Source organism: Nuphar pumila, chromosome 4 (genome assembly GCF_984573655.1).
Source record: "Nuphar pumila chromosome 4, dmNupPumi1.hap1.1, whole genome shotgun sequence".
Classification (NCBI taxonomy): domain Eukaryota; kingdom Viridiplantae; phylum Streptophyta; class Magnoliopsida; order Nymphaeales; family Nymphaeaceae; genus Nuphar; species Nuphar pumila.
The window spans coordinates 18,200,422-18,322,028 of NC_143252.1; the positions used below are offsets into that span (position 1 = coordinate 18,200,422).

General features: G+C 36.8%; 1 protein-coding gene across 1 annotated transcript; it reads left to right on the forward strand.

Annotated features, from left to right (window-relative positions):
* Positions 1–210: 210 nt before the first annotated feature.
* On the forward strand, positions 211–108,110 carry IREG2 (iron regulated 2). Its single transcript, XM_090002625.1, has 8 exons — positions 211–552; positions 1,416–1,566; positions 1,770–1,966; positions 5,663–6,154; positions 23,112–23,283; positions 77,167–77,304; positions 98,635–98,745; positions 107,477–108,110. The coding sequence occupies exons 1-8, from the start codon at positions 431–433 to the stop codon at positions 107,603–107,605; spliced, it is 1,512 nt and encodes a 503-aa protein (XP_089858751.1). The 5' UTR covers positions 211–430; the 3' UTR covers positions 107,606–108,110.
* The last annotated feature ends 13,497 nt before the right edge of the window (positions 108,111–121,607 follow it).

The window sequence follows — 121,607 nt, forward strand, 5'->3', positions numbered from 1 at the left end:
ATAGAATAAGGCCTTTGGAGAAACGTTGGACAGAACTTTACATGTTGCCGCAGGTAGCTACGGAGCGATAGGTCCTTTCACTTCCTTTTGGGCTACTTTTAAAGGCTACGAGTGCCAGCAGAGTTTCAGTCAGCACCTTATACATTGCTAGTACATGCATAAAACACGGCGGCTGTCCCAGAGTGTGTTACTCTATACATACCATGCGTGGGGGTGGGGGGTGACAATCACTGCCAGAGCACCAAACTGGAGAAAACGACTTTTGGTGCGTCGGCATACGCACAGGTTTGCAGTTATGATCTTTGACTTTTGGGGATCCGGTAGGCTTACAGGAACATCACCAATCATTGTTAGTATCATCACCACCACCGCCACCATACAAGCTTGTGAAGAACTGGCGTTGGCTGATTAGTTTCTGAAGAGCAAGAAGATGGAGGGACTAGACCAGCCTCTTCTCTCGACGGATGAGATCGAAACGACGGTTCAACCTCCCCCACATTCTCTTCTGAGGAAATTGTATTTTGGGCACTTCCTTGCTAGGTGGGGAGCTAGGTAAGTTCTTCAGCATCTCTCTCGCTCTCGCTCTCTCTGTTTTTTTTTTCATCTTGATCTTGCAAGAGCTTTACAAATTTTCATGGGAAGCAAGTCTTACAAGCCTTCCCCAACACCCATGCTTTTCTTATTGGACCATGTTGGAATTCATGTTTGGATCTGTTCTATGGAACGGATAACAGCATCCTGAACTTCTGCCACTTGATTTGCTATTTGACCAGCTGGTCTACTTTTCTCGCTGATCTTTAGCATGGTTTATCCTGTTGCTGCTCATCCAGACCCATGGATCTTCAATCCTTGTTCCTCGTATGGTTACTGATTTTTAAGGCACCAGTGAGGCCATTTTCTCCCAGATACCATCTGCCTCTAAAACGAAAGTGGGGTCGTGTTGCATCTCTGCAGTTGCCCACAATGCAGCTAGATAGGAAAACCACCCAATTAAGAGGGCATAGAACCTTGAACGACCTTTTGTAGCCAATTTTAGCTGCTTTTTTCCAACACCGACTCTTTGAATTTGACTGCAGCAAGTGTTTAAGAGCCATAACAAACAGAATGCAGGAATGCCTGGTAACATGATTGCTTGCCTCATCTGCAACATATGAGGATCCCTGAAAGTCTATAATAACAGAATCCTGTAGTCATTTCAGTGTCCTGTACTAACATTAACAAGCTGTTTACGGATTTGTAATTGTAATGAATCTCTGTTTTTTCACCCTCATTTCTTTTCCACCTTTTTATCGGATGCTACATGATATCCGAAACTTGAGATTTGTTACATTGTATGTTAATACGCAATTGGAGAACAATGATTATGCCTAAACCGTCTCAATGAAGAAACTCTTCCATCTGTTCTCGTTTTGCAGAATGTGGGAATTCTCTGTTGGCATATACATGATTAATGTTTGGCCCGATTCTTTACTCTTCACAGCTTTGTATGGTGTGGTAGAATCTGGTTCCATCACTCTATTTGGTCCCATCATTGGAAACTGGGTGGGCAAAACGTCATACATACAGGTTACTTTTTCCATACTCTTGTTAAGATTTTATTTCTGTGAAATTAGATGTTGTTTAGCACTACATAGCATGTATTTCTGACAAGTCCTCTCTCCTTGTAGAATAATGAAGGTTTATCATTTTGATCCTTCATAAACAATCCAAAAGCAATTTATTATTTTGATTCTTCATAAATAATCCAAAAGCAATCTTATGTGCTGCAGGTTCTCCGAATTTGGCTATTGACCCAGAATTTGTCGTTCATTATGGCTGGTGGTGCAGTGTTCATCCTACTTACATACCATAGTTTAATATCTGCTCAATTTGCCATCTCCATTGGACTTATTATCTTAGTTAACATTTCGGGCGCAGTAGGTGTTCTTTCAAGTCTTTCTGGTACAATTTTGATTGAAAGAGAATGGTAATGATTCCTATCTTCTTGCTAGTTACTATGTAATACCCCAAAATTTTAACTTGTGATTTCGAAAAACATTGATGAAAACCTTTCAAAGTTTAGGATTTTTACTTTTAAAAATCGTCAACGGAAGCAATTTAGAAAGGAGCACAAGTTGACAAATTTTGGACACGTTAGCTTTAAAATCATCATCATCCATAAAACAGTTACTCAAAGAAAGTGAGGAACATAACCATAGATTATTAATAGATTTTGCAGTTTATTACAAAAATAATCATTCTTCTCACAATAAAAAATCTAAAGAAAACCCAAAACACAGCCAAGACGCCAGTAGAAAGAAAGAAATCTCGAGCCAAGTTGCATCGCGCCATCGACCGCCTGGAAGGTCCTACTCGTCACCTGCCCATGAAATGTGTTAGTTTCATAACAAACTGGTAGGTACACAAATAAATAATGAAGAATAAATAAAGTAGAGCATTCATAAGATAATCAATTTATTTTATTAAAAACAATAATTACAATATGTAATTAAAATACAAGAAAGTAAATCTATTCTAGCATGATCAACATATGCAAAGAACTATTGTACTAAAAGAGATATTCATCACACTATATAAGCAAAATCGTAAGCAGTATGAGTCTCATTAATCTACAACTATTGTGAATAGGATATTCTTTAAGTTTTGATATTAACTGGCCTGTGGGTACGCACATACGCGAAACGTAGAAACAACCGAGACTGATCCGGGGGTTTATTATGTCAAGTGTTTTCCATTAACCTGGATGACTGACTGAGTTCGCTCCTAAGGGGACGGTCAGTGACAAAGAAAGTAAATCCCTAAAGACATTCGTGGCCCATGGATGCATCCAACTTCTGCAAAAGTACCTGAGAGCTACCACCTAGGATAATTTATGGTAGTCCATTTTTCCCTAACTTCGATGACTGGGGAAGCCGAGTCTTTTGTCCGTGGGGTGGTTGTTAACAACCTGTTGATTAGAGTTTTTGTACCATCCATCATCTCCCTTGATGAACCGTGAGAGTTGAATGAGCATGACAGGGGTTTCTTAACCATCGCCCCATTCTACATGCTCTGGTCTACTAGACCCACTCGAGTATCTTGTTTGTGAAGGCGAGTTGTCACCATTTATGTGATCTCAGCATTGCGCTATATGCACGCTTCGAGGTTGCCACAACCTCATCATCCAAACATCGTAACAACAACATGACGTACTTGTCTAAAAGTACAGTCGTACCTATCTAAAGGTACGACTACGATGAGAGGATAACATTTTAATATATTGCAATTCATTTGGTTCCAACTTGACATGCATTGCTCTTTGAGCGTTTAGCCTATAGAGGCGAACATCATTATCTTTATTTATTTCAACAGAGTGCTCATTGCACAGTTTGAGGTGATCAACGACCTCTCATACTACTCATCATAGCGTACATATCATACCTGTCTAAAGGTGCGGCTATGATGGTAGATTATGGGTTTCTCGAAGGATAACCCAACACTGTGTTCCGTAGGATATAGTATAAGTGATTTCAATTAGCAAGCTTAGTTTCTACGAAACAAGAACACAAGTCTCAGGATCGTCGTAGATCCGAGTATCTCTCCCGAGTAACCGACTCGTGGTGCAGATAATTGCATCTAGCAACTCATATAGAGAACTCTAGCTTTAAAAGTAGGCTTTCGTACTCTAGAAGTTGAGCCTTGCACCAAGAAGGCCTTCTTCTCGACACTACAGTGTATGTACGCAATTTCGCACCTCTTTTTAAAGGTGCAAAATGTTGTACGCGCACCCGCACACCCTGCGAGGTTTGCCTGAGGGTGGTAAAAGAACAAACATGTACTAGCAAAACTAAGTATATACGGTGCGACGTCAACAGAAAGCAAGTACATGAAAGTAGTAACAAGAATTTACTATAGAGCAAGCCTATGCATGTAAAGTACAAGAGAACATGTAAACTTCAGGAAAATAAAGACAAGCAATCACAAGTCATATTTATCTATATGAACACATGCATGACATATCAATTATTCTATGGGATCCGTCGTGCGAACTGTAAAAGGGTGAATACTTAGAAAGCTATGGCCATAATAAAGAACAAAAAGGGGCAGGGGCGCAACCCTTGCCCGCCTGATCGAAAGCGAAAAAGGGGGTAGGGACGCAACCCTAGCTGAAAAAAGGCAGTCGGCAGGAGCAAAGCCCCTGCCGAAAAATAACGACATTCGGCCCCTGCCGGAAAAGGCAGTTGCCTCTGCCGCAAAAGACTGTCGACAGGGGCCGCGCCTCTGCCAGAGAAACGACAGTCGGCAGGGACAAAGCTTTTGCCTGCTAAAACCCAAGTGACAGGGACACTGCCCCTGTCGACCGAACGGAGGCAAGGACTCACCCTACTTGCCGAAAATCGAGGAGCAGGGGCATGAGCCCCTGCCGATCCTCCAAGACAGGCGACAAAGAGGGAGGGAAGGCACGACAGGGGCCACCGGCCTCCTGCCAACCTTCCAGCAAACAGAGGGAGAAGGGGAAGGCAAGGCAGGGGGTTGCCGGCCTCCTGCCGGCCTTCCGGCGAACGTAGAGAGAGAGAGGGGGAGGGCGTGACAGGGACCATCAGCCTCCTGCCGATGAACGCAAAGAGAGAGGGGGAGGGCACGACAGGGAGCCGTCGGCCTCCTGCCGGCTCTTGGGCAACCAGAAGAAGAAGACAAAGGTGAGGAAGAAGAAGACATAGAGAAGAAGAAAAAACAGAGAGAGGGGAGTACCTGAGAAGGGGGCCGACGTCGTTGGCGTTGTTGTACGCAGGGAGCGAGAGAGGGAGAAGGAGGAGAAGGCTGCGAGGTGAGGGTGCAAAATGGGAAACCCTTGAAGGGGTTCCCTGCTCGACGAGAGGGGAAGGGGGGCATGCGTTGCGGGGGGGAGGGGAGAAGGGTTTAAACGAAACCCTCGCCCCCCTGCGTTTTTTTTTGTTAACCCTAGCGGGTCCGGGTCCGATTTTTTTTTTTTGAAATCATGGGGTTTACAGTACTAACATTAGGATATTAGGTTTGCATATTTTTTCTTGATTGGCATGTACAGTTCACCATGCACTATGCTTTTTCAAAATTGTACACTTAAAGTTATTCAAAACTGCGTGTACAGTCTCGCACTTCTCGCTTCCTAAAATTTTGCAAGTGCCTCACTTCCCATTTCCGCTTTCCGCTCCCGCTTCCCCGACTGACAACTCTGATCTCTCTCTCTCTATATATATATTATAATCTAAAGTAATAATACATGAATATCATGATTATCATCTTAACTAAAAATTCTTGAACAATTCTAAAACATACTTACAATGAATCTAGGTTGAAAATTGAAATGCAATACAATCAATAAGTTTTTAAAAGAAAATGTACACAAGTACATAGAACAATCAGTATCACAAAAAGAAATAGACAAGGACACAATGTTCACCATGTTCAACACATGTTTGACTGTGAAGTGTCATGTCCTGCCGACACAGGATGCTTCCTAAGAACAAACGTAGCATCTGTTTGAACCTAAGGAGGATGAATCTTGGGGACTGTTTGGCAACAAGTGGTAGGACAGTCCTTTGAGTCAAATTTGGATTCTATCATACAATTATTCCATGTTTCTTTAATTTCATGCTTTGTTATTATTGATTCTATAATAATTCTACTTTAGTTGAAATTACAGGATAGTTGAGATATCAAATAATCAGTCTCCTGATGTTTTGGTGGAGTTAAATTCTGTTATCCGGCGAATTGATTTAAGTTGTAAACTACTCGCCCCTGTTGTTACTGGATTTGTAATTACCTTTGTGTCACTTGGAGCTTCATCACTGGTTTTGTTATTCTGGAATGTTATATCAGTTTTTGTGGAATATTGGCTCCTCATAAGTGTATATGAGGGCATTCCTGCTCTAAATGAACGCAATGAAGTAAGGATTCAAACATCTTGTTCAGATAGTTCATTGGTGAAATCAGCTTGTGTTGAGGAGGCAGGAGCATCATCAACACAAAAAGAGAGTACCTCATCAGCAGGAGAATTTGTGGTGGAAAACTGGCATGAAAAACTTTTTAGAAGAATTTTGAAGGCTCCTGCTATTGATGCATGGGTTGTATACATTAGACAAGTTGTCGTACTTCCTGGGGTTTCTTTATCATTGCTTTATTTCACTGTCCTCAGGTGCTTTGACTTTCTGTAGCATATCCCCTAATTGATTTTGCTTCCTGAGTTCTGTAATGGAAACAATGTGTGGCAATCAGATAGCATTTTAACTGCTTCCTTAAGAATGTTTTGAAATCTGCTTTCTAGATACGTAGTCATCTTTGTTAAAATATGTTGATATATATGTAACATGTATATATATAGTAATATGCACATATTTTTATGTTCATATATATATAATATTTTTTTTTCTATCTTGTAATAGGAAATACCCACTAGGGGTATTTTTATCATGTAATAGGGTCTGTCATGTAGGTAATTATGTACATGTGATAGGCCTTTTCCTATTAGGGGCAGAATGGTAATTTTGTACATGTAATAGGCTTTGCCCTTTATGAGCAGAACTGACATTTTTTTGTCTTTTAGTCAATATAGTTGTTGGGGATCTCTAACAGCTATATTCAGTTTTGTCTTTTAGTCAATATAGCTGTTGGGAATCTTCAACAACCATATTTCTAGCTGTTATCCCGTTTTCCAACAGTTATATAGGTCTTCTTGGCCCTCTTGTTTGTATATAAATAGGGACCTTTTGTCCTATTAAATGTTATGTTTTTTCCTAATGCATTTTTTGTGCGTTCCTCCCTCAATAATATATATATATATATATATATATATATATATATATATATATATATATATATATATATATTAAGTGTGTTTTTGTTGGCCCTTAGTGACTTATGTGAGTGAACACATTTTGAGTGTGTTTTGTACTTGTGTGAGGTTTTAGAGCTCTTTTTACTTCATTACATTGTATCAAAGCTTTGAAGCTTTGATTCTTGAGGACATGTTCGTTTGGATGTGAGTTTGTGGATCGTGTCATCGTGAGCTTGTGGTGTCCATTAAAACTTCACTTCCCCTATCTTTTCTCTCTTTCTCTCTTCATCTTAGTTATTACTATGGAAGAGGAACGAGAGACGGTTGACTCCATTCCCGTGAGACTCATTGATTCCAATTATGTTATGTATGCATCAATTATCAAACATCAAATTTGGAGCAAGGGTATAGGGTTTGGTGGATGGCACCGAAGAGCCAAAACTTGTGCTTACAAAGTATAACAACGGAAAAGAAGTGGTGCATAAAGGAGATGACATGACCAAAACCGTTGCCGATTATGAGAAGAGGTAGAAGAAATGAAAAAACGAGTCATTACAAGATTATAGGATGGCTCATTAATAGTGTTGATATAAAAAAGTGTTTTAGTTTGAAAAAGTTTAATTTTTCTAGTGATACTTGAAAATATCTTCAAGATATGTATTCCTTAAGAGATATTGCTCATGTATGTCACCATGAGCATACAAGAATATTATAATGCTCTATCTCTCATTTGGGATGAGTTGACTCTCTTAGAGACTAAACGACATTGTCCTATGAACATTGAGCTCCATGAAAAACTAATCAAAACAGAGCATTTTTATCAAATTTTTAATGGACTTAGACTTGAATTTAAGGGAACAAAGTCCCCCCTTCTTCATAGAGGAGTCTCTTTAATAGTTGAAACTCCAGAAGAATTGACTATGGAAGAAAATAGGTTGAAGAAACCCAGTTCATCCAAGGGTGAAGATATTAGAAATCATGTCTGAAGGGTATTTTTGGTATTTTTACTTGTTGTATTCTTGTAATATGTTTCAAACCTAAAGGGTATTCTTGTGTTTTCACCATGTAATCTCAACATGATATACATACAAGAGGGACGTCCCAGTTAGGGCACGACCTCTAGTTCATCTCCTATTTCTTTTCTCTTTTTCTTCTTTGTGTAACAAGACACATAGGTTGAGGGACGCTGCAGCTTTCACAGAAGATTCAGTTCTTGCTATGTCAAGACCTGCAAATCAAACAATAACCTATAAGCCTCCACATTTTGGAAGAGGCTCGAATGAGTATGTAACGATCCCAAACTGACCCTAAAAAAAAATATAGAATTTTGTTTTTTTTAAACAGTTACAGAAATCCTCCCAAGGACCAAGGGTACATTACAAATTTAATATTCACAACCCATCAACCATTTCAGATATAGAATAAATTTAAACCATAAACTACAATTTCATTTACTAATTCAAATAATGTCAATAAGCTCTAAATAATTCCAAAATCAAGTCTCGCCAATCCCCTGTACGTCAAAACCCAGGCCACCAGATCATAATTCTCGAGTCCTCCAGCCAACCAGTCCCTTCATCCCAGAGCCTCAGTATTTGAAAAAGATTTTTAAAACCGGGTAAGAACCGAAGTTCTCGTGCGAGACCCTCTTAAAATCCAACATTAAGGAATTTAACATAGATCAAATAAAACACAAGTTTAAGAGGGTTCTACAAACAACACATATTCAGAACAAATTACAATTTAAGCAGTTTAAGCAAACAATCAATACTTTCATGCTAAATTAAACATTTAGGGATACATGAAATCAATGCTAAACACTTAGGGATGCATGAATCAATGCAACATGCATGAATAACTTTTTAAGTTAAATTATTAAAATTGCTTTTGCATGCATATTCCTATTTAATGCACACAAATTTAATTTTCACTTTCTTATAAACTCGTGAATACTCAAAACAAGCAAAGTTCTCGAGGTTCAAGGCAGTTTTCTGTCATAGCTTAACAAACAAATTTATTTTAATTCTTGGGTTCTACACTTGTTTTCTGATCGATATCAGAAATCATCATCATCATTCAGAACATTAGAAATCATCACCTAATGCTGGGACAACAAGGAAATCCACATCCATTGATGCCACTTTCTTAGTATACCAATAACTATAGCTGAGTTAACAACACCACCCCCAGATAAAATGGTTGAAAGTTCCCTATAACCGTGGCCGGAACACGAAACACACATCGGGTTCTTGGGGACAACAAATGCACACGATGTTTAGTATCCTCACGGTCCCCCATGATCGCGATCTAAGGTTCCCACCATTTTAGAGGGATACCAGGAAAGAAAATTATTACATTGTTTGGTCTCTTTTACCATCTTAATTAATTAAGAGTTCTTTATGCAAGAATAATTATGCAAATCAACATGCAATAACAAATTCAGGCTCTTGCTCTATCAAAGTCAACATTGTAATTAATTTAGAAAAACTATTTTTTGACAAAATCATTTTGCAATGCAAAAATCACAATTTAATATTTCGTAAGCAACACATGCTCACGACCTTCAACGACTCATCAATGATTCAAATATTACCACAATAAGATAGCATTGCATGTTCATGACATAATACATCTACATCAGCCTGAATATACATGTATTTATGCTGCAAAAATAACTCAAATTGCAGACTAATATACATGTACATCAGTGTTGCGAACATAATCGAACACGCAGACTGATATACATGTTTCTATGTTGCAAATACAAATTTCAAGATTTGCGAATAGCATATATATATATATACATAAATCACTGCTGCGAAACTATTTAAGAACATAGACAACACACACACACACACATATATATATATATATCCTTGCTACGAACAACTCAAGAATGCGGATAACATATTTATTTATATGTTCTGTACTGCGAATTTGCTCAAGAACTCAGTCAACACATGTGTTGTTATGTTCTGTGCTGCTGCTCAAGAATGCAAACAGCACAATGCAGACAACATAATGCAAATAGCATAACGTAGGCAGGATAATGCAAACAGTATAACGTAGACAGCATATGTAAACAACATAACATAAACAGCATGATGTAGTCAGCATATGCAAACAACATATGCAAACAGCACATGCGTGGACAACATGTGCAAACAACATATGCATGCACAACATATGCATACATCATATGCAAACAATAGAGGCGTGAACAACATATGCAAACAGCACATGCCTGGACAGCATGTGCAAACAGCACATGCATGGACAACATGTGCAAACAACTTATGCATATATCTTTTATACTACTGAAATCTATCATGAATTCTGGAACACATGCAGAAAATCACAGGCATGCTGAAAATCAAGAAAAAGCATCAAGAATACAGAAAATACATATTCAGTGCATGCAGAAAATTGCAGACATGTTCAGGGATGCAAAAAATCAGATTTGAGCATCAAGAACGATGAAAATACATGTTGTATGCAAGCCGAAAACTGCAGACATATTCATGGATGCAGAAAAACAGATTTGAGCATCAAGAACGATGAAAATACATCTTGTATGCATGCAGAAAATTGCAGACATGCCCAGGGATGCAAAAAAAATCAGATTTGTGCATGACATGTTCAGGGATGCAAAAAATCAGATTTGAGCATCAAGAACGATGAAAATACATGTTGTATGCAAGCCGAAAACTGCAGACATGTTCATGGATGCAGAAAATCAGATTTGAGCATCAAGAACGATGAAAATACATCTTGTATGCATGCAGAAAATTGCAGACATGCCCAGGGATGCAAAAAAAAACAGATTTGTGCATGAAGAATGCCAAAAATATGTGGTATGCATGCAGAAATTTGTAGACATGTCCAGGGATGCAAAAAATCAGATTTGAGCATCAAGAATGCCAAAAATATGAGGTATTATATATGTGTATTCACATATATGTCTGTATAATATTTTTTTATCTTATAATAGAAAATACCCACTAGGGGTATTTTGGTAATTTCACCATGTAATAGGACTTGTCCTATAGGTAATTATGTACATGTAATAGGCTCTACCCATTAGGGGTATAATGCTAATTATTTACATATAATAGGCTTTGCCCTTTAGGGGGCAAAACAGATCTTTTTTGTCGTTTAGTCAATATAGTTGTTGGGAATCTCCAACATCTATATTCAGTTTTGTCTTTTAGTAAATATAGCTGTTGAGAATCACTAACAACTATGTTTCTAGCTATTGGGACCATGGTTTTACATATTATACCATATCGTACGATACATATCATTACTTTTGGATTTTGCGATACGATACACACTCGTATCGCGATACGAGTGTGTACCGTACTCGTATAAGGTATATCGTACGATACAATATCGGCGCACTTAAAAAAAACGAAAGTTGTTTTTTTCATTTTGGTTTTAAAAGGCTTCTTGAGGGCTGAGTTCTCCATATGTCTAGAGTTTGTTAGAAGGGAACCCACATACCCTAGGTTTTGTGAGATCGATTTGGAGGTCAATTCATGCGCAAGGGAGAGTGCTTTTGCGATTTTATCAAGTGCATTTCCACCATTTTTCACTCAAGAAAGTGGGTTAAAGTACAAAATCCCTATTATTTGCTTCTTATTGAGTGTTTTTCTTATTGAGTTTTTTTGGAGAAAGGTGAGTCTAGTGTTTCTTATTCTTTGCTTCTTATTGAGTTTTTTAATTGGTTAAGTTTTATTTTAGATCCTTCAATATCGTCTTCACGTTCATGTCATAGAAATGATCCTACATGGCAATACTGTAGAAGCATTGATGATGTACCACGACTAGGGTCACCATTGAATTTGAGATGTTTGTTTTGTGGTACTATTATTAGAGGTGGGCTGCATAAATTTAAGCAACATATTGTAGTTCTTCGTAAAAAAGTACGTCCATGTGATTCTTCATCTATTCTTGCCACTTTTCGGGTTGATGTTGTTGCTGAACTAGAAGTAATTGAAAGAAGAATAAAATTGCAAAAATGCAAAGAACTTTCAACCATTGTTCCAGATTCTGAGGATGATGATGATGTCCTAATTGCCAAAAAAATGGCCGAAGATAAAAAGATCATCGTGTGGCAGTTGGATGCAACACTGAGGAAATATTGTCTTAATGTTTGGCAAATAGGCTCTAGAAGATAGTTTAGTTTTAGGATCTTTATAGTTTAGAACTTTAGAGATGAAGATTGACATGTAAGAAGTTGGATAAATGTAATGTTTTTAGTTATCATGAACTCTTAGTAGTTTAGTTGTGACTTATGACATTTTAGTATGACTTGGATGTGAATTTAATATTATTAGTTAAGGCTTTAGTTATGTTTAAAATTTAAATTATGTAGTTGCCTTTTATTTACATTGTCAGTTATTGGTTGCATGGTTTGTTTTTAACTTAAATTATGTAGTTGCCTTCATATGTGATTTTATGGTTATATTTTGTGCAATTCTTTATTGTTTTATGTGATATGATTTTTTTTTAGAATTTTTGCTAATTTGTTCTGATTTTTCTAGATTTTGTTTACAATTTTTGGAATTTTTTCATTAAAAATTTATGATACGTTAAAGATACTATACGATACGGTATTACTTTGGGCCCGACCTATACGGGTAACGATACGATACTTACAACCTTGGTTGGGACCTTTCCCAACAATTATATAGGTCCTCTTGGCTCTCTTTGTATATAAATAGGGACCTCTTGTCCCATTAAATGCTATATTTTTTCCTAATGAATTCTTTGTGCATTCCTCTTTCAATAATATATATTTTTAAGTGTGTTTTTGTTGGCTTATGTGAGTGAACATGTTTTGAGTGTGTTTTGTACCACTTGTGTGAGGTTTGAGTGCTCTTTTTATTTTATTACAATCTTATCTTGCTCAGGTCTTTCAAATAATATTTTGTTGACAGAGTATAATGCTATTTTTCAATTCTAAATTGCCTTCCTGTTTGTCAGTTTCGAAAGTTATTCATGATCTTTAGCTGTTGAAGCTTAGTGATAGGTCTGCGAAGCTCATGAGCAGCTCGGACATCGTTGCTACCGAGCCTGTTCATGTCAGAAAAGTGTGTTTGTGAGCTGAGCTCAGGGCCCAGTTTTTAATCTTGGTTACCTGTGCTCAAGCAAATAATACTTCTGCTTGCGAGCAATGTGGCTAGTTGGAAGCATATGTGGTAATATGTATCTAAATGTTGTCTGTATTCTTTTGTAGGAAAAATGTCATTACCTTGAGGGCTATGTCACATAGTTGGGGGTGCAGGTGCAGGACAACAATTTCAGAAAACATGGGTGGGGGTGTGCAAAGACACACATATATGTATGTATGATTGATATGGTCAAACATTGTGTCTGCTTTGACCCATGTTCGATCTAGACCTTGGTCAATCCAAGCCTAATTTGACTGAAACTTGGATCTTTTTTGACCCACATGATTCAGACATGGGTTTGCTTTGTCCCAACCCTGAATCAAGTCAGACCTGGGCCATGGTGATGCCTCACAGAGAGAGAGAGAGAGAGAGAGAGAGAGAGAGAGAGAGAGAGAGAGAGAGAGCAATTGGGGAGGGGGGTCTTATTCGTGCCCTAACCCCTAGCTTATAGGTATATATTTCTAATTTCTTTAATTTTTTATTTAAAAATGGGCAAAACTAGACCCAGTCAATGTTAAGCAAGTCCACTTCTGGATACTTATGACCTAAATGTACCCGAAAAAATGTTGGGGACTCGTATCCCATCTCACTAGGTGTTGCACTCGCATTGTCATCGCATTTGTAACGCCCCGAAACTTTAACCCAAAATTGTAACATTTTTTTGACAGCAGAAATAATAGGTTTGTTTTGGGACAAATGTCTCAGGTACGTCAGAGGCATTCATACCATAGATATCATTCCACACATTTCATAAAGTCAATAAAATTTATAAGTTCATTACACGAGTTTAAATGTAAATAATTAAACTATCTAAAAGTTGTCTCGGGAATCTAAAAAATTCATGCATCAAGGCCTTGACAGCATCTTGCAACAACTCTGTGCCATCTATTCCTCACTTGAAATGTTTAAATAGTAGGGTCAGACTATAACCAACCTGAGCTGTAGGAACACCGAAGGAATAGGTGTGTACTTAGTAATAAGTACGCACCAACATACATTCATACATCAGTCATATTTAATACATTTCTACATCTTAATATAAACCAATTCGAGAAACTCACCACAAGAAACATCTATTCAAAATCATCTAAACATGAGCTTGATAAATAGCAATCACGTTAGCAGAGCGTAAATTAACTCGATCATATATAAAAATTATTCTACTCAAACTTAGTAATTGTTTCTCTTGTTATTTTCCTGCAGGTACACGCAGAGCTACTGTAATTGTAACAAAAGAGACTACTCGGGGGTTCACTATTCCAAGTATTTTAATAACCCGAGTAATCTAACTGAAACTGAAATCCAAAGGGATGGCACAAAGACCGAGAGAGAACCCCAAACATGATGCATTCTAAACTTTTGCAGAAGAATACGGATCTACCACCTAGGATAAAATTGGTAGTCTGGTCCCCTAACTCTGAGGACTAAGGACCATCTGAGCCATTTCCATTCGAAGCATAATCAGAATGTCTCCAAAGTTTTGTACCACTTACCCTCTCTTAGGTAAGCCCAAGACTGAATGGGTTATTTGTTATTATTATGATATATATATATATATATATTTATATATATGTATGTATATTTTCCCTTTCTTCGAGGCTTTATTAACTTACCTCACATATGCGCAATTGATATTGCACCCATTTCTTAATAGCCCAGGTACCCACACTGGGTAACTTACCATATTGCCTTATTTGGCATGGTTCTCCTACCAACCCACTCACAATAGTGGATAAGATATTGTTTCCTTAATAAATAAACCCATTTGGTGTGCCCCGGTACCTCTAAACCAGTCGGGCTCTTCAATTGTGATTATGTGGTGCATGAATCTTAGTTTCTTAATTTGGGTGCTCCTTCAACACCCCACGAGTCTATTTCGACCTCGTGCCCAGACTTGAGCAACCTGGTGTACACATGACATTATATTTTACAATGCCCGTACATGTCATGACCCACACATATTTGATCCAAATATAACATGCTAAATGTCAAGATTTTTTTAAGACAAAGAAAAACGCTTAGACACAGGTCTTGTAAAAGTCATAGGTATATATATATGTGTGTGTGTGTGTGTGTGTGGCCAGACATATTCTTCAGCTTGCATTGACGTAAACCTTCTATGACACTTACACTTGCTTGAAACTGCTCATATATGTATGTACTTAAACCACTCATTCTCATAGCCAAAACTGCACATGTGTGCAGCTATGAAACAACACAATTGTGTAGCTCCAAACAGACAACATATGTGAGTAAAACAGCGTGGATATCTGGCTCGACAACAACGTGATTATGTGTCCCAAGACAGCTTGAATTTGTGGTTCTAACTCATCATAGTTATGTACTCATAGTTATGTGATTCAAAACAGCCTAGACGTGTGGTTCCAACTCAGCATATTTATGTAATTTCAAAACAACATAGTTATGTGTTTCAAAGCAGCACCTGAATGTGCGTAAAAACCTCACCTTCATGTGGCCTCAAACTGCATATAAATGTGCGTAAAAATAACACATAAATGTGACTCAAAACCGTACATTTATGTGGATCCAAATCAACATATGTATCTATATCTATATAGATATTTATCTGTAGAAAACAGTACCATTATGAGACTAATGATGCATGAAATCCTTCAATGTATGCTTGTATAGATTTTGGAATATTTAGACGTATAGGGAAAAGATTTTTGATGAATAATCCCATGAAGATTAAGATAGCTTTTGAATTCCTTTGATAAAAACTCTCCTCTGGAATCAAATCTAAAAGTTTTGATATTAGCCTTAAATTGAGTTTTATCATAGTGATGAAAATTTTGAAAACATTCAAACACTTCGGATTTGTGTTTAACAAAATATATCTATGTATGTCTACTATAATCATCCATAAAGATAACATAATATGATACTCCTCCTTTGGACACAACCGAAGTTGGTCCCCATACATCCAAATGTATTAACTCAAATGATTCTTTGGACACAAAATTGCGAGGGCCAAAAGGCAAGGATTTCATTTTACCATGAATACAATCTTCACAAAATAAATCCTTTTCATTACAATTTGCCAAGAACGAAACTAAACTCATTTTTTACATGCTAGGATGTCCTAATCTTCTATGCCAATTTTCTACATCCTTTTTCTCTACAAAATTACAAAAAATTGGTTTGGATAGCTCAAGATTGTCCATAACGTAAAGATCTCTATTTCTATGGCCTCACCCAATCGATTTCCCGGTATGTTGATCATGTACAAGACAATCATTAGATGAAAATGATATTTTGCAACCATGGTTCAAAATTTGAGAGACGAATAAAAGGTTTAAATTTAGTTTTGATACTCTTCTAACTTTTGATACTTAAAAGGTTTGATGTTTTTGCAAAGTTCTAAAACTTTTAATTTTTAAAGATGTTCCATCGACGATAGACACATAAGAATCATTTGGATAAATACGACATTCGGATAGAATTGTTTCACTTTACCGGGATCAATGCATGATGATACGACCACACTGGATAGGGAAGAGCTTTGGTTCTTGAACATAGGTTATAGAACATCCACTAGTTCAGCTAGTGACATTGTTCCAATGCTTTTGGAGCTTTCATCTACACAATTTTGTTCATAAGATGGTCCTATGCAAGCCACCTTTTTTTCATCTCTTTGCTCTTCTCTTCTTCTCTTTGGATAAAATGACTTGATGTGACCTCGTTTATTGCAATATTAACAAATGATCTTCTTAGCCTCATACTTGTACTCATTTGTGCTTCTTCCAAAATGAGGAGGTTTGTATGTCCTTGTGTGATTTTCGGGTCTTGATATAACAAGCACAAATTCTTCGTCTTTGGTAGAAGAAGTTTTTTTCAACCTATTTTCCTCCATATTTAACTCTTCAGAGTTTCTACTATGGAGGGAACTCCTCCTCTATGAAGAAGGGCCAATTTGGTCCCTTCAAATTCAGGCATAAGCCCATTTACAAAATGATAAAAGTGCTCTGATTTAATTTGTTTTTCTCGGAGATCAACATCAAGTGGACAATGCCACTTAGGTTCTAAAAGACCCAACTCATCCCAAATGAGAGAGAGCATTGTAGTATTCTCTACTACTTATCTCTTCTTTGGTTATAGTTCTTGTTTTCTTTTCAAGATTACATATATACGCTATGTCCTTTAAAGAATACATATCTTGGAGATATTTCAAAGCATCACTAGTTTTTTCAGCTAGAACATTTTTGATGTCCATACTATTAATGGGCCATCCCATGATTTTGTAATGGCCCATTTTTCACTCCTTCCATTTTTTCTCATAATCGGCAACGACCTTGTTCATCTCATCTCCTTGTAGCACAACTTTTTTGTTGTTTTTATTCTTTGAAAGAACTAGCTTTGGTTCTTTGTCGGATCTATCCACCAAGCCCATAGACCTTTTTCTCAAATTTTGTGCTTGACTATGGATGCCCACATCACATAGTTGGTGTCATTTAGTCACACGGGCATGGTGACTGTAACAACCCCAATCCATACCCCTTTAAAAATGCGGAATATTTTTTTTTTCTAAGAGTCGCGGAAACCTTCCCAGAGATCTGGGGTCCTCACAGTTCCACTTTCCATTGGATAGCCCATCCACCACAAACGAAGTTGCAATCATCATCCATATCAACTAACTAAAACTCTTTTATTAATGAGTAAGAAAATTTCAAAGACAAGGTTTTCTTCAACTGAAAGTAAAGTAACAATTTCAGAAATTAAAAGAACTAAAAGACAAAAGAAAGAGCCACTGAGTCCTCTACTGAAGCTGACAAGCCCAAGTATAACTCATCCATTCCCAGATGCATGTCCAACTTCACTGTTCACCATTTCCTGTGAAAAACCAACAAAGTAGGGTGTCAGAACCGAAATTCTGAGCACAACTACTTCTAAAGAAACCAGGTGAGAGAAAGAACATGGATAAGATTTCATGCAGTGATTTGAGTGAGTGCAGATATAAAATTTGCAACATTCAAATATCTATAACTACCAACAATTGCATATACTCACCAGTCAAGAACAGTAAAGCAATGTCACATATCAATAACTAAATAATCAAACCTTTCCGCATGATTTCACAAAGTAAAGCATATGCTACCACCAAATGATGTCATGATATCAAGAATGATCCAAACATGCATGATCTAATTCATAATAGAAAAATGCATGATTATGTGCAATGCATGATTTCTTCTGTTATCTTTCATTTAAGTTCCATCTTTCCATATGCATGCCCTATTAAATGCACACATCCTTAAGTTCCTCTTTTAAATTACAGTTGCCCGCGGATACACCAAACGGGTAAAACCCCGAGGTCAAGTAGGTTCCCAGGGTAGCTTAACACACAATTTGTATTTTATAACTGGGTTCCAACTTAGCCTTCGACCGATATCAGGAAACAACACCATCCATCGGAACATTAGACCTCCACATCTAATGTCGGGGACACCAGGGACACCCCACGCCCACAAGTGCCACTTCCTTGGTACCATAAACTCACAGCTGTGACTAACACACCACTCCCGGGTAAAGTGGAGGGCTCTCCCTAAAACCGTGGCCAGGAGAAGAACCTCAATATCGGGTTCAGGGGCAACAACGCACACAGAGTTTTTGTATCCTCACAGTCTCCTCAAGACCGAATATCTAAGATTCTCATACTCCAGATGAGATATCCCAGAATGTATATTACAATGTTCTTATTCATTATATTTTTAATTAAGTCCATTTCTTTAAGTTTGCCACACATATGCAAAAGTAAAGTGAAAACCCCGCATCCTCCCTTGCAGGGACCCATTCGGGACTCCAACCCGTATAAACCATTAGAACAATGTAGTAATGTGCCAAACCATCTTATGTGGTTTAAGTGATGCTTTTAAAAATATATGTAAAAGAAAACCAAACCCACGGCTCTCCAGGCCAGTGATGGTCCAATTAGGCCATCGGTGCATCACATAATAAAACCAAGTAGTGTTTTATTCATAACACTAAGCCAAAATGCCAAACAACATATATATTCATGCAAATATAAACCCAAACATATGCATGTCATAATTCATTCATATGCATTTTCAATATGTGTGTGTTACCTACATCATATATGGGTCTTAACCAATTCATGGTTTTTTTAAGTGTGTGAATGTACATGTACCATTTCACATATAAATCAAGTGTACATGTTCAAGAAGACTTACTAATAATTGAATCATGCTCACACTCATGCGTACCATAGTCATAACAGTCAAGTGAAAGCATAAATCTCCACGACAAGTGTTTCCAAATGCACACCCATATATGCCAATATAACCATGGACATAAAACAACAACATTCACAAGCACAGTTTCAAAGATTCATGCACAAGGATTCACATATTTGTACGTTGTCATTTTTTTATTATTAAATTTCATTATATCATGTGAATACCCATGCATGTGGATTCATGCAGTAAAGCATTAGTTTCATGATTGCTCATGCCCATGAAAACAACTAGACAACGATATCCAATCAAGCATATATAATCAAGTCTAAGCCTATTAGCATTTTCATTCACCTGTATGCAAAGAGCCAGGTCTAACATGATTAGCTAGTATTCTGAAAAATTAGAGTGCTAAGCTAAGCTTCCATTTTAGCCATACTATACATGAACAAGGATTCAATCGACCTGTCATTTGTCCACAAGCATGGACAGTTAAGGAAATGACATTTACCATATTTTCCTTTGTAAAAATATAGTCCAGCACCATTCGGCGGGGCTTGGCAGGGTTCCACCCAAATTTCAGTATCATACAATAATTTTCATGCATGAGTATTTCCATTAACCTATCATGATGAGTATGATTAACAAAGAATCAACCATTATGAGTGCCAATACATGCCTACCCAGAAGGAAGTGTTACGTAGATATGTTAAGAAAACCTGTGACAAAAATTTTTAAAACAGCATATGTACATATCTTGTACAAGTGGAAAGAAAATGTACTTATATATATATATATATATATATATTGCTCCATTACGACACATTTTCTCTAATAAGAATATAACTCGTATTTACATGGCACCACCATGGTTCACCTGAACCGCAAGCTCGAATAAGAACTTATTTTACTAAAATAATAAGTAACTTAAACTCAACAAATGTTGTGCTTGAACTTGACACCAATAAGTTTCTGTCATTACAACTAATCAAAACTAACACAGAACTTAACACTGAAATCAATTATTTTGCTAGTTCATATACGGGAACAAGTAAGTCTCACATATTAAATCTGAAACAAAGGTAATATAGGAACTTAGTTCAAATTACAGGAATCAAAAGCAACTACCTTCACCAAGACTTAGCTAAATAGTTTCCTTTGATAAATAAACCCAGACTATTTCAAAACAGAATTTTATTTCTGTTATATACTTAACAGGACATCACTGTAACCTGGAATATATGTAACAGGATTTGATTTTCATCCAATATGTTGAAAAACAAAGATCATAAACTAAATCCTAAACTTACATTGTATAAAAAAAACTGTAAACACCAATGATGTAGAGTACAACACATGTGATTGGTCTTCATATGCAAGAGATGACATCACAAAATATATCTAACTATGGATCCATCCTTAAGAACATCAGTTCATTCAATTATACCTATCAATTTATTCTACATGAGCCAACCGTCGGGCATCAAACGTGTGGGTGATCTAGAGCATGGTTTTAACTTCCAATTCACCAATGAATTCTCATCTTATAATAACCCTAATTAATGATATTGTAAATGCATAAGTCGGCAACCAACATCTTTGCTGCATCCAATTTACATAAAAGAACTCACATAAAATGCTAAACATCGAGAAATTAATCATTAAAGAAGTTAGCATCATCAAATTAACAAGAAATTTAAATACAATCCCCCCCTCAAATCGCAAGTAAACTGTAAATCCCCAATTTTGACCGAATTGGGGTTTTCGTCAATTATCCCCAAATCTAAAAGAAACTGAAAACCCCATGATTCTTGAGAGAAAGAATAGCCCCAGGAAGGGTTTTCCAGGAACCCATCTCAAATCATCGCACGGAATGGAACCCTTGTTCGATTCCTCAACCAAAATCCAAGAAGCACCGTACCTCGAGAAGACTTTTCCGGCGATCTTTCCGGCGATCGGAGGCTGGAAACGCGAAGGTCGAGCTGCTGGTGTCGCTCCACGCAGCTGCCGTGACAGAGGGTGCTTGCAGTGGTCTGTGGTGGCCAAAACTTGTCGGCGACTTCCAAATCCACCGGCGCGCGCACCGACTGAGAGAGAGACGAGGGACGAGAGATGGGGGACAAAGTGGAGAGAGAAAACCCCTCCCCTCCACTGCTTTTATCGGCCCAAACTCCCCCTCCTCTGCCGAGATGGGCGCGGGGTCGTTACGCTCTGCGTAACCCCCCTGCCCCCCCTTTCTGTTTTTTGTTTTCAGATTCTTGAAACAAGAATCGTGCGGCACGATTCTGTTTCAAGCTTTCCTTTAAAAGTTGGACTCGGGTCCGAGCCTGCGACCCGCGACGCGGGGTCCATTTTAATAATGGACCCAGCTTCGGCCATGAGTGTTGGGTCCTTAGTTGGATCCGTGGATCCAATTGTGGGTCCGACCCTATATACTAACATTTATATTTTTTTTTCTTTCTTATAAATACTATTAATCATTTATTTAATTAATAATTAATATTATAAGCAAAATTTAACACCCCCATTGGTGGGTTAGTTACGGATTCTCTTATGGATCCGATTATGGTAACGGATCCGAGGCCCAAAATTAGAAAAATGTCCATATTCTTAAACGAATAAAATATCAAAAATTGAGGTTATTACAGTGACGATCACTTCCTGTTCATCCTCCATGAATACACAAAGGAGAGAAGAATATAAAAATTTACAAAAGGAAGAAAGTTGATGTAGCACGCTTCCCAAGATAATAAACCAATGCTCCTTCAATCCTCACTATCCACCAAGAAGCCTTCCAATGTAGCTTACAACAATAGAGCACCAAAGTTCTGATACCATGTAATGAAACACAAAAAAGTATACAAGAGGTCCCTCTTATGGGCAAGAACAATATATAAGAACAATGACCTCTTATGGGTCAATCACTAAAAAAATGCACATGTGGCCACTCAAGGGCCAAGAACATACAAAATAATAATCCTTATTATGCAAAATGCTTAGTGAAAGCATTAACTTTATAAGGGAGAAGCTGCCTTTAAATAGGCACAATACAATGCACACGGGCTGGTCCAACGAGCTGTTGGGACTAGCCTAACAGCCCTTTAGCTATGGCTAAAAGGCATGTATTAAATAAATTAAAAACAGAAAAATAAAAAAAACTGTTGTGCCTAATGGACAGCCTATTACATTGAGGTAATTTACATAAATACCCCTAATGGGTAATCCCTATTACAATAACAGAATATATATGTGTATATATATAACAGGGGACTTCCCAACGACTCTATGGGAGTCCCCTTGGTCCCATAAAGTGTATAAATAAGGGCCTTTGCCCCCTCTCATTCTTAATGCTTGTATAAGCATTTCAATATATTGATTTTTATATTTTTAGTTCTCTCTCTCACATTGTGTGTGTCTGGTACCTAGCCCTTTGTGGCTTATTGTATTTTGCCCATTAGTGGCTTCTTGTTAATGTGTGTGTGTCTTCTTTGTAGTCACTTTGTGACATTGTTTTGGCACTAGTGTTTCATTATAATTTCAACCATCTATCCTTTATGATGTAATATATATATATAAAATATATCTATTACTAGTTAATGAGCCTATATAAATCAAGATGAGCCGAACACTTCATGTTCCACTTGGTGAACCTATTTCACCAGTTTGAACTGGCTTTTCAAGAGCCAAGCCATGAGCGGCTCATCTCCTTTCCCAGCTTTTTGCTTCTATTTATTGGTTTCTGTTTTTTTTTCAAACTAGCTTATGATAAAGGTGTATCCTCACATTATTGATCTACTGAATTGTGGTATATATGTAAGAGGGCTCATCTAGTTCTTATGATTATTTTGTTACAGCTATTCTAGTTCAGATCTCATGATCATTATGCTACAATTATTCTGCTTTAGTTACTTTGAGTTCCTTTAATTGCAGTTTTGGTACATTGATGACAGCAACACTGGACTGGCAAGGTGTTCCAGCATTCATAATTGGCCTTGTACGTGGGTTAAGTGCTGTTGTAGGTATATCTGCAACTCTAGTGTATCCAGTGGTTCACTCGCACCTTTTGTCTCTTCGGACTGGATTATGGTCCATATGGATGCAGGTATCAATCATTTCTTACAATAAAAACAGGAACTGATATCACTCATTTCAGGAAATTTTATTGATTGATATTATGCAAGTTTTGTTGAATAAGATCTCCTTTTATACTAGTTTCTTATGAAAGTAGACAATGAAATTTGAATCTAAGAAGGTAACAACTAAAATTTTGCAGTCCAAAGGGTTTCTTTTTTCTTCTTTCCCTTATATTTTTCTTTTGTTGTCTGTTCTTCTATTCTAAAGGTATTCGTACTAAGCTTTAGCCTCAGGATACGTGCCCTGCATTAGAAGAAAAGATGCAGAGGGAAGAAAAGTTGTAGCAACGGGGATGTCCTCTAATGATATGGGAGGATTGTTAAAATATAGGTTGTAATTTTGTATTTGGTAAAGCTCCTTTGTATTCATAGTCTCTCTAGGGTTGCCTTATATCATGGGCTATGTTGGTTTCAGTCAACCCTAGATTGTATTTTAGAGAGAGAGAGAGAGAGAGTATCTTTCATTAACCCTAATCACCTATTTAAATAGGTGATTAGGTGGAACAAGATTACAAATAGGTATACATAATTATACAAAATTACGTATGACCACCCCAAGGATTATGAATATTAATATTGAACATTTTAACACTCCCCCTGTAATAACCTCAATTTTGACAACTAATTATTTAAGTTTATTGGAAAATACAGGTACTTTTCTAAATTTGGGCCTTGGATCCATTACCAGATCCATAAAGGAATGCGTAACTAACCCACAATAGGGTATTAAAACTATACTAATAATATTTAAATAAATAATTAGTAGTAAAAAAAAAACCCAAGTATTTAAGGTTGGATCCGTGTTTGGACCCAAATGGATCCAACATGTGGATCTAAGATCCCTAAAGTGATCTTTATATCCATATCTATAATAAAACTAATAATAATACTAATAAGAAGAAGAAATAAATTTTTTTTTTTTTTATTTATTCGAGGATCCACAGTTGGATCCATTCGGATCCAACTGGTGGATCCATATAGTTTGGGGGTCGGGTTACGGGGCTCGGGTCCGGACCCGAGCCGCGCCCCTGTGTAAGCCCTTTTAAAGAAAGGGGCAACCCGATAAGGGTTGCCCGTTAGGTCTGCAACAAAACAAGAAAGGGGCAGGGGGGGGTTACCGAAACCCCGCGCCTCTCGGCAAGAGGGGAGGGGGGGGGGGGTTCGGCGATAAAAGGGAGGTGGAAGAGGGGGTCTCACCCTCTTCCCTCATCTCCCTCGTTTCTCTCTTCCCTCGTCTCTCTCTCTCTCTCGTGTGGGCGTGCTTTGGGGAGGTGGAGGTCGCCGGAAAGCCGCAGCCACCAGCAGCCACCGCAGCCACGGCAGGTACCCCCGTCACAGCAGCCGCAAGGGACGATTTCAGCCAGCCCTACCCACGCGACTGCAGCCTTTGATCGCCGGAGAGATCGTCGAAAATTTCTTCAAGAGGTACGGGTTTTCCTCTTGATTTTGAGTGAGAAAGAGGGTGCAAATTTGTTTTCCATGGAATAGTTTAGGTAAATCATTAGAGAAAGAGGCAGATTTGGGGGTTTGAGGCGCCGGAAACCCCAAATCGACATATTCGTGAGATTTGATGCTATGGGGTTTATTGGTATCTGTTTGGGTGGGTTTGAGTTCTCTAGTGTCGGTTTTATATAAGGAGGCCATTGAAATCAGTTTTGGGGCTGACAGGCTTGTTTAGCAAAAGTTTTCTCCAGAACCGATAGACTAGTAATCTGTTTTTCAGTTTTCTGTGGTATCGAGTTGCATATGTTTGAGATTGTGTGGCTGGTTTTAGCATTGTTATAGCATAAGTGGTGCTATTATTGTGTTTTGTTTCTATGTGCAACACTTGATTAAGGCATCTTTCGTTTCATGTATGCTTCTTGATATCGGCTGTTTATACCTGTACTAAAAAAAAAATCTCTGTTGTGTGCATAATTTGTTATATGTTTTCTATTATGTTGGGAGGCCTTTCATGACGTGTGATGGAGAAACCTTTCCAAATTTTGGCTTGCTGGGGCGGAGGAGTTTGAGGTGTCTATTGTTTGCTTATGAGAATTGGTAACTTGCCCTCAGCATAGTGGGTTGCTATCTGGAGTGCTTTAGTCCATCGTACATAAAATACCTTGATAAGTACAGAGAACATATACCTCAGTTGAATAGTAACTAAAAGTTCATGACTCCACTATGCATTTGAGATTTAGGAAAAGAAAAAAAAATGATAACACTCAAAAAGATAATGTGCATTAACCCAATAATCAGTTTATTTTTGTGCATGTTGCGTGCCATCTTCTGGCCACATAACAGCATGATTGAAATAGGTCTTGGTGTTCCCAGACATAAGATGATGCAGCATGATCTGAAATATTCACTAGGTGTTGGAGAACAAAGCAGACTTTGGCACTTTTTCTTCATGAGTTAATGGCAAATCCACTTAACTATCCATTTGAGATGCACAACAGATACATCATGTAACACCTCTTCTAGTAAGACCAGACCAGAAGACCTTAAAAGAAGTGTCTTGGAAATTTTTGTTTTTCATGGGTTTGTTTATCCTATTAACAGATTTTCTTTTCACAAACTGTTGAAGTCTGTCTCTAATGGCTAACAGCAGCTGCCTCTGACACATTCAACTTTCCAAATGCCTAATGATGCTTCGATTGGAGTGGTTTTCATGAGGAGTTTCAGTGCTTCACTCATTTCTGAAAATTTCAGGGAATATTACTAGAAAGATAAAGGTGTTCATGTATATTTACCAATGACTTGCTATGCCCATACATCATATTTACAAAGGAAAACCTCACTTATAGGTATTATCCACTACAAGCCAAGCACCAACTCTTCTACATGTATTTGAGATTCTTTGCATGACATGTCATTAAGGAATTGGTTTGGGTGCATGAATAAAATGTTACACAAAAAAAAAGAAAAAAAGAAAAAGAAACCATTTATCTATCTCTATTAGAGTTCACCAGCCTGATCTGAACCCCCAACCGAGTCGGGGCTGAACTCTAGCCAACAGGGTTGGCTAGGCTTGGTAAGAAAAAAAAAATATTACGTGTATACTTTAACACTTAGTGTTATTTTGATTCTAGAGCTAGATCTTTAAATTTGCAAGTTAAATTTCCAGATTTAGTTATATGCATGTATGGTAATTTTAATACATGTTATGAATGAGATTGTCCATGTGCTTTGATTTGATCTGACATGCCTAAGTATTATGCTATCGAAAAAAAATTGGTTTAAGTGCATATACATACATGAAATCGATGTGTGTGTAACATGTACAATACTGCTTGAATGTCCACATGTACTTATGAATCATAAATGAATGCATGTGTATGAAATGATTTCATAAAAGCACATGCACATGAATAGTGAACTCATGCACATGCATAAATATATTATTATTTCATGCACATCTTTAAAATTTGTCATACATTTGCATCGAAAAGCATGTGGAAAATTATGCAGAGAGGCATGTGATTGATGATTTTTGCTTATGAACGCATTGATGGTCAATTGGATCATCAGGGGCTGGGTGAGCCTCGAGAACCAGTTGTTCTCTGTTTTAGTTATTTTGATGCATTGCAACAAATCAAATGTGATATTATTGTGTTACTGCACTGTTCTATGTTGTCATGGGCTGTGGTCCCGTGAAAAGCTTAGCATGCTGATGCGCAAGCTTATGTTATTAATTCTGCATGTAAATTTGTAAATGTAAAAGAGATGAATTAATAACCAGATAAAAGAAAGTAAGAACAGTGTAATTCACTTTCTCCTTGATGTCCCTGCTTTACCGTGGGAATCTTGGATATTGCGATTTGGGGAAACCGTGAGGATACAAAAACTCCGTGTGCGTTGTTGCCCCTGAACCCGATATTGAGGTTCTTCTCCTGGCCACGGTTTTAGGGAGAGTCCGTCACTTTTCTTTGGGGTGGTGTGTTTTGACACAGTTGTTGTTGTTTTGGTATACCAATAAAGTGGCGCCAGTGGATGCTGTTTTCCATGGTGTCCCCGACTTTGGATGCTGTTTTCCAAGGTTCCGATGGATGATGTTATTTCCTGATATCGGTCGAGGGCTAAGTTTGAAACCTGGTAATAAAATACAAATTGTGTGTTAAGCTACCCCAGGAACCCTACTTGACCTCGAGGACTGTACCCGTTTGGTGTATCCGCGGGTAATTATAAATTAAAAAGAGGAAGTTAAAGATTGTGTGCATTTAATAGGACATGCATATGAAAAGAGGGGAGCTTAAATGAAAGATAATAAGGGTTCATGCATCGCACATAAATCATGCATATTCTTGCTATGCATTAGTTCATGCATGTTTACCTATTCACTTGGTTGTTTATGTTGATCATTGCATGATGTGGATCTCTTTTGCATTTAATTGCCCTATTGATTAAATTGTGATCAATGTTACTTATTTCGTGTTCCCTCATACTTAGTGTTTAATTTAATTCTGTATGAATGATTAATTGTCTTATGAATTGATTATAACTGTATTCCTCAAAATATTACATGGATCTTATTTATGTTCTTTTTCTTATTTGATTCATTAGGGAAACCTGTACGCAGAATTCTTCGGATTTTTGACCCTCTCATTTTATTGGTTTTTCCCAGACACAGGTGATCAGTGAAATTAACTCGCTTCTGAGGGGATACGAGGGTCACGTTTACTTCAGACGGCTTCACTTACGGACAGAGTGACTCTACTTGTGTTTTCTTTTAGTTCTTCTTATCTCCTGCAATTTGTCATTTCACTTTTGACATTGAATATGACTCTTATTGATTCATTAATAAAAGAGTTCAGTTGGTTGGTTACAAATGATAAATGTAAGTTTGTTTGTGGTGTGTGGTTATCCAACTGAAATTGGAACTGTAGGGACCTGTGAACACCCCAAAATTTTCAAAATGTTGCAAATATCCCCTTTTTGCCCTTTTCCCCCATTTTTTGGGTAATTTAGGCGGTTTTAAATCTAAATTCCATTTTGTTTCTCAAATTTTGTTGAAATTAAATTCATTTTACATATCTGACTCAATTTCGGATCCGGATCTACATCAAAATCCAAATCTGAGCTCCATTATCCAATTTTAAATCGAATTCTCAAAATTATCAAAAATAACCTTTTGAAAAAAACTTAGACACTTTGTCCGGTATCCGTTTGGATCCATCGTGTTATAGTCCTCAAATCGAGGTTTAAAACTCGAATATTTTCTCAAAACTTGGGTCCAAACCCATTCTTCTGAAGAAATTTCCCCAAAATGGTCTGAAATTCTCAGAAAAATACTCTTGTAAATATTTCTCAGAAAAATACAAAAAATTAGTGTTTAATCTTTGTTTTCGTGTAAAAAACTTAGATTCTGTTTCAAAAATACAAAAAAATGGAAAAATCATGCAAAAAACCAAAGAAATTAGGAAAAACTACGTGGTTTTTGAAGATTTTTGCAAAAAAACTCACCTTTAACCATCTTTTTGGAAAAAAACTGAAAAGGAGGCCTTTTTTTGGAAAAACTAATTTTCGAGGTTTAAGGCTCGAGTTAGGGTTTTGAAAACCCTAACTCACCTTCCTCCCTCAGCCGCCTCTCTACATCTCTCAGTCTCCTTCTTCCTCTCACCGAAACCCTCCATGGCCGACCATCCCCATGTGCCTTTCCCCTCCATGAACCCTCCGATCATCTCACTTCCTCCGCCTTCGTCCATCTCCAACAAACTCGCACGCCCCTCTCCTTCACGAAGCTTCCACCTCCCACGTGCAATCTCCTCTCTACCGCCCTCCGATCCCCTTCTTCTCCCATCCTCGAGCAATCACCCACCCTGGGATCGTCCAGGCCTTCTGTTCCCTCCGAACCCTCCATCTCTAACGAAAGCCCTTCTGGAGCCTTCTCCTTCGTCTTTAAAAGGAGAGGTCATTCCACACATTCGGGACCCTGATTTTCATCATCCGTGGTCGACACCCATTCTTCATCTCACTGTACTGAGTTTGTCTGCTAAGCCATTATCAATATCATCTGCGATTCTCTTTTGTTTTTTCATTGACTACTCTTCTGAAGGGATCATCTGCAAACATTACCCATTGTCTCCATCGAAGGCCGACCTCCTCCTCCTAGACCCCTGCAGCCTCTCGAAGGTCTCCGGGGCAAGAAGAGAAGGAAAAGGGGAATCTCGCTCTTCACAAAACTCTGCAAGCTACGGTAAGAATCTCTTCACCTCCTAGCTTCATATTCTATTTTCCTTCCGTTCGCCCCTCTCTTCTCTTTTGTTCATCGTTCTAGTAAAGCACCTACCGGTAGCATCGATTCGCCTATAGCGAAATCAGGTCACCGATGTGCAAAACTGACGGAATCAGAGTATTCCAACATCTTAAATTCTTGCTTATGTTAGCACCGGTTAGTTATAAACTTTCATTTGTTCCTCTTTGGATCTCAATCTCCCTTATAGGTTTTATCCTCGTTTTTTTTTTTTTGGGGTTTTTGGAATTGTGATTCTCTTTTCTTTTTTTTGAGGCACAAGGATTCCCTATATTTGATTGAGTGGCCATGTGATGGCTGATCAAACGAGCATCCAGTAATTAACTGTTAGAAGCCCCTCTTTCATTGTCTTTGAACTAATATTCGGTAAAACTCCCTTGGGAAGGCTCATCTGGATGCCGACATCCGATTCAAAAGGTCGATTGACAGAATCGTACCGAATTAACAGGGGGAATATCTCATTCGCCTGTTCCTTTTTTTTTTTCCTCTCATTTGCCCGTGGATCTCCACCTAGTCGCTCACCTGTGCCTTCAAACACCCGTATGTTAACCCATCTTATTGTTTTGATTCATGCCATGTTAGTCTAATACCTTTTTTTTGTTTTTGTTTTGTGATTTACAGTTAACGTATGATTAATCAATTTGGCTTATAATGCTTTGCTCTCCTTTATTTCTCATTCGTTTTCTTTCTCTTAGTTCCTTTTTTTTTCTCTTTCTCTTCTTTATAAGAGTTTGTAATTAGTGTCCAATTTTTCCCCTTTCATTTTATCCAACCTGTGTCTTCCTCCCAGTTTATCAGGAATCAAACCAGTGATCAGCTTCTGTAATGTCTGATATGCATTTTTTTATGATGCTCGTATCTAAAGTCTGTCTAAATTTTTTTTTTATCACCATCCGTGCTTTGTTATCTGCATAATAAGTATAATCGCACGATGTATGAGGTGGTCTGGATGTAAAAGGGCTTCCACTAGCCCAGAACTACATGCTAAATTGTTTATTGCCCCCCTTCCTTTCAAGCTTATTAGAGTTCATTTGATACCAAACTTCTCTGATGGATCGATGGTGGGTAATCAAACGCCTCTGCGTGTGAGGAATTGAAGAACCAATGATAGGTCCAAATGTTTAAAAACATAAAACCTTTTTTTTACTGATTTAATACTCTTTCCTGCTTAAACTTTTTTTTTTCTCTTTCTTTTCTCGCTTTGGTCAGCTTGTTCCAATCCCCCGCGAAGGTGGGCTCCCTTTGTGCTTATAAATTCCAGCAACCTTGCTTGTGCATTTGATCTCCCACAGGTCCCTGTTACTTCCCTTGGTTGATATGAATAGCACCATTATGATGCGAAGTAAGTCACGGTTCAGAAATCATGTTACAGACTTTAGCTATGCTATAACGTATCCAGAAGGACATCAGATCAGGATTGTGAGGAATGCAAGAGTGGCTTTCCAAGCCACACTGGTGTAACAATGCAGAAATTTTCTTGCCGATCCTCCTGCATGAACTCCCGGATCAGGATCTCCTGATTGACAGTAAGATCAGTGTGCCTAGTGGGGTTTAATCCACACAGAATCGGCGTGTACAAATCCTATTGCCAACCTGCCACGCTATAGCTAAACCACGAACTATGGCTAAGGGTTACCTGTCCTGACTTAAGAATGATATATCCTTATTGCTTTCTGCAGGTGTACACTACCCCCGGGACAGCCTAAGTCCTTGAAATCACCACTGCTTGCGTGAGGTATGTTTCGCAACTGTTCGTTGGCTGTTCATTCCATTTTCACCCTTGAACTCTATGTCTGAGCGACACTGCGTTATCTTACCACGGTATATTCCTGAAGTTTTGAGCAAGTACATATGCAGCCATCATGGCAATTGTGTGTCTGTGTGTTTTCGTGTCAACAATGGGTTGATAAGTGTTCTGATAAGAGCTCCAATAAAATCGGGAAAGGGAAGAATCGGCCTCTAGCGAGTTCGATGGTACTTTTGGAGTCTTGTCTCTATGCAACTCCTGCTCATGTCCGAACTGGTCTATTCCTGCAGGCACTGTTTCAAGATCCCAGTCTGCAGGATATTAGCTGATGTATTGTCTATCGGGGTTTAGATAGTATTCTGCAGATCAGCATCTCATCTGCTAAAAATTTCCTTTAGGTTATCAAAGATGTTAGCAACAAATAGTTCGTGCTTAGTGACCATACTAATATGCATCAGTGACTGATCTAGCATCAGTCAGTGTTAGTCGTTACTAACAGGTTTCGTCAATAAGAGTTAACAGTCCTTATAAGCATCCTTCAATTTGGAGATTTCTATTACTGTCTATACATCACCATGTATGCTGTTTTATGGTATAATTGTGGGTACTGGAGTTGTTTATAAGTGGTGTTCTAACATTGAAAAGAATTGCTATCAGGCTATGTTTTGGTTTATTTCATACTCCATATTTGCACTGTCTGATGTGTTGCTTCTGCCCTGGGTTGGTATAAATCCCTATGGCTGTGCCAAAAAAAAAGAAAAGAAAAGAAAACAAATCTGATTGTCAGGAAGTCTGTTAATGAAGATTTATTTTTGAAAACTGACACCATGAAATCAAAGATATTTACTGTACTAAAATCTGATTAATGATTCGATTGTGCTGATTAAGCTAAGTTTCGTAATTAAAACTTAATTGATACTTGAACTTCATTGAATGAAATGCACAGGGTGCTAGCTGATACAATTTATGTTAGTCAATGGTCAGTGCTTGTTAGCAGCACAATTGTATTAGCAAACTATATTGTTATTGTGTGAGTTAGTAAATATGTATGATATTAATAAATGTTCGTAGCTAACCTGTGTTATAGTATGTTAGCAGAAAATCCACGTTATAATGCATTAGGTGATGAAATTAGATTGTGCATAGGGAGAGGCAAAAGGGTTCAAAGAAATTCAACTATTCTATACAGATATTAGGACTTGAACTACTTACAGTTGGAGATTTGTGACAATAGTGGACATTAGTGCCGGTTTTGGTTTTAGAAGTTTGATGTCCTTTGTAAAACCACTACATCTTCACCAATTACCCATTCATCTCCTGCACTTAGCTCATCAAACCACGCAGCCCATCGCTGCACTTTTGCCATATCATGGCAGCCTCCACCACATGACACTATGCTGCTGATTCACAGCAAGTCCACACTTGCCTCCATACCCGACCCCTGTCAACTATCTTCATGCAGCTGTATCTTCATTCTGATATCTGCTTAGGTGCATAGTAACAACCTACTGCTGCCTCACAATCACCACTCAAATCATACAATAGCATCTTGCTGAGCCATTTTCTTGAGGTTTTATCACAGTCATATCACTGCACTAAGTCGGTACACTGCCTCCGCATAGCTATCCTCATTTTAACTGTGTATATCACCTACATTTCCATGCTTAGCTTAGACATAATGTTTAGGTCATATATATATATATGTTCTTTAGCTAGCATAGGTATCATTCTCAGCTAAATACATATGTCTTCTTTAGATATAAAAGCCCTTTCTACTTTATATAGACATTATAAGATGTATTATACACATTCACTCTAGATATCCATATTCTCATTTAGCATAGCCATATGCATGCTAGTTCTAATATGATGCTTCCTTTTGCATGCTTGCCTTTCTATTGCCTTGTACTAACTTACATTTTTTCAGGGAATATATGAAAAGTGTTTTCTTCTTAGATTAGGATTTTAATTTCCAGTCTACAATGTAATAGCTAGATATTAATGAGAAATTTAAATTTCAAACATTAGATTAGAATGTATGAGCATGTACATACCTTAGAAATTACTTATTTCATTTCATTTTACCTTTTATTTTCTAAAATCTCACAAATGGGACCACGAATGACACGTGCACCATTTTGTAAGAGGTAATTAACCCTAAGTTGATGATTTACATCAATGGCCATAGTCAGGATGTAAACAAAACTTAGAATTTTTACCTTTTACAAAATAATACTGGATCCACACTGGATCCGTTTTCAAAATTCATCATATTTTCCCTAAATATTTTTCTTCTTTTATCAGAATTTAACTTAAAATTGATTCAAAATATATACCAAAGGCCATAGTCAGGGTATATTGAGAGTTAATTTCATTTTAAATTCTATAAAAGCACCGAATGTATTTTATTCTTCTCTTGAATTTAAATATAGATTATTATATAATACATTCAATGACCATAGTCAAGGATGTATTATATCTTCAATCTTGTTTTGATTCATTTAAAGAATGAAATAACTTTTAAAAATCCAATTTCAAAAATTTAAATTCATTCATCATTTAGATAGAATCGCATCATATTTTTAAATTCTTTTTCATAAATCCAAGTAATTCTTTTCTTCATTTCTCAGATCAAATCCTATTCATAAATTCAAATTCAACTCTATTTCTCAAAAGGATACAAGAATTCAATTTCAAGGTCCCATTTGACTTTGAAACTTCAGAATCATCTTGTATTTCAAATTTCAAATTCTATCTCAAATTCAAAGTACAAATTAACTTTGAAATTCATCTGTATATTCAAGATTCAAATTCTAAAAATTCATTTTTCCAAATTCAATTCCAAACTTAGAAATTCTTGATTCATCTTCTAAATTCCAGATACAAACTTTAAAATTCAAAATCCAATCTGACTTTGAAATTCATATTCCAAATTCTCAAATCAAATCTTGGAATTCCAAATCCAAAGTTAGACCCTAAATCCAACTTGGATCCAGATTTCCAAGTATAAATCCCCACTTTTTGGATCTCAAATTCAGATCCAAAACCCATTCAAGGATCCAGGATTCAACATTCATATCGGATCTCAGGCTTCAGATCCAATTCCCCTTTAGAATCCAGAACCCAACTCTACATTGGATCTCAGATCCAATTCCATTTTTTAGGATCCAGAGCCCAACTCTACATTTGGATCTCAGACTTCAGATCCGAATCCATCTTAGGATCCAGAGTCCGATTCCACATTTGGATCTCAGACTTCAGATCCACTCCATTTTAGGATCCAGAACCCAAATCCATCTTGGATTCCAAATCTCGGATCCCATTCTAATTAGTATCCGGAATCCAATTCCCATCCTAGATTTCAGTTCCATTTTCGGATCTAATCTGAATCTCTTAAATCCATTTCTATTCTTAAATACCATTTGGTTATCTCAGATCCATTCTAAATTTAAAAACTTCAAATTCAATTCCATCCCAAGTATTCATTTCCTTTCCTAAATTCAAGTTCAAATTCAAAGTCCATTTCTGACATTGAAGCTTTATTTCCTTTCATTTCAAAGCTTCAAATCATTCTCAAGATTCATTTTACTTCAAAGAACTTAGAACTTCTCTGATCTATCTCAAAGTTCTAAGTTACATCCAACCATTTCTTCACTTCATTATCAAGGTCATCTCAGAAATACTTGGAGATTTTTCGAAAACATCTTTCAAAAGAGCATACATTCTTTCATTGCACAAACATGATTCTTTGTGCACTTAGATCTTTAAGATAAATTCTTAGATTATATTTAGGCAAAGCAAAAGGCATAGATTCGATCCTTGGTTCGATTACCCCTGGTAAAGGCGCCAGGAACGGTCGAACCTCGTACCGACGAGCGAAACCCGTCTCTCCATTTTCCCGTAAAATTTTCAAAACGGAGGCGAGTTATTTTCTAAATATCTTTTCAAATAAAGGTCAAGTGAGACCGCGCAAAATAGTTCATCTTCTCTCCTCTTTTTTTCTTTTCTCTTCTCTTTTCTTTTATTCTCCTCCCTTCAAAAAGGGGGAAAATAGAGGTTAGAAAAGGAAAAGAGAAGGAAGAGAGAGAAAAACCATAAAGAGAGGAAAAATTTTGCGATGATCACACGAGCCCAGGTCTCTGGGAAGTTTTCCGCAACTCTTAGAAAAAAAAATCGCATTTTTCAAAGGTATGAGTTGGGGTCGTTACAGGTTTGGTATCAGAGCCACCACAAAGACTTACATTTTTATCATCTTGTTGTGTTAAATTTCTAATTTTTGGTATATGAGCCCTGTCCTGAAACGTCGACAAATGTGACTCATCCTCCAGAGCAGTCTTCTTCACTGGTATGGCTATTTAATACTTTTACTTAAAGTATGTGAATTTTGTGTGATTGATTGAAATTATAGTTTAATATTCCTTGTTGTGAATTTAAAAGTCTTGGTGTGATTTCATGAACGATTATTGTTCGTGATCAACCCTATGGGGGTAGGATCAGTAGGAGTCTAATTTGTACAAAGAATGTGCGTTGTAGATGTCGCATTATACCCGCAGAGGTGCTTCGTCCTCTACTGCTGCTCCCGCAAACTGGCAGGAGCAAAGGGATTTCATGATAGAAGCCATTCACACCCTGACCGAGACCATGACAGCTCAGGTGGCACAAACAACACAGGCAGTGCAAGCGGCTCAGGTTATACAGGCGGCGCAAGCGGCACAGGCTGCGCAAGCGGCCCAGGCTGCGCAAGCGGCCCAGGCTGCGCAAGCGGCCCAGGCAACAGCGCTGGCAGCCGCACAGGCAGTAGCTCGTGACCCTCCTGTCAATGTGGTTTCAAACGCGAGCGGCGTTTCCTTCGAAAGGTTTCTGAAGTTGGATCCGCCAACTTTTTCAGGAGAAGCAAACCCAGAGGCAGCGGAGAACTGGGTTGAGGAGTTGGAGCGGGCGTTCGAGGTTCTGTCTGTTCCTGAGGACAGAAAGACATCTTTTGGCACGTACCGTCTGAAGGGCGATGCCAAGAAGTGGTGGGACACCATGCGAAGGGTGAAGTTCGCCGATTGGGACGAGATCCCCTGAGAGACGTTCAGGGAAGAGTTTCTGGACACGTATTTCCCCGCATACGCTGATGAACAAATGCAACGGGAGTTCCTTGATTTGACTCAGGGAACCATGAGTCTGGTAGATTACACTACCAAGTTTCGGAACCTCGAGAGGTACTGTCCTAACCTCTTCAAGAATGAGAAGGCAAGGGCGTCGAAGTTCGTGCACGAACTAAAGGATGGATTACGAGCTCGCGTACTGTCAGGTCGGCCTCCTACCTTGGTCGATGCGATCGAGTCAGCCACGATTCTGACCAAGGACTGAGAGAGGTCTAGGAATGTATCACAAAAGGGAGGCAGGAATGGAGGGGATGCTTTAGGCGGAAAGAAGGACCCACCGATAGGCGGAAAGGCTCAGGGTGGCAAGAGGCAGCGAACCCAAGAGGGACGTCATCAAGGTGCGCATCAGGGACAACCTCAGCAGAGGCAGCAACAGGGGAAAGCCCAAGCAATGTGTCGCAGATGTAATGAGAGTCATCCTCAGGGTTTTTGTCCAATGTTCAAGGGAGTTTGCTACCGGTGCCAGCAACCTGGGCACATCGCTCCCTACTGTCCAAACCCGCCAGCAGCTCAGGGAGGACATCAGCAGCAGCAGCTACAACAACAACAACCACAGAGACCTCAGCAACAACAAGGCCAACGAAAGACCAACGAGAGAGTTTATGCCGTTACGACTACTACACAAGACGATCAGACTGATCTGGTTTAAGGTATCTCTTAGTTGTCAATCATTAGGCTCGTGTGATATCTTATTTTGGTACTACCGATACTTATTTAGTACATTTTAATTTCGCGGACGAAATTCTTTTAAGGGGATAGTGTGAACACCCCAAATTTTTCAAAATCTTTTAAATATTCCCTTCTTGCCCCTAAATTCATTTTTTGAGCAAATGTGTCATTTTTAAATATAAATTCCAGTTCATTTCTCAAGTTTTATTGAAATTAAATTCATTTCATATGTTTAAATTGATTTCGGATCTGAATCCATTGTCTAGATCCAAATCTGAGTCTCCTTGTTCAAATTTTAAATTAAAATTACAGAAAATACCAAAAATAGTTTTAAATAGCTTGGACAGTCCATCCGACATCCGTTTGGATCCATCATGTTATATTTCTCGATTCGAGTGTCAAAACTCGAACATTTTCTCAAAACCTGGGTCAAAACCCCTTTTTTCTGAAGAAATTTCCCCGAAATGGTCCAAAATTCTCAGAAAAATACTCTTGTAAATATTTCTCAGAAAAATACAAAAAAATTAGTGTCTAATCTTTGTTTTCTCGTAAAATCTTAGATTTTCATTCCGAAAATACAAAAAAGTAAAAATATTGAGAAAAGAATAAAAAATTTTCAGAAATAAATGAAGGAAATTGCTGGTTTTTGAAAACCCATTTTAGAAAAAACTTTTTAAAGAAGCCCTTTTGTGGAAAAAGCTTATTTTCGATGTTAAGAGTCGAGTTAGGGTTTTGAAAACCCTAACTCTCGCCCTTCTCCTCCCTCAGCCGCCGCTCTCCTTCCCTCTCCATGGCGCTCTCCCCTCTCGCGGAACGACCTTCCCATCTTCAAACCTTCGATCTCCATGGGACCTCCCTCCACCCTTCATCTTCAACCGAATCCCTCCTTCTCCTCTTTAAAAGAAGCACGAAGGGGAAGTATTCGAGATCCGTTTTCACCTCCCCATTGCCCTCTTCTTCACGCATACCCGTCCTCACCCTTGCATCCTCCTTCATCCTTCTTCTTGGACCGCTTCTTCACCTCCCCATTTCCTCCTTCACGATCCAGCTTCCCCCTTTCACCTTCTCCATTACGATCGGTCTTTATTCATCCATTGTCAATATCATCCAAAATTCGCCTCCCCTCTCGAAGCATCTGTTACCATCCGTTCCAGGCTTTAACTCTACTCCGACTCTCCATCACGAAGCCACGGTAAGTAGCCATTCTACCTTTTTCCTCTTTACTTTTTCTGTAAATATGCGATCCTTCATTTTGGTCCTATATTTCTTTATCTTTAATCTTCACAATTCATCACGAAGCATAGATTGCAGCGTTGATCTGCCTATAGCAGCATCAACCTGCTTGTTGCAACATTAAAGGGGATAATCGTATCCTAACACTTTTTTTTTTCTCTGAAATTTTGTTTTCTTCAATTCGTTTAAGTCTTCTGCATTTTTTTTTTTACACGTTATATTTATTCGTTATTACACTCCTGTTACCAGAGGTAATTTGTCTAAAAGCCTGATTCACCGTCTATGAATCCCTATGATTTTTGCAAGTTTTAAATATCTCTCTCTCTTTTCTTTCACCCTTTTGTTGATTGTCTGCTTCATGATCCATTTGATCTGCGTTGTTGCTAGTTTGTTCTTTTTTTTGCTTTCATTTTGCACTATTTGGGAAGCATCGCAATTCTTGGAATCTCACAGGACTCCAGTGAGAATATCCAAACAGGAGGTGGGTTTTTTTTATTTGAATTCCTATCAGGAGCTGCTAAATGAAGCTTAGGTTCTCTCGTTTGGATTCTTAAACTTACTGAGCAGCTTGTGAACTCAGCGCGGCTCTGCTCCCAAACTAAAAAAAGGGGAAAAAGATATCTGGGAAACGAGATGAACTGCTTGTAGGTCATCTCATCGATGTTCACCCTGTGAATGAACAATCGACGTTGGGTTCAGTTCAACGTTAATTATTATGAGATCAACGGCTCGGCGCAATATATATATATATATATATATATATATATATATATATATATATATATATATATATATATATATATAAACACCCAATTTAGAGGATGATCATAGAATGGAAAATTAAATTCGGTATATACAATTTATGAAAAAACGAAAATGAAGTAATTCTTGTGCTCCTGCCCTAAACACTAAGAATTTTTGTTCAATCATTGTAACCAATATCTTCCACCACCAACTTTATTAGGTTGAAGAAAGTAATCCCTCTGTTCATATTCCACTCTAGGCTACGATTCATTCTGCTTTGGTTTCCTTTACTAATTTCAATTTCTGATTTATATCTGTTTTTTTTTTTTTTATAATTGGCTTACGCTTGTGATCCTTCAGTTTCTCATAAGCATTGTGGTTTGAATTCTTATTGTTTCCTCGGTTATCTTCTGCTAATTACCTGTTGTTTCTTGTTTATATTCCTGACTCACTATGCTAATTTTTTTTTTTTATTATTGATGTTGCTCCTTTACCTTGCTTATCATCGTTTTTTTTTACTGAGGATGATTACCACGTTTCATCATACTTGTTTTCTTGTCTATCTTATCATTTGCCCTGAGAAACACTCAGAATCAACTGGATTTTGTTTATGGTTTTCCAACCCATCAAAAGCAACAATTACTTCCCTCAATCAGAATGATAGCCAAGGTTCAGAGCCTAAAATCCAGTTGATTTGGCTTCGGTTAGAGCTGCCTTTATGGCCCACATCGAAGCAAAGAATCATCTTTAGAACGATTCCTTTGGTGGGCCAGGATTTGTTGTAGGCATATATACTTTACCAGATGTCGTGCCATGTTCAGGTGGAAGCAAGCCCACAAATGAAAGATTTGTTGGTCTTAAACAGGGTTTTGCCATGCAAAAGCATCATCCCATTTGTTCTCCCATTACACTATCTCCTGCACTCCTCTCAGAGATTTGTCTGTGATTTTCATAAGTTATCCATGTCTCGTTAGCATGGAATCAACTTAAGGAGGACAATGGCTGTTATATAAAAAAAAAAAAAGGAGATTACGTAATCCAATAGGAATCACTCTTAGTAGGAATCTTTCGGGAGTAACAGAAATTCTATTACCCATCGAATTCATGATCGATGACTTCGGAAGGAGAAGTGCCTAAATCATTTCTGGATTTATAAAGCCACTCTAAAGCCTTATCTATGGTTAAAAGCAAACAGTTATTGACGCTCTTGCTTCTTGCGTTTGAAGAAAAACAACAATGCTGGTATGGAAATTCTCATGTTTTCTTAATATGTCTCATTTGAGATCCAAAAGGTGGACAAATTCCATCTTGGTGTACTGCGATATTAACAAGGACTGCTTGGGTATCTGCATATGAGATCTCCTTTCACTCCACCAGGTAAGATTTGGTATCTAATTATGGTTTCCTTTTAGGTGTCAGTGGCATGCAATCTCAGCTTTTATACTCTGTGAAATCCTTTGTTCGTAGGTTACATTAAAATATTAAGTGCTCTGTTCAGAATTTCAGTATAGGCTTGGTATTAATTTGCTGAGTAAAACACTTTTGTTTGTTAGCTTTGTTGTTCAAGTACCCATCATACTTACCATTTGGGATGCTTTCGTTAGCATATGCCCAGCACCATCTTCCCTTTTACAGCAACATTGTTGTCGCCATTGTTACAAGTGTTCCCTGTCTCTCTGTGTATTCCCTGTAAATGGCATACCATTTGTTCCTTTTTTTTTTTTTTATTCTTTATTATTCTGTAATATAGTTACTGTTAGATCATTTGACCCATTAATATTGGATTGGCATGGCTAAGTTGACGCTGGTGAATACTATATTGGTCATGTGGTAACCACAGATCTGTTGGTTTCATATTTGAATATCCCTACACCTCTTGATGAGGGGTGTGAATCAAGAGTTGGTCGCAAGGGAGGAGGACCTCCTTCAGGGTCGGAATCAAACTTTATTATTCCCCCTGTGTTTACGAATCACTTCTAGAATCCTGAAGGTGCTGCATACCATTCAAAATCAATTTGTTATATTTGAACAGTCCTTTTATAGGGATTGAGTTGCTGTTAAATTATTGTAACAGGGTATGAGTCATTTGTTCTATTTACTATTTGAGGCTTACGCTGTATAATATTTTTACAAAAACTTGTATATATTGATCAATCCTTGTTAGGCATGTCATTACAATTAGCACATTAGTTTGTACATCACTTATCACATCTTCTCCTGCACTTGTACTTGTCACCCTTCACGGCCCATGAATATAGCCCCCCCCTTACAACATCATACCTCTCACGGCTATAGTGTTGTTTTTACAGCAGTTTAAGTATAAACATGTTTTTCCATAGAATCTTTCACAGCAGCAGTTTTTCTATACTTTATACTCCTTTCACTGTGTTAATTGCCAAAGCGGGGTCACCCTGAATATGATTACTTCAATTCTTGTTTTGAGCATCCAAGAAGTGGAAAATCCTCAGAATCTGTAAGTTAAGAGACATCCACTGGTAGGATGAACCCCATGAAAAAGACTTCCATATGAAAAGGCAGCATTGCCCAGCCTTGTAGAGGGTTGTCCAGCTGAAGGATGAATCGATGTATCTCTGACAAGAATGTCATTTTGATGATATCCTGGGCACTGATTGCTAAATATCAATTATATACATAGCTCTGTTATTGGATATGGCTGATAATCTAATTGTGGAAAGCAGGAGAGTCAGTTCTGGTCTTAATGCCTTGTGGTAGTATGACTTGTGCTACAAAGTGTCTCTAAAGTTTGGTAAAATTCGCCTCTTTCATATATATATATATATATATATATATATATATTTCAGTCAGCCTGTACATATACTAATTCCCTGTGTCCTACATCTTTCACCCTTATAAATCATGTATTATGCTGCTACAAAAACTTTATTCATCTCATTGCACACCCGGCTACATATGCACCTTTCATTGTACTAACTGCTGTAAAGCAATTTGTTACTTAACTCATACTATTTCATGTTATGCATGGTTGATACACTTGTGTATACACTCCACAATGCTTTAGATTTATTCATCTGTGCACCGCACCCATTTATCATCATCACATATACTCATTTCATAAGATATTGTATAGGTCATATATGTATGTATATACATATATCTATATATCTATATATATATACATACACACACATCTATATATATATATATATATATATATATATATATGTATACGTACCTATAAATATAAATGTGTCATTTCCTATCTTTCCCTCATGCCATCTTAAGCTTTCATTGTAATATCTTTTGTGATATGTTTGTCTCTAGCTTAAGCTAACTCTTGTTTTGCAGGATTTCTCCTTTAGATTAGAAAGCCTTGACATTTTTTTTTAATTCAAATAATGTAATAGTTAGATCTTGAATGAAAATTTACATTTCCTGCTCTTAGATAGAATGAATGAGCATTGTAAATATCATAAATTATTTTATTTTCATGCTTTTCCTTTATTTTTCAAGATCTCACAAATGGAAACACGAATGGCACGTGCACCATTTCATAAGAGGTAAATAAATCCTAAGTTGATGATTTACATCAACGACCATAGTCGGGATGTAAACAAGGCTTAGGATTTTTATCTTTTATAAAATAACACTGGACCCACACTGGATCCTTTTAAAAAAATCATCATATTTTCAAAATATTTCATCTTTTATCAGAGTTTAACTTAAAATTAATTCAATACATATACCAATGGCCATAGTCAGGGTATATTGAGAGTTAATTTCATTTTTAACTCTATAAAAGCACAAAATATGTTTTATTCTTCACCTGAATTTAAATATAGATTATTATATAATACATTCAATGACCATAGTCAGGGATGTATTATATCTTCAATCTTATTTTAATTCATTTCAAGAATAAGATAGCTTTTCAAAATCCAATTTCAAAAATTTAAATTCATCCATCATATAAGATAGAATTGCATCATATTTTCAAAATTCCTTTTCAAAAACTCCAAGTGATATTAATATCTTCTTCAATCAATCTTCAATCTCTGTAAATCCAATTCATCCTTTCAATTTTTCAAATTCTATTTCATTTTTCAATCTCAAAGTTCAATTTAAACTTTGAGATTTCAAATTCATTTTATATTCAAAATCAAATCAGATTTCAAGGTTCAATTTGACTTTGAAACTCCAACTCCAATCCAACTCAAAGTTCAATTTAACTTTGAGGTCCTTGATTCACCTTCTAAAAATCGAATTCAAGTCCCAAATTCAAAGTCCAATTTGACTTGGAAATTCATTTTATTCAAATTTGGAAACCCTTCATTCACCTTTTGAATTTAACTCCAAATCCATTTTTAGGATCCAGGATTCAACACTCATATTGGATCTCAGACTTCAGATCCAATTCCTCCTTAGGATCCAGAATCCAAATTTTACTTTGGATCTCAGACTTTAGATCCATTCCCCTTTAGGATCCAGAATCCAAATTTTACTTTGGATCTCAGACTTTAGATCCATTCCCCTTTAGGTTCCAGAATCCAATTTCACATTGGATCTCAGACTTTAGATCCAAGTCCATCTTAGGATCCAGAGCCCAACTCTACATTGGGTCTCAGACTTCAGATCCACAATCCATCTTAGGATCCAGAACCCAATTCCACTTTTGGATCTCAGACTTCAGATCCACTCCATTTTAGGATCTAGAACCCAAGTCCATCTTGGATTCTAAATCTCGGAACCCATTCTATTTAGGATCCGAAATCCAATTCCAATTTTAGATTTTCATTCCATTTCCGGATCTAATCTGAATCTCTTAAATCCATTTCTATTCTTAAATACCATTTGATTTTCTCAGTCCTTTCCAATTTCAAACTTCAAAATCTAAATTTAATTCCATCTCAAAGTATTCATTCCCTTTTCCTAAATTCAAGTTCAAAATCCAAAGTCCATTTCTGACTTTGAAACTTCATTTTTCTTTCATTTCAAAGCTTTAAATTACTCTTTCTCAAAGTCAAAGATTTACTCTTTCAAACTCTAAATTACTTCAAAGACTTAGAAATTCTCTGGTCTATCTCAAGTTCTAAGTTAGATTCAATCATTTCTTCACTCCCTTACCAAGTTCATCTCAAAAACACTTGGAAATTTTCAAAACATTCTTTTCAAAAGAAGCATACATCCTTTGCATTGCACAAGCATGATTCATTGTGCATTTAGAGTTAGAGTAAATTCTTAGATTATATTTAGGCAAAGCAAAAGGCATAGATTCGATCCTTGGTTCGATTACCCCTGGTAAAGGCGCCAGGAACGGTCAAACCTCGTACCGACGAGCGAATCCCGTCTCTCCATTTTTCCCGCAAATTTTCAAAACGGAGGCGAGTTATTTTCTAAATTTTTTTTCAAATAAAGGTCAAGTGAAAACCCGCAAAATAGTTCCTCTTCTCTCTCTCTCTTTCTTTCTTTTCTCTTCTCTCTTTCTTTTCTTTCTTTTATTTTTCTCTCTTCAAAAAAAGGAGGAAAATAGAGGTTAGAAAAGGAAAAGAGAAGGAAGAGAGAGAAACCGACAAAGAGAAAATTTTTTGCGATGACCACAGTTTTGGCGACCGTGATGGGACACGTCTCAGTCCGGTCAAATTTATGCCTTTGCTTTGCCTTTATATAATCTAAGTCTTTATTCTAACATATGTCAGCTATATTTTCCATGCAAACCTTAGGAGCCTAGACTCTGTCCTAAAGCTGACATCTTTTGCATATAGGATTTAAGTATAGTTTGGTAGGACCATATTGAGGAGACTATTCCATGTTCACATTAGACTTAGGTTTTAAATACAACTCTCCTCAATTTTAGGGATTGAATGTAAACAATGTATGCAAGTGTATGACTCTTCTCATTTAAATCTTTCTCTTTAGGACTTGCATTAGAGCCTTCTAGTTTTTTTTCTACATGTTGATCATGTTTTTGAAAACATCCCTACCTATATTGTCCCGGTCTTCACGTTGCTGGGCTGTCTCACTGAACCATAGTTCGGGAGAGAGCCTCACAACTGGACCACTTATTTGGGTTCGCGCCCCCCTACCACGTACCTAAGGGCCATAGTCCGAGGTATATCGGTAGGTGCTCAAGGATGTTGGGAAGCCTTTACCTTAGAACCAAAGAGATATCTTTATATGCCACGTACTTCGAGCTTTGGCTTGAGTATATCGGTGTACCTTGATTGGAAACAAATGATATAAATCTTAGAGTTAGGATTAAGGTCCTACCAGCCATTTCAAATATTGCATATAGAGTCGGCCTTAGGGGGTACTGTTTGTGTATCCTTGCTTGTATATCTGTGATTGTATGATATCTTATATATATATATATCTTCCTTATATTTTCCAAAACCCTGGGTATATATCTCAAAATTTCCTCTTTGTTTTTAAAACCCAGGTGTATTATTCTTTCTCTTCTTCTTCTTCCTCTAAAAATTCTTCCAAATTCTTCTGATCCTGCCTGCAAGTTCTTCAAAATTTTAAATCCTTACCATTTATTGTCAAAATTTCATTTTTCCTTTTATTTTTCTTCTGTTTTTATATTCTTGTTTATATTTTCATAAAAATCTCTTTCCATCAAGAGATATCCTTTTCAAAAATAATATTTTCTTTTCATATTTTCAGTTGGTTACTCTCCCTCGTAGAGTAAACAACGCAATTGTCACAAATTTGGTGGCGACTCAATCCCTAGTAATGGGATACAATTAAATTTTTAACCTAAATCCTTCCTCTTTGTCAAAATATCTCCAAAAATTTCTTTGGTCTAAAAATCTCCACTTTTTCTCCACAGAGAGTTCTGATATTTCAAAAATGGTCACTACAAGAGGGGGAAAAGAAACAGATCCTCAACTCAGCGACAGTGAGGCGGAAGAGATGAGCTCTCCTAAATCAGTCAGGGGACAGGGTCAGAACAAGAAAGATGACATCGACCCCGCTATGTATGACATGTTCCAAAAGATGATGGCAAGGATGATGTCAGAGCAAGCTGAGGCCAAGCTGAAAGAGGCAGCTCCTAAAAGCAAGTTGAAGAAGAAGCCTGTAAAGAAGCAAGTCAGAATCATCAGAAAGAAGGTGCAGCCAGATACTACTTCTGAGGAATCAGAGTCAGTCGAGGAAGAATCGGAAGAGGAAGAGCAGATTGTCTACAAGCAGAATCCTCCGAGACAGTCTGTAAAGATAGTTGCGGAAGAGCCCGAATCTGTCAACAAGCCCAAGTCTGGGGCTCCAGCAAAGGACCTGATGAGTAAACAGATGAAGGAAATGAATCGAGCTATTAAGGATATTCAAGCCAAGGGTAAGGGCAAGCAGACCTACACCGGCGAAGATTTCTATGATGGTCTAGATGGGGACGATAACTTGGAGAATCTTCCCCGTAAGTTTCTCAAATTTGACGGGACTGGCAACCCTAAAGCCCACCTGGCCACATTTTATGCAGAGTGCAGCCGTTTCAGGAAAGATAACAGGGCTTTATTCATCTGTTTTCCCCGCAGTCTGGAGGGTGTAGCAGCCAGATGGTATGCTGATCACGTGAATCCTATCGAACTACGAGAGTTCGATAAGGTAGTAAATCTGTTCATCGAACGCTTCTTATTCAACACTGAAGCCTCACCTACATTAAATCATCTTTACAACCTGAAGCAAGGAGAGAATGAAAGAGCAGGTGATTTCATTCACAGGTGGAGAAGCACCTGTAATAAGATGAAGGTACCCATTCCTGAGGAACACGCATTGCAGGTGATCCTCAACAATTTCTCTCAGCCTATAAGGAGCCTCATCGCCACTTCCCCGGCGAAATCCTTCATCAAGTTGATCGAGCGAGCTGAATGGCTCGAAGCAGGGATAGAAAGTGGGCTTTACGAGGGCACACCTCTGGTCAAGAATGTCCAAGACCAGAAGAAGAAGGCGCAATTCGCTCATTCAGTTGATGCCTCCTGCAATAATCTTGGCAGCAGCAACAAAGGAAATAAGAACAACAGTGGCAGTGGTCCGAGAGTAGATCAGAACAAGGGGCAGAAGGAGGGATCCTTTAAAAACAATGATAAACCGCTTCCGATTGACCTTCAGCAAAAGGGTGATCTTCAAGAGAAGCCCAAATACATCAAGTGGGAGAAAGATCGAGTCTTCACTCCGTTATCTGAGAGTTTAGAAGTGATTATGAATTACCTTTTGAAGCACGGGATGATCAAACTTCCTAAGATCGCAGATCCTCCCGTAATGTTGGGAAAATTCAAGGACCAATTCTGCAAGTACCACAGGGCAACGGGGCATGATACAGAGCACTGCTTCGTCCTCAAGCACATGATACAAGACTGCATTGACAGAAGTGAGCTGATAGAGGACGAGGAAGAAAAGCAGCCAGCAGTCCTGACAGAACCATTCCCGGACCACTCAAAGAATTGATAAAGCCAAAGTTTTTGTTTGCTTTCGTCTCTTTTTGTCAGTTGTCCTGTAGGGGCCAGTCAGCCCAGTCTTCTATGAGTCTTTTTCCTTTTCAAGTTCTTGTAAATATTCAGTTGTTATCAAGCCTTTGCTTATCAAATGAAATGTCGATTTCCTTTATATCTTTTATATCCAATGCTTCTGTTCCCTTTTACCATACTGGGGCATTTAAATTCTTGTTTTTTTTTCAGAATGCGGGACAATTCTGACGTCATTCATGAGAGAAATGATATTACCTATGAGGGCCTTTTCAAAAAATCATGAAATTTTAAAAAATCTTCGTCAGGACCAAGGAGTTCACATATTCCTTGGTCTAACCTTTGACAAAAAAAAATCAACCCTCGTGTTGATCATGTCTTCAAAAATAAAGTTTTTCAAACCATTATATTGAAAGATCAACCCTGGTGTTGGTCTTATTTTCCAAAATGAATTTTAAACTTTTATATTCAAAAAAATCAATCCTTGTGTTGATCTTATCTTTCAAAATGGATTTTAAAATCTTTATATTCAAAGATCAATCCTTGTATTGATCTTATCTTCCGAAATGGATTTCAAATCTTTTTATTCAAAAGATCAACCCTTGCGTTGGTCTTATCCTCCAAAATTGATCTCAAAACTTTTCAAAGATCAACCCTGGCGTCGTTCCTATCTTTTAAAATGGGTTATAAATCATCATATTCAAAGATCAATCATTGCATTGGTCTTATCTTCCAAAAATGGGTTTTAAATCATTATATTCAAAGATCGACCCTGTGTTGGTCTTATCTTCCAAGATTGGTTTTTAAGCATTACCTTCAAAGATCAACCCTTGTGTTGATCTTATTATCAATTTTGAACTGTTATTTTTTTTAGAAATCAGATCTATTGTTGATCTTCTTCTTCAAAATTAGGTATTCAAAACCATTGCCTTCGAAAATTAACCCTCATGATGATCTCTCATGTTTGATTTAAAGGATCAGATCTCGCGCTGATCATTCTTCTTGTGGTGGATTTTCTTCCCCCAAAATGATTTCTCATTTATCTTTTAAATAAACGTTTTCCTTCCAAAGATCCCATATGCAGGCAGGATCAGAAGAACTCCTTTTCTCAAATCTTGTAAATCTTCAGTTAGTTCTGATATCTTTATCAGTTTCATTCATTTTATTCATATTTTTATCAAGTTTACATCAATTTTTATCAAGTTTATCAAATATGTTCGCAAAATTCCATTAAATTTTATCAATTCCATTTCCCTTTCAGGTTAAGGGATAAACCTGATGCCTCTTTCCCATGAGGTATTTTCTAAATATTCTTGGTAGCCACCCTTTCAGGTTAAGGGATAAACCTGACCCTCGTTGTCCGAGGTGTTCCCGCTCAGGTTAAGGGATAAACCTGACCCTCGTTGTCCGAGGTATTCCCATTCAGGATAAGGGATAATCCTGAAACCCCTCGTAGGAGCCACAATGCTACCTATGAGGATTCTTTTGTAAATACAAGTTTTGCCAATCTTTATTGATTTTCTAGATTTATATCAATTTCCCTTCATTCAATCTCTTTAAATTCTATTCCTTTTCCCATTCAGGATAAGGGATAATCCTGAAACCCCTCGTAGGAGCAATAACGCTAACCTATGAGGATTCTTTTGTAAATACAAGTTTTATTAATCTTTGTTGATTTTCTAGATTTATATCAATTTCCCTTCATTCAATCTCTTTAAATTCTATTCCTTTTCCCCTTCAGGATAAGGGATAATCCTGAAACCCCGGCCATTCTTCTTGCTTTAATCTCTAAATATCTTAAATAGGCCGATCTCCTTCCCGACTCTCAGTTGGAAAAACCCGGTGCTCGCACTGGTTATTTTGCTAAGTTTCCAAATCTAAAAATCAAGTTCATCAGTCCTCGTGCTGTTTGTCTCTCAGAAAGTCTCAATCTTAAATCAAGCCATTAAAATGAAATGTCCCAGCTACTTCGCTGGTCGTTAAAATGATTAAATGAAATGTCCCAGCTACTTCGCTGGTCGTTAAATGATTAAATGAAATGTCCCAGCTACTTCGCTGGTCGTTAAATGATTAAATGAAATGTCCCAGCTACTTCGCTGGTCGTTAAATGATTAAATGAAATGTCCTAGCTACTTCGCTGGTCGTTAAATGATTAAATGAAATGTCCCAGCTACTTCGCTGGTCGTTAAATGATTAAATGAAATGTCCCAGCTACTTCGCTGGTCGCTAAATGAAATGTTCCAACTCCTTCGTTGGTCGCTAAATGAAATGTTCCAACTCCTTCGTTGGTCGCTAAATGAAATGTTCCAGCTACTTCGTTGGTCGCTAAATGAAATGTTCCAGCTACCTCGCTGGTCGCTAAATGAAATGTTCCAGCTACTTCGCTGGTCGTTAAATGAAATGTCCCAGCTACTTCGCTGGTCATTAAATGAAAGGTTCCAGCTCCTTCGCTGGTCGTTAAATGAAAGATCTCAGTTCATTGGTCAGAATATCCAAAATCATAAATTGCAACTAAAGGTCGCATCAAAATCTATATTGGGTAAATATTTCACATAAGAAGTCATGAAAACTTTGCCAATCTGCTAAAAATATTTTGTTGATTCCGAATAAATCTTACTTCACAAAAAAGAATTACCTCGGATTACCTCTAGTATTTTCTTCATAAAAGTGAAACTCTTTGCGAAAGAGAGGTAAAATTCAAATCTTTTTCCTGTTGATCAACCAAAAGGATGAAAGAAATATCCTCGGTATGATTAGTGAAATAAATATTCGATGACATTGAAAAGCTGGAAGCGAATTGATATTGATCATAGCTATGATGTATGTTTAAAGACGATTTCCTGGCAATTAGACAGTAGAAATATCCTGAGCCATAAAAGAATTCACTTAATCCATATCACCTTATCCAGTTTAAAGCTGCAATCAAATATCGGCAAAAGGGGTCTCTCAATTGTCGTCAAGATGAAGGCGAATTAAGCGAGTAGACCCCCGGGGCCAAAGAAGATTTGGATCATCTACCAAGATGAAGGAGTTTGTGAAGGATCCTTCCAGGGAAAGTTCAGATCATCGTCGAGATGAAGGCGAGTGTGATGGACCTACCGATAAACCCTAAATGATATTTGATTTCTGCTATCACCTAAAGACCTTTGAGCCAATATCATATATAATCCCTGAGAAAAAGAAGGATCGGAACATCTCCGAGATGAAGGAGTTTGTGACGTACCCTTCCCTGAAAAAGAGAGAAAAGTCAGAACATCTCCAAAATGAAGGATGATGTAAAAAACCCGAAAAAGCTCAATGACTCAAAAAGAGTGCAAAAAGATCATCATGAGAAAACACTCAGATATCAAACTGCCTAAATTGCCAGAAGTCATCCTTTCTTATGCAAAATATCTGTTATCAATATCTTTTCTTTACTTGCTTTTATGAAATTGAGAATATTCTTTCTCTTCTCATATCAAGGAAATTGATAGCTTCCTTGAAGAAAATCATCAGCGCTAAAATTTTGAAGTTGACTCTTAAAAGCCAAGGAGTTAACCTCGTTGGAGGAAATACTCTAGGTAAAAGAGGGAATATCTTTTGCACACATGTGCACATTTTTCAAGCATTGAGTCAACTATAAATTTATCATTATTGGCGAAATTTTCTAGATATTCTAAGAATGAAATAAATATTCAATATCCATTTTTTATGCAACCTAGCGCTGTTTATATCTTCTAGAAGAGTTACCCCATTCAGTTGAAGTATCTTTCTTGTCCTATCACGGTTTCGAGAAATTCGTATGGTTGTTCCCATTCAGGTTAAGGGTCAAAACCTGTACTTCTTGCTAGAGGTCATTAAATTCAAAAGCCGATTTCAGTCTCAGCAATGAGACACCCAAGTTCATCCATTTTTCAAAGCTTTAGGGAACCCCATTTTTCTTTCTCCTTTCGCAAACCCCTTTCGGATTTGTTCATCCAAACTCCGAAGGTCCCATCATGGTCTCTTCGCTCGAGGATTCCGTATGGTCGTCCCCTTCAGGTAAAGGGTTAAGCCTGAACCTCGCCCCTTGAGGTATCTTCCTTTTCAGGTTTTGGTTAAACCTGAGTCTCATTCCAACGAGTTTCCCTCATTTCGACGAGGTGTCTTCCTCCAGTCCTATCATGGTTCTTCCCATCGAGGAATTCATGCTTTGTATATCTATCCAGAAAGGATCCTGCTTGAGCTTCATCTCATGAGGCATTCTTTCAAAAATGTCCCTTCAAGGTCCTCGCATATTCCTTTCCCCACTCAGGTTATTTTGAGATATATTCGCCCCATCCAGGTTAAGGGCTAAACCTGAGTCATTCTAAAAAGTAGATTTTGTCTCACCCATAAGACTTGATCAAAATTCTTATCTTTCATCATTTCGGGATCTTCACCCAAAGTCCCATCACGATTTCTTCATCTCTATTATTCAGTCATATCATTTCCGAGGGTTTCGTCTCCCCCATGCCATTCAAGGATAAAGTTTTAAACCTGAAAAACCATGTTTTTTTAAATAAATTCTTCCACACCAAGTTCAGATCTGTTGACTGGGGCATTTTTCAAAATTTGGAGTGTTTTCTTTGCCACTAAGCTCGGCTTTCAACCGGCTTAGTAGCAAAGAGGGGCATCTGTGAACACCCCAAATTTTTCAAAATCTTTTAAATATTCCCTGCTTGCCCCTAAATTCATTTTTTGAGCAAATGTGTCATTTTTAAATATAAATTCCAGTTCATTTCTCAAGTTTTATTGAAATTAAATTCATTTCATATGTTTAAATTGATTTCGGATCTGAATCCATTGTCTAGATCCAAATCTGAGTCTCCTTGTTCAAATTTTAAATTAAAATTACAGAAAATACCAAAAATAGTTTTAAATAGCTTGGACAGTCCATCCGACATCCGTTTGGATCCATCACGTTATATTTCTCGATTCGAGTGTCAAAACTCGAACATTTTCTCAAAACCTGGGTCAAAACCCCTTTTTTCTGAAGAAATTTCCCCGAAATGGTCCAAAATTCTCAGAAAAATACTCTTGTAAATATTTCTCAGAAAAATACAAAAAAATTAGTGTCTAATCTTTGTTTTCTCGTAAAATCTTAGATTTTCATTCCGAAAATACAAAAAAGTAAAAATATTGAGAAAAGAATAAAAAATTTTCAGAAATAAATGAAGGAAATTGCTGGTTTTTGAAAACCCATTTTAGAAAAAACTTTTTAAAGAAGCCCTTTTGTGGAAAAAGCTTATTTTCGATGTTAAGAGTCGAGTTAGGGTTTTGAAAACCCTAACTCTCGCCCTTCTCCTCCCTCAGCCGCCGCTCTCCTTCCCTCTCCATGGCGCTCTCCCCTCTCGCGGAACGACCTTCCCATCTTCAAACCTTCGATCTCCATGGGACCTCCCTCCACCCTTCATCTTCAACCGAATCCCTCCTTCTCCTCTTTAAAAGAAGCACGAAGGGGAAGTATTCGAGATCCGTTTTCATCTCCCCATTGCCCTCTTCTTCACGCATACCCGTCCTCACCCTCGCATCCTCCTTCATCCTTCTTCTTGGACCGCTTCTTCACCTCCCCATTTCCTCCTTCACGATCCAGCTTCCCCCTTTCACCTTCTCCATTACGATCGGTCTTTATTCATCCATTGTCAATATCATCCAAAATTCGCCTCCCCTCTCGAAGCATCTGTTACCATCCGTTCCAGGCTTTAACTCTACTCCGACTCTCCATCACGAAGCCACGGTAAGTAGCCATTCTACCTTTTTCCTCTTTACTTTTTCTGTAAATATGCGATCCTTCATTTTGGTCCTATATTTCTTTATCTTTAATCTTCACAATTCATCACGAAGCATAGATTGCAGCGTTGATCTGCCTATAGCAGCATCAACCTGCTTGTTGCAACATTAAAGGGGATAATCGTATCCTAACACTTTTTTTTTTCTCTGAAATTTTGTTTTCTTCAATTCGTTTAAGTCTTCTGCAATTTTTTTTTTACACGTTATATTTATTCGTTATTACACTCCTGTTACCAGAGGTAATTTGTCTAAAAGCCTGATTCACCGTCTATGAATCCCTATGATTTTTGCAAGTTTTAAATATCTCTCTCTCTTTTCTTTCACCCTTTTGTTGATTGTCTGCTTCATGATCCATTTGATCTGCGTTGTTGCTAGTTTGTTCTTTTTTTTGCTTTCATTTTGCACTATTTGGGAAGCATCGCAATTCTTGGAATCTCACAGGACTCCAGTGAGAATATCCAAACAGGAGGTGGGTTTTTTTTATTTGAATTCCTATCAGGAGCTGCTAAATGAAGCTTAGGTTCTCTCGTTTGGATTCTTAAACTTACTGAGCAGCTTGTGAACTCAGCGCGGCTCTGCTCCCAAACTAAAAAAAGGGGAAAAAGATATCTGGGAAACGAGATGAACTGCTTGTAGGTCATCTCATCGATGTTCACCCTGTGAATGAACAATCGACGTTGGGTTCAGTTCAACGTTAATTATTATGAGATCAACGGCTCGGCGCAATATATATATATATATATATATATATATATATATATATATATATATATATATATATATATATATATATATATATATATATATATATATATATATATATATATATATATATATATATAAACACCCAATTTAGAGGATGATCATAGAATGGAAAATTAAATTCGGTATATACAATTTATGAAAAAACGAAAATGAAGTAATTCTTGTGCTCCTGCCCTAAACACTAAGAATTTTTGTTCAATCATTGTAACCAATATCTTCCACCACCAACTTTATTAGGTTGAAGAAAGTAATCCCTCTGTTCATATTCCACTCTAGGCTACGATTCATTCTGCTTTGGTTTCCTTTACTAATTTCAATTTCTGATTTATATCTGTTTTTTTTTTTTTTATAATTGGCTTACGCTTGTGATCCTTCAGTTTCTCATAAGCATTGTGGTTTGAATTCTTATTGTTTCCTCGGTTATCTTCTGCTAATTACCTGTTGTTTCTTGTTTATATTCCTGACTCACTATGCTAATTTTTTTTTTTTATTATTGATGTTGCTCCTTTACCTTGCTTATCATCGTTTTTTTTTACTGAGGATGATTACCACGTTTCATCATACTTGTTTTCTTGTCTATCTTATCATTTGCCCTGAGAAACACTCAGAATCAACTGGATTTTGTTTATGGTTTTCCAACCCATCAAAAGCAACAATTACTTCCCTCAATCAGAATGATAGCCAAGGTTCAGAGCCTAAAATCCAGTTGATTTGGCTTCGGTTAGAGCTGCCTTTATGGCCCACATCGAAGCAAAGAATCATCTTTAGAACGATTCCTTTGGTGGGCCAGGATTTGTTGTAGGCATATATACTTTACCAGATGTCGTGCCATGTTCAGGTGGAAGCAAGCCCACAAATGAAAGATTTGTTGGTCTTAAACAGGGTTTTGCCATGCAAAAGCATCATCCCATTTGTTCTCCCATTACACTATCTCCTGCACTCCTCTCAGAGATTTGTCTGTGATTTTCATAAGTTATCCATGTCTCGTTAGCATGGAATCAACTTAAGGAGGACAATGGCTGTTATATAAAAAAAAAAAAAAGGAGATTACGTAATCCAATAGGAATCACTCTTAGTAGGAATCTTTCGGGAGTAACAGAAATTCTATTACCCATCGAATTCATGATCGATGACTTCGGAAGGAGAAGTGCCTAAATCATTTCTGGATTTATAAAGCCACTCTAAAGCCTTATCTATGGTTAAAAGCAAACAGTTATTGACGCTCTTGCTTCTTGCGTTTGAAGAAAAACAACAATGCTGGTATGGAAATTCTCATGTTTTCTTAATATGTCTCATTTGAGATCCAAAAGGTGGACAAATTCCATCTTGGTGTACTGCGATATTAACAAGGACTGCTTGGGTATCTGCATATGAGATCTCCTTTCACTCCACCAGGTAAGATTTGGTATCTAATTATGGTTTCCTTTTAGGTGTCAGTGGCATGCAATCTCAGCTTTTATACTCTGTGAAATCCTTTGTTCGTAGGTTACATTAAAATATTAAGTGCTCTGTTCAGAATTTCAGTATAGGCTTGGTATTAATTTGCTGAGTAAAACACTTTTGTTTGTTAGCTTTGTTGTTCAAGTACCCATCATACTTACCATTTGGGATGCTTTCGTTAGCATATGCCCAGCACCATCTTCCCTTTTACAGCAACATTGTTGTCGCCATTGTGCAGCAAACCATCCTTTGCCGCCTATCATATCCCTTGCTAATGTTGCATCTCATATTACAAGTGTTCCCTGTCTCTCTGTGTATTCCTTGTAAATGGCATACCATTTGTTCCTTTTTCTTTTTTTTTTTATTCTTTATTATTCTGTAATATAGTTACTGTTAGATCATTTGACCCATTAATATTGGATTGGCATGGCTAAGTTGACGCTGGTGAATACTATATTGGTCATGTGGTAACCACAGATCTGTTGGTTTCATATTTGAATATCCCTACACCTCTTGATGAGGGGTGTGAATCAAGAGTTGGTCGCAAGGGAGGAGGACCTCCTTCAGGGTCGGAATCAAACTTTATTATTCCCCCTGTGTTTACGAATCACTTCTAGAATCCTGAAGGTGCTGCATACCATTCAAAATCAATTTGTTATATTTGAACAGTCCTTTTATAGGGATTGAGTTGCTGTTAAATTATTGTAACAGGGTATGAGTCATTTGTTCTATTTACTATTTGAGGCTTACGCTGTATAATATTTTTACAAAACCTTGTATATATTGATCAATCCTTGTTAGGCATGTCATTACAATTAGCACATTAGTTTGTACATCACTTATCACATCTTCTCCTGCACTTGTACTTGTCACCCTTCACGGCCCATGAATATAGCCCCCCCCTTACAACATCATACCTCTCACGGCTATAGTGTTGTTTTTACAGCAGTTTAAGTATAAACATGTTTTTCCATAGAATCTTTCACAGCAGCAGTTTTTCTATACTTTATACTCCTTTCACTGTGTTAATTGCCAAAGCGGGGTCACCCTGAATATGATTACTTCAATTCTTGTTTTGAGCATCCAAGAAGTGGAAAATCCTCAGAATCTGTAAGTTAAGAGACATCCACTGGTAGGATGAACCCCATGAAAAAGACTTCCATATGAAAAGGCAGCATTGCCCAGCCTTGTAGAGGGTTGTCCAGCTGAAGGATGAATCGATGTATCTCTGACAAGAATGTCATTTTGATGATATCCTGGGCACTGATTGCTAAATATCAATTATATACATAGCTCTGTTATTGGATATGGCTGATAATCTAATTGTGGAAAGCAGGAGAGTCAGTTCTGGTCTTAATGCCTTGTGGTAGTATGACTTGTGCTACAAAGTGTCTCTAAAGTTTGGTAAAATTCGCCTCTTTCATATATATATATATATATATATATTTCAGTCAGCCTGTACATATACTAATTCCCTGTGTCCTACATCTTTCACCCTTATAAATCATGTATTATGCTGCTACAAAAACTTTATTCATCTCATTGCACACCCGGCTACATATGCACCTTTCATTGTACTAACTGTTGTAAAGCAATTTGTTACTTAACTCATACTATTTCATGTTATGCATGGTTGATACACTTGTGTATACACTCCACAATGCTTTAGATTTATTCATCTGTGCACCGCACCCATTTATCATCATCATATATACTCATTTCATAAGATATTGTATAGGTCATATATGTATGTATATACATATATCTATATATCTATATATATACATACACACACATCTATATATATATATATATATATATATATATATGTATACGTACCTATAAATATAAATGTGTCATTTCCTATCTTTCCCTCATGCCATCTTAAGCTTTCATTGTAATATCTTTTGTGATATGTTTGTCTCTAGCTTAAGCTAACTCTTGTTTTGCAGGATTTCTCCTTTAGATTAGAAAGCCTTGACATTTTTTTTTAATTCAAATAATGTAATAGTTAGATCTTGAATGAAAATTTACATTTCCTGCTCTTAGATAGAATGAATGAGCATTGTAAATATCATAAATTATTTTATTTTCATGCTTTTCCTTTATTTTTCAAGATCTCACAAATGGAAACACGAATGGCACGTGCACCATTTCATAAGAGGTAAATAAATCCTAAGTTGATGATTTACATCAACGACCATAGTCGGGATGTAAACAAGGCTTAGGATTTTTATCTTTTATAAAATAACACTGGACCCACACTGGATCCTTTTAAAAAAATCATCATATTTTCAAAATATTTCATCTTTTATCAGAGTTTAACTTAAAATTAATTCAATACATATACCAATGGCCATAGTTAGGGTATATTGAGAGTTAATTTCATTTTTAACTCTATAAAAGCACAAAATATGTTTTATTCTTCACCTGAATTTAAATATAGATTATTATATAATACATTCAATGACCATAGTCAGGGATGTATTATATCTTCAATCTTATTTTAATTCATTTCAAGAATAAGATAGCTTTTCAAAATCCAATTTCAAAAATTTAAATTTATCCATCATATAAGATAGAATTGCATCATATTTTCAAAATTCCTTTTCAAAAACTCCAAGTGATATTAATATCTTCTTCAATCAATCTTCAATCTCTGTAAATCCAATTCATCCTTTCAATTTTTCAAATTCTATTTCATTTTTCAATCTCAAAGTTCAATTTAAACTTTGAGATTTCAAATTCATTTTATATTCAAAATCAAATCAGATTTCAAGGTTCAATTTGACTTTGAAACTCCAACTCCAATCCAACTCAAAGTTCAATTTAACTTTGAGGTCCTTGATTCACCTTCTAAAAATCGAATTCAAGTCCCAAATTCAAAGTCCAATTTGACTTGGAAATTCATTTTATTCAAATTTGGAAACCCTTCATTCACCTTTTGAATTTAACTCCAAATCCATTTTTAGGATCCAGGATTCAACACTCATATTGGATCTCAGACTTCAGATCCAATTCCTCCTTAGGATCCAGAATCCAAATTTTACTTTGGATCTCAGACTTCAGATCCATTCCCCTTTAGGATCCAGAATCCAAATTTTACTTTGGATCTCAGACTTTAGATCCATTCCCCTTTAGGTTCCAGAATCCAATTTCACATTGGATCTCAGACTTTAGATCCAAGTCCATCTTAGGATCCAGAGCCCAACTCTACATTGGGTCTCAGACTTCAGATCCACAATCCATCTTAGGATCCAGAACCCAATTCCACTTTTGGATCTCAGACTTCAGATCCACTCCATTTTAGGATCTAGAACCCAAGTCCATCTTGGATTCTAAATCTCGGAACCCATTCTATTTAGGATCCGAAATCCAATTCCAATTTTAGATTTTCATTCCATTTCCGGATCTAATCTGAATCTCTTAAATCCATTTCTATTCTTAAATACCATTTGATTTTCTCAGTCCTTTCCAATTTCAAACTTCAAAATCTAAATTCAATTCCATCTCAAAGTATTCATTCCCTTTTCCTAAATTCAAGTTCAAAATCCAAAGTCCATTTCTGACTTCGAAACTTCATTTTTCTTTCATTTCAAAGCTTTAAATTACTCTTTCTCAAAGTCAAAGATTTACTCTTTCAAACTCTAAATTACTTCAAAGACTTAGAAATTCTCTGGTCTATCTCAAGTTCTAAGTTAGATTCAATCATTTCTTCACTCCCTTACCAAGTTCATCTCAGAAACACTTGGAAATTTTCAAAACATTCTTTTCAAAAGAAGCATACATCCTTTGCATTGCACAAGCATGATTCATTGTGCATTTAGAGTTAGAGTAAATTCTTAGATTATATTTAGGCAAAGCAAAAGGCATAGATTCGATCCTTGGTTCGATTACCCCTGGTAAAGGCGCCAGGAACGGTCGAACCTCGTACCGACGAGCGAATCCCGTCTCTCCATTTTTCCCGCAAATTTTCAAAACGGAGGCGAGTTATTTTCTAAATTTTTTTTCAAATAAAGGTCAAGTGAAAACCCGCAAAATAGTTCCTCTTCTCTCTCTCTCTTTCTTTCTTTTCTCTTCTCTCTTTCTTTTCTTTCTTTTATTTTTCTCTCTTCAAAAAAAGGAGGAAAATAGAGGTTAGAAAAGGAAAAGAGAAGGAAGAGAGAGAAACCGACAAAGAGAAAATTTTTTGCGATGACCACAGATAGGGATGTAATAACCTCAATTTTTGACAACTAATTATTTAAGTTTATTGGAAAATACGGGTACTTTTCTAAATTTGGGCCTTGGATCCATTACCAGATCCATAAAGGAATGCTTAAATAACCCACAATAGAGTATTAAAACTATACTTATAATATTTAAATAAATAATTAATAGTAAAAAAAAACAAAGTATTTAAGGTTGGATCCGTGTTTGGACCCAAATGGATCCAACATGTGGATCTAAGATCCATAAAGTGGTCTTTATATCTATATCTATAATAAAACTAATAATAATAATAAGAAGAAGAAGAAGAAGAAATAACAACAACAAACAACAACAACTACGCCTTCATCCCAAAACAATTGGGGTCAGCGATATGAACCAAAAAAGAAATTCATTTTGGGTCTTCCACATGAATCCTTTTCCTCCAATCATTTCTATCCAACGCCATGTCCTCGGTGAGGTTCAAAGCATTCATATCCTTTCCTATCATCTCCATCCAAGTCTTCCTAGGCCTACCCCGACCTCTTTTAACTAATATATTTTCCCATTTCTCCAACCTTCTAACTGGAGCATCATTAGGCCTTCGCCGAATATGTCCAAACCACCGTAAACGATTCTCTCGCATCTTATTTTCAATGGGTGCAACACCTACCTTCTTACGTATCTCTTCGTTCAGAATCTTATCTTTTATTGTATTTCCACACATCCATCTAAGCATCCGCATCTCAGCTACACTCATTTTTTGAATATGATGTCTCTTGGCAGCCCAACATTCCGTACCATATAGTAAAGCGGGTCTAATAGTCGTCCTATAAAACTTTCCCTTCAACCGCAATGGCATTCTACGATCGCACAGCACTCCAGTAGCACTTTTCCATTTCATCCACCCAACCTTTATCCTATGATTTACATCTCCATCAATTTCTCCATACTTTTGAATGATGGATCCCAAATATTTGAAATAATCATTCACCGGTATATCTTGCTCACCAAGCTTCACTACACTCCCATCACTACTTCGTTGCTTACTAAACCGACATTCCATATATTCAGTCTTACTCTTACTCAACTTAAAACCTCTAGCTTCCAATGTCTGTCTCCATAATTCTAACTTAGCATTAACCCCAGCTCTAGACTCATCAATCAAAACAATATCATCAGCAAACAACATACACCACGGTACATTTTCTTGAATTGATCTCGTAAGCTCATCCATCACTATCGCAAATAGGAAAGGGCTTAAAGCAGATCCTTGATGTAACCCAACCGTTATCGGAAAATTGGTTGTCACCCCTCCACAAGTGCGGACATTGGTTACTACTCCTTCATACATATCTTTAATTATACTAATGTACTTGAGAGAAACACCTTTCTTCATCACTGTCCACCAGAGAACGTCCCTAGGTACTCTATCGTATGCCTTCTCTAAATCAATAAAAACCATATGCAAATCTTTGTTCCTCTCTCTATATCTTTCAATAAGTTGTCTAAGAAGATGTATAGCTTCCATAGTTGATCTTCCAGGCATAAAACCAAATTGATTCTCCGATATCATGACAACCTTCCTCAACCTAGACTCAATCACCCTCTCCCAAAGTTTCATAGTATGACTCATGAGTTTTATACTGAGATAGTTTGTGCAATCTTGTATATCACCCTTATTCTTATATAAAGGCACCAAAGTACTCTTCCTCCACTCATTAGGCATCTTATTTGTTCGCCAAATCAAGTTAAAAAGATTTGTCAACCATTCTAAACCTTTCTCTCCCAAGCATTTCCAAGCCTCGATAGGTATACCATCTGGGCCAACTGCCCTTCTTGATTTCATTTTCTTCAAAGCCTCTGCAATTTCTTTCTTTTGAATCTTGCGCATGAAGTCACGATTTATCTCATGAAAAGGAATGGAGAAGTCTTCAAGATCTTGAGCATGACTATCATTAAATAGCTTATCAAAATAATCTTTCCATCTCTCCTTAATCTCCTCATCTTTGACTAAAACCCTTTGCGTTTCATCTTTGATACATCTAACCATACCCAAATCCTTCGATTTCCTATCTCTCATCTTTGCAAGCCTATAAATATCCTTCTCGCCTTGTATCCACAGTTGGATCCATTCGGATCCAACTGGTGGATCCATATAGTTTGGGGGTCGGGTTACGGGGCTCGGGTCCGGACCCGAGCCGCGCCCCTGTGTAAGCCCTTTTAAAGAAAGGGGCAACCCGATAAGGGTTGCCCGTTAGGTCTGCAGCAAAACAAGAAAGGGACAGGGGGGGGTTACGCAGGCGTAACCGAAACCCCGCGCCTCTCGGCAAGAGGGGAGGGGGGGTTTCGGCGATAAAAGGGAGGTGGAAGAGGGGGTCTCACCCTCTTCCCTCGTCTCCCTCGTTTCTCTCTTCCCTCGTCTCTCTCTCTCTCTCGTGTGGGCGTGCTTTGGGGAGGTGGAGGTCGCCGGAAAGCCGCAGCCACCAACAGCCACCGCAGCCACGGCAGGTACCCCCGTCACAGCAGCCGCAAGGGACGATTTCAGCCAGCCCTACCCACGCGACTGCAGCCTTTGATCGCCGGAGAGATCGTCGAAAATTTCTTCAAGAGGTACGGGTTTTCCTCTTGATTTTGAGTGAGAAAGAGGGTGCAAATTTGTTTTCCATGGAATAGTTTTGGTAAATCATTAGAGAAAGAGGCAGATTTGGGGGTTTGAGGCGCCAGAAACCCCAAATCGACATATTCGTGAGATTTGATGCTATGGGGTTTATTGGTATCTGTTTGGGTGGGTTTGAGTTCTCTAGTGTCGGTTTTATATAAGGAGGCTATTGAAATCAGTTTTGGGGCTGACAGGCTTGTTTAGCAAAAGTTTTCTCCAGGATCGATAGTCTAGTAATCTGTTTTTCAGTTTTCTGTGGTATCGAGTTGCATATGTTTGAGATTGTGTGGCTGGTTTTAGCATTGTTATAGCATAAGTGGTGCTATTATTGTGTTTTGTGACTGTGCAACACTTGATTAAGGCATCTTTCGTTTCATGTATGCTTCTTGATATCGGCTGTTTTTACCTGTACTACAAAAAAAAAATCTCTGTTGTGTGCACAATTTGTTATATGTTTTCTATTATGTTGGGAGGCCTTTCATGGCGTGTGATGGAGAAACCTTTCCAAATTTTGGTTTGCTGGGGCGGAGGAGTTTGAGGTGTCTATTGTTTGCTTATGAGAATTGGTAACTTGCCCTCAGCATAGTGGGTTGCTATCTGGAGTGCTTTAGTCCATCGTACATAAAATACCTTGATAAGTACAGAGAACATATACCTCAGTTGAATAGTAACTAAAAGTTCATGACTCCACTATGCATTTGAGATTTAGGAAAAGAAAAAAAAATGATAACACTCAAAAAGATAATGTGCATTAACCCAATAATCAGTTTATTTTTGTGCATGTTGCGTGCCATCTTCTGGCCACATAACAGCATGATTGAAATAGGTCTTGGTGTTCCCAGACATAAGATGATGCAGCATGATCTGAAATATTCACTAGGTGTTGGAGAACAAAGCAGACTTTGGCACTTTTTCTTCATGAGTTAATGGCAAATCCACTTAACTATCCATTTGAGATGCACAACAGATACATCATGTAACCCCTCTTCTAGTAAGACCAGACCAGAAGACCTTAAAAGAAGTGTCTTGGAAATTTTTGTTTTTCATGGGTTTGTTTATCCTATTAACAGATTTTCTTTTCACAAACTGTTGAAGTCTGTCTCTAATGGCTAACAGCAGCTGCCTCTGACACATTCAACTTTCCAAATGCCTAATGATGCTTCGATTGGAGTGGTTTTCATGAGGAGTTTCAGTGCTTCACTCATTTCTGAAAATTTCAGGGAATATTACTAGAAAGATAAAGGTGTTCATGTATATTTACCAATGACTTGCTATGCCCATACATCATATTTACAAAGGAAAACCTCACTTATAGGTATTATCCACTACAAGCCAAGCACCAACTCTTCTACATGTATTTGAGATTCTTTGCATGACATGTCATTAAGGAATTGGTTTGGGTGCATGAATAAAATGTTACACAAAAAAAAAGAAAAAAAGAAAAAGAAACCATTTATCTATCTCTATTAGAGTTCACCAGCCTGATCTGAACCCCCAACCGAGTCGGGGCTGAACTCTAGCCAACAGGGTTGGCTAGGCTTGGTAAGAAAAAAAAAATATTACGTGTATACTTTAACACTTAGTGTTATTTTGATTCTAGAGCTAGATCTTTAAATTTGCAAGTTAAATTTCCAGATTTAGTTATATGCATGTATGGTAATTTTAATACATGTTATGAATGAGATTGTCCATGTGCTTTGATTTGATCTGACATGCCTAAGTATTATGCTATCGAAAAAAAATTGGTTTAAGTGCATATACATACATGAAATCGATGTGTGTGTAACATGTACAATACTGCTTGAATGTCCACATGTACTTATGAATCATAAATGAATGCATGTGTATGAAATGATTTCATAAAAGCACATGCACATGAATAGTGAACTCATGCACATGCATAAATATATTATTATTTCATGCACATCTTTAAAATTTGTCATACATTTGCATCGAAAAGCATGTGGAAAATTATGCAGAGAGGCATGTGATTGATGATTTTTGCTTATGAACGCATTGATGGTCAATTGGATCATCAGGGGCTGGGTGAGCCTCGAGAACCAGTTGTTCTCTGTTTTAGTTATTTTAATGCATTGCAACAAATCAAATGTGATATTATTGTGTTACTGCACTGTTCTATGTTGTCATGGGCTGTGGTCCCGTGAAAGGCTTAGCATGCTGATGCGCAAGCTTATGTTATTAATTCTGCATGTAAATTTGTAAATGTAAAAGAGATGAATTAATAACCAGATAAAAGAAAGTAAGAACAGTGTAATTCACTTTCTCCTTGATGTCCCTGCTTTACCGTGGGAATCTTGGATATTGCGATTTGGGGAAACCGTGAGGATACAAAAACTCCGTGTGCGTTGTTGCCCCTGAACCCGATATTGAGGTTCTTCTCCTGGCCACGGTTTTAGGGAGAGTCCGTCACTTTTCTTTGGGGTGGTGTGTTTTGACACAGTTGTTGTTGTTTTGGTATACCAATAAAGTGGCGCCAGTGGATGCTGTTTTCCATGGTGTCCCCGACTTTGGATGCTGTTTTCCAAGGTTCCGATGGATGATGTTATTTCCTGATATCGGTCGAGGGCTAAGTTTGAAACCTGGTAATAAAATACAAATTGTGTGTTAAGCTACCCCAGGAACCCTACTTGACCTCGAGGACTGTACCCGTTTGGTGTATCCGCGGGTAATTATAAATTAAAAAGAGGAAGTTAAAGATTGTGTGCATTTAATAGGACATGCATATGAAAAGAGGGGAGCTTAAATGAAAGATAATAAGGGTTCATGCATCGCATATAAATCATGCATATTCTTGCTATGCATTAGTTCATGCATGTTTACCTATTCACTTGGTTGTTTATGTTGATCATTGCATGATGTGGATCTCTTTTGCATTTAATTGCCCTATTGATTAAATTGTGATCAATGTTACTTATTTTGTGTTCCCTCATACTTAGTGTTTAATTTAATTCTGTATGAATGATTAATTGTCTTATGAATTGATTATAACTGTATTCCTCAAAATATTACATGGATCTTATTTATGTTCTTTTTCTTATTTGATTCATTAGGGAAACCTGTACGCAGAATTCTTCGGATTTCTGACCCTCTCATTTTATTGGTTTTTCCCAGACACAGGTGATCAGTGAAATTAACTCGCTTCTGAGGGGATACGAGGGTCACGTTTACTTCAGACGGCTTCACTTACGGACAGAGTGACTCTACTTGTGTTTTCTTTTAGTTCTTCTTATCTCCTGCAATTTGTCATTTCACTTTTGACATTGAATATGACTCTTATTGATTCATTAATAAAAGAGTTCAGTTGGTTGGTTACAAATGATTAATGTAAGTTTGTTTGTGGTGTGTGGTTATCCAACTGAAATTGGAACTGTAGGGACCCCAGGTCTCTGGGAAGTTTTCCGCAACTCTTAGAAAAAAAAATCGCATTTTTCAAAGGTATGAGTTGGGGTCGTTACAGGTTTGGTATCAGAGCCACCACAAAGACTTACATTTTTATCATCTTGTTGTGTTAAATTTCTAATTTTTGGTATATGAGCCCTGTCCTGAAACGTCGACAAATGTGACTCATCCTCCAGAGCAGTCTTCTTCACTGGTATGGCTATTTAATACTTTTACTTAAAGTATGTGAATTTTGTGTGATTGATTGAAATTATAGTTTAATATTCCTTGTTGTGAATTTAAAAGTCTTGGTGTGATTTCATGAACGATTATTGTTCGTGATCAACCCTATGGGGGTAGGATCAGTAGGAGTCTAATTTGTACAAAGAATGTGCGTTGTAGATGTCGCATTATACCCGCAGAGGTGCTTCGTCCTCTACTGCTGCTCCCGCAAACTGGCAGGAGCAAAGGGATTTCATGATAGCAGCCATTCACATCCTGACCGAGACCATGACAGCTCAGGAGGCACAAACAGCACAGGCGGTGCAAGCGGCTCAGGTTATACAGGCGGCACAGGCGGCGCAAGCGGCACAGGCTGCGCAAGCGGCCCAGGCAACTGCGCTGGCGGTCGCACAAGCAGCAGCTCGTGACCCTCCTGTCAATGTGGTTTCAAACGCGAGCGGCGTTTCCTTCGAAAGGTTTTTGAAGTTGGATCCGCCAACTTTTTCAGGAGAAGCAAACCCAGAGGCAGCGGAGAACTGGGTTGAGGAGTTGGAGCGGGCGTTCGACGTCCTGTCTGTTCCTGAGGACAGAAAGACATCTTTTGGCACGTACTGTCTGAAGGGCGATGCCAAGAAGTGGTGGGACACCATGCGAAGGGTGAAGTTTGCCGATTGGGACGAGATCCCCTGGGAGACGTTCAGGGAAGAGTTTCTGGACACGTATTTCCCCGCATACGCTGATGAACAAATGCAACGGGAGTTCCTTGATTTGACTCAGGGAACCATGAGTCTGGTAGATTACACTACCAAGTTTCGGAACCTCGAGAGGTACTGTCCTAACCTCTTCAAGAATGAGAAGGCAAGGGCGTCGAAGTTCGTGCACGAACTAAAGGATGGATTACGAGCTCGCGTACTGTCAGGTCGGCCTCCTACCTTGGTCGATGCGATCGAGTCAGCCACGATTCTGACCAAGGACTGAGAGAGGTCTAGGAATGTATCACAAAAGGGAGGCAGGAATGGAGGGGATGCTTTAGGCGGAAAGAAGGACCCACCGATAGGCGGAAAGGCTCAGGGTGGCAAGAGGCAGCGAACCCAAGAGGGACGTCATCAAGGTGCGCATCAGGGACAACCTCAGCAGAGGCAGCAACAGGGGAAAGCCCAAGCAATGTGTCGCAGATGTAATGAGAGTCATCCTCAGGGTTTTTGTCCAATGTTCAAGGGAGTTTGCTACCGGTGCCAGCAACCTGGGCACATCGCTCCCTACTGTCCAAACCCGCCAGCAGCTCAGGGAGGACATCAGCAGCAGCAGCTACAACAACAACAACCACAGAGACCTCAGCAACAACAAGGCCAACGAAAGACCAACGAGAGAGTTTATGCCGTTACGACTACTACACAGGACGATCCGACTGATCTGGTTTAAGGTATCTCTTAGTTGTCAATCATTAGGCTCGTGTGATATCTTATTTTGGTACTACCGATACTTATTTAGTACATTTTAATTTCGCGGACGAAATTCTTTTAAGGGGATAGGGATGTAATAACCTCAATTTTTGACAACTAATTATTTAAGTTTATTGGAAAATACGGGTACTTTTCTAAATTTGGGCCTTGGATCCATTACCAAATCCATAAAGGAATGCGTAAATAACCCACAATAGGGTATTAAAACTATACTTATAATATTTAAATAAATAATTAATAGTAAAAAAAAACCAAGTATTTAAGGTTGGATCCGTGTTTGGACCCAAATGGATCCAACATGTGGATCTAAGATCCATAAAGTGGTCTTTATATCAATATCTATAATAAAACTAATAATAATAATAAGAAGAAGAAATAAATAAAATTTAAATTTTTTTTATTTATCCGTGTATCCACAGTTAGATCCATTCGGATCCAACTGGTGGATCCATATAGTTTGGGGGTCGGGTTACGGGGCTCGGGTCCGGACCCGAGCCGCGCCCCTGTGTAAGCCCTTTTAAAGAAAGGGGCAACCCGATAAGGGTTGCCCGTTAGGTCTGCAGCAAAACAAGAAAGGGGCAGGGGGGGGTTACGCAGGCGTAACCGAAACCCCGCGCCTCTCGGCAAGAGGGGAGGGGGGGTTTCGGCGATAAAAGGGAGGTGGAAGAGGGGGTCTCACCCTCTTCCCTCGTCTCCTTCGTTTCTCTCTTCCCTCGTCTCTCTCTCTCTCTCTCTCTCGTGTGGGCGTGCTTTGGGGAGGTGGAGTTCGCCGGAAAGCCGCAGCCACCGCAGCCACGGCAGGTACCCCCGTCACAGCAGCCGCAAGGGACGATTTCAGCCAGCTCTACCCACACGACTGCAGCCTTCGATCGCTGGAGAGATCGCCGAAAATTTCTTCAAGAGGTACGGGTTTTCCTCTTGATTTTGAGTGAGAAAGAGGGTGCAAATTTGCTTTCCATGGAATAGTTTTGGTAAATCATTAGAGAAAGAGGCAGATTTGGGGGTTTGAGGCGCCGGAAACCCCAAATCAACAGATTTGTGAGATTTGATGCTATGGGGTTTATTGGTATCTGTTTGGGTGGGTTTGAGTTCTCTAGTGCCGGTTTTATATAAGGAGGCTATTGAAATCAGTTTTGGGGCTGACAGGCTTGTTTATCAAATGTTTTCTCCAGGACCGATAGTCTAGTAATCTGTTTTTCAGTTTTCTGTGGTATCGAGTTGCATATTTTTGAGATTGTGTGGCTGGTTTTAGCATTGTTATAGCATAAGTGGTGCTATTACTGTGTTTTGTGACTATGTGCAACACTTGATTAAGGCATCTTTCGTTTCATGTATGCTTCTTGATATCGGCTGTTTATACCTGTACTAAAAAAAAAAAATCTCTGTTGTGTGCACAATTTGTTATATGTTTTCTATTATGTTGGGAGGCCTTTCATGATGTGTGATGGAGAAACCTTTCCAAATTTTGGTTTGCTGGGGCGGAGGAGTTTGAGGTGTCTATTGTTTGCTTATGAGAATTGGTAACTTGCCCTCAGCATAGTGGGTTGCTATCTGGAGTGCTTTAGTCCATCGTACATAAAATACCTTGATAAGTACAGAGAACATATACCTCAGTTGAATAGTAACTACATGTGATACACCCAATACGAGGCATATCTTATGATATAAAATTGGTTCTTAGAGAGCCCGTGTATAGACAAAGATTGTAAAGTCCATGAATTTTCTGGATTTTTTTAGACATAATAAGGGATTTTTCTCGATATTTTTATGAGAAATTCATCGACCATGAATAAATCGATGAACTTTTGGATGTTAAACAGGTATAGAGTTTAATCATATACATTATGGATCTAGATCTCGGTAGAAGATCCACACAGATCGACATCCATGAAACCCAGTTTTGAGGGTACCTTTGAATTCCCTGAATCTCTGGGTTTATTATGTTCGGATCCAGTATGGATCCGAACTTATAAAGCTTGTACAAGGACTTGGATCCCTTTAGTGGACCCGATCCGGGTTCAGAATATATATAAAAGAGAGAACGGAGCTCTTTGGAGATCCAAAGCACTCGAAAACCAAAATGGCATAATCCTGGATCCATGAGGTAGGGATCCAACCTCAAATCATTTTGGATCCAAAAGAAGACCCATATTGATTTAGAGTCCAGAATTGGACCCAAATCAATTAAAAACACGAATACATGAGTTGGTATCAGAATCCAATACTGACCCAATCCGACTATAAACTTTTTCTTAAAAACTTCTATTTCAAGGTTGTTTTTTATTTGGATCTTCGAAAGATCCAAATCCAAAACACCATTTTTATTTATTTTTGTATATATATATAATAGAGGATTGAGCCCAATCCAATTTGGGACGAATCCAGGTTGGATCCAACATGGGTCCGAGCAAGGATGTTGACACCCCTTGTCGACACCCCCTGTCGACATCCCTATTACCTCTCTATTTAAACCCCCTACGGTGAATTTTTTTGTTTTAAAACCTGCACACATCCTCTCTCTCTCTCTTTATTCCCCCCTCCCCTCTCTCGTTGTACCCTTTCCTCCCTCGTCGAAATCCCCTCCCCCTTCGCCGAAAGCCCCCTCCTTACGCCAGAGGCGACCAAGTCAGGCCGCCCCACCTCCATACCCCACCTCCCCAACCTCCTCCTCTTCTTTCTGAGGCAGACCCGAAGGAACCAACCAATGTCGCAACTAGACACTTGATTCGGGTAGTAGATGGATCATTGATTCGGGTGCCTCTAGACACTTGTGTGGCACTTCCCATAATTTTTCTAAGCTACACCCTATTGTTGAACCTCACAATGTTATACTTGCTTATGGGAGATCTTCTCCTGTTGTAGGCCAAGGAAACATTACTATATCCCCCACACTTCAATTGACTAATGTCCTTCATGCTCCTTCATTTCCTAAGAACTTACTAGTTGTTAGTCGTATTGCTAAGGAGAATAACTGTAGAGTGATATTTGATCCTGTGTGTTGTATTTTTCAGGACTTGCTGACGGGGAAGAGGATTGGTGGAGGCCATGAGGAGGGTGGTGTCTATTATCTTCATCAGCCAGTTGGATCCATGAATTTTGTGTCTGATCCATCTTCCAGTACTTATCAGTGGCATCTCCGTCTTGGTCATGTTCCTTTGCCAAAGCTTCGTAGACTTATTCCTCAGATTTATTCATCTGACTCATTTCAGTGTAACGCCTGTCAATTGGGCAAACATCACAGAAGCTCCTTTCCTTCTCGTCAGAGCCCATCGAGTAAAGCAATGTTTGAGATTTTGCATGTTGATGTATGGGGACCTAGTAGAGTACCTAGTCAATCTCAGTGTCGTTATTACTTAGTTATTGTTGATGGTTTTTCCAGATTGTCATGGGTTTTCTTAATAAAAGAAAGGTCGGAGGTTGCCTCCATTCTTATGTCTTTCGTCATTGAAATAAAGACTCAGTTTCATTCTCTTGTCAAGATTATCCGTAGTGATAATGCTCTCGAGTTCAAATCCAATGAATTGTTACAATTTTATCGTAATCGTGGCATCCGCCCTCAAACTACTTATACTCATACATCTTAGCAAAATGGTGTTGTAGAGAGAAAACATAGGCATCTACTCGATGTTGCTTGTACTCTTATGTTGCAATCAAATATGCCACCCTCATACTGGGGGGATGCTATTCTCACTGCTTGTTATCTCATTAATCGTATGTCGTCTTCATCCTTGAAAGAACAAATCCCTTTTCAAATTCTCTATCCTAATGCTCCACTGTTCTCGATTTCTCCAAAAGTATTTGGATGTGTTTCCTTTGTTCATAAACTTGGACCTAACCGTGATAAATTATATGCCCAAGCCATCAAGTGTGTCTTCCTTGGATATCCAAAAAATCAAAAAGGCTACCGGTGTTATGATCCCATCTCTCGTCGAGAGTATATTAGTATGGATGTATCTTTCTTTGAATCTGTTCCTTTTTTTTCTACCACTGCATCCAGACTACATGTTGAACATGGTGATACCCTGCATGTTGAACATGGTGATACCCTGCCTCTTCCTATTCCTCCTTTTCCCTTGGAGTCGTTTTCTCAGACTATCTCTCAGTCTTCCCCAACTGCTCGGTATCATGATCCTCCTCTGGTGTACACTCGCAGATCACCACCTGAATCAGCACCTACATCACCACCGTCTTCAGAAGTAAGTTCTCCTGAAAATATTGAGATGTCTAATGTTGATGATGATAGACCTATCGCTTTCAGAAAAGGTAAAAGACAATGCACCTTACATCCTATTTTCAAGTTTGTTACTAAGGCACGACTTGGTGTTCACATGAAAATTTTTATCTCTACTTTATTTGCCACTTCTGTCCCACTTAATCATCATCAAGCGTTATTAGATCCTAAGTGGAAGCAAGCGATGCAGGTTGAGATGGATGCCTTGCTCACATGTGACACATGGGAGTTGGTTGTTCCTCCCACTGATGCAGATATTGTTGGATGTAAGTGGGTCTACACCATTAAGTATAACTCAAATGGCTCAATCGAAAGATACAAGGCCTAGTTAGTCGCAAAAGGATATACTCAAACATATGAAGTTGACTTCTTTGAGACTTTTTCTCTAGTAGCCCGTCTTGGGACTATTCGGTTGGTCATATCTGTAGTTGTTCATTATGGGTGGAGTTTATGTCAGTTAGATGTGAAAAATGCCTTCTTATATGGGGATCTGTCTGAGACTGTGTATATGCAGCAACCTCCTAGGTTTGAGATTCAACGGGAGTGTAGCACGGTGTGCAAACTAAAGAAGGCCATATATGGTCTTAAACAAAGTCCCCGTGCATGGTTTCAGAAGCTATTTGAAATTATGTCTGCATTTAGCTTCAACAGGTCATCTTCAGATCACTCCTTGTTTATCAAGAAAACCTCTGTTAGTATTGTGGTTATGGTTGTATATGTAGATGATATTATTCTTACAGGGAGTAGTGCAAAGGACATCTCAGACACAAAGATTCATCTTCAGAAGCACTTTGTCACAAAAGATCTCGGATCTCTTAGATATTTCTTGGGCATAGAGGTGGCCAGAAACAGTGAGGGGTTAGTTCTATCACAGAGAAAGTATGTACTTGACCTACTGCAGAAGACAGGGATGTTAGGCGCCAAACCAGCCAATATACCCATGGATCCTAAACTGCATATGTATGATGAAAAAGCGGAACCCATTGACAGTAGAAGTTTTAGATCCTTGGTTGGTAAACTTTTATATGTCACTGTAACAAGGCCAAATATCTCCTTAGCCATGAGCAAGATAAGCCAATTCATGGACAAACCTACTCGAGTGCATTGGCAAGCAACTATGATGATTCTCAGGTATTTAAAATCCTCCCCTGGAAAGGGACTGCTATATAAACAAAGCTCCAACCTTGATATAATTGTGTACTCAGATGCAAACTATGCAGGGGCCATCGTGAAAAAGTGTGTGTGTGTTTCGGGTCTGGATCTTATACCAGACCCGAGTCCATTCATGTATAACTCTGTACTCTGTATATTTACTTTTGTTCCGGGTTTGAATATTACACCAGACCCGAACCCACAATGTAAACTTAAACATATTAATACAGTCGTTAGGTCACAATTTCATTAACGAAATCATGACAGCCGCAACCCCTCTTCTCCTATTACTTTCTCTCTCTTCTCAACACAGGTTAAAGAGGAGATTCTTTCACATCGATGATAGAAAGTCCACCACAGGGTTCTGCGTGTTTGTCGGAAAAAACTTAATTACTTGGAGAAGTAAAAAACAAACTGTGGTAGTTCGTTCCAGTGCTTAATCAGAATATAGAGCTATGGCTCAAACAATTGCTGAAATGATGTGGGTTCGGTCCGTTCTAAAGGATCTACAAGTGATGATTTCATCCCCAATGTTGATGATGTGTGATAATCGATCAGCCACCTATATAGCTAACAATCCAGTTTTTCATGAAACAACAAAGCACATTGAAGTTGATTGTCACTATATACGTGACTTAGCACAGGCAGGGCATATTTTTACTAGTCATGTGACTTCTGAAAACGAAGTAGCAGACATCTTCACCAAGCCTCTCGCAAGTGTCGGTTTCTCAAGATGTTGCAGCAAGCTGAGCATGATAGATATATATGCTCCAGCTTGATAGGGTATAACGACCCAAACTCATACCTTTGAAAAATGCGAATTTTTTTTTTCTAAGAGTTGCGGAAAACTTCCCAGAGACCTGGGGTCCCTACAGTTCCAATTTCAGTTGGATAACCACACACCACAAACCAACTTACATTTATCATTCGTAACCAACCAACTGAACTCTTTTATTAATGAATCAATAAGAGTCATATTCAATGTCAAAAGTGAAATGACAAATTGCAGGAGATAAGAAGAACTAAAAGAAAACACAAGTAGAGCCACTTTGTCCGTAAGTGAAGCCGTCTGAAGTAAACGTGACCCTCGTATCCCCTGAGAAGCGAGTTAATTTCACAGATCACCTGTGTCTGGGAAAAACCAATAAAATGAGAGGGTCAGAAATCCGAAGAATTCTGCGTACAAGTTTCCCTAATGAATCAAATAAGAAAAAGAACATAAATAAGATCCATGTAATATTTTGAGGAATACAGTTATAATCAATTCATAAGACAATTAATCATTCATACAGAATTAAATTAAACATTAAGTATGCGGGAACACGAAATAAGTAACATTGATCACAATTTAATCAATAGGGCAATTAAATGCAAAAGAGATCCACATCATGCAATGATCAACATAAACAACCGAGTGAATAGGTAAACATGCATGAACTAATGCATAGCAAGAATATGCATGATTTATGTGCGATGCATCAACCCTTATTATCTTTCATTTAAGCTTCCCTCTTTTCATATGCATGTCCTATTAAATGCACACAATCTTTAAGTTCCTCTTTTTAATTTATCATTGCCCGCGGATATACCAAACGGGTACAGTCCCCGAGGTCAAGAAGGGTTCCCGGGGTAGCTTAACACAGAATTTGTATTTTATTACCGGGTTCCAAACTTAGCCCTCGACCGATATCAGGAAATAACATCATCCATCGGAACCGTGGAAAACAGCATCCAAAGTCGGGGACACCATGGAAAACAGCATCCACTGGCACCACTTTATTGGTATACCAAAACACCAACAACTGTGTCAAAACACACCACCCCCAAGAAAAGTGACGGACTCTCCCTAAAACCGTGGCCAGGAGAAGAACCTCAATATCGGGTTCAGGGGCAACAACGCACACGGAGTTTTTGTATCCTCACGGTTTCCCCAAATCGCAATATCCAAGATTCCCACGGTAAAGCAGGGACATCAAGGAGAAAGTGAATTACACTGTTCTTACTTTCTTTTATCTGGTTATTAATTCATCTCTTTTACATTTACAAATTTACATGCAGAATTAATAACATAAGCTTGCGCATCAGCATGCTAAGCTTTTCACGGGACCACAGCCCATGACAACATAGAACAGTGCAGTAACACAATAATATCACATTTGATTTGTTGCAATGCATCAAAATAACTAAAACAGAGAACAACTGGTTCTCGAGGCTCACCCAGCCCCTGATGATCCAATTGACCATCAATGCGTTCATAAGCAAAAATCATCAATCACATGCCTCTCTGCATAATTTTCCACATGCTTTTCGATGCAAATGTATGACAAATTTTAAAGATGTGCATGAAATAATAATATATTTATGCATGTGCATGAGTTCACTATTCATGTGCATGTGCTTTTATGAAATCATTTCATACACATATATTCATTTATGATTCATAAGTACATGTGGACATTCAAGCAGTATTGTACATGTTACACACACATCGATTTCATGTATGTATATGCACTTAAACCAATTTTTTTTCGATAGCATAATACTTAGGCATGTCAGATCAAATCAAAGCACATGGACAATCTCATTCATAACATGTATTAAAATTACCATACATGCATATAACTAAATCTGGAAATTTAACTTGCAAATTTAAAGATCTAGCCCTAGAATCAAAATAACACTAAGTGTTAAAGTATACACGTAATATTTTTTTTTTTCTTACCAAGCCTAGCCAACCCTGTTGGCTAGAGTTCAGCCCCGACTCGGTTGGGGGTTCAGATCAGGCTAGTGAACTCTAATAGAGATAGATAAATGGTTTCTTTTTCTTTTTTTCTTTTTTTTTGTGTAACATTTTATTCATGCACCCAAACCAATTCCTTAATGACATGTCATGCAAAGAATCTCAAATACATGTAGAAGAGTTGGTGCTTGGCTTGTAGTGGATAATACCTATAAGTGAGGTTTTCCTTTGTAAATATGATGTATGGGCATAGCAAGTCATTGGTAAATATACATGAACACCTTTATCTTTCTAGTAATATTCCCTGAAATTTTCAGAAATGAGTGAAGCACTGAAACTCCTCATGAAAACCACTCCAATCGAAGCATCATTAGGCATTTGGAAAGTTGAATGTGTCAGAGGCAGCTGCTGTTAGCCATTAGAGACAGACTTCAACAGTTTGTGAAAAGAAAATTTGTTAATAGGATAAACAAACCCATGAAAAACAAAAATTTCCAAGACACTTCTTTTAAGGTCTTCTGGTCTGGTCTTACTAGAAGAGGGGTTACATGATGTATCTGTTGTGCATCTCAAATGGATAGTTAAGTGGATTTGCCATTAACTCATGAAGAAAAAGTGCCAAAGTCTGCTTTGTTCTCCAACACCTAGTGAATATTTCAGATCATGCTGCATCATCTTATGTCTGGGAACACCAAGACCTATTTCAATCATGCTGTTATGTGGCCAGAAGATGGCACGCAACATGCACAAAAATAAACTGATTATTGGGTTAATGCACATTATCTTTTTGAGTGTTATCATTTTTTTTTTCTTTTCCTAAATCTCAAATGCATAGTGGAGTCATACACTGGTTACGGATATGATACATGCCTGAAACAGGTTTTTGGTGTGTATCGTATCGATACTTGTAGAGACAATAGGTATTGAAGCATATTGTAAGATACCATACGCTACTTACAACATAGGGTTTAGATTATGAATGACAATTGTTTGTATATCAAAATTTATCATGATAGTTTCATCATGCAGGTCTCTATCTGGATATTTCAATTGAGAATATTTTCTCATATCTTTGTTGAGTCACCAAGTTATATTCAAGAACAAATTAAGTAGTCCTTTGTGTACATGCTTTATTAGTGGCTTAAAGGCCCTTCACTCTCCTGCATCATGTTCTTGATATACTGTGACAGGAGGATCTGAAAATGTGAAGATGTTTTACTTTGTTAAATAAAAAAATGTTACTTCTGCAAAATAACTGGAGATAAGTTCTTTTTTTTTTGCCTATAATTGTTCTTACTGCTGCTTATCTAATTGATGATGTAAACTTACCTATTGAACAACAGTTTTGGTTGCAATTGACTAGCCAGAAATTGAATCATGTTTACTGTTTGACTTGGGCCTGTATTCTGTCCATTGTGACAACATTATGTTTTTCCAATAGTTTTTATCCCTTTTTGTTGTTATTTATGATTTGGCATCAAGTTGATCTTTTATATATTTCCACTTCATATCAACTTGGACAATGTTGTTAACTTGGGCATTGCCTGATCTTTGAAATCAGTTAAATTTGGCTTGCCTTTACAGTGGTGCTTTCTACTATTATGTGTTGCTTCCATTTGGGTTCATAATAGCCAATTATCAGCCTGGATGCTGATGGGAGGAGTTGCTGCGTCACGTCTTGGATTATGGATGTTTGATTTGTCGGTGATGCAACAAATGCAGGTAAAATTTGTCTGCAAGAGGTGTATTGTCTTTTAGTCGACCATTGCATTTTTTTGTGACTAATTTCACATTCCTGTGATATTTCTGGAGCATATTTAACTTTACAACAAGATATCTAATCTTTTTGTGTTCATGCCTAAGCAACACTAATAAGATCATGATATACTACCTCCAAAGAATATTTTCTCTTATCAAGTACCTGAATCTTTTCCATATAGGTTCTCTAGCTTGTCCAGCAGGTGTAATGATCGCCAAGTTTCCACTAAACCATGGCCTTGTTTACTTTGTAATTAATTGGCATATAATCCTACAAACTTTTCATCTACTTTCTGCTCACATGAATGAAGTTATCTTTTGTAAAACATGTTTTAAGTTTTCTCTAAATAGGCCTCAGTTAAAGAATGATAAAGTTTTGTTGAATATGTTGGCATGGAAAAATGATGAGTTTTGATCGTGAATAAATTTTTAACAATGATATGTTAAACTAGAATATAAGCCAAAAGTAAAGTTTCTCATGCTTCCAGCTGTACAAAGAAGAGATTAAGGCAGGGAATTTCTCTCTTTCAAGCTAGAACAGGACATATGCATAATATATAAAGGAACTAGGGTATTTTCTGTAAGGACATATAGTATTTGTGCAGCTCCTAGAATCCTCTTCTTGATGCCTGCAAGCTGTTACAACAAAAAATCAGACGAAAAGGGCTGCAGACAAGATTAAGGAATGAAGACGAACAAGATTGAGTTATTTGGTAAGAATGAGAGTGGATTGGTATAGACTCATCTTTTCTTTCATTATAACAGTGAGGATTACAAATTTTTAATGAATGCACCCTTACAAGCTCTTTTACATGACATTCAATACTATGGATCTAGTCAAATCCATGGTCAAACCTGGTCAACCAGATTATGAATGAAAACAACCCCCCTTCTCATTACACTCCCTTCAAGTTAGGGTGAAAATGTAAATCATAGTCAGAAAATTCATCAAGTTTAGCTCTATTCACAGCTTTAATAAATACATCGGCCAATTGGTTTTAATTTATATATAAATCACTTCAAAATTTCCTTTTTCAATCTTCTCAAGAACGAAATATAATTGATATCAAACTGTTTAGTGTGCTGATGATGAACAGGATTGTTGGTGAAGTGCCTGACTGATTTGTTATCACACTAAAGTGCAATGGGAGAGAGTTTAATACCTGACTCAAAATGTACATGATCCATAGCCCTGACATGTTAGCCTTTTATACTGACTCGACACTTGATCTAGACATGATATTTTGCTTCTTGTTTCTGTTAAGATTGTATATATATATATATATATATATATTCAGTTATATAGGTATATGCTCTATAGGGGCATTTTTGTCATTTCACTCATGTAATAAAACTGTTAATTAAAACAGTTTTTTTTCTATTTTTTTATTTCTTGAATGTATTTTTAGAGTCCTTCTCGGGGCTCTAAGGTCAAAATGACCATAGAGTCATTGGGGGCTCCCAGCAGTCAGAAATATGACCGTTGGGAGCTCCCAACGACTCTATTGGGAGCTCCCGACGACTCTATTGGGAGCTCCCAATGGTCCTCTTCTCCTCCTTTTTGATGTATATATATGGGTCATGTTCCGCTCTTTTGTATCATGCTTGTATTAAGCACTTAATCAATAAAAGGCTTTTAATTTTTTACTTTTTGTGTATCTTTCATTTGCCTTATTGATCTTTGTATTGTCCCATGGAGGACTTGTGCATGTGCACTTGTAAGCTTGTAATCTATGTAACATGGACTCTTCTAACAGGGCACCACACCCGCGTTGCACCTGCACCTGCACCCATGCGGGTGCGACATTTGGACACTATTCCTCTGTTTCAACAGGTTTTTGGTTAGAGATTTAGATATTTTTCATGAGGATTTAAAGATTTAAGCAAGAACTTGTTTCATATTGGGTTCACGGTCCAGGTAGCTGGATTTAAAAATTTTTGTGATCCATGCTTATATTTAAGGTTTGAATTCATAAAACTGAGTTAGTAAACAGTCAAGATCGATGAGATTTTTGGGGTTCACGCACCCCAACGGACTGTTTATCTTGCATAATATTTCCTATATGTTGTGTAAAAGTGTGCAGGTACTGTACACGTTACAATTTTTTGCAGTGTAACCAAATTGACATGTATGCATGATCTTAGTGTTGATTTTATTGTCTAGGTTAACTTAAATTCTGGACCCTAATCTGCGCTTCTTTTGGAATTTTAGATTTAGAAATTTCTTCTTTTAAAATTTTTAACTCCTTATTGAGGATGTCTATGTGGATCTTGTTTTGTGGTTCACGCATGCATGGGCTTGTGTTGGATTGATGGATCAGCATCCGAACATGGATCTCTCATCATAATTGTCAAGTTTTATATCCTTGTTCGTGCCTTATTTTAAAGCATGTTTAAACTGGGCTTTGAATTTCATTGTGTTGGTTAAACTTTGGTCCATATTAAAACTGAATTGATGAAGGATAGTCAGAGTCTAATAAATCTGATTTTTTGATTGAAAGTAAATTTAACTTTTTGGTTAATAATTTAAGTCTGAACTTAATAAGAAAAAACCTGATTTTCTATTCCTTGGCCTAGAGTCTAATACTTTTTAATCAACCAAGCAAATCTGATATTTTTTTCATAAATCTGGTTTTGTTAAAACTGAACCAGTTTATGTGAACTTAAATCTGTTAGTATGAATCCGATTTTACATCCATTCATAAATCTGATTTGTTTTAGCTATCTATTAATGTGTATTGAAATCTGGAATCCTTGAAGAAATAAAACCCGAATTTTCATGATGAATCTAAAATTTTTTGCTTGAACTTAATCTATTAAGCTATAATTTATGTGTTAAAGATCTGGTTTGAAATTTTATTTGAAATATGAATTTACTTAAGTCAACTAAATCTGAATTTCATTTGAAATTGTTAAGTCTGATTTGTTTTGGTTAAATATGATTTTCATTGAAGAACAAAGCTGATTTTAGTTGATTATAAAAATATTGGTTTTAGTCAAGTTATTAATTGGATTTATGGATGACATTATAAATCTATTTTTTTTTACAATGTGTATGCAATTTTAGTCATGAATATGCATCGGTGCTATGCATCAAGTGAATTTACCGTGAATACGAGTTGGTATTCCTCTACTCATGTGTAATGGTTGTTCACTAAATTTTTGCAATGTCATTTAAATATGTTAAACTGTTTAGTGGTTATGAATAAACCACTAATGGGCCTTTGGAGGGCAGATGCTTGTGTTCTTAAAATGATAAGTTTTGAATGCATTGCAATACCATTTCATTATGCTTATGAGATAATTGTAGCATATGCATTACAATGTTGACACCGACAAGGCAAAGGCCCAAATTAGTTAATGCATGTTGATTTGTATAATTGTTCGTGTTAAATACCCTTAATTAATTAAGAATTGTATAAGACACCAAACAATATAATAATTTGTTCTTCCTTGGTGGCCTTCTAAAATGGTGGGATTCTTTGATGGCGGTCATGCGCGGTCGTGAGGATTCTGAATGCCGTGTGCATTGTTTTCTCCAAGAACCTAATGAGTGGTTCGTGTTCTCAACCACGGTTGTAGGGAACTTTCACCACTTTGCTTGGGGGTGTTGTTGTTTGACTTAGCTGTAGTTATTGGTATACCAAGAAAGTGACATCAATGGGTGATGATTTGTCACATGGGTATGAGTGCGGGTGCGGCGATGCGACACTTTAAAAAAACTTGGGTACGGGGGTGTGACAAAAATATAAAAAATTATATATATATATATATATTATAATTTTTAAGTTTTAACAGTTAACAACAGTAATACTAATGAAATAAAAAACAATTATCATAATATCATCAAATCAATTCATCATCATGCATGCAATAAATCAAATTAACAATCTACAATTCTATTCTACATCATAAAAACTAACACTACAATTAAATCAACCTAAATATATTATAGAAACAATCAAATAAGTAAAGCAAAAAATAAGTAAATTTTACAGTATACTAACAAAAGAAGCAAACAATGCATAATTACATACCAAAAGTATATCCTATACAATGTATATGACGATGAGGTAATGGATCATAATAATTTTCTACTTCATCATCAAATGCATCATAAGAAGGAAGACTGAGCTTAGATAAATCCATATTTGTAATGTTGAAATCATGCTCTCCCTCTAAGTCACACTCTTCTGGGTTTACATTCCAAAATTTGGATGATCTTTATCTGCATTACAAACCCAATTTGAAAATGTTAAATACAAGTATATTTAAATGAAAAAACTAAGAAATAGTCAAATAACTAAGAGAATAATTACTACCTGTATTCATCATTGGTTCGTGAAAGTAGTCGAAGATTAGAATGGACATATACTAAATTCTTTGCATGCTTGCTGGTGAGTTTGTTTCCTGCACCCATGCGGGTGCGACATTTGGACACTATTCCTCTGTTTCAACAGGTTTTTGGTTAGAGATTTAGATATTTTTCATGAGGATTTAAAGATTTAAGCAAGAACTTGTTTCATATTGGGTTCACGGTCCAGGTAGCTGGATTTAAAAATTTTTGTGATCCATGCTTATATTTAAGGTTTGAATTCATAAAACTGAGTTAGTAAACAGTCAAGATCGATGAGATTTTTGGGGTTCACGCACCCCAACGGACTGTTTATCTTGCATAATATTTCCTATATGTTGTGTAAAAGTGTGCAGGTACTGTACACGTTACAATTTTTTGCAGTGTAACCAAATTGACATGTATGCATGATCTTAGTGTTGATTTTATTGTCTAGGTTAACTTAAATTCTGGACCCTAATCTGCGCTTCTTTTGGAATTTTAGATTTAGAAATTTCTTCTTTTAAAATTTTTAACTCCTTATTGAGGATGTCTATGTGGATCTTGTTTTGTGGTTCACGCATGCATGGGCTTGTGTTGGATTGATGGATCAGCATCCGAACATGGATCTCTCATCATAATTGTCAAGTTTTATATCCTTGTTCGTGCCTTATTTTAAAGCATGTTTAAACTGGGCTTTGAATTTCATTGTGTTGGTTAAACTTTGGTCCATATTAAAACTGAATTGATGAAGGATAGTCAGAGTCTAATAAATCTGATTTTTTGATTGAAAGTAAATTTAACTTTTTGGTTAATAATTTAAGTCTGAACTTAATAAGAAAAAACCTGATTTTCTATTCCTTGGCCTAGAGTCTAATACTTTTTAATCAACCAAGCAAATCTGATATTTTTTTCATAAATCTGGTTTTGTTAAAACTGAACCAGTTTATGTGAACTTAAATCTGTTAGTATGAATCCGATTTTACATCCATTCATAAATCTGATTTGTTTTAGCTATCTATTAATGTGTATTGAAATCTGGAATCCTTGAAGAAATAAAACCCGAATTTTCATGATGAATCTAAAATTTTTTGCTTGAACTTAATCTATTAAGCTATAATTTATGTGTTAAAGATCTGGTTTGAAATTTTATTTGAAATATGAATTTACTTAAGTCAACTAAATCTGAATTTCATTTGAAATTGTTAAGTCTGATTTGTTTTGGTTAAATATGATTTTCATTGAAGAACAAAGCTGATTTTAGTTGATTATAAAAATATTGGTTTTAGTCAAGTTATTAATTGGATTTATGGATGACATTATAAATCTATTTTTTTTTACAATGTGTATGCAATTTTAGTCATGAATATGCATCGGTGCTATGCATCAAGTGAATTTACCGTGAATACGAGTTGGTATTCCTCTACTCATGTGTAATGGTTGTTCACTAAATTTTTGCAATGTCATTTAAATATGTTAAACTGTTTAGTGGTTATGAATAAACCACTAATGGGCCTTTGGAGGGCAGATGCTTGTGTTCTTAAAATGATAAGTTTTGAATGCATTGCAATACCATTTCATTATGCTTATGAGATAATTGTAGCATATGCATTACAATGTTGACACCGACAAGGCAAAGGCCCAAATTAGTTAATGCATGTTGATTTGTATAATTGTTCGTGTTAAATACCCTTAATTAATTAAGAATTGTATAAGACACCAAACAATATAATAATTTGTTCTTCCTTGGTGGCCTTCTAAAATGGTGGGATTCTTTGATGGCGGTCATGCGCGGTCGTGAGGATTCTGAATGCCGTGTGCATTGTTTTCTCCAAGAACCTAATGAGTGGTTCGTGTTCTCAACCACGGTTGTAGGGAACTTTCACCACTTTGCTTGGGGGTGTTGTTGTTTGACTTAGCTGTAGTTATTGGTATACCAAGAAAGTGACATCAATGGGTGATGATTTGTCACATGGGTATGAGTGCGGGTGCGGCGATGCGACACTTTAAAAAAACTTGGGTACGGGGGTGTGACAAAAATATAAAAAATTATATATATATATATATATTATAATTTTTAAGTTTTAACAGTTAACAACAGTAATACTAATGAAATAAAAAACAATTATCATAATATCATCAAATCAATTCATCATCATGCATGCAATAAATCAAATTAACAATCTACAATTCTATTCTACATCATAAAAACTAACACTACAATTAAATCAACCTAAATATATTATAGAAACAATCAAATAAGTAAAGCAAAAAATAAGTAAATTTTACAGTATACTAACAAAAGAAGCAAACAATGCATAATTACATACCAAAAGTATATCCTATACAATGTATATGACGATGAGGTAATGGATCATAATAATTTTCTACTTCATCATCAAATGCATCATAAGAAGGAAGACTGAGCTTAGATAAATCCATATTTGTAATGTTGAAATCATGCTCTCCCTCTAAGTCACACTCTTCTGGGTTTACATTCCAAAATTTGGATGATCTTTATCTGCATTACAAACCCAATTTGAAAATGTTAAATACAAGTATATTTAAATGAAAAAACTAAGAAATAGTCAAATAACTAAGAGAATAATTACTACCTGTATTCATCATTGGTTCGTGAAAGTAGTCGAAGATTAGAATGGACATATACTAAATTCTTTGCATGCTTGCTGGTGAGTTTGTTTCTTTTTATGTTGTGGATTTGAGAATATGTGCTTCAATTTCTTTCACAACAGGATGAACTAGCATGCTGAGATAACAATCTCAATGTGAGATGTTGGAGAAGAGGTGTTTCTGATCCAAATGTTGACCACCATGTGATATGATCTATATTCTCCTCCTCTCTCGCTAGTAATGCATGTCCATGTAATCTCGAAGATGCAAAATTTTTAAACTCTTGTGTGATTTGATTTAGAATATGTGATTCTGGATAAAGTCTTGTTATACACATATTTTTATGCCTTGATAGCTTTAGGTCTAAATTTAGAGGGGCACGGCCAATACCACCTTCCTGCTACTTTTTTGCATAATATTTTGGATTAAGAGAATGTGTCATGCAATGCAAATGAGTGTTGCTCTTATCCTATCTTCTGACTAAAATTGAATGAATATGGTTAAAACAATTTTGAATCATCCAATGCAGGATTTTTTCCTTCATGCTTGAAAACTAGTATTTTTCAATTATATTATCCCATATTTCATAAACTTTGTGAAGCATGAGCTCATCCTTATTAACTTCTCTCAACATTTCCTAAATAGGTTGCGTAAATTGAAGGAAATATACAACTTTGTCCCAAAACTCATCATCAACAATGAATTTATTAATTTCTTGAGCCTTGACATCATCATCAACACGATAAAATGTCCAATTTTCATCAGTCACCATGATAACCAAAGCATTCTTTACTTCCTTAATCCTCTTGATGCAAAACGTGTTTCAGCGACCTTCACCAATTTCAGGTCAGAATGCCAATTAAATATAATATTAGTATGATGGTTGTTGACAACAAAATTTCTAATGCTTCTGACATTTTTTTCTAATTCGTCAATCCATGAACATAGAGCATATGCTGGTGAATTTTCTTCTTTTTTGGGGTTGCAGATGCTCTTGAGGGTCAGATTCAAGCTGTGTGCTACGTAGGGAGTCCAAAAAATATGAGGATACTCACTCTCCAAACTCAATGCTGCACTTTTACAAACATGAGCGTTGTCTGTGATGATTTGTACTACTTTTTGATGACCTACTTCTTTTGTTACTTTTATAAACAACCCCTTCAAATACTCATCATTTTTATATTCCATAGATGCTGTAACGACCCCAATCCAGACCCTTTTAAAAATGCAGAATTTTTTTTTTTTTTTTCTAAAGAGTTGCAGAAACCTTCCCAGAGATCTGGGGTCCTCACAGTTCCACTTTCCATTGGATAGCCCATCCACCACAAACGAAGTTGCAATTATCATCCATATCAACCAACTAAAACTCTTTTATTAATGAGTAATAAAATTTCAAAGACAAGATTTTCTTCAACTGAAAGTAAAGTAACAATTGCAGAATTTTAAAAGAACTGAAAGACAAAAGAAAGAGCCACAATATCCTCTACTGAAGCTGACAAGTCCAAGTATAACTCATTCATCCCCAGATGCATGTCCAACTTCACTGTTCACCATCTCCTGTGAAAAATCAACAAAGTAGGGTGTCAGAACCGAAATTCTGAGCACAACTACTTCTAAAGAAACCAGATGAGAGAAAGAACATGGATAAGATTTCAGCAGTGATTTGAGTGAGTACAAATATAACATTTTCAACATCTAAGTTTCCATAACTACTAATGATTTCATTTACTCACCAATCAATAACAGTAAACAGTGTCATATATCAACAACTAAATAACCAACCTTTCAGCATGATTTCACGAAGTAAAGCGTATGCTACCACCAAATGATGTCATGATATCAAGAATGATTCAACCATGCATGATCTAATGCATAACAGAAAAATGCATGATTATGTGCAATGCATGATTTCTTCTGTTATCTTTCATTTAAGTTCCATCTTTCTATATGCATGCCCTATTAGATGCACACATCTTTAAGTTCCTCTTTTTAATTACCGTGGCCCGCGGATACACCAAACGGGTACAAACCCCGAGGTCAAGTAGGTTCCCAGGGTAGCTTAACACACAATTTGTATTTTATTACTGGGTTCCAACTTAGCCCTCGACCGATATCAGGAAACAATACCATCCATCGGAACATTAGACCTCCACATCTAATGTCGGGGACACAAGGGACACCCCACGCCCACAAGTGCCACTTCCTTGGTACCATAAACTCACAGCTGTGACTAACACACCACTCCCGGGTAAAGTGGCGGGTTCTCCCTAAAACCGTGGCCAGGAGAAAGAACCTCAATATCGGGTTCAGGGGCAACAACGCACACGGAGTTTTTGTATCCTCACAGTCTCCCCAAGACCGGATATCCAAGATTCTCATACTCCGGATGAGATATCCCAGAAGGTAAATTTCACTGTTCTTATTCATTATTTTTATTTAAAGTTCATTCTTTAAGTTTGCCACACATATGCAAAAGTAAAGTGAAAACCCCGCATCCTCCCTTGCAGGAACCCATTCGGGACTCCAGCCCGTATAAACCATTAGAACAGTGTAGTAAAGTGTCAAACCATCTTATGTGGTTTAAGTGATATATTTAAAAACATAAGTAAGAGAAAACCAAACCCACGACTCTCCAGGCCAATGATGGTCTATTTAGGCCATCGATGCATCGTATGCAAAAAAAATCATAACTTGCAATGTATGCAATAATACCAACATAATTACAAATGCACCTTCATTCAAGCTTCCACAGTCATAGGCATGTGTGACCATTTATGTGTAAGTGTTTTCATGCAATCACTTAATATATATGCATTCATCCATAGTTTCATAAGTATATAAGAGTAATTATGCATGGAAATTAAACATGTCTCATCAGGTAGATACATGAAATCTTCCATTCGTAGCATGAGTTATCATCCACACACAAGCACATAAACCGGATCTAGAAATTTATATGTCAGGGCTGCACGCCTTTACATCAGGTATGCATCTATATCAAAACAACTTGCCATGCCCTATTAATAGACATCAAATACCTCACATGTTACAACTATAAAGCATGCTAACATGTGCCAAATGCATGTGCACTCATGCACTCCTAACACAATCATACGCATGTCAACCAACTCAACTATATACATATGCTGCAGGAACAGAACTGAAAAAATCTCAGGCATAAGCAATATTTTCATCTATTTCACCTGTATGAAATTAGTATTATGGACAACACCAACCATGACAAACATGGTTAGCTTAATGCACGTGTATCAACACGCATTCAAGATGTTTCTCTCACGATTTCAGTGTTAGTACATCCCACGCACACACACAGTTTTATAACAGAAGTTTTATTTTCTTTTTGGCACCGAAGAAACCCACATCTATGCAATTACATGACAAGAATATCATTTTCTGTTCAATGCTGAAACAACCCACACATATGCAGTTTAGCAGGTAAAATATTTTAGATATGGTCAACATTTCATAACCACTTTCAGAACGAGTCTAGGTATTTAGGAAGATATAAAGAATACAAGCATGCTGGCATGTGTAACCAAATATTCAAAACACGACTATATAGATAATAACAAATAAAGTTATCAGCATGTACTTATTAACATTGCATTAACCTAGGTATTGTAGTTATTATTTACAAGCAGGGAACATAGCAAACTTTTAGAACATGTCCGAAACAGTAGGTCATACCTGTGTTGCCCACTTAATATTAATATGCATTGATCATTCATATGCAAGTATTTGAAACAAATATATTTCACACCAAATCCAACACTACCATAGGCATAACAAGGGTATAGCTATTTATATTTATACACATGAATTTCGAAACTACTTGATTTGGGGTGGAACACAGCATAGTGCAGACTTTGCAAACACAATACACCCGAAAATCACATTAAATCCTACCAAGTTGGATTACCTATGCATGCCGAGCAGAACTTTCCCCTTTCTTTTTTTTTCAATCGAGTTACAGGCCAGCTTCCAGCTGACTAGGTCAGCTGGGCCTACTATGGCCCGATTCAAAAGGTGCACAACACCCAGCCGACTTGGGTCGACTGGGCAGGTCACCCCCCCCCCCAATGCGCAGCATATATTTTTTTTCATGCCCAGCCGATCACTCGGCTGGGTCTGCTATCATGGCTGAGGCCTGATCGGCCAATCGAACCGAGTTTGATTGATCCATCGGCCAAAACCCTCAAAACCCAAAATGACCCAACACGTATTTTTCTCATTGGAAAACAATAAAAACACAGCTAAAAACAGAGAACACAGGTAGATCCTGTATTACTAAAAAGGGTTCCCATGGACCCTCATCTCAAAGAAATACATGGGATCGAACCCATGTTCGATCCCTCACCTAAATTCGATAGGAGCCCCGTACCTTTTTACGGTGGTTTTCCGGTGGCTGGAGGCTGCTGTCGTGAAGAAGGGAGTGTGGATGCTGCTTGCCGCGGCCTTCAATGGCAGTCGGTAGCCCACGCTGCCTGACGCTGGTGGTTTTGCCCTCCGGCGTGCGCACACCGAGCGAGAGAGAGAGAGAGAGAGAGAGAGAGAGATAGGGAACGATGGGGAAGAGAGAGCCCGAGTGAAGAGGGCATAACCCCCTCTTCACCCCCCTTTTATCGACCCCAGGCCCCCTCCTTCCTCGCCGAGATGGGAGGGGGAGGTCGGTTACGCCTTGCGTAACACCCCCCTTTCCTAACCTGTTAGGGTTTATCGGGCAACCCTTATCGGGTTGCCCTTTCTGTTTTAAAAGGGTTGTGAGTTGGGGTGGGGCTCGGGTCCGAACCCGGGACCCGCAACCCGGCCCCAAAACAAATGGGTCTACAAGTGGATCCAAATGGATCCACTGTGGATCCTCGAATTAACTTAAAATTTTAAATTAGAAAAATTTTCATTTATCTATTATTACCCTTTAAATCAAAATTTCAAAATAAATTAATCCTAAATACCCCCCTTTTATGGGTCCTGGATCCTTAATGTGGATCTAGGCCCAAATAAAAAAAATTTGAAATATTTTAAATTAAGAAATCTCGGGTTTTACAGATGCATTAACTGATTTCAAGAATATTGGGCCACTAAACGATGAAGCAATGAAATTAATTAGTAGACGACTTTGAATATCTGTCCACCCATCAGAAACAATAAAAACTCTATTTTGTTCTAATGAATATTTTTTAATTTCTAGCAATCTCTCAACATTTGTCTTCTCTTCTGCAAGAATTGTGGTTCGTAGTTTTTCTGAGCTTGGAGTTATATAGCCACTCAAATTATAATTTGCCAAAGAAGTAACTAAATCCTTCTAATAAGAATTTCTAACTACATTAAATGATAGTAAAATAGAATAAAAATACCTCCCTACTTTTCTATCCATCTCCTCCCTGCTTGTATCATTCCTTTTCCTTTACCTCCTACATTTACTTTTCTTTTTTTAAGCATCTTCTTGGTGGCTTAAAAATGATACACTAATTGCACAAGAATTACTCATTGTCTTCCTCTTTTCATATTCATCTTATATTTTCTTGTATTGTCTTCACATTGCCTCATCAACTCTTATGCATCCTGAAATGTCATGTCCTGGTATCTTTAACAAATGAGCCTTAACTTTTGTATAAGACCCAACAAAATCTTTCACAGAGCTTGTATTGAAATCTCTTGTTTCCACCACCTCCTCCAGTTTTTGCAAGCTTATCTACATGTACCCATAGTGACCCCTTATCATCACTCTCACTACAACTACCAGCAACACTAGCAACAGAACTCACATGTGGGGATGAGGATGACATAAGTCCTTTTCCTTTATTCGTCATTTTTGTCTTCAAAACAAAAAACATGTTATATTAAAATCAATTATACACACAATCAAGATTGATAATATTGAGTGCAAGGTCAATAACATATACAATAAGTTCTAAAAAATTTAGTAGTAGTACGTGTAAATAAATACCGAAAGGTACGAGAAAAATATATAACAATAACATTAATGCAAAGTGGACACTCCTAAGCATAGGATTATAAAAAATATATATAAGTGCAGATTTTGTACTCTGCAGACATATTTTTTCACTTAACTTGAATTGCAAATATATTATTTATAGTCTATTTAGTGGAAAACATGCATTAAATTAGGTATCTTTAGTTTTATGTTTAAATGGGTTTCTAAAGAGATCTAATTAAAATTAACGATCTATATTGCAGCAAAACTTTGTTATAAAAAATCAAATGTTTTGGTTGAATTAATTTGATATCAAAGCATATTTTCTAGTAACAAGCCATGATAAACACATCTACAATACATACATGTTTGGATTTAGGAAAAACACCAACAACTATGCTTTCTTTTTTAATTGGTGTGTGTGTGTCACAAATATCACCCACATTTTGAAAATATTGCGATAAATTAGTGATATTTTCAAATGACAATATTATAACAAAAAATTCTATTTATAATTTTTAAAATATTATCTATTTCTTATTAAATTAATTCAGTCCAAAGCATGTTGCTTAGTGAGTATGCAATTATAAACATATCTACAGGTTTGGATTAAACATTAAACACATGTAAATAAGAGTTTTAAAGCAATCCAATATATATATATAAGAACTGAACATATTAGGCCTCATTTCTCGTTTTACCCCATTCTGCCCCATAGTTTTGAAGTGTCTTATGATAGATTTGAACCATTAGATGTGTTTAGCATGCTCGATTTAGTGAGAATCGACTCTTGGATCATGATTTTTTGATGAAAAAATATGTTTTTATGAGAAACAAAACGGATACCTTACCTTCAGACTTCATAGCCATTGATTTTGATTCTTGAATCACCGGAAAAACCTGTATACAAGTCATATTCTGATGATCCAAAAGCCGGTTCTGGAGAAAGAGATTGAGAGACTAGGGGAGAGAGAGATTAAAGGAGAGAATGAGAGAGACAAAATACGTATCAGAAGCTCGAAGTCATTGTCGGCGTCGGGGTCAGGAAGAGAGGTCAGGAGGATTAGGGCAAAAAAAAAATTCCCTAATCCTCCTCTCCTCAACTCATTTCATAGGGCCATTTTTTTTAAGTCCAAAAGTTGGACATATATGACCCTGGGTGCATTGCGGGTTAACTGCTCCGGGTGCTGCACCAGCATGCGCACCTACGTCGCGTCACGTTGGTGCGAGTGCGGCACCTAGTTGGCCGAATCCCTGTGACATAGATGATAATGCCTTTGTCGTCCCGACATTAGGTGATTCCTAATGTTTCGAGTGAGGGTGTTGATTTTTGACGTCGGTCGAGGGACATGTGTGAGACACAATTAATAAAATACAATTGTGTGATAAGCTATCACTGGAGACTGCCTTAGACCTCAGGATTTAGCCCGTTTTGAGTATCCCAATAAGCCACCTAATGTTGGCACGACAAGGACATCATCATCAATTAATGCCACTTTCTTGGTATATTAATAACTGCAGCTCAGTTAAACAATACCATCCCCAGGCAAAGTGGTAGAAGTTCCCTACAACCGTGGCTGGGAACACAAACCACTCATTGGGTTATTTTTTATGATTCTATTAGCATGAATTATGCATTATGATATGTAATAAAAAATATCTGGAGCTTTTAAGATTCATATTATTGTATGATTTATATCTTTGTATGATATGTCTACCTAAGCTATTGAAATATTGTTTGAGCATGATTGCCTCTTGATAGTCTATATTGATATATGATTATTTTAATCTCTTTCTTTATGTGTTGATATACTTGGATTTTGTGGTTGTTCAGTTAGAAGTCAATGGGGCGATTGCTTCTGGCCGTCAAACTATTGTTGGGATTTACAAAAGTCTTGCCTCTTCTTATGATAAAAATTGTTGTATGTGGGATTTCTAAAATATCTTCATGTATTTTTTTATCTTTTCTGCTTCTCTTTCGCCCTCTTATGGGAAATGGTTATTTTTTATGTTTCTATTAGCATGCATTATGCATTGTAATATGTAATTGTTACTTATTGACAATTTGATTTAGTTGTTTATAATTATTGATGATTTATATCTCCGTATGATATGTCTACCTAAGTTATTGAAATAATGTTTGAGCATGATTGCCTCTTGATAGTCTATATTGATATATGATTATTTTGGTCTCTAGAAATTTGATATTATGTTACTATCATCTTTGGGAATATGTTGATTTTGTGAATATGGATATTTGACTTATTGGGTTTTTATGAAATGGTTTTAAAGTTATCTTAATATTGCATGGTTCTCGTTTGATAGATCATCATATCTCTTAATTATTTTTGAAATATTTTGGATTAAGTTTTCTGATATCTTTTTCTTTGATATTCATGAATTACATTATTTTTATCAGCTCTTGTTTCAATGGTTTTTGTAAATGTTTTTAAAATCTCTAAATAGTTTTTTTTTTGTGAATTGTTTAAATGATTGTGTTTTAAAATGATTGTTGTAATTTCTATATATTGTATTTCATATATTTTTGTATGCTTGACCATCCTCTCTCCATATGTATATATATCTAATATCATAACTATTTATTTTGTTTTTTAATATATATATATATATATATTTGTATTATAATCCCTTTGTTGTAGTTGGTGTTTTTCCAATGCAAGAGCTTATAGAAGTCATGGATTGAGTCAAAGCTCTCTGGATATTTGAAGATTAGAGTGCTTGGAACTCTAATGATGATTGAAGTTTTTTTCTTTAAAGAGGTCTTAAAACTTGAAGTTCACATCTTGGAGATTATTTATGGAGACAATTGAAGACTGATTTTAATCTTGTTTTGGCAAACCTTTGGTGATCCATCGCAGGTTTGAAGGGGGTGTTAAGATATATGTAGCATTTCCTTATGTTGTAATTGTCTTGTATATACTTCAAGTACACTTAAGTGTACTTTAGGTATTTTTTTCTTTTGATGTGTATTCTTGTATATTTAATTTGAGTTGTATTCATGGTATACTTTAGGTGTAACTGTTAGATTTGCAACCTGCAGATCGTTCCACGTGAGAGAGCTGCGAAACAGAGAGAGATAGAGAAAGGGAGAGAGAGGTTTGGGAAAAAAAACCGATACCCTACAGTGTATGGGTCAGCTGCTGTGTATTCCTTTATGTTAACATGTGATTACTAACAAAATTAGGGTACTAGAATACCCTTTTTACAATAATCAATATTACATAATGCCATTAATGAAGAAGTGGGTGTCACGGGTCTGGATCTTCAGATCCATGACCTGTAACCAGAGAAAGCACTTCTTTTCAGTAACACCCCAAGATTTAAAACCCGAAAAAACACGTAAAACTTTTTTTTTGTATGGTAGTGGAAAGACAACCCTTTTTACTCCAGTTGAAAATCTCAGGTGGGTTACAGATTCGATCGATAACAATAAGACAAAATAGCACTTATAAATGATTCTAATCAAACTCAAGAGTATTTTCATTCCAAAATGAACCATAAGGTTTTTACAAAATTAGTACAAACAAGTACTCAAAACTCTAGTTCTTGGGAAAGAATGATGACTGGCTCTCGATGCCGCCATAGCTTCCCGCTACGCTCCTGCAACTATTTAGTACCTATAATTTGTAGGGCGTCAATATCCACGAGCCTCCAGTAGGAATACAATAACATAACATAATTGCATAGAAACAAACATACATGAAATAACACTATTTTTCATGTAAATAACAAATTTTCAGTGCATTCATTAACTGAAATGTAATCATACTCATGTGTGATCATTCAATTCATGCATGACTTACTTGTGCAAGCAAAGCGTTCTCAAAAAGCATGGATAACTTACAATTCTTTCATTTATGTTTTATTTCTTAGATGATATATGTTATTCTTTACTATATACATAATACACTTTTTGTTTCTTTTTCACAATACCCTGTGGGTACAACATAAACAATATCTGAATTAGGGGCAGGACCCAGAGGGTATATTCAATCAGTTAGTGACTTATTACCCTGGCCTTGCTCATTTTTTTAGTTCTAGGTGTGAGATGACAGTGTCGAGAGAGCTCCCACCACCCCAACCTGATATATTAGAATTTCTTTCAGCTGAAACAATCTCACTACTACCTGGCGGCACTAGTGGCAGCTATCCCCTATCTTTGTGGCTGGGGAAGCAACTCTTTGTGCTTAACAATATCCCATGGAGCCTAGTGTACTGCTTACCCTATCATTGTAAGCTATAAGAGAATTAACAAATACATTCTTTATCTCTTGATTCTCTTAACATACATGCATAATTTGCATATTTTCAAGCACGTATGATTTTAATTAACCCATCATAAGGTTTTCGGCCATCTGGGGCACTTAACACATATCAGTCCAGTTGACCGTGTACAAGGTTAGGAGCCACTTATCCGGGCTCGAGCCATTATAAAATAACAATTACATAACATGCTTTACAATACATGCATACATCATTCAATATGCATTTGTCATTCAATCATAAGCATAAATATCATGTTAATATGCATCGTAAATCGAGATTATATTTATGCATCAAAAATCTGGTTTTCCATTCATACACAGGCTTTAAGACAAATATGATTGTATAATAATTCAAAAATATGCATATTAAAAAGCATGAACCACATACATATATTTGTTTGTAGAATTCTGAAATACACTCGTCAGAATATGTTCGTAAACTTGAACATATACGTATTTTCATTTGAAACACATTTGGAATTCTTGTGTATGGAAAGTTTCGAAACTTTTTGCTCACATACATAATTTTGCTCATAAAAATTCAATGGTTTTGTAAATGTGCCTTTTCTCGTAAAACGTGCAACATGAATAATTTTTGAAACTATATATATATATATATATTCTCGTAAAACCCAGCGGTTTCGTAAATATACATTTTTTCTCGTAAAGTGTGTAATATGAACAATTTTCTGAAACTATATATATATATATATATATATATATATATATTTATTTATTCATTTAACTTCACACATATGGAAATCCAACATTTCAAATAACCTAAAACTATGCATGTATGTGAGTTATCGTAAACCTACCTCGTGATGCATACGGTCATACAAGGAATAATTTCGTGGCGAAGGCGACGATGCGGCGACTTGGCGGAACCAAAGCGGAGGAGGAGGATCCGGCTGAGTATTGCTCAGCTGAGGAGTCGCCCCTGCAAGGGAGAATCACGGCAGTGGGTGAGGGTGGTCTTCGCTACTCCAATCACAGCAGCGGGAAGGAGGTTGAGGGCCGGCTGGGCTCGTCAGCTGGGTGGCTCGGTTGAGCAGTTGCTCAGCTGTTTGTTGCTTGGCTGAGTGCTGCTCAGCTGAGCAGCAGCTCTTGGTAGAGAGGAGGCAGGCGGGTAGCCTGCCGGAAAATCAGAGGGAGAAGAGAGGGCACCAAAAGGGGGTGCAGCTGAGCAGCAGGCCGTGCTGCTGTTGGTGAAGGTGGCCGTGACGGTTCAGCACAAAAACAGGGAAGGGAGCTGTTAAATGGTTCGGACGAGTGGGGATGTTGGCTGGTTGTGAAGGGTGCAGACGATGGTGGTTGGGGCTGCGGTTGGTGCAGCAACAATGGTTCGGCTGTGTACGTACGGTAGTAGACGATGGTGATGGAGGCGATGACAGCGGGAGTGGTGGCTGGTAATGTGGCAAGGTGATGACAGTGGGTGGTGGTGGCAGAGATGGCAGCAACAAGGTGGTATGATTGGTGGAGTGAGAGAGGGATGGTGATGGAGTGGAAGGAGTGAAGGGGAATTTGAAAAATGGTTTTAAGGGGGGCAAAGTGAAAATAAAGAAGGGGGAAAAAGGAGATTTCGTTTTTGGTTTTAGGGGGAAATCCAATGAACTTCGATTTGGATTTTGGTGAGACCCATTTGAGTCTCATCAAATCCAAATCAACCCTACTAATGTTCTATATATATATATTTATTTATGTATATATATTATTTTAATTAGATTCATTTGGGTCCCAAGTGGACCCAAATCCTATCCATACAAGCGAGATCCGTATGGGCCTTAGGTGGATCCAAACAAATTTCATAGTATACTAGGGAGATCCATTTGGATCTTAAGTGAATTCAAAACTGGTTTTCTTAAGTAGGATCTATTTGGGTCTCCATTTGGATCTAGATCCAAACAAATCCATTTTCCTTCATAGGATTCATTTGGATTTCAAATAGATCCGAAAGCCTTATTTACGTATTGGGATCCAATTGGGTCTCCAAATAGATCCAAAATATATTTTTGTTAGTGGGATCCAATTGGGTATCCAAGTGGACTCAATATCTTATTTTCGTAGTGGGATCCATTTGGGTCTCCAAATGGATTAAAAATACTTTTTACATAGAGAGACCCAAATGGATCCAAAACTTACTTTGCGTAGTGGGATCCATTTGGATCTCCAAATGGATCCAATACACTTTCTACATTAGAGGAGATCTATTTGGGTCTCAAATAGATCCAAATCTCTTTTAGATCCAGTCTAAACCTCAATATGGGTCTAAACTCTTCCCAAATCCATTTGGGTTGACCCGAATCATATGGAGATCCAAATACTCTGCAAAGATCTTGTAAATTCCCCCAATTAAATATTAAAAAACTCGAATAAATGTCGAAATACTATTGATAATGAATTTTCTAATTAATCAACCAATAATTTTTCAGAAAAAGTGGTATTTAGCCAGAATAATTCACAAAAAATCCTTTTTTCACTCATTTCAAAATTCTGAAAAATTTGCAGACTTTATATTAGGTGTGACTTTTATGTATTTTAGGATAGGTATACCTATTAGATTAGTAAGTATACTTATGGTATACTTAAGGTTAGATTAGGTTTATTTTATTTTTATATTTTGTTTTTCTTTTTTTGGTCATTTTTTGAATGACCAACTAGTTGTTGGGATTTGTAATGGTCAAACTAGCCATTAGGATTTACTTTATGGCTAGTTTGAATAGTCAAACTAGCTGTTAGAATTTGCTCTGACAACTAGTTTGTCTTAAGAACCAGCTCTAACGGCTAATTTGACTAGCTGTTATGTCTCCCTCTATATATTGCTCATCCTTTTGTTGTGTAGGTGAGAGAGGATGGATGTATATAGTGTGTGTGCATGAGTATTGTAGTGAGGTTGACTTTTATATTTGTGTAAATATTTCTCATTCATAAAACATTTATTTTTTATATCTTGTTTTTCCTCATGGATATGTATGGTTTATTGTATCTAGCCAAATGCATTATGAGAATGCATTTATATTTCATTTATGTTTGATAAAATTGTTGTTCTTTTGTATTACTTGTGTCTCAGATTTCATGCTATTTCGTGACAATTTCTACTCAAATAGTTGCAGATTTGGGGATACAAGTATAATATGTTTATGGCAATGTATATAGGGTGCATCCCTAGACCGTCTTTCATTGAGTTTTGTTCCATGCTTCTAAAATATGAGGCAATATTGAATATTTAAACTAAGGAAGATAAGCAGTAGTCTCAGCAGTCATACTTGTGGCCAGTGCTCAGCGTGGATCTGGTGGTTCAATGAGGCCTTTAGGACAAGGATGTGGTTGAGTTTTACATTTTTCATCTACTGGAGCTCTTGGAGAGATGCTAAATATCAGTGAATGCTCAAGTGTGCTGATTTTGCTTGCCTAAATGTGAAGCTACTATGTTCTCTTGAAAATTTTGTTTTAAGATAATTCCAGAATTATAATATGATAAAGGCATTTGGATATAACAAGATTGCCAATCTTATTGAAAAAACACAGGAATGCCACCTTATGACTTGTACAAAGAAGATACAATAAAAAAAAATGATGGGCCAAGTAAAGGATGTCAAAAGGACTTGGGTGTGTATGAAGCTTCAATTCACCTTAGAAATTTGCTTCTCATTGGGGATGTGAAGATTAATCGTTTCACACTGAATCTACTGAGATAAAGTTGAGGATGAAGCTTGGAGGCATGTATTTTAGACAGTGCATAAGGACTTTCTAAGCTGCACAAACCTTTCAAACCCATCATATGATGCTCATGATCTACTCCTTGCAACAACCATTTAAAATGATCTTAAGAAACTAAAAATCATTCATAAATTAAAAAAAACTCATTAAAGTAATTTGTGACCTATAAAGTTGAGATAATTTTATCCAGGAATTCATGTTCAAGTCTGATCTTCAATTAGTCTGCAAAATTATTATCTCTGTCATATGCTGTTGACTCTGCCAAGTCCATAGATTTTAGAAACTAAAATTCTATTCTTATATGCAGTAGATGTTTTCTTTATATGGAACATTGTAGCTTTTATTTTGACCACATTTTCTTTCAACAGGAATCCGTTCCTGACCCTGACCGTTGTGTTGTTGGAGGTGTCCAAAATTCACTTCAGTCTTTTATGGATTTAATGCAATATATCATGGGAGTAATTATTTATAAATCACAGGTATTTTAGTTCATGTTTTCCTCCATTGACATACATAAAGTAGCAATCAACACTGCTCCTCATGTATTTATTTTCTTATAATGGTGAATATATATAATCTCTCTCTGTGCGCTTGTGTTGTCATTGTCATTATCACCACCATCATGCCTGGTTGCATTTTAGCATGTTTGGATCTATGAATCTTATTCCTTCACACTTCCTATTTAATGTAAAAACATGAGGCTATGCCAGTCTTATTAAAATATGTTGTATGGATCGTGTGTGTATATATATATATATATAGTTATATATATACATAGTTATTTCTGTCCATGTAAACTGAAATACCCATTAAGGGTATTTCAGTAATTTTACATTGTAATAGGGATTGTTCTACAAATATGACTGTTTGGGGCTAGCCCAACAGCTAGTTGGGCTTCTCCCACTCTCCCTTTTGTTTGGTTGTAAATAGGGATTTTCTCCTCTATTCAATAATGCTTTTCTAAGCATTTTCATTATTAAGTAAATTTATATTATTACATTGCATTGTTTGTAACTTGTGTTTGATGATTATCTCTTTTATGAGATTGTAATTGGTCCATTAGAGACCCTCTTGTGTTTGTACACTTTTGTAGCCCTTTGTTGGCATTGTGTTTGTGCCATGATTGTCAGTTGAGGAAGTGGGAGCGGGAAGCGAGGCACTTTCAAAATTTTAGGAAGTGGGAAGCGTGGGACGACTTAGAAGCGAATCACGAACCGTTTTGAAAGCGAACCGGAAGCGACATAGGAAGCGAGGGGGAAGTAAAAAAAGAGAAAAAACAAAATAAAAATAAAAATAAAATGAAAAAAGGGGGAAGCGAGCGGGAAGCGCGGGAGAAGCGAGGGGGTAGCACACTTCCCAAAAAAAGGATGCTTCCCTGTTCGTTTCGAAAGTGCGATGTTTCACGCTTCCGAAATGCGCTTCGGGGAAGCACGCTTCCTCACATGCCTAGGTGCTTCCGGTAACTCTGGTTTGTGCACATCTATGTCACATAAGTGCGGGTACGGATGCAGGTGCGGCACTTTAAAAAAACTTGGTTGCGGGGTTGCGGGGAGGGTATATGTATATATATATATATATATATATATATATATAATTTAACATTTTTAAGTTAACACTACGTGTATGTGTGTGCATTTATTTATATATATATATATATATATATAATATAGATAAAAATAGACTTGATTAGGGTTAACTGAATCTACTTTTGGATAGAAATGGACCTTAGTGTGGTTGACTTCACCTAACACAAAGGAAGTTGTGTCCAAGTGTCGCACCCGCCTGGGTGCGGGTGCGGTGCCCTGTTAGAAGAGTCTGTGTGACATAGATGCACATCTTGTTTCATTACATGGTATCAGAGCCTAGGGCTCTTGTGTTTTGAAGGGAATCTTGATCGTGATCTTCGTGTGGTGGTGGTGGTGGTCATCTTCTAGTCTTCTTTCTCACCGTGATTGTCATCATGGGCAAAAAAAAACTTCTTATGTTATCTCCTACATGTTTAACAAAAGCAACTACTTGATGTGGGTTACCACCATGGAAAACTACATCAAAGGAAAAAAGTTATAGGGTCTCGTTAGTTGTAATACCCACAATTTTTTTGGAATTGTAAATAAACTATTTTGGCATAATTTATGTAATTAATTATCATTAGCTGTCTATCAGTAATATTTCGACATCTATTAAAGTTATTTGATCATTGAATCTCAAATAATTAATAATATTTATAAAAGGGGAAATTTGATTATCGAAAAAACTCCTAAATTATTTATCTAGGGATCTAGATATCGATCCAGTAAGTGGACCCCATCTAAAAGAAAAAAAATTGAGTTTGGATCGAACCCAAGTTAAAGTAATGGCAAACCAATAATTTATGAATATAGTTAAAGATCTAATTTATGTTATTTGAGAATACGGTAGCCTTCACATTGGAAGTTCGAAGAAAACATAAGTGATTTCATCGAAATCTGAGTTCGTACGAGTCCTGAGCATGGCCGACAACATCAAGGGAAAAATTATAATTTTAAAAGTCCATTTTATGGTTTTTGAACAAATGATTGCATTCGTATCAAAATTCTAAGAAGAATGGTTTTGATTTCATCAAAATTGGAGTTCAAATTCATTTGAAACATGCTTGGCAAGTTCTAAGGACATAATGGTAATTTTCAATAGATTTCGGGCTTCGTTGCGATCTTAGAGTCATAGTCGTCAAAGCCCTTGTTGACCAAATTTAAGTCAACCATATATACACAGTTATGTTTTATATATATATATATATATATATATATATATATATATATATATATATATATAATATCATTTTATAAATAATGTTGGCTTTATAGTAGTTAGATGGAAATATAATAAATAGGCTGGGATCTAGTTAGAAAGAAGCAGATCCCCCTCAACTAAATTGGAATCACCCTTGAAAACAGACCCGATCTGGTTGGGCTTGATATGAACCAGATCTGGATTGTTCAGTCCAAGATCCAACCCAAAGTCCCATCAAAAGGCAAGCCGCGTATCACCCATGGTTTCCTTAAAAACAAAAATTAAAACCATTAACTCCCATGGTTTTTACCTGGCTTTTAACAAGTGTAATCCCACGAACATCCACGTGGCATTCCTTTTGGCTCTTTTTTCTCACTATAAATAGCCCTCACCTCTATGAGCCTTTCTCTCATCTCCCATTTGCTCTCTTTACTCTCTTGTTCTCGTCTCACGTCCCACTCCTCTCTCTCTCATTTAATGCTCTTCTCTCTCCCCTCTCGTGAGTTACCTCCTTTGGACAATTTATATCCTAATACAAATGTGTGTTAATCTTCCTGAATTTATCAGGTTCATTTCTTTGTAGATTTGTTGACAGTTCTTTATAATTCCTTACTGCATGACGGTTAGATCTTGTAATTGTATATCTCAAGGGTTTTATTGTGTTTACTAATTTTTCATGCTCTTAATTTCTTTGGCAGAAACCTTCGGTGGGCATCCATGTTGTGGCCCTAATGAGTTTTTCATTTATCTCATAGTTGTTCAGTTCAGCATGGTGCCTTTATTCTGTAGTTGGTTCTTTTATAAAAAAAAAGGTGCTTTGATCTGCCCATATTCTGCAGAGCTACACGCTTCATTGTCCTCTGTTTATGATTTCCTCATGATCATCATCTGCTTCGACATCTAACGTTATTGTCTTCATTGGCAAAACCATTATTTGCTTATGTTGACATAATATTGTGATTCTCATTGTTTTTTTAAGAGGATAAAAACCCATTCCTTCAATATAAAATAAGATTACAGAAGGGTGGTGACAAGGTGTCACCAGCACGTGTTAATCAAAGCTCAATACATCTTATGTTTTTCGTTGTCATCATTGTTTCCATTTTCATCGTTATCATTGTCATTGTTGCCATCATCGTTGTAAAGTTTAACACTGTCGTTGCCATCATCATTGTTAAGTTTAACATTGTCATCTCTTTCATTGCCATTGGCCAACGTCATCATCCTTCTTCTTCTTCGTTACCATCTTTCTTTTATTTATTTATTTATTTATTTATTTATTTTAACCACCACTATGACCGTTGTAATTGCTGTTGTTGTCATCATCAACCTGTTCTTCTTCACTGCCATCTTCTGCAACTGTTTTGCCTGAAGGACTTGAACGAATGTGCGGCCAATTTCAAGTTTCCACTGCTGCAGCCACCTTTGCAGCTGAATGTCAAAAAGTTGGCAGGTGGGTTATGCATAAACTCTGTCCATTGTGCACCTGAACCCACTTTCTTGTCATGGCCATCAGCACTTAGCCACCTTGGCTGCCACCAAGCCACTACTCCCTTGTGCTTGCGCCATTTAACGGTGCTGCACCACCACCATCACTACCACTTTTACACCACCCGATCACTTCCACTTTGCGTCCAGCTCCTCACTGCTCAGTCTGGTGCCCCACCCGACTTCGCACCTCCCTGCCGACACCCCGCATGTAACTGGCCAGCCACCCTCCTTGCCACCTATTTCTTTGCTGGCGCCATCTCCAACAACTCTTTTCTGAGCAATGCCAAACCGCCTACTCCGTGCCATCTCGGTTTATAGACCCGAGCCCCAACATGAGACCCGAGGTGCCCACTAGTCTTCGCCGTATTCGGGTCGACAACAAGCACTTTCTCATCATGGACTTCGGAGGAAAGTCCCTCTCGGTATTCTGGGGATTTTTCATTTCTCCTCAGGTATTCATATGCATTCCAATGTAGGGTCTCTTCCTGCCAAATGCTCATAGAATTATAATATTTAACTTTACTTTATCGGCTGTTTTATTTGATTAATGCACCAATATGAGCATTTTATGGGAAAATGAATCTTTTACAAATATTTTATGAGGGAAATGGATATTTTCAAGGAAATAAATATGTTACGAGGGAAATTAATACTTTTCAAGGAAATGAATATTTTATGAATAGTTTACAAGGAAATAAATATTTATCTTAAAATAAAATATTCTTGCATATGTGATATTACGAAAAAATATGTTTGCATGTATTAGTCTCTGTTCGCATGTAAATGCTCACATGCATTGGTTTACGTAAATTTATGGTTCACATGTATTGTTTCATACTTGCATGCATTAGTTTATGTACAATTATGCTTTACATGTATTGTTTCATGCTCACATGCATTGGTTTACGTAAAATTATGGTTCACATGTATCATTCTGTGCTCGCATGCAATAGTTTACGTAAGATTAAGCTTTGCATGTACTATTCTGTGTTGACATGCAATCATTTATGTGAAAATCATGATTTACATGCAATAAATGAATAGTTCAATCATATTGTTAGGGTTTGCGAAACCCTACGGGTCATGCATATACGTAACTATGTAAGAGCCATTATCTATGAGCACACATGAGAAAAGTATGGTTCAAAATGGAGCCAAGGTTCGAGGAACTTTTGTAATTCAATTTAACTATTGTGTGGTGTATGGCATGTTATCTATGTTGAAAAGCATAAAACTTGTGATATTTTGGTTGTATGCATGTCGAATGGGATAATTGGGATTCGCCTGTACAGGCAAAGTGCTTGCGAAGGCTAAAAGTGCTAGAGCAATACCGAAAGATAAAATAATGTATTCATACACACATACCTAAAGTGGCATTCGCCTTCACAGGTGCAAGCTTGTATATATATAGAGCTTTTACTGAATGGGAAGAAACATATAACTGTGTCATCCCAGTTGGGGTATACGAGCCATCAATGCCCTAAATTTCCCATGTAACGACCTCAACTTAGCCTCGTAAAAAGTAAAAAAAAATCTTTTTTTATTTAAAACAATTGTGAAAATAAAGCCCAAGGATTCAGGGTCTCACAGATTTAACATATACCAAACCATAAGAGATAGTGCATTAAATCGACAGAGTTATCAACTTTATTAATCTACAGAATGAATGTCATATAAATAAAAATAATAAAATAGTTTGTAACACAGAGCCACTCTATCAAGAACCCAGAACATATCATGCAAAACTCGTAGGCTTTATATAGCAAGTCACCCCATCACTGAGCTCCTAGTCCTGAAAAACATTTTTGAAATATGGGGTAAGAACCAAAGTTCTGGGTTCTGAAATATGAGGATATGAATACTTTGAACCTCACCGAGGACATGGCATTGGATAGAAATGATCGGAGGAGAAGGATTCATGTGGAGGACCCAGAATGATTTTCTTTTTTGGTTCATATCGCCGACCCCAATTGTTTTGGGATGAAGGCGTAGTTGTTGTTGTTGTGGGGTAAGAACCAAAGTTCTTTGTACAAATTCCTCTAAAAAATCCAAAAAGAAAGGAACGAGTATAAACCAAAGTTCATGTATAATTTCAGAGAAATATAACAACAACAATTTCCATAATCAACTTACCATTCAAGCATATAAAATAAGTATCATGCACTAACAAATATCATACGAGACAAAATAAGTATGAATACATGAACTAATGTGGAACAATAAAGATGCATGAATAACTTATTAAGCTATTATCAGAGTTTCTGTTGTATGCATATCCCTATTAAATGCACACAATTTTAGTTTTCACTTTTCCTAACATGCGGATACTCAAAACGGGCACAACATGTAATATCGTGTATTTTGGTACTTAATCATTTTATGATATTTTAAAAAATTTGTCTAAATCCAGGAAAAAAATCATTTGGGGCTCGATTTTTAGACTGAAATCTTTGAGTCTGGGCTTGACCCAGGTCTCATCAACAAGGTCAAGGCGAGCCAAACGAAACGTGATAAAGAGTTGTATTTTCGACCTTTAAATTCAAGCGAAGTTCGGGTTATTTTTGGGTGAAATTCGGAATTTGTAGTCGTGTAATATATCTTTGGATGTGTCTCGGAATTCTGAGCGCAACGGTACTTTATTTTCCTCGATTCAGGCTACGTTTGGTTTGAAAATCACGTTTTTTCTGAAAAAGTAGCGGTTTGTCGAAACGGATCCGGGATTGGATCAGATTGAATCCAAGGCCTATGATTTGAATTTTTATTGATTTGGGTCCTAATTTGGTCCTACTTAAATCTGGTTTGGGTCCAAATCTGGATCCATTTTCATTATGGGTATGGGTTGGGATTTTGGATCCAGATCCAAATCCATGTCCAATGTCTTTCCTAGCTTAAAATTCAATTTAAAGTTTTATTTTGAGGTTAATTATAGTTATAAATCCTCTAGGGTAAGTTTGGCTATTTTTGGAAGGTTATAAATAATTTTTTATTAATTAAAAATTAAAAATTAATTATTTAATTAAATACAATTCCGAAATTTGATTGTTGGGCTGAGTTGGACTCTCCAAAAGAGTCCCTATGCTTACCTAAAAGAGTTTAGGAAAGTTAGAATTCATAAAAGAAGGGAAAAGTCAACATTTGGAGAAATTTTAAAAAAATTGGAAACTAGCCTTAGAAAGGGAGTTTCCAGAATTTTTGGAAACTCTCTCAAGAGAGAGGGATGGAGAAGGGGTAACGTGAACCCCTCTCCCTCACCTTTATGTAAAGAAAAAAAAGAGAAGGGGAAAAAGAAAGAAGAGAGAGAGAGAGAGAGAGAGAGAGAGAGAGAGAGAGAGAGAGAGGAGGAGGAGGAGGAGGAGGAGGAGGAGGAGGAGGAGGAGGAGGAGGAGGAAGCCATTGAAGCCCCAACCCTAAGCTCTATTCCACCATTTTTTGTTATTCTCTTACAAGGTACGGGTTTCTGAAAAGGGGAAATATGATCTAACAGAGAGGTGGATAAATGGTTTATAAAGAGTATGACTGGTTTCAACGACATGACAGTGTTTCCTCTCAGTAAGGCCATTTTGCTTCGGGGCCTTTGGTCATGAAAACTAGGGTTGAATACCATTATACTCAAAAATGTCATGAATTGATTGCTAGTGAACTCTCCTCTATGATCACTTTGAAAAAAATGAATATTTATAGAAAACATGTTTTCAACCATAGCAACAAACTTTTTGAAACAATAAAGAACTTCTGATTTCAACTGAAGTGGATATAAACATGTGCCAAGTACATTCATCAACAAATATGATATAGTAACGATAACCAAAATGAGAAATAATAGGCGATAGACCCTAAACATCTGAATGAATAACCATAAAAGGGATATCAACAATTTAATTTAAAGTTTCAAAAGGAAAACACCTGCTTTTACCAAATTGATAGCTAGAATAAATATGAAAATCAAGTTTATTATCAATCACAAGAGAAAGCTAACTATTAAGAAAAATCAAGAAAATTAGAAAAAATTATCAAAAATTCTAAAAAAATCATAACACATGAAAACAAGATCTAACAAAGACTAATTTTAACGTGGTTCGGCTGCAAAGCCTACGTCCACGATACCTCTCTCTCTCAACACATAACTTGAGAAAGGTTTTCCTAAAGAATTATTTTTGTACAATGAGATGGAGACTTCTTAACAATTTGGCAATTCTTTAGTCTCCAGATTTCAACTGATTACAAAGAGACAGTCTATCGAGAATTTTGGTGGGCAACTTCTTTATAAGATTTTTATTTTCAACAGTTTCCTTCTCTTTGGAAACTGTAGTGACATTGCTATCGTTCAACTCGCTCTTCTTATCCTCATGTTGCTCTGACTTCTTATCTTCATCTTTCACCAAACATTGGATTGAACCTTGCTTGGACCTGATTAACATATTCGATCCATTCACTTCACCTGATAACTCTATGCGTGCACACACACGAAGATCTATTTGAGGGTTAATTTTTGTTCTTCCACCTTCCCAATGCCACTCAGCAAGCTATAAATTTTATGTGAATGTTGTTTAGGATTTTGACTGTTTGTCAGCACAATTGCAGGCATTTGTCTTCAAGCAGCCTTCTCACGTGCTGCCGACAATTACCTGTCTACTATTATTGATTAGTACATGATATATTGGTGTCTAGTCCAAAAAGAATGTTCCACCATTTATATTTTTCATACTTGCATTTTCACAGAAGTAGCTTAATAATGATTTTCAGGCCAATTTTTACCTGAATGTGAAAACAGTTAGGTGATGACTTAGGCTGAGTATGGGCTGGTGGAAGGTCATTTTAAGACGTTATATAGGGTTGCAATTTGAAAAATGCAAATGCACTATTGAACAGATTTATATTAGCACAAGTTTCAGTTTTGTATCGTTAATGCTTATTCTATAAATTAAGCCATGCTTGTTTCATTCTTTTCAGGATTTTTGGAAGATGATAATCGTATCATTTGTTTCTGTGACAGTGGCTGCAATACTTTACACTTACCACACGTACCGTATCAGGAGGCACCTTTTCCACTTTGATAAGCTCTTCAAAAAGTTCCATTAGAGCACCCCGACAGATAAACTATATCCCTCTAATGCAAAAAGTTTATGTTGCTTTTGTATCTGGAAGGTTTCTATTGACAAATAAAAACTTAGTTTATTCTTGATACTTACTCAGGTAACGCAATATGGTAGAATATTATTCAATTTCTGATCTTAAACTATAAAATCATCATAAGTTGTGCACATGTGACCTGATTGCAGGGGGGGGGAGGGCGGATAACATCCTTCACAGTACTTGATATTATAAAATATTGTATCACACTCATACTCTGAAAATTCAGAAGTTGCAAGGGGAACAATTGAATTATAGGGGGACAAGAGAGCATGGAAGCAATGCAAGAAGTGAGATTTCATAGTCAGTTATTTGCTGTAACCAAACGTATGTATAAAATAGAAATAGTCTCACCGTGGTACTCTTGTGAACATCATATCATTGAATCTCCTTGTACTTTGTTCTCATGATATTTCAAAAGTTCACCAGTATGAATAGCTTTGTCTTATCACAATAGTAAGTGGTCTCACTAATAATCTTATATATATATATATATATATATCATCTATGTGTTAGTTCTTTTCTCCCAACTCAATTTTCTAGGTTTTTCTTTAGAAATTGTTAATGCCATGCCAAGCTTTTATTTAGGGCGTGGATGCAGGAAATTTTTTCATAGGAAAAGAAAATTTTGCTTATGAAAAGTTTTGATATGATTAACTTTTTCAAATGAAATTTTTTTACTTGTTTGTGTAACACCCCAAACTAACCTTCGAAATTTTGTATATATTTTTTTATAAATAAATAATTTTGAAACATTGCGAAAAATATCTGAGGGACGTGGAGCACATTACAGATTTAATTTGCACAACCCAACAATCATTCCAGACATAAAATAAATTAAAACATGAATTGAAATTAAATTTAATTTAACTAAATAGTCTCCATTTAGGGTTCACATGTTCCCTCTAAACAAAACTTTTTAAAATAGTTAGAACCCAGGCCATCACAACCCTCGCTCCCTCCAGTCAGTTGGTCCCTCTATCATTGTACCTCAGTATATAAAAAAAGATTTAAAAAAAAAGGATAAGAACTGAAGTTCTTGTACTAGACTCTCTCAAAATCTAATATAAATCAAATCAAACATAAGTTTAGGAGAACTCTACACATGTCACACATTTAGAACAAGCTTTCAATATAAGTTATTCGAATAAAACAACCAACAATTTCATGCTAAATTAAATATTTAGGGATGCATGAATCAATGCAACAATCATGAATAACTTTTTAAGTTCAATTATCCGTATTGATTTTGCATGCATGTTTCTACTTAATGCAAACAATTTAATTTCTACTTAAAACCCATGGATACTCAAAATAAGATAAATTCTCGAGGTTCAAGGCAGATTTCAGTGATATCTTAACACACAATTTGTATTTTATTTACTAAGTTTTACATATATTCTTTGACCGATGTCAGAAATCATCACCATCAATCGAAACATTAAGAATCATCACTTAATGTTAGGACGATAAGGAAATCAATATACATTGTCGTCACTTTTTCGGTATACCAATAACTACAATTTAGTCTAACAACACTACTCCTAGGCAAAGTGGGGGGAGTTTCCTACAACCTTGGTCAAGAACACGAACCACAAATCGGGTTCTTGGAGAAAATAAGTACACATGAAATTTAGTATCCTCACGGTCTCCCATGACCGCCATCCGAGGTTTTCACCCTTTCAGAGGACCACTAAAGAACAAAATATTTACATTGTTTGGTCTCTTTTACCATTCTTAACCAATTAAGAGTTCTTTACACAAGAACAATTATGAAAATCATCATGCAATAATAGATTCGAGCTCTTGCTCTGTCAAATTCAATAATGTAATTAATTTTAAAACAATACCAAAATAGTTTTGCAATGCATTTTATAATTTACTACTGCACAAGCAACACATGCTCTTGGCCTTCAAAGGCCTATTAATGGTTCTCACATAAGCACTACATAATTTAATATAAATTATATAGTATTGCAAACCTTGCAGTATCAACAATCATTCATAGACAAATACAATTTAACATTTATAGTGCTCAAGACATGACACCAAAGGATATTCATGGCTAGTGAATGAATGCAAGTTTTATCAAGCACATCAAATATATTATATTGGCCTAGAATCCAAACTTTTTGAGACCGAACAATTTCAACACTCATTAGGTTCAGATTTAATAAAATATCCATGACCAATCCTATTTCAGGATTCTAATAGAAATCTGATTTTTGGAACAACATAAGAAAATTTTCAGTTTTTCAAATTATTCTTTAAAGTAGATTTTAAACCTATGTACATATCAAACTTAACAATTTTAACAGTCTCTTGAGCCCATTACTTAATGCCGAACACACACACACACACATATACACACACACACACACACACACACATATATATATATATATACACACACACACACCCAAATTGGTATTGATTTGAGCATTTTATCATCGACCGAAGTTCATGCCTAATTGTAGGTCAAAAATTAATGTTTTTCAATATCGACTAAATTTTTTTGCCGATTCGGGTGCTCACGATTAAATCTAAGATCACCACGATGATCTACGTTTAGAGAACTATCAAATCTTTAAACGTCAAATTCTGATGAGTCTTTGGGTCTATAAGCCTCCCGAAAGGTTATCATGCCATTAGAGCCCAAGTCAGGGTAAGAAGTTTGTATTTTTCTTTTTTAGCTTAATTAATTTTGAATTTAATTAATTAAGACCCATAATTTATTTTCTTATTTTATTAATAAAAAAGATTAATAGATGTTAACCTGATATATTAGGGATAAAACTTTTACCTAAACCTATCTATAAATGGAGGCCCTCATGAGGCGGATTAATAAGGTTAGTTCTTCCTTCCTCTCCCATTCTCATTAGAATTATTTTTCGTCCTTAGAGCTTTTTCAACAGTCATTAAAACTGCTCCAAGGTGATAGAATGGGAGACGAAGGTGTTGGTGCTTTCAAAAACACATTTTAGGTAGGATTCATCCTACTCGTAGTATAGATCAGATGCAACATAAATTGTGCGTCTTGCCGATTCTACGAGTTGATCCATGGTAGATCAAATATGGAATAAGGTTTTAGAAGTGTTTTTAACTCAATATCAGTCCAAAATCGGTGATAACTGATATGTTATTCAATCTAATCAAATATAAAACAATGAGATTTCAAAGGTTTTATGGTCTCAAGAAGAGTTTTTATAAAAATATTTTCTGAGAAACCTAAATCGGTGATAACTGATATGTTATTCCCGACCAATTTTAGAAATAAATCGATATCTCTTCAAATATCAGTTCAAAAAATCTAAATAAAATCACTAGGATGATCTACGCAACTTGATCTTGAATTTAGAATCTTGTTTTACCAGTTTTGGATTGGTATTGAGGGGAAAATGTTCATTTAAACAAAGCTTCAGTTTTTTGCTCTAGATTCAGGACTGTTTCGACCTATCTCTGATAAAAGATATAAACGCCCAGGAAAAATGACTCTAAATAATTTATAAAAATTTTGGGTGGAGATTAATATATAATAATAGACCGTGTAAAAATGTGTTGTCAAAAACATTTTATATAAATTTCAAGAAATATATTAATCTGATAAAAATCTTGCAGTTTGCAGATTCTGTATCGAAACTCTGTCAGAGTAGGGTTTCGTAAAATATTTTTAATTATTTTTGTACTCATTATTTTTAAGGCTTGTTTGTTGGGTTGTATTCTTGACAGGTACAGTAAGTCACTATAAAAATATAGTGATTTTATATGTGATCTGCTATTCGTGACAAATTTTATAAAAATGGGTCATCAGGGATCCAAATTTTCTTGACGACTTATACTTGTGATTAAGTCATAACATGTTTGGATCTTTTGTTTTAATATTTTTTTGATATATACTACATATTATCAGTATTTATGAACCCTATTGAATCATAAATAAAGGGCTAAACATTTATAAAGTATCTGAATAGTAATTTATGCAAGTTGCAATTGAAAAATATGACTAAATCTTGATTATCTTGTAAATTGACTATTTTGTTTGTTTTCAAAAGAGAGTACCTTTGTTTATATGATCAAGTTCAGCATGCTTAGCTTGTTTAATATCTAAATTTATGTTTGACTTAATGAAGATTTAACGAGTTGTGGTTGAGAGAATCAAGACCCCGATTTCTCATAAATTGATTTAGGCTTTTGAGCTTTCTCTTGGATTTCGATTCTTTCAAATGCATATGTTGTTGAGATATGATGTTTACAAGTTTTATGCAACATGAACCAAATTAAGTTATGTGTATTCACCTTGTTAAAGCATGGTTACAATTAAACGTAATTAAAATATGTAAGCCTTTTCGGTTTGGGCTTATAGGGGCCTGGATCGGGGAAAACAACATATATATATATATATATATATATATATTTTATGAGTTAGTTGTAGTGAGTTCTGTGATTTATATGTTATCATGGATATTTTAATTAGGTTTGATATGATTTGAGTACTGAAAAGTCAAGATATTATTTGAAGTTAGGTCGATTTGCTCGATGAGGGTTTATGGGAGCTCTTATTGGGAAAATCAGGTTTATAGCTTTAATTATGTTTTGATATTTTCTCTAAACTTTTCATAAATTCAGTTTTGAATCATATTAGATCTAATATAAATGTTTATGATAGAGATAAATGTGAGTTTGATTATTATGGTTGTGGTGTATGGATGCCCTGTTTCTAAGGAAAAGGCTCCTACATGTATTATAATTGAGATGTATGAATACATTCAATAATGGTGGATTAAGTGTGTTTATTTTCATGAAAATTAAGCATGAGCATGATTGTATTTGCAAAGTATATGAAAATATGAACACAGACATATTGATTGTATTATGAATTGGCAACTTGTTTCAATTATGCGGGTTCAGGCTACTCTTGCCACGAGACCTAAATAAATTGATAGTGATATTAGAACTATGGTTCTTAGTCTGTTTTATAATTATGAAATTGATGCATGCTTATTATTAATATTGAAAGTATGTGATGTTGCATGAATAAATTGTTAAATAATATGTTGACATGATTTTTTGTTATGAGAATGCATGTTATGCTTTGAGATGCAATATTTGTAAAATGCATGCAGGATAATATAAATTCCAAAAGGTTGCATGAGTTGTAGTGCTTGATAAAATAATAAAATATGGTTCCGGAGAGAGAACAGTGAGATGACAGTGCACTAGCCTAAATGGTAGTTGCATTTACCTTTGGCCTGATAAAGATAACCCTGTGATATATTTTCGGGTATGCCTTTACCAATGTATGCTGAACCAAAAACACTGGTTTGGTCTAACCTTAGAGAGGGTAGGCAGTGTGAACTCTCTGGGCCCTATTCTTTTTATGCTGCGAGGGGCAATACCTCGACGATCCCCCAACCTAGAGACTTTAGGGGAGACCAGACATACTTCTTATATCTTAGGTGGGCATGTCCATAAAATACTTCTGCAGAAGTGAGTGATCCTGATCATCGTTATGATAGATTTCATGCCCATAGATAGATTTCTCTTGGAGCATGTTGTTACTTCTCACAACCTTTGACTTCGCTCTTGAGGAATACGACCCAGTAACTACTCAAAAAAATTAAAATAATAGTATAATAAACACCCGAGTAGTCTAGTTTGTTTCGTGTTGGTCCTACCTCATATCAATGTAGGCTTTGGTAATCAAGTGGAGCATAAAATACTTGCTCACTATACTTTACTATACTTTTATTTATGATCATGTGATTATGTAGATTCACATATTATTGAATGATTTGATTCTATTTAAAATGCAGTTGTGTATGCTTGAAATTTATATATCATGTTTGTTTAGACTTAAAATCATGAATGCATGAACGTTTCATAAAATCGTTTGTCTGCTTATTAGATGTTAAATTGCAATCTTTTAGTGATTGATATTTATTATGCAAGCTTTATGTATTGTATCTTGCATTAACTGTGTGAAAGTCTCATACTTTCAAAATAAATTATTTTTCAGGAAATAGGTGATATGCAGAAAGAGTGCAAGATGCTGGAGGGGGCTGTGAGGACTTATGTTTTCGAGATCTCAAGGGCTATTTGTCTCTTTTTAAATTCAATAATATTTGACTATTTATTTGATCAATTGTTTAATGGTTTAATACTTAAATATGACTATTTCATGATCAGTTAATTTCTCTTAGTGGCATGTATTGATAATGTTTTTAAAATGTAATGTGTCTGTGAAATTTAACCAAAAATCTAGTTTATTAAATTGATTTTCAAAATCAATAATTTTCGTTGTGTTTGCTCACATAAATAATAACTTAAGGATTTCGTCATTTGGACGCTTTATTCTCGAACTTTGTTTTAAGAAGCTATTAAACGTTGGTGCATGCACAAGCTGACTCCTTAGAGCTTATTTCGGTTAAAGAAATGTCAATGATGAAAGACTTAGATTAATAATTTCTTTTATGTAATGGTTCAATCAGATTTGTTAACTGTGGTTTCGTACTGGATCTGGTACTAGGAGGCTAAGACACGCTCGTGCTTGTGCTCAGGCGGGCCATCTAGTACTTGGTACAGTTAGAACATATCTGTTGGTGAGACCGTTGCGTTATTACATTTTGAAAAAGAAAAAGAGAATCAACAAGATATTAATATTGAAAAAAAAATCTTGGTATTTTTTATTTGAAATTTGTCCGACCGTTACAAATAGACTGGTTGTTTGAGCACTATACAAGTATTTTGTCATAAAGGTAAGATTGTGATATCGAGGTCAGACGTCCCAGAGATAGAGTTTAAGATAACCAGACCTATTTTATATGGTCGTATCATCTCAACGGTAAAAGCTCAAGGATGTTTGGATAAAGGACACACCACCTTTTTGGTTAGTATGGTTGGGACAGAGTCTGAAATTTTATTGATAGAGAACCTCAAGGTTATTAGTGAGTTCCCAAACGTTTAGCCAGAAGATCTATCATGACTTTTGCCAATCAGAGAGGTGGAGTTTGATATTGATTTGATGCTTGGGACAACACTGATTTCTAAGGCACCCTACTATATGGCACCAACTGAGTTCAAAGAACTCAAGAAACAACTACAGGAGTTGGTGGATGCGGGTTTGTTAGACCGAGTATTTCACCTTGTGGAACACGAGTTTTGTTTGTAAAGAAGGATGACTCTATAAGGGTGTGCATAGACTTCTGCATGCTCAACCAAGCCACTATTAAAAATAAATATTTGTTGTCCCGAATTGAGGATTTGTTCGACTTGCGTAGAGCAAAGATATTGTCAAAGATCGATATTTGTTTCGGCTACCATCAGCTCTGAGTGAAGGATGACAATATCTAAAAGACCACTTTTTAGACGAGATATGGATATTATGAGTTTGTGGTGATGTCATTTGGGATTAGGAATGCCTCGATGACATTCATGGATTTAATGAATCGAGTGTTTCATCTCTACCTTGATTCTTTCGTTATTGTCTATTATGAGAGCAGAGAACAATATCGAGACCGCTTGAGGATTGTACTCAATACACTCAAGGAACGAGAACTGTATGTGAAGTTCTCTAAGTGTGAGTTTTGGCTCGAGGAGGTTATATTCTTGGGTCATGTGATCACAAAGAATGATGTAGCAATAGACCCTGCTAAGGTAATTGAGTTTTTTCTAACTGTTGTTTCGATGAAACAAATACATAAAATTGTATTTTGCTTAATAATTTTGGATGATTTTGAAGGTGGATGCAATGTTAGACTTGAAGCAACCGAAGATCGTTCATGACACCAGGAGTTTTCTTTAGCAAACTATTACAAATGTCTTATCCAAGAGTTTTCATGGATAGCTTTACCGATGACTAAGCTCCTAAGGAAGAGAACCATGTTTGAGTGGGACGCTAAGTGCGATGAGAGCTTTTAGACTCTGAAGAGGAAGCTCACGATAGCCCCTGTTTTGGCTCTGCCGTCTGACAGTGGAGGTTTTGTGGTCTACACAAATGCCTTAGGCACATGCCTAAGATGTGTTCTGAAGCAGCATGAGAAGATAATAGCATATGCATCTCGTAAGCTCTCGTTCACAACCTAGAGTTGGCATCAATTGTCTTTGCACTGAAGATATGCCATTACTATTTATATGGGGAGAAGTTTGAAGTATTCTCAGATCATAAGAGTTTGAAATACTTGTTCTCTCAGAAGGAGCTCAACACGAGGCAACGAAGGTGATTGAAGTTCATCAAGGACTACTAGTTTACTATCTCATATCATCTAGGGAAGGTCAATGTGGTAGATGATGCTCTCAGTAGAAAGACATGAGGCAATTCAGCCAGTTTGCTAAAAAATGTTGGAATATTTTATGGCACACAAGCCCTTTATCGAGGATGCGGGGGTGATTCAGATGTTCGGCGTGACCGCTCAGTCAAATTTTGCTCAGATCATTGAGGCTCAGAAGGAAGACCTCCAATGTGAGAGATTGAAGACTCTCGCTCGGTTGATGCATATATCCTTTAAGCAAAGAGAGGATGATAGCATATGGATGAGAGGGCGTATTTGGGTCCCCAACAATTTCAAACTGAAGGAAGAGTTGTTGGAAGAGGCTCATAGAGCCAAGTACAAGATACATTTGGGTAATACTAAGATGTTTAAATACCTACGAAGGAGGTATTGGTAAAATGGAATGAATTTGGAGATCGTGATGTAGGCAGTTTTAGGGTGCCATGTCGCGAGGTAGGCAATTTTGGGGTGCCATGTAGGCACATGGCACCCTATTGGGCTGGGCATGACCCTCTGGGCCTCATAAGGAACTTGGTTTGAGTCTAAAACATAGCCCGATAAATTTTAAACAACCAAATTTTGAACCTTATCCAAGTTGAAAAACCCAAAATAGAGGCCGATCAATTTTAAAATTGCATTTTTTGAACCAACCCATAACTGAAATCACCAAATATGATCTCCTACGAGATCTATGGTTCATAACGGACCTAACTAGAGTCCTAGTTCAACTTAAACTCTTGAATTTCGCCTAATTTTAACCTGAATTTAACTTGAATTTCACTCAAATTTAAAAACTAAAATAAATCGAATTCGCAAGTGTTACAAGACCTCCTAGGATTTGACGCCCAACCCCCTTTAGGAGCCCGAGCTCCCCCAACATTTCGAACCATGCATTTCTGTTTTTTTAGCGAGCAAAGTGGAATCTCTGCATTGTAGATCATGTATCTGAGTTTCAAAAATATGGAAAACTCCATCTCAACCTGCTATAGACCTTCAAGGTACCCCTATAGCCTTTTCATAGCCTTAGCATAACTTTTATTGATTTTTTAGACCCCTAAAACCAAACCGCATCTTATCGGGAACCCAAAATACCTTATTTCCCTAAACCAGTAACCCCCAACCTTAAACAACCTTTTTTTATGCTTAGAACATATATCATACTCTTACACACATTCTTAGGTGACCCTAGAACCCTTGGATTAGGTCCTCTCAGCTCTGGACCAAAACTTTACTCGAAACGCTTACCGAGCCCAAACCGCACCTACCTAATTTAGTCGTTTGACCTTGATTTCACTATTTTAGCCAAACCGCAACCACGAGAAACCTTAGTCCTCTTTCCCACAGTTTCCATCAAGGTTCAGCTCTGACACATGTACCATAAGTTCCATGATAAAAAACTAGCAGGTTCGATCCTTTTAAACCCTTCTGGCTCAAATTGCAATTCCCATCCATTGAAAATTTGGACCCACCTTACGGGCCTTCTTTCAAATCACCTACCTCAAAAATTCTGGTGGGTGTCTTTTCCTGTTTTAGAGAAGGTCGAGACAATGACTTATTACTTGCACCTTCTTGCTGAAGCCCATGTATACCCTGTGTTCCATATTTTATGCCTTAAGCCCTAATAAAGGAAAACCTCTAGATGAGCGACCGACCCTGCTCGAGTTGGGCGACACTTTGCCACAACCCTCTGAAGTGCTCGAGAAAATGCGACGAAGGAAGGATGGTCGCTTAGTCACTAAGGTGTTGGTTTAGTTGACAAAAAGTGGTGTTGACTAGGGGACTTGGGAGGAAAAAGGCTAGATAGAAGCACAATACCTAGATTTCTCTCTTTGAGGGCAATGCGAGTTTAAAAGTGGTAGATTGTTATGTACCAAGACCACCCCATGATCCAATAGAGACGTCAACCATTGATCCAATCTAGGAAGCTCTAGGGAAGCTGCCCGACCTAGAGTGCCATCTAGGCTAGGAGAGAGAGAGAGAGAGAGAGAGAGAGAGAGAGAGAGAGAGAGAGAGAGAGAGAGAGAGAGAGAGAGAGAGAGACCTTGGGAAGGACTATAGAAGTCGACCAACCTAGAGTCCTCCTTAGGTTGGACGTCTCCCCTTGTATTTTACCTGTTTGCCCTTTCTGTAAACTATAAATAGAAGTGTATATGCTTAAGTCTTTTGAATGAATTTTATTCAGAGATTTCTCTAAGCTTCGATTTGGTTTGTGTTCTTGTTCTCTAAGGAAACATGTTTCTCCCTCGCCTCTCTTTCACGCCCATCATCAACCCGAAGAGAATACTTTTTTTCTCTTCCTTATCGTCGACTCCCTACTACCAGGCATCCCCCTCTATGCAACCATCTAGGAGAGACGCCCCTCTCTCTCCTCCCCATGTTGCTTGCTTCCCTCGTGGTGCATGTCCTCACTTGAGTCATGCTTCACGTCCTCTGCTTGTCAAAATTCGTAGGATCGACCTCCCCGGGGCTCGAGTCATAACACATTCATTCATTTAAAACTAAACTTACTCATACATTGCTAACTGAGCAACTGCAATTTCTATCTGTCCATTGCTTTCGTATCCCATACATACCATATGGTAGAACTCTAACTTCCTAGACATCTTGCATGAATTCATAGATCGGGTTCCATATTGTTGGCCTTCCTTGTAAGCATAAGCTGAGCATAATGTATGTGTCTCCAAGACCATGTGCTATAGCTGAGCACAAAATGCTTCATGTACATGACTTCTAACTGCTTGTTTAACTTCACAACCAACAACATCTTTAGTTTTGCAAGCAATTAAGTAAATGTTGCCACTAAATAACATAAATTCTATATCATTGTTAAAAACATCTATCTGGCTCTCTACGTTTGAAGAATAACTATATTGGAGGCTCAATATGTCTTTTTCATAACCAATTTTATGAGACATTAAAGCCACAAATTCATTAAAGCTACTATTTTGGAGACCAATATAAATATCTAATTAGTGTAATAGGTACGATAGTGTACTTAAACCTTCTCAGAGGTCATTATCAATAGTCATTAGAAACTCTGACACTCTCACACAAATGATTTAATCAAAGAAAAAAATGGAATAGGCTATGAACATGTAAAGATAACTTGAAAACCATGTAATTCTTTCACAAAATATCTAACTGATGCCAATGCCTTAAGAAAATAGCTGATTCAAGCCGTTGTTTAAAAAAAAAATAGTTTTAATTGTTAAAGATGTGTTTACCGAAAAAACTCATCGTTGATGTTTTTTGTCGATGAAGTGCCGCTTATGTTTCACTAGAAAATCATCAAAAATTGTTGTCGGGGGGAAGCACATTGGGGACTACTGGTTGGGGACCATAAAAAACCCTAGTTTCTACGAAAATGTCCCTAGGGTTTGACCATCGATTTTTATGTAATGCTTGTACGGAAATCTGCAAATAAAAAAAATGCATTTTATTCATCTCTAATATTTGCAATGTATCGAAAAATCTGCAAATTCCTCAAGAAATCTACATATAAAGAGTATATTTACAATGACATGATTTGCGAAGTTAGTACCTAATTTGTGGATTTCTTTTCTGAGTGCGAACTTCACAAAAAATCACAACATATTATTTATGCATATTTCCCATATTTGTAGTTCTCCTTGAGGATCAGTAACGAAGGTTCTGTACAAACTTTTTATAGTCAAAACTTTATAAATTAACTTCACATATATAGTACTAAATTCGCATAACTGTATCTTTGAACTTACAGTAAGTGAAACCTGTATAAACTTGGTAAATATTTTATAAAATTTGCACATATAGAACAAAGTTCACACAACTAGTTTTCTGAACTTCCTCTAACCGAAACATATCGAAACTTCACAAATATTGCACATGAGATTCTCAAAAATTTTGAAGACTTAAATGTAAACCTCCCTATGTTTTTGCAAATGTCCCTACTAGTATTAAATTTGATGCTTCAATATTTAAAATGATGCTTCAGTATTTAAAAAGTGATGGTTCAAATTTTATGATTTATTTTTGCTTTTAAAAAGCAACAATAAGCATATCGTTAATGGCTGAAACAATAAATGGAAGATGCCATGGCTAAGGTGGAGAAAATAAAAGGTAAAGATGCTAAGGTAGTGAATGATATTGATGGTCCTTAGCCGAAAGAGAAGACCTCCATTGTAAAGAATGTGTATGAGGATTATAAAGAGCCTGAGAAGGTGGAAGATGAGCCCTTGGAGAAGCAAGTGCATGCTCCAAGTCAGATTATAGGATTTGCAGGATCAAGAGTTGGATTCCAGAGGTGGCAGTTTTGCCTCAATCATTTGCTTGAGAGAAAAGAGGGTCTTTAGACAAAAATAGTAATTTAGCTGACATTAAGAAGCCAAAGATCAAACCTCTTGATGTGGAGTTATACACTGTGAATGTTTGTAACATGTTTATTTTTTAATGAATGAAATAAATATATGCACAAGTAGGTTCATTTTCAAATGACTGAAATAAATATATATGTATGAGCAGATTTATTTTTAAATGAATGAAATAAATATATGTATGAGTAGGTTCATTTTTGAATGAATGAAATGAAAATGCATGAACATGTTATTTTTATGTGAATCTCGCAAGTTTTGAGAGGTTTCAGTTACACAAAGTTTGTAGATTTGGTTGTGTGAACTTCACACTATGTATGCTAAGTTTTAACTATGAAGAAAATCGCAGATATGGTTATGTGAACTTCAAACTATGCATGTGAATTTAGTGAAATATTTGTAAAGTTTTTGCATATTTTAGCTACTGATATATTCTTGCAAGATTCATATAATATATGTGAATTTAATGCTATGTTTGTGAAGTTTCATTAGGTTTGAGTTACATGAAGTTTGCAAATATAGTTATAGAAACTTTGTGAGTCCACAAAAAAATTATGCAAATCTAGCTTTTAGTAAGAGGTTGAGATACTTAGGAAGCGTATTGATATATCGTGCAAATCTCAGGAGGTCCGCTATGCGAAGGTTAAAATGATCCTTTTAAAGCCAAACATTTGCCATATTGCACATCAGGTGAACTTTTGAAAACTATAGTTTTTTTTGATATGTCATTTTGTCATATTATTTTCTCTCTCTCTCTCTCTCTATATATATATATATATATATATAATATTTAAAAAGAGCCTATACAAGACGAGTTGAGTTAAGCTAGTCATGTTCGTGCTTAGCTAATTTACCTAAACGAACTGGCTCGTAGCTTTAGATTGCTGAGCTGAACGGTGAGCTTCTTGTCTCATTTCTTAGCCCTAAATGAGAGTGCACAACGTAGGAACCATCAACTGGACCCGTGTTTTAAGCTGGGTCCAATGTAGCCGGGTGAATCATTCAACCATGTTACCAGAAGGATAGTCTATCAGTTAACAACATGCATCGTACATCATTTTGTTATAATGTTTGCGTTGCTTTTATTATTAAGGCCATGTTTGGGAGCCTTGCAATGTGACTGAAACACGGTTTCAGTGTATTGCCAAAATTTGTTCTGCCAATGTTTGATGTTGAGAGGTGGAGTTGACAAACACATCCTTTCCCGAAAGTTGTTGAAATGTGGTGTTGGGCCTTCCAACACCAGTCTCAACCCATTGTTTCACCAATGCCATTTCTCCCAAACAACATGAGAGTATGAAAGCATGGTGGAAACCACAACACAAGCTCCGATTC

Coding starts and splice junctions, on each gene's coding strand:
- IREG2 (XM_090002625.1), top strand. CDS start 431: ATGGAGGGACTAGACCAGCCTCTTCTCTCGACGGATGAGATCGAAACG. Junction 23,284..77,166: donor TATGGTCCATATGGATGCAG/GTATCAATCATT, acceptor TTGCCTTTACAG/TGGTGCTTTCTACTATTATG. Junction 77,305..98,634: donor CGGTGATGCAACAAATGCAG/GTAAAATTTGTC, acceptor TTCTTTCAACAG/GAATCCGTTCCTGACCCTGA.